Source organism: Sciurus vulgaris, assembly GCF_902686455.1.
Source record: "Sciurus vulgaris genome assembly, chromosome: 15".
NCBI lineage: Eukaryota > Metazoa > Chordata > Mammalia > Rodentia > Sciuridae > Sciurus > Sciurus vulgaris.
Window position 1 is genome coordinate 25304218 of NC_136476.1, and position 144179 is coordinate 25448396.

At 37.5% G+C, this 144179-nt stretch overlaps 3 protein-coding genes, 1 long non-coding RNA gene and 2 pseudogenes across 9 annotated transcripts; 3 read left to right on the plus strand and 3 right to left on the minus strand.

Annotated features, from left to right (window-relative positions):
- The first annotated feature begins 1843 nt into the window (after nucleotides 1-1843).
- IL33 (interleukin 33) lies at nucleotides 1844-61613 on the plus strand. 4 transcript variants are annotated; one of them, XM_079113098.1, is made up of 8 exons: nucleotides 1844-1909; nucleotides 43233-43342; nucleotides 54366-54491; nucleotides 55002-55124; nucleotides 56404-56529; nucleotides 57080-57130; nucleotides 58067-58164; nucleotides 59682-61611. In XM_079113098.1, the coding sequence occupies exons 2-8, from the start codon at nucleotides 43246-43248 to the stop codon at nucleotides 59871-59873; spliced, it is 813 nt and encodes a 270-aa protein (XP_078969224.1). In that variant the 5' UTR covers nucleotides 1844-1909; nucleotides 43233-43245; the 3' UTR covers nucleotides 59874-61611. The 4 variants fall into 4 exon arrangements, with proteins under 4 accessions (XP_078969224.1, XP_078969226.1, XP_078969227.1 ...); XM_079113100.1 differs by having other exon boundaries at nucleotides 56422-56529; nucleotides 59682-61604; XM_079113099.1 differs by lacking the exon at nucleotides 1844-1909 and adding an exon at nucleotides 39471-39488 and having other exon boundaries at nucleotides 59682-61613.
- On the minus strand, nucleotides 60029-65598 carry LOC306645382. Its single transcript, XR_013759630.1, has 2 exons — nucleotides 64827-65598; nucleotides 60029-64793 (listed from the first exon to the last, which is right to left on the minus strand). It is a non-coding gene; the product is annotated as an uncharacterized lncRNA (long non-coding RNA).
- A 765-nt stretch (nucleotides 65599-66363) lies between these two features.
- Nucleotides 66364-73360, plus strand: LOC306645376 (fumarate hydratase, mitochondrial-like; annotated as a pseudogene). Its single transcript has 2 exons — nucleotides 66364-70652; nucleotides 70784-73360. The product of its transcript is annotated as a fumarate hydratase, mitochondrial-like (transcript).
- An 8100-nt stretch (nucleotides 73361-81460) lies between these two features.
- LOC306644874 (coatomer subunit beta-like) lies at nucleotides 81461-84489 on the minus strand (the record flags this gene model as incomplete). Its single annotated transcript, XM_079112147.1, is given in 2 exon segments — nucleotides 81461-83187; nucleotides 83189-84489. Coding segments are annotated over 2 exon segments (2751 nt in total), but the record flags the coding sequence as incomplete, so codon positions are not given.
- Nucleotides 84490-84515: 26 nt separating this feature from the next.
- On the minus strand, nucleotides 84516-85427 carry LOC306644805 (protein tyrosine phosphatase type IVA 2-like). The gene has a single exon (XM_079112073.1). The coding sequence runs from the start codon at nucleotides 85208-85210 to the stop codon at nucleotides 84707-84709; it is 504 nt and encodes a 167-aa protein (XP_078968199.1). The 5' UTR covers nucleotides 85211-85427; the 3' UTR covers nucleotides 84516-84706.
- Nucleotides 85428-106497: 21070 nt separating this feature from the next.
- LOC306644875 (acidic leucine-rich nuclear phosphoprotein 32 family member E-like) lies at nucleotides 106498-107681 on the plus strand (annotated as a pseudogene). The gene is made up of 2 exons: nucleotides 106498-106501; nucleotides 106844-107681. The product of its transcript is annotated as an acidic leucine-rich nuclear phosphoprotein 32 family member E-like (transcript).
- The last annotated feature ends 36498 nt before the right edge of the window (nucleotides 107682-144179 follow it).

Here is a 144179-nt window from a genome sequence, read left to right on the forward strand (position 1 = left end):
CCTTTACTGGGAAGACATATATTCTCAAAACTTCAGGCTTCCATCATGATAAATTTGGGACCCCAGGGTGTCAGGGTCCTCTCTGCCACGTCCCACATGGAGGAGGAATGGGTTGACTGCAGGAGGAGGATGTTGGTGCTTTTTCTATCTGTTACCCCCCAAATTTATCTATTCAATAAACACACAAGAGCCAATGCTCTTTTTATGAGAGGGGGTGTGACAGGTCCAGGCCATACCAACTCTGGCCTCTTTACAACAATAAGTCGCCCAACTCTCTTTAATTTATAAACAGACAGGTAAAAGTGGCAAGGACCAGAAGGAGCTTCTTCTTTGATGGACAGAATAGGGTGGAGTTAGGGGAGCCATCCTCTTAGGGGGAAAATTCCAGAAGAAGACAGGGAACCACTCCCATGCAGTGCCACATACTTCCCAGCAGTTCCCAGAAGCCAGGCTGCTGTGTCACATGGCTCAGCCTAGTCTGATTCTGCTAGATAAGGATGGCTTCCCACACCAGGGTCCATTATGTCTATCTCTATTAGAATGTGATATAAACCCTGAAGTATGGGCCACCAAGGGCAAAACTGGGCAAACAAAGAGTACGGTTCCTATAACTTTGAAGGACCCCCGCCCCATCTTCCTAGACCAGAAACAGTATCCTCCTGCGCCAAGTTATTGGAGGTCATTCAAAACCTAAAGCAACAAGGACTCTTAGTGCCTTGCAGTAGCTACTGAAATATACCCATTTTAGGAGTCCAAAAACCAAATGGGGAATGGTGCCTAGTCCAAGACCTTAGGATAATCAACGAAGCAGCCAACCCCCTTCATCCTGTGGTGCCCAACCCTTACACGTTTCTATCTGAGATCCCGGCTGCCACTGCTTGGTTTGCTGTATTAGATTTAAAGGATGCCTTTTTCTGTATACCCCTAGACAATAAATCACAATATCTTGCTTTTGAGGAGCCAGGTAGTAGATCTTAATTAACCTGGACAGTGTTACCCCTGTTTGGGCAGGTCCTTGCCAAGGACCTAGCAGAATTCAAGGACCAGTCATCTGTAACTGTCCTCCAATATGTGGATGACATCCTCCTATGGGCTACCACCAAGAGGAATATCAAATGGCCACTACGGAACTACTGAATTACCTAGCCAATAGAAGGTATAAGGACTCAAAAAAGAAAACCCAACTACGCCAACCACAGGTTCAATATCTAGGATTATTTGTCTCAAAGAACCCACAGTCTAGGGGAAAAGGATTGTCCCTATAGGATGATACCCTCTAGTCCACACCATAAGGCATCTCAGAGGTTTTCTGGGGATAATTGGATATTGGAGGCTTTTGGATCCCTGGGTATGCCAGACCCCTTTCTTGACTTCTCAAGGAAGCCCAACACCAGGGGAATTGACCTCTTATTGAAGACTGCTAATTAAGAAGCCAATGGTCAAAAGTGAAAATATAAAAGGCAAAAGAATTTCAATGTATACAGTACGGGAGGTGAAGTTTTAGATTTAAACTTGGAAGTTTTAGCCTTGAGGAACTAAGATATACAAGGTGGAAGCATAGGAAGAGTTGGAACTTGGAGATGAAAGGGAGAAGGATTGAACGCAAGGCAATTCTGATGTGAGTTAGATGTAAAAAAAATCCATAAAATCAATCGTTGTTGGTTAAAATGTAAACTGAAGACAGAGGAGAAGGGAAAAGCAGTGGATCTAAGATGTTGACAGTATTGTAAATTTATTGGCTCTTTAGATGTAATTAAAAACTGGCTAAAACTCCATCCACCCAGCTCTCCCTTCTAAGGCCATTTGGTTCTCTGCCAAACTGTGGGTAATAAAAAGAGTCTGTAGGCTCTCTGAGCAGCAGAGAAAAGGCTGCAGCCATTCAGGGGAGAAATCGAAACAAAATCACAAGGTAAGACTGAAACCAAAATTGTGGGAGATTTTTAGCCAGGTTTTGCAAAGGAAGATCTTGGAAGCCATAGAAGACCTATTCTTTTATTTTGGCAAAATAAATTATTAGGCTAATTTGTTGTTATTATTATTGCTAATAGAAGTAAAATTTGATAACAACAATTGCTATTAAATTATAATTCCATTTGCTTTCTTTTCGGTTATTTGTAAAATTATTAATAAATTACCTAAAAAGATTATAATAGTGTTTTATAGTAAATTTCCCTGCCCCACCAATTCAACTTTATAAAGTTGATAACATTGCTAATGCTTAATCAAGGCAAAACTATCAGCACTTGTTTTTAGTAAAAAGAGGAAAAACAGAAGAATTAAAAAACCATTCGTGAAAAAACAAATAATTGACAACCAAAATGGATAAATAAAAGCTCATCAATTTTGCTACTATTCTTCATTTAGAGACTTTCTTTTCAAGATTGGTTTCTTTTTTTTGTATTCCTTAAAGTTGGTCTCCTGGCTTTTTGTTTTTTTCCTTCTCATCTCCTTACCTCTTCTCTACCTTATCTTTCCATAAGTGAATAGTCTCTGATATTTTTTTAAGTAAAGAAAACGGCACAAAATCCAACCAGAATCCGGCTGTTGCACAAGCTAGAGGCTTAAGAATGAATTGTCCAAGCTTACTTGTGGCTGGAACTTTGTGACTCTTACTTGTTCCTCTGCACTGTGCTTCTTCAACTTGAATCATTCTTATATGCCACTGTGGTCCAACATTGTTCCCAACATCCCTACCTATTAATTCTCACATTTGTCTTTCAAATACTTAATGCTCCTATTTTTGATTCCTCCTAGATGTATAGCTGTGCATTCAGAAAATGTAAGAATCTCTTTTTCTTAGTTTGGGGTTCTTGAACTAAATCACATAGGTGGAGATTATCCTCCAAACACACAAGAACTCAGCACGAGACTCCCTTTCCTCACATTTTCTCCATTCTTCTCTGTAAGGTTTCTAGATCTTCATTCCATCTTTGAACTGGTTTTCTCAACAACCTAAATGTTTAACTCTTTGTCATCACTGTTTGACTTATAATATTCAAAGCCAGAATGTACCTTTTTCCCCTTCCCATTTATAGAGAAAAGAATTCTGAGGCAAACTTTCACTTAGGGGCTGAAATAATCAGGGCTGAAAGTAAGGGAAGAGATGAAAAATGGGAGCTGCCAATTCTGACCAGGGACTGCCAAGGGTTAAAGAAATAGCTTGCAACTGACTTCTTGGAATGTGCATGATCTTCAATTGTGAAAAGTTCAGCTCTGTCAAAGAATTAAATTATTACAGGGAAATACTGCATTACGAGAAGAAAAAATACATGTCTGGAGTATTTATGCCAGTAAGTCTGATAGCATGAGGGTTTTTTTTTTTTTTAATTTTATGTGAGTGTGACTGCCAAAATCAAAATTAATATGTCTTTTATTCAACAAGTTGAGATTTTGGCAAACACTGTGGATATCAAGAATGCCAGAAGTTCCCTTCTTTATATTCCAGTTTGCAGAAGGAATATTTAGAAATATCAAGGCCAAAATCTTAACTGTTGGATAATAAAAAGAAAGTTTAAAGTTGTCAACAGCAATACAAAAGGATGCTTGGTTCAAGGACTCCAGGAAATTATGGTAGAACTTCTAATCTCTGTTTTCCCTCCAGATTCTCTGGGGCTGACATCTGAATGTAAAAGAATTTTGTTTTGCAGTAGTCAAGGCCGTCCCTGAACCTGCCTCTCAGCCTCCACTGGGATTATGGGTGTGTAACTCCCAGGCCTGGCCACACATACTACTAATTATATACATTCTTTACCAATCCCATTCAACAATATATCATCGGGGCTGGAGTTGTGGCTCAGTGGTAGAGTGATTGCCTGGCATGTGTGAGGCCCTGGGTTCCATCCTCAACACCACATAAAAATAAATAAATAAAATAAAATGTATTGTGTCCATCTACAACTAAAAATTTTTTTAAAAATACCTCATCAATGGTGAGTATACCAAAGTTCCTCCACGAAATGAGAGGAGGGAGGGGTGGGGGCACAAAAGATGGTGAAATGAGACAGACATCATTACCCTATGTACATGTATGATTACACGAATGGTGTACATGAATCTACATCACGTACAACCATGGAAATGAAAAGTTGTATCCCATTTGTGTACAATGACTCAAAATGCAGTCTGTAAAAATAAAGAAAAAGAAAAAATAGTATAACTACTTTATATTGATAAATGATTAATACTAGTATTAGGTGTTCTTGAGTAATAAGTCATGCTAGTCTCTTTAGAAAGTTTCAACCATAGGAAAAGTTACATCCCTTCTGATGTAATTTTTTTAATTCATTTTTAAATTTGTTCTAATTTGTTGTACATGACAGAATTTGTTGTAGAATGCATTTATACATTTTGATAGATCACACATAAATGAAGTGTAATCTCTCATTTTTCTGATTTTACATATTGTAGGATCATATTGGTCATGCAGTCATATATGTACATGAGGTAATAATTTCTGTTTCACTCTATTATCATTCCTTCCCCCATACCCGTTGCCCTCCTTTCACTGCCCTCTACCTAATCTAAAGTAATTCTATTCTTCCCTATCCCTCCGACTTCTTGTGAATTAGCAACCACATACAAGAGAAAACATTCGGTTTTCGGTTTTTTGGGTTTGGCTTATTTCACTTAGCATGATATTCTCTAACTCCATCCATTTAGCAGCAAATGTCAGAAGTACATTCTTCTTTAAAGCTGAGTAATATTCCACAATGCATACATACGTGTGTGTGTGTGCGCGCGTGTGTCTGTATCCTGTGGTACATACACATTTTCACATTTTCTTTATCCATTCATCTGTTGAAGGGCATCTAGGTTGGTTCCATATTTTAGCTATTGTGAATTGGGCTGCTATAAACATTGGTGTGGCTGCATCACTGCAGTATACTGATTTTGAGTCCTTTGGGTATAAAATGAGGAGTGGGATAACTGGGCCAAATGGTGGTTCCATTCCAAGTTTTCTGAGGAATCTCCATACTACTTTCCATATGGTTGCAGCAATTTGCATTCCCACCAGCAATGTGAGTATACCTTTTCCCCCATATCCTTGCCAACATCCTTGCTTGTATTCTTGATAATTACCATTCCAATTGGAGTGAGATGAAATCTTAAAATATTTTTAATTTGCATTTCTCTAATTGCTAGAGATGTTGAACATTTTTTCATATATTTGTTGATCGATCATATATCTTCTCCTGTAAAGTGTCTGTTCAGTTCTTTAGCCCGTTTACTGAGTGGGTTTTTTGTTTTTTTGGTGTCAAGTTTTTTGAGTTCTTTATGTATCCTAGAGATCAATGCTTTCTCTGAGGTGCATGTGGTAAAGATGTAATTTCATGACAATCCTCAGCTTCTTATTTTTTCTTTCATAAGGAAAATGATTCACATCTGATTGGATATATAGAATAATGTTTTATTAAAGAGAATGCATGTTTTTTCTGTACTGACTTATTCAAGAGTGTGCTTTATGAAAACAATCATAATTGTCATTATTTGGTTGTCACTTAATATAATAAATTGGATGTTAATAATACAGGAGTATTAACTGCTTTACAGTTTTGAGGGTACCATGCCTAGTTTATGATAGGTAATGCTTATATCTGGCTAATTATTATTACCTTCACTTCATCAAGCAGGACTTCTTCCCAGTACTGTCCAGTCCATGTGAGCAGACCCAAATATAGTAGCATTAAAGTAATTTGCATTCTGATGTGACAGTTAGAAAAATATATTTTTTAGTCTTCTCTTTAAGAAGAGAGGTGTTCAACAGTCTTTTCATTTTAGTAGTTTTCACTTCAAGCTCAGTCTCCAGGTAACCAAGACTAAACCTACTAAGAATTCTACAAAAAAGATGATGAAGACATCAATTTGGGGAACAGATAGAGCAGCCCATGAAACAGGAAAGTGGGAGAAAAAGATTAGTCATAGCATAGTGGTTGAGTATTTTAGGCCTTCAAATTGTGTTTTGCACAATGTACCTCTGATTAAACTATATGGGAATGATATGGATTGTCTTAGTTTATTCAAACCAATGGCCAGGAACTCTCATAATCTGTGCACTGAAACAATATAAAGGTTTTCCACTAAAGCCTGTATACTCTTAATTATTTAATGTCTTATAATAGTGAAATAAAATCATCTAATACACACACTGTATATTAGTGGACACCCATTTAGTTGTGAAAGAAAATTACATGGTCGATCCACTTGTAATTTTTAAAACATTTAACAGCTGGTGTTGCATTGACAAAAACAACTAACCTAGCCCATGGAGCCTATCAGCTAAATACCGGATTTTGAGAGGGACTCTCATTTTGACTATGCCAGCTAACTTGTGAAGGTGTAGCAGTCAGGTGTTGTGAAATATACAAAGCTTTACAGAATCTTTAATAGTCTGTACTAATACATGAGTGTTTCTGTCACCATTCAATAAGCTTATCCCAAACACATAAGAAAAATCCTGTAGAAGTTGACAGCAGTAACTGTAGCCTCCGTACCAGTAAAATCTTATCCTCTTTATTGTCAGAAATGTGAGATGGCTTTTGGAAAGAAATGAAGTTTTGCTGAGACCAAAATAAGGAACTGTTTTTCACAAACACTAAAACTACCAAGTTTTTTCAATTTAAAAAAAAATAAATAAAGTAAAATACAAAAAGGGCTGGGGATGAAGCTCAGAATGAGATCACCCTTGGGTTCAATCCTGAGTAACACTAACACACACACACACACACACACACACACACAAACATAATATCACTTGTTGCTTACTTAACAAAAAGTTTAGAGGTGGGCTGTCCCAGAGTTGACACAAAGAATCAAGCACATCTTTAAGGACCCTGGTTCTTCCCACCCTTTTGCTCTGCCATTCTCAGGGCTCATGAACATTATATCCTCTCAAGGGCCAAAAAACACTTACTTCTCACATGCCTTTTATTTCAAGGAGAAAAGACTTCCCAGAAGTCCCAGGCGACCTCCCCTTCTGTCTCAGTGACCAGGTCTGGTCACATGTCCACTTCTACACCTTTTGTTGGCAAGTAGAAATAAAATTGATATGAATGGCATATGTTTCACATATCTTTATTTCTTCTTTGGGGAAAGAAAAGAGATTTATAGCTCTGAAACAAAGTTCAGACTCAGTAGCTCTCATCACCATCTAACTCCTGCGGAATTCCAATTTTTTTTTTAAAGACTTCTTGCCCACCCTTGAAAAGCACAGTTGAACTCATCACTTTGAGATCCAAGATACTTGGGAGGTTGCGTAAGCAGGAGGGTTTCAAAGCCACCCACAGCAACTTAGTGAGATCCTGTCTCAAAATAAAAAATTAAAAGGGCTAGGAATGTAACTCAGTGGTAAAATACCCTTGGGTTCAATTCCCAGTACTGGGGGAGGGGAGGAAGTAAAGTTAATCTGAGGATTCTGCCTTAGTCTTCAAAATGCCTCAAATATCCCTTTTAGTTCATTAATGTTCAGTTTTTCTGGACAGAAAACAGCATTAAATCAAGCATATCAGAAGCATATATTTAGTGCTAAGGAAAAAGAGGAATGTGTTTATTTAATGTCTGACTATTTCCTAACACAGATGTTGAAATTCCTTTAATTATTTTTAGAAGTATTTTTAAATTATTTAACTCTTTTTTGTTTTTTTAAAATTTGTTCTAGTTATACATGATAGTAGAATGCACTTATGCATTGATATATAATACATAAAGAGTATAATTTCTCATTTTCTTGATTGTACGTGTTGTAGGATCACATCTGTCATGCAGTCATATATGTATGTAAGGTAACAATGTCTGTTTCATTCTGCCATCCTTTCTACCCCCATGCCCCCGCTTCACTCCCCTCTATCTAATTTTAAGTAACTCTATTCTTCTCTATCAACTTCCCTGCTTATTGTGAATTTCATCCGCATATCAGAGAAAACATTCAGCCTTTAACTCTTAAGAATCAATTTAATTTTTCTTATTTAATTCTGTCAGTGATTCTCTTTGACCACCACACTTCAGAGTGTGGAATCTATATATTTTAGAATCCACTGATAACCCCCCCCCTTTCCCTTAACTTAAAAAAATTGCAAAGTTTACTGACATATAATATACATGTCGAAAATTACACAAATTGTATAGCATAATGAATTATCACAAATTGAACATACCAAGGTAACCATACGAAGAAATTAGAAGAGTAGAGAACCCCAGAAGTCTCTCATGCCCCCTTCTAATAACTGCTCTCTATCTTAAGGATAGCCATTATTACGCTAATATTATAGCCACACCCTGCATAATCACATTTCAGTCAATGATGGACCACATATAAACAGTAGTCCGACAAGATTATATCCCCAGTGATGTTGTAGCCACTTTGGTTTGTGTAAGTACACTCTAGGATGTTCACACATTGAGGAAATCACATAATGATGCATTTCTCAGAACATACCCCATTCTTAGGCAATGCATGCCATTACAGTTGCCTGTAGGTTTTGAACTATATGTAAATGAGTTCATACATTATACACCCTTTGGTGTCCTGCCTCTTTTGCTCAACATTCAATTTCTGAGATACATCTGTGTGGTTGCACATAACTGTTGCTTTTAAATTCTTATGCCTCTTAATGAACACATTACAATTTATCCATTATAATGTAAATGGACATTTGTGTTATTTCTGGAGTAAAGATATAGGACTACAACTGCTAGAAACATTCCACTGCATGTCTTTTGGTGAACATTTTTATGCCTTTCTGTTGGGTATATAGCTTCAAGTGGAATTGCTAAGCAAAAGAAATGTATTTGTTCAGCTTCCACAGAAACTGCCACATTAGTTTCCAAAAGTGGTGGTAGGAATTTTCACTTTCATAAGTCAGTATAAGAATTTCACTTGTCACCAATCTTTGCCAATACTTGGTAACTTCTGTCTTTCTCATTTTAGTCACTCTTATAGGATTCTAATAGGATGCATGCATTTTCTGGGTTTTGTTGTTGTTATTGATGTTGTTTGTTTTGTGGTACTGAGATGGGATGGAATGCAGGGTCTCACACATGCTAGGCAAGCACTCTACCACTGAGCCACATCCTGGGCCATTTTACTTTCTTACCTTACCCAGAAATACATCTGTCAGTCTGGGACAACCTGCATTTTTTTCCCAAACTTTAGTTGAACTAGCTAGAAAAAAATATCTTCTATAGGATTATAATTGTGGAGCTGAGGGACTCCTTTGTTGTATTCTAACTGCAGAGCAACATTACTTAGGAAAGAAATGTTAATAAAACAAATCATATTATATTTGTGTTTCAGAAAATAAATGGTCTGGAGTACTTTTTAAAATATTCTATTAGAGTAGAAAAAAATTCTAAAGGATTCACTTTTAAAGTGCATATAAAAAAGAGTTTGTATAGACTTTTGAATAAAATATCTTAAGAAAATTGAGTTGTTACTATTGAATCATTATGAACTAATAATAATCTACCCTAATGAATTTTTTAAATAATATAACATTGTTCAAAAGGCAAACAATTATACAATTATTTGCTTTAATTTATCACACCTTTTCATAAACCAGACAATAAAGGGGTCGTACATTTGATACCCAAAAGCTAAAGCTGAATGATTGACTGACTGATTAGTTTAGCTAGTTAGTTTTTTGTGTGTTTGTTTTGGTTTCAGTAGAAGGGCAATTTTTTTAAACTACTTTCATGAGTTTTTTTTTTTTCTTTTCTTTTTTTATTGTAAACAAATGGAATACAACTTGTTTCTCTGGTTGTACATGAAGTAGAGGCATAACATTTGTGTAATCATACATTTACATAGGGCAATGATGTTTGACTCATTCTGTTATTTTTCCTTGCCCCCACCCCTCCCACCCCTCCCACCCCTCTTTTTCCTCTATATAGTCCCTCCTTCCTCCATTCTTGCCTCCCTCCCACCCCCCATTATGCATCATCATCCACTTATCAGCGAGATCATTCGCCCTTTGGTTTTTGAGATTCGCTTATCTCACTTAGCATGCTATTCTCCCAATTTCATCCATTTGCCTGCAAATGCCATAATTTTATTGTTCTTTATGGCTGAGTAATATTCCATTGTATATATATACCACAGTTTCCTTATCCATTCATCTATTGAAGGGCATCTATGTTGGCTCCACATCTAGCTATTGTGAATTGAGCAGTGATGAACATTGATGTGGTGACATCACTGTAGTATACTGATTTTAAGACCTTTGGGTATAGGCAAAGGAGGGGATAGCTGGGTGAAATGGTGGTTCCATTCCAAGTTTTCTAGGGAATCTCCACACTGCTTTCCAGAGTGGCTGCACTAATTTGCAGCCCCACCAGCAATGTATGTGCGTACCTTTTTCCCCACATCCTCACCAACACCTAATGTTGTCTGTATTCTTGATAATCGCCATTCTAGTTGGGCTGAGATGGAATCTTAGGGTAGTTTTGATTTGCATTTCTCTTATTACTAGAGATGTTGAACATTTTTTCATATATCTGTTAATTGCTTGTAGACCTTCTTCTGTGAAGTGTCTGTTCATTTCCTTAGCCCATTTGTTGACTGGGTTATTTGTATTCTTCGGGTAGAGTTTTTTGAGTTCTTTATACATTCTGGAAATTAGTGCTCTATCTGAAGTATGAGTGACAAAGATTTTCTCCCACTCCATAGGCTCTTTCTTCACATTACTGATAGTTTCCTTTGCTGAGAGAAAGCTTTTTAGTTTGAATCTATCCCAGTGGTTGATTCCTGTTTTTATTTCTTCTGCTTTGGGAGTCCTGTTAAGGAAGTCTGATCCTAAGTTGACATGATGAAGATTTGGACCTACTTTTTCTTCTGTAAGGTGCAGGATCTCTGGTGTGATTCTGAGGACCTTGATCCATTTTGAGTTGAGTTTTGTGCAGAGTGAGAGATAGGGGTTTAGTTTAATTCTGCTGCGTATGGATTTCCAGTTTTCCCAGCACCATTTGTTGAAGAGTCTATCTTTTCTCCATTTGTCTAGTATGAGAAAACTGTATTTATTTGGGTTTGTCTTTGTGTCCTTTATTCTGTACCATTGATCTACCCATCTATTTTGGTGCCAATACCATGCCGTTTTTGTTATTATTGCTCTGTAGTATAGTTGAAGTTCTGGTTTTGCAGTACCCCCTGATTCACTCTTCCTGCTAAGGATTGCTTTAGCTATTCTGGGTCTCTTATTTTTCCAAATGAATTTAATGATTGCTTGCTCTATTTCTGTGAGGTATGTCATTGGAATTTTAAATGGAATTGCATTGAATCTGTATAGCACTTTTGGTAGTATGGCCATTTTGACAATATTAATTCTTCCTATCCAAGAACATGGGAGATCTTTCCATTTCTAAGGTTTTCTTTAATTTCTTTCTTTAGAGTTCTGTAGTTCTCATTGTAGAGGTCTTTCAGCTCTTTTGTTAGATTGATTCCCAAGTATTTTTTTTTAAGGCTATTGTGAATTGGGTAGTTTCCCTAAATTCTCTTTCTCAGGATTCATCACTTATGAACAAAAATACATTAGATTTATGAGCATTGATTTTATATCCTGTTCCTTTGCTGAATTCATTTATAAGTTCTAGAAGTTTTCTAGTGGAGTTTTTCAGATCCTCTAAATATAGAATCATGTCATCGGCAAATAGGGATAGTTTTAATTCTTCTCTTCCTATTTATATCCCTTTAATTTCCTTGGTCTGTGTAATTGCTCTGGCTAGAGTCTCAAGAACGATGTTGAATAGAAGTGGTGAAAGAGGGCATCCCTGCCTTGTTCCAGTTTTTAGGGGGGATGCTTTCAGTTTTTCTCCTTTTAGAATGATATTGGCCATGGGCTTAGCATGGATAGCCTTTACAATGCTGAGGAATGTTCCTATTATCCCTATTTTTTCTAGAGTTTTGAGCATGAAGGGGTGCTGTATTTTATCAAATGCTTTTTCTGCATCTATCAAAATAACCAAGTGATTCTTGCCTTTAAGTCTGTTGATATGGTGAACGACATTTATTGATTTCCGGGTGTTGAACCAACCTTGCATCCCTGGGATAAAACTTGATCGTAGTACACTTTTTAATGTGTTTTTGTGTGTGATTTGCTAAAATATTGTTGAGAATCTTTGTATCTATGTTCATTAGGGATATTGGTCTGAAATTTTCTTTCCTCCAATGTGTCTCAGTCTGGTTTAGGTATCAGGGCTATATTAGCTTCATAGAATGAGTTTGGAAGGGTTTAGAAGGGCAATCTTTATCTTCTGGTTGGGGTTCAGGAGCTTGAGAATAAAATGTTTGGTGTACTTCTGAAACTTGTCTTTAGTTCTTTTTGTTTTGTTTTTTAATTTTTTATTTTATTGGAAACAAATGGGATACATGTTGTTTCTCTGTTTGTACATGGTGTAAAGGCATACCATTTGTGTAATCATAAATTTACATAGAGTAATGTTGTTTGATTCATTCTGTTATTTTTTCCCTTCCCCCCACCCCTCCCACCCCTCTTTACCCTCTATACAGTACTTTCTTCCTCCATACTTGCCCCCCTCCCTAACCCTAACTCTAACCCTAACACTAACCCTTCCCTCCCCCCCATTATGTGTCATCCTCCACTTATTAGTGATATCATTTGTCCCTTGTCTTTTTGAGATTGGCTTATCTCACTTAGCATGATATTCTCCAACTTCATCCATTTGCCCGCAAATGCCATAATTTTATCAATCTTTATGACTGAGTAATATTCCATTGTATATATATACCACAGTTTCTTTATCCACTCATCAATTGAAGGGCATCTAGGTTGGTTCCACAGTCTGGTTATTGTGAATTGAGCAGCTATGAACATTGATGTGGCTGTATCTCTGTAGTATGCTGATTTTAAGTCCTTTGGGTATAGGCCAAGGAGTGGGATAGCTGGGTCAAATGGAGGGTCCATTCCAAGTTTTCTAAGGAATCTCCACACTGCTTTCCAGAGTGGCTGCACTCATTTGCAGTCCCACCAGCAATGTACGAGTGTACCTTTCTCCCCACATCCTCGCCAACACCTGTTGTTGCTCATATTCTTGATAATCGCCATTCTAATTGGGGTGAGATGGAATCTTAGGTTGGTTTTGATTTGCATTTCTCTTATTACTAGAGATGTTGAACATTTTTCCATATGTTTGTTGATTGCTTGTAGATCTTCTTCTGTGAAGTGTCTATTCATTTCCTTAGACCATTTGTCGACTGGATTATTTGACTTCTTGGAGTAGAGTTTTTTGAGTTCTTTATAGATTCTGGAGATTAGTGCTCTATCTGAAGTATGATTGGCAAAGATATTCTCCCACTCTGTAGGCTCTTTCTTTGCATTGCTGATAGTTTCCTTTGCTGAGAGAAAGCTTTTTAGTTTGAATCTATCCCAGTTATTGATTCTTGCTTTTATTTCTTGTGCTATAGGAGTCCTGTTAAGGAAGTCTGGTCCTAAGCTGACATGTTGAAGATCTGGACCTACTTTTTCTTCTATAATCTGCAGGGTCTCTGGTCTGATTCCGAGGTCCTTAATCCATTTTGAGTTTAGTTTTGTGCATGGTGAGAGATATGGGTTTAGTTTCATTCTGTTGCATATGGATTTCCAATTCTCCCAGCACCATTTGTTGAAGAGGCTATCTTTTCTCCATTGTATATTTTTGGCACCTTTGTCTAGTATGAGAAAATTGTATTTATTTGGGTTTGTGTCCGTGTCCTCTATTCTGTACCATTGATCTACCTTTCTATTTTGGTACCAATACCATGCTGTTTTTGTTACTATTGCTTTGTAGTAGAGTTGAAGATCTGGTATTGCAATACCCCCTGTTTCACTCTTCCTGCTAAGGATTGCTTTATCTATTCTGGGTTTCTTATTCTTCCAGATGAATTTCATAATTGCTTGCTCTATTTCTGTAAGGTATGTCATTGGGATTTTAATTGGAATTGCATTGAATTTGTATAGCACTTTAGGTAGTATGGCCATTTTGACAATATTAATTCTTCCTATCCAAGAACATGGAAGATCTTTCCATCTTCTAAGGTGTTCTTTAATTTCTTTCTTTAGTGTTCCATAGTTCTCATTGTAGAGGTCTTTCACCTCTTTTGTGAGATTGATTCCCAAGTATTTTATTTTTTTCGAGGCTATTGTGAATGGGGTAGTTTTCCTAATTTCTCTTTCTGAAGATTCATCACTTATGTATAAAAATGCGTTGAATTTATGAGCATTGATCTTGTAACCTGCCACTTTACTGAATTCACTTATGAGTTCTAAGAGTTTTCTGGTGGAATTTCCAGGTTCCTCTAAGTATATAATCATGTCATGTGCAAATAGGGATAGTTTGAGTTCTTCTTTTCCAATTCGTATCCCTTTAGTTTCTTTGGTTTGTCTAATTGCTCTGGCTAGAGTCTCAAGAACGATGTTGAATAGAAGTGGTGAAAGAGGGCATCCCTGCCTTGTTCCAGTTATTAGGGGGAATGCTTTCAGTTTTTCACCATTTAGAATGATATTAGCCATGGGCGTAGCATAAATGGCCTTTACAATGTTAAGGAATGTTCCCACTATCCCTATTTTTTCTAGTGTTTTGAGCACGAAGGGGTGCTGTATTTTATCAAATGCTTTTTCTGCATCTATTGAAATAATCATGTGATTCTTGACTTTAAGTCTATTGATATAGTGAATTACGTTTATTGATTTCCTGATGTTGAACCAACCTTGCATCCCTGGGATGAAACCTACTTGATCATGGTGCTCTATCTTTTTAATATGTTTTTGTATGCGATTTGCTAAAATTTTGTTGAGAATTTTTGCGTCGATGTTCATTAAGGATATTGGTCTGAAATTTTCTTTCCTTGATGAGTCTCTGTCTGATTTAGGTATCAGTGTGATATTGGCTTCATAGAATGAGTTTGGGAGGGTTCCCTCCTCTTCTATTTCATGGAATACTTTGAGAAGTATTGGAATGAGCTCTTCTTTAAAGGTTTTGTAGAACTCGGCTGAGAACCCATCTGGTCCCGGACTTTTCTTTGTTGGTAGGCTTTTGATGACTTCTTCTATTTCAGTACTTGAAATTGGTCTATTTAAATTGTGTATGTCCTCCTCGTTCAGTTTAGGCAATTCATATGTCTCTAGAAACCTGTTGATGTCTTTGAAATTTTCTATTTTGTTGGAGTATAGATTTTCAAAATAGCTTCTAATTATGTTTTGTATTTCAATCCTGTCTGTTGTGATAGTTCCTTGTTCATTCCGAATTTTAGTGATTTGGGTTTTCTCTCGTCTTCTCTTTGTTAGTGTGGCTGAAGGTTTATCAATTTTGTTTATTTTTTTGAAGAACCAACTATTTATTTTGTCAATTTTTTGTATTGTTTCTTTTGTTTCAATTTCATTGATTTCAGCTCTGAGTTTAACTATTTCCTGTCTTCTACTACTTTTGGTGCTGGTCTGTTCTTCTTTTTCTAGGGCTTTGAGCTGTAGTGTTAGGTCGTTTATTTGTTGAGTTTTACTTCTTTTATTAAATGCGCTCCATGAAATAAATTTCCCTCTAAGTACTGCTTTCATAGCGTCCCAGAGATTTTGATATGATGTTTCTTTGTTCTCATTTACCTCTAAGAATTTCTTAATTTCCTTCCTAATATCTTCTGTTATCCATTCATCATATAATCGCATATTGTTTAATCTCCAGATGTTGGAATAGTTTCTGTGTTTTACTCTTTCATTTATTTCTAACTTCAAACCATTATGATCTGATAGAATACATCGTAGTGTCTCTATCTTCTTGTATTTGCTAACATTAGCTTTGTGGCATAATATATGGTCTATTTTAGAGACGGATCCATGTGCTGCTGAGAAGAAAGTGTATTTGCTCTTGGTTGGATGGTATATTCTATAAATGTCTGTTAAGTCTAAATTATTGATTGTGTTATTGAGATCTATGGTTTCTTTGTTCAATTTTTGTCTGGGAGATCTGTCCAGTGGTGAGAGAGGCGTGTTAAAATCACCTAGTATTATTGTGTTATGGTCTATTTGGTTTCTGAAATTGAGAAAGATTTGTTTGACATACATGGATGAGCCACTGTTTGGGGCATAGATGTTTATGATTGTTATATCTTGCTGATTTATGCTTCCCTTAAGCAGTATGAAATGACCTTCTTTATCCATTCTGACTAACTTTGGCGTGAAGTCCACATTATCGGAAATGAGGATGGATACTCCAGCTTTTTTGCTGAGTCCATGTGCATGGTATGTTTTTCCCCATCCTTTCACCTTTAGTCTATGGGTATCTTTTTCTATAAGGTAAGTCTCTTGTAGGCAACATATTGTTGGATCTTTCTTTTTAATCCAATCTGCCAGTTTGTCTTTTGATTGATGAATTCAGGCCATTAATATTCAGGGTTATTATTGAGATATGATTTGGTTTCCCGGTAATTTGGTTCATTTTTTAAATTTTATTTATTTATTTGTTTGACACAACTTGTTTCCTCCTTTATTTGACAATTCCTTTAGGATAATTCCTCCCTTTGCTGATTTGCTTGTTTGTTTTTCATCTCTTCCTCATGGAATATTTTGCTGAGAATGTTCTGTAATGCTGGCTTTCTTTTTGTAAATTCTTTTAGCTTTTGTTTATCATGGAAGGATTTTATTTCATCGTCAAATCTGAAAGTAAGTTTTGATGGGTATAAGATTCTTGGTTGGCATCCATTTTCTTTCAGGGCATGAAAAACGTTGTTCCAGGCCCTTCTAGCTTTTAGGGTCTGGATTGAAAAATCTGCTGATATGTGTATTGGTTTCCCCCTGAATGTAATTTGGTTCTTTTCTCTCACAGCCTTTAAAATTCTGTCTTTATTTTGTATGTTAGGTATTTTCATTATAATGTGCCTTGGTGTGGGTCTGTTGTAATTTTGTGTATTTGGAGTCCTATAAGCCTCTTGAACTTGATTTTCCATTTCATTCCTCAGATTTGGGAAATTTTCTGATATTATTTCATTGAATAAATTGTTCATTCCTTTGGTTAGTTTCTCTAAGCCTTCCTCAATCCCAATAATTCTTAAATTTGGCCTTTTCATGATATCCCATAGTTCTTGTAGATTCTGTTCATGATTTCTTACCATCTTCTCTGTTTGTTCAACTTTGTTTTCAAGGTTAAATATTTTGTCTTCAATGTCTGAGGTTCTGTCTTCCAGGTGTTCTCTCCTACTGGATATGCTTTCTATGGAGTTCTTAATTTTGTTTATTGTTTCCTTCATTTCAAGAATTTCTGTTTGTTTTTTTTCAATATCTCTAACTCTTTATTGAAATATTCTTTTGCTTCCTGTATTTGCTCTTTTAACTGTCGATTGGTGCGATCATTCAATGCCTGCATTTGCTCTTTCATCTCATTGTTTGCTTCCCTGATCATTTTAATTATGTACATTCTGAACTCCTTTTCTGTCATTTCTTCTGCCATGCTGTCATTGGGTTTTATGTAACCCAATGTCGATGTAACATCTAGATTTGTTTGCAGCATTTTCTTTCCTTGTTTTCTCATATTGTTCAGGTATCAGTGGACCGCTGAGATATTGCAGATTTCCTCTGTTGACTTACAATGTCCTTGAAGATTTCTATATATATCCCCTCTTAGCCTTCAGTAGGCTGAAGTCTTGGAGGAAGTTGATAATGTGGTGCTCCACAGGAAGCTGCCTCTCTAGGAGTGGTGGCCTTCAGGTGCGGTATATTCCCTGCTAGTGGGCAGAGGTGCCTTCACTTGTTGACCAATGGTCATCCAAAGGGGAACTAGGCTGCGGGCTGAGGCAAGGCCTGTTTGGGCCTGTGTCTCTGGTTTTACCGTCCTTGTGGGGAAACTTCACCTGGCAGGGAAGACTCACCCGGTGGGGAGGTCTCGCTGGTCAGTTCCCTTCTAGAGGTTCCCCTCAATTTACAGCTACCGCCTGGGCTGGGCTGCCTTCCTCTGCAAAGTTCCCAGGGGCCCGGCCCTACCTCCTTGGCCTGGGAGCCTCACCCTTTGCAGATGAATCTCCTTAGGCTGCCCCTCCTCAGAGAATCTGCCCACAGCCCTGGAACCTTCACTCCGCCCCTAAGCATGTCTCTGTGGGGCTCTTCCACCAAGAAGCCTCCTAGATCCTGGGACCCTGCTCTGCACCGAATCGCCTGGCTATGCGGCCCCTCCTCTGAGCAGCCACCTGGGGCCCCGTACAATCACTCTGAGTCCCAGAGACCCACCGCACTCCTCTTCCTCCAGACAGCCGCCCCGTATTCCAGTGCGATCACTAGGAGTCCAAGCAACTCACTGGGTGCCTCCTCCTCCCACCAACCACCCATAGCCCAGGGCAATCAATCACTGCGATTCGAAGTGACCCGCCCTGTTCCTCTTCCTCCAGGTAACCCCCCGGGTGTTCAGGAGCAGTCGCTCTGAGTGGCTCTGAATCCACGTGACCCGCTGCACGCGTCCTCTGGGCAACCGCCCGGAGCTCTGGTGTGGCCGCTTGAGACCAAGCGGCCCACTGCGCTCCTCCTCCAGGCAGCCCCCCTGTGTTCAGGAGCAGTCGCTTTAAGTCCAAACAACTCACCAATCGCCTCCTCCTCTGAGCAGCCACCTGGAGCTCTAATGCAGTCACTGTGAGTCCAAACGACCCGCCGCGCTCCTCCTCCTCCTCCACCTCCTCCTACTCCTCCGGGCAGGCCCCGGTGTTCAGAAGTGGTCTGAGTCCAAACAGCTCGCCACGTGGCTCCTCCTCTGGCAACCACCTGTAGCTCTGGTATAGCCACTCCGAATCCAAGCGGACCCGCTCCTCCTCCTCCTCATCCTCAGGGCAGGCCCCGGTGTTCAGAAGCAGTCGCTCTGAATCCAAACAGCTCGCTGCGCCTCTTCTCCTCTGGCAACCACCTGTAGCTCTGGTATAGTCATTCCGAATCCAAGCGGCCACGTTCCTCCTCCTCCTCCTCAGGGCAGGCCCCAGTGTTCTGAGTCCACACAACTCTCCTCGCCGCTCCTCCCCTGGGCAGCCACCGGAGCCCCAGTGGTTGCTCTGAGTCCCAGCGCTGTGCTGAGCGGCCTCCTTTACGGCGCTCCCAGTTGTCCGAGTTCACTGCTTCAGCGGGGGGAGGGGCGTCTCGCCGGCAGCTCTACTTCACAAAGTTCCCTGCTTTCCGGGACCCCCGTCCCATTCGGGTCGCCTCCCCAACGGGAGAGAGTCACCCGGCTGCTTTGAGTTGGTCCCAAGCGTCTCAATATCTCCTCTTTTGAATCCTGCGTCCTGGAGCAACATGAAATGCAGCTACCCTCTAGGCCGCCATCTTGAAAACCTAGTTTTTAAAATGTAACTAGCAAATGCTTTACAAAACAGCAGATGTTTTCCATTATTGAAGAGAAAACTAATTTTTTTTTAAATTTTATTTTTAAATGAAGTTGGTACATTTATCTTCTACCAATGCAAAGTTTTGCTATTGCAACTGGTACTTTAAGCTTCCTTCTTTTGGACCTAAATTGTAGAGATTAGAATTCTTCTTTACTCATTTCCATAAATATCTGCCTCATTCTTTTAGACACTCCTCTTGTTATTCTTTGTTGTTTTCTAAACTTACTTTCAAATTAATTTTAATGGCTCGCAGGATACACTTCAAGTATTTATTGGCATCTCTATGTACCATGAATGAAGGTTAGGAACAACTTTCACTGGGTCCAAATATCTGTGATCTATGACAGAAATTTCTTCTTCTTAATGTTTTATGTTTGAGAAATGTGCATATGCAAATCAGCCTGCTTCTCTACAAGTAAATCAATTTAAAGAGCTATATAGCAGAGTCCAGTGTGGCAGCTCTTGCCCATAATCTTAGAAACACTGGAGGCTGAGGCAGGAGGATCACAAGTTTGAGGCCAGCCTGGGCAACTTAAGGAGATCTTGTCTCAAAAAATAAAAAGGGCTGGGGATGTAACTTAGTGGTAGAGTGTCTCTGGGTTCAATCCCCTGTACTGCAAAAATAAATAGATAGATAGGTAGGTAGATAGATAGATAAATAGATAGATAGATAGATAGATAGGCAGTTAGTTTGCATTCTTCTTTGAAAATAAACTTCAAAATCCAAAACTTTGCTGTCTGAAAATCTCATGCTTCTCTTAAAGAGCAATCAGTTGATAGCCATCCTTATCAGGATCTGGAATTATTAAATACTAAATTATGCACATCACTTCTGATTTTAAGATCTGGGTACTTTTCCCAGAGTCTGACATCTTCAGTTAATCAATCTGTTTTGACTGTATTGTTGCCAAATGCAGATGTTCTCAAACCTGTTGGTATGTATATGTACATATATACACATATATATGCATATATACACAAATAATTTTTCATACGTACATGTGTATAAACACAATAATATCTTTTCATGAATAAACAGAAGTGATTGAACTTAATATATCAACATCCCCTACCCTTCCTTTGCAGGTCTAGGGTGTAAATTTTTTTAGAAAAAAAAAATCATATAAAGGTCTAAAGCAATAAACTAAAGCAAGACAAATCAGATTTCCCCCCTAGTTTTGTGAACTGATTTATAACCTAGTGATTTGGGTGTGTACACACACCCACGTACACACACACACACACACACACACACAGTGACTTGGCACCTGCTTTTTCTCCTGTGATTTTCTTATCATAGCCTTTGTATATGGTGAGATTTCGCCACCTCTTCCTACCCTGCAACCTTCTACAGAATGCTGTGCCAAAATATTTTCTGTGACTCAGTTTAAACCACATTTTCTAAAACTCTTTCTTACTCAAGTCTCATGCTCTCTTCCTAACTAGAAGGAAACAAATCAGGGCGATATCCCATTACCTCCATCCAAAAAAGTGAGCAGTTTTCTTTCCTGGAGAGGAGGCATTGCATGGACAATGTATAAAAAAGTGATTAATTTTTACACATGAGACCTAAAGACACCTTCAAAAAGTTCTCTGATAAAATGAAACTACTTTTCCTCACACTTTTTTTATGCTGTCGTGTAATACTTTAAAGAAACAACAGCAGGGTAGAGGGAATAGCACTCACACTATTGCTCTGTGAGTTGGAAGGCCCAAGATCTGGTGCTGGCTCCCCCAAGTACCCATTCACTAGCTCTGAGCATCACTATCCTCAACTGTAAAATAAGAATTCTGAGCCTATCTCTGCAGTTTTTAATAGTGCTCAATGGACGGCAGAGATGCTTCACTGGTTGGCAGAGATGCTTCACTGGTTCTGCTAATATCTGTAATTAATTTCACAGGTTCTGAAGCTACTGTAAGACTGCATGCATCCCTCCATAGCCCAATCAAAACTGTATTTATTCATCTCAATATATTCAATATATTCATCTCAATAGACTGATTCATTGTCCTCAGTGACTGAAATTATAATCTTCTCTTTTTCTTCAATGTTCTTAAGTTTCATAATTAATGTATCAAAATGTGGACTCCCTCCCTACCTCCTTCTGTCTTTCCTTTTCCTTCTCCATTTGCTCTTTTTCCTGCTTGGGATTCATTGGTATTCTTTTTTTTTTTATTGTAAACAAATGGGATACATGTTGTTTCTCTGTTTGTACATGGCGTAAAGGCATACCATTTGTGTAATCATAAATTTACATAGAGTAATGTTGTTTGATTCATTCTGTTATTTTTTCCCTTCCCCCCACCCCTCCCACCCCTCTTTACCCTCTATACAGTACTTTCTTCCTCCATACTTGCCCTCCTCCCTAACCCTAACTCTAACCCTAACATTAACCCTTCCCTCCCCCCCTTTATGTGTCATCCTACACTTATTAGCGATATCATTCGTCCTTTGGCTTTTTGAGATTGGTTTATCTCACTTAGCATGATATTCTCCAATTTCATCCATTTGCCTGCAAATGCCATAATTTTGTCATTCTTTATGGCTGAGTAATATTCCATTGTGTATATATACCACAGTTTCTTTATCCACTCATCAATTGAAGGGCATCTAGGTTGGTTCCACAGTCTGGCTATTGTGAATTGAGCAGCTATGAACATTGATGTGGCTGTATCTCTGTAGTATGCTGATTTTAAGTCCTTTGGGTATAGGCCAAGGAGTGGGATAGCTGGGTCAAATGGAGGGTCCATTCCAAGTTTTCTAAGGAATCTCCACACTGCTTTCCAGAGTGGCTGCACTAATTTGCAGCCCCACCAGCAATGTATGAGTGTACCTTTCTCCCCACATCCTCGCCAACACCTGTTGCTTGTATTTTTGATAATCGCCATTCTAATTGGGGTGAGATGGAATCTTAGGGTGGTTTTGATTTGCAATTCTCTTATTACTAGAGATGGTGAACATTTTTCCATATGTTTATTGATTGCTTGTACATCTTCTTCTGTGAAGTGTCTGTTCATTTCCTTAGCCCATTTGTCGATTGGATTATTTGTATTGTTGGTGTAGAGTTTTTTGAGTTCTTTATAGATTCTGGAGATTAGTGCTCTATCTGAAGTATGATTGGCAAAGATATTCTCCCATTCTGTAGGCTCTTTCTTCACATTACTGATAGTTTCCTTTGCTGAGAGAAAGCTTTTTAGTTTGAATCTATCCCAGTTATTGATTCTTGCTTTTATTTCTTGTGCTATGGGAGTCCTGTTGAGGAAGTCTGGTCCTAGCCCGACATGTTGAAGATCGGGACCTACTTTTTCTTCTATAATCTGCAGAGTCTCTGGTCTGATTCCGAGGTCCTTAATCCATTTTGAGTTGAGTTTTGTGCAGGGTGAGAGATATGGGTTTAGTTTCATTCTGTTGCATATGGATTTCCAATTCTCCCAGCACCATTTGTTGAAGAGGCTATCTTTTCTCCATTGCATATTTTTGGCCCCTTTGTCTAGTATTAGAAAGTTGTATTTATTTGGGTTTGTATCCGTGTCCTCTATTCTGTACCATTGATCTACCTGTCTATTTTGGTACCAGTACCATGCCGTCTTTGTTACTATTGCTTTGTAATAAAGTTGAAGTTCTGGTATTGCGATACCCCCTGTTTCACTCTTCCTGCTAAGGATTGCTTTAGCTATTCTGGGTTTCTTATTCTTCCAGATGAATTTCATAATTGCTTGCTCTATTTCTGTAAGGTACGTCATTGGGATTTTAATTGGGATTGCATTGAATCTGTATAGCACTTTTGGTAGTATGGCCATTTTGACAATATTAATTCGGCCTATCCAAGAACATGGAAGATCTTTCCATCTTCTAAGGTGTTCTTTAATATCTTTCTTTAGTGTTCTGTAGTTCTCATTGTAGAGGTCTTTCACCTCTTTTGTGAGATTGATTCCCAAGTATTTTATTTTTTTCGATGCTATGGTGAATGGGGTAGTTTTCCTAATTTCTCTTTCTGAAGATTCATCACTTATGTATAAAAATGCATTGGATTTATGAGCATTGATCTTGTAACCTGCCACTTTACTGAATTCACTTATGAGTTCTAACAGTTTTCTGGTGGAATTTCCTGGTTCCTCTAAGTATATAATCATATCATCCGCAAATAGGGATAGTTTGAGTTCTTCTTTTCCTATTCGTATTCCTTTAATTTCCTTGGTCTGTCTAATTGCTCTGGCTAGAGTCTCAAGAACGATATTGAATAGGAGTGGTGAAAGAGGGCATCCCTGTCTTGTTCCAGTTTTTAGGGGGAATGCTTTCAGTTTTTCACCGTTTAGAATGATATTAGCCATGGGCTTAGCATAGATGGCCTTTACAATGTTAAGGAATGTTCCCACTATCCCTATTTTTTCTAGTGTTTTGAGCATGAAGGGGTGCTGTATTTTATCAAATGCTTTTTCTGCATCTATTGAAATAATCATGTGATTATTGACTTTAAGTCTATTGATATGGTGAATTACATTTATTGATTTCCGGATGTTGAACCAACCTTGCATCCCTGGGATAAAACCCACTTGATCGTGGTGCACTATCTTTTTAATATATTTTTGTATGCGATTTGCTAAAATTTTATTGAGAATTTTTGCGTCGATGTTCATTAAGGATATTGGTCTGAAATTTTCTTTCCTCGATTTGTCTCTATCTGGCTTGGGTATCAGGGTAATATTGGTTTCATAGAATGAGTTTGGGAGGGTACCCTCCTCTTCTATTTCATGGAATACTTTGAGAAGTATTGGAATGAGCTCTTCTTTAAAGGTTTTGTAGAACTCAGCTGAGAACCCATCTGGTCCTGGACTTTTCTTTGTTGGTAGGCTTTTGATGACCTCTTCTACTTCATTACTTGAAATTGTTCTATTTAAATTGTGTATGTCCTCCTCATTCAATTTAGGCAATTCATATGTCTCTAGAAACCTGTTGATGTCTTTGAAATTTTCTATTTGGTTAGAATATAGATTTTCAAAATAGCTTCTAATTATGTTTTGTATTTCAATCGTGTCTGTTGTGATATTTCCTTGTTCATTCCGAATTTTGGTGATTTGGGTTTTCTCTCGTCTTCTCTTTGTTAGTGTGGCTAACGGTTTATCAATTTTGTTTATTTTTTCAAAGAACCAACTATTTATTTTGTCAATTTTTTGTATAGTTTCTTTTGTTTCAATTTCGTTGATTTCAGCTATGAGTTTAACTATTTCCTGTTTTCTACTACTTTTGGTGTTGGTCTGTTCTTCTTTTTGTAGGGCTTTGAGCTGTAGTGTTAGGTTGTTTATTTGTTGATTTTTACTTCTTTTATTGAATGCTCTCCATGAAATAAATTTTCCTCTAAGTACTGCTTTCATAGTGTCCCAAAGATTTTGATATGATGTTTCTTTGTTCTCATTTACCTCTAAGAATTTTTTAATTTCCTTCCTAATATCTCCTGTTATCCATTCATCAAGTAATAGCATATTGTTTAATCTCCAGGTGTTGCAGTAGCTTCTGTTTTTTACTCTTTCATTTATTTCTAACTTCAATCCATTATGATCTGATAGAATACAAGGTAGTGTCTCTATCTTCTTGTATTTGCTAACATTAGCTTTGTGGCATAATATATGGTCTATTTTAGAGAAGGATCCATGTGCTGCTGAGAAGAAAGTGTATTTGCTCTTGGTTGGATGGTATATTCTATAAATGTCCGTTAAGTCTAAATTATTGATTGTGTTATTGAGATCTATGGTTTCTTTGTTCAATTTTTGTTTGGAAGATCTGTCCAGTGGTGAGAGAGGCGTGTTAAAATCACCTAGTGTTATTGTGTTACGGTCTATTTGGTTTCTGAAATTGAGAAAGATTTGTTTGACATACATGGATGAGCCACTGTTTGGGGCATAGATGTTTATGATTGTTATGTCTTGCTGATTTATGGGTCCCTTAAGCAGTATGTAATGTCCTTCTTTATCCCTTCTGACTAGTTTTGACTTGAAGTCCACATTATCTGAAATGAGGATGGATACCCCAGCTTTTTTGCTGAGTCCATGTGCATGGTATGTTTTCCCCCATCCTTTCACCTTTAGTCTATGGGTATCTCTTTCTACGAGGTGAGTCTCTTGCAGGTAACATATTGTTGGATCTTTCTTTTTGATCCAATCTGCCAGTCTATGTCTTTTGATTGATGAGTTCAGGCCATTAATATTCAGGGTTATTATTGAGATATGATTAGTATTCCCGGTCATTTGGTTCATTTTATTTATTTATTTATTTATTTATTTATTTATTTATTTATTTATTTATTTCGAGACGACTTGGTTCTTCCTTTATTTGACAATTCCTTTAGGATAGTTCCTCCCATTGCTGATTTGTTTCTTTGTTTTTCATCTCTTCCTCGTGGAATATTTTGCTGAGAATGTTCTGTGATGCTGGCTTTCTTTTTGTAAATTCTTTTAGCTTTTGTTTATCATGGAAGGATTTTATTTCATCATCCTATTTGAAGGTAAGTTTTGCTGGGTATATCATTCTTGGTTGGCATCCATTTTCTTTCAGGGCTTGAAAAATGTTGTTCCAGGCCCTTCTAGCTTTTAGGGTCTGAATTGAAAAATCTGCTGATATCCGTATTGGTTTCCCCCTGAATGTAATTTGATTCCTCTCTCTTGCGGCCTTTAAAATTCTGTCTTTATTTTGTATGTTGGGCATTTTCATTATAATGTGCCTTGGTGTGGGTCTGTTGTAATTTTGTATATTTGGAGTCCTATAAGCCTCTTGTATTTGGTCTTCCATTTCATTCTTCAGATTTGGGAAATTTTCTGATAGTATTTCATTGAATAGATTGTTCATTCCTTTGGTCTGTTTCTCTAAGCCTTCCTCAATTCCAATAATTCTTAAATTTGGCCTCTTCATGATATCCCATAGTTCTTGGAGATTCTGTTCATGATTTCTTACCATCTTCTCTGTTTGTTCAACTTTGTTTTCAAGGTTAAATATTTTATCTTCAATGTCTGATGTTCTGTCTTCCAGGTGTTCTATTCTATTGGTTATGCTTTCTATGGAGTTCTTAATTTGGTTTATTGTTTCCTTCATTTCAAGGATTTCTGTTTGGTTTTTTTTCAATATCTCTAACTCTTTATTGAAATGATCTTTTGCTTCCTGTATTTGCTCTTTTAACTGTCAATTGGTGCGATCATTCAGTGCCTGCATTTGCTCTTGCATCTCGTCATTTGCTTCCCTGAGCATTTTAATTATGTACATTCTGAACTCCCTTTCTGTCATTTCTTCTGCCATGCTGTCGTTGGGTTTCATTGATGTAACATCTAGATTTGTTTGCAGCATTTTCTTTCCTTGTTTTCTCATATTGTTCAGGTATCAGTTGACCGCTGTGATATTGCAGATTTCCTCTATTGTCTTATAATATCCCTGAAGATTTCTATTATATCCCCTCTTAGTCTTCAGTAGCCTGAAGTCTTGGAGGAAGTTGATAATGCAGTGCTCCACAAGGAAGCTGACTCCCTAGGGGTGGTGGCTTTCCGGTGGGGTATATTCCCTGCTAGTGGGCAGAGGTACCTTCACTTGCTGATGAATGGTCATCCAAAAGGGAAGTAGGTTGTCGGCTGATGCAAGACCAGTTTGGGCCTGTGTCTCTGATTTTACAGTCCTTTTGGGAGAACCTCACCCAACAGGGAGGAGTCACCCGGTGGGGAGGTCTCGCTGGTCGGTTTTCCTCCCAGAGGTTCCGTTCAATTCACAACTACTGCCTGGGCTGGGCAGCCTTCTTCTGCAATGTTCCCAGGGACCCGGACCTACCTCCTGGGCCTGGAAGCCTCACCCTTCGCAAACGAATCTCCTTAGGCTGCCTCTCCTCAGAGAAGCTGCTTGCAGTCCTGGAGCCTTCGCTCCGCCCCTCAGTTTGTCTGTGGGGCTCTTCCACCAAGAAGCCGTCTAGGACCCTGCTCTGCACTTTTCGCCTGGCTATGCGGCCCCTCCTCTGAGCAGCCACCTGGAGCCCCTTACAATCGCTCCGAGTCCCAGTGACCCGCCACATGCCCTTTCCTCCGGCAGCCACCTGTTGTTCCGTGCGGTCACTCTAAATCCAAGTGACCCACCACGCACCCCTTTCTCCACCAGGCAGTCACCCAGAGATCTGGTGTGTCACGAGTCCCAAGAACTCACTGTGCACCTTCTTGTCCCGACTGCCACCCGTAGCCCTGGTGCAGTCACTTCGAGCCCAAGCACCCCGCCGTGCTCCTCCTCCTTCTCCAGACAACCTCCCTGTGTTCAGGAGCGGATGCTCTGGGACCAAACCACTCACCACGCTGTTCCACCGGATAGCCGCCCAGAGCCCTGGTGCAGCTGCTCCAATTCCAAGTGATGTGCCGAGCCCGTATTTCTCCTTCTCCTCTGGGCAGCCCCCTGTGTTCAGGGGTGGTCGCTTTCAGTCCAAACAGCTCACTGAGCACCTTCTCCTTTGGGCAGCCTCCCAGAGCCCGGGTGGGTTGCGCCGAGTCCAAGTGCTGTGGTGAACAGCCACCTCTCCAATGCTCCCAGTTGTCTGCGATCACTGCTCCGGCGGGGGGAGGGGCGTCTCACCGGCAGCTCTACTTCAGAAAGTTCCCTGCTTCCGGGGCTACCGCCCCTTCCGGGATGCCTGCCCAGTGAGAAACACTCACCCGGCTGCTTTGAGTTGGTCCCAAGTCTCTCAAAATCGCCTCTTCTTGAGTCCTGAGTCCACGCTGCTCCTCCGGATAGCTGCCCGGAGCCCTGGCGCAGCTGCTCCAATTCCAAGTGATGTGCCGAGCCCGTATTTCTCCTTCTCCTCTGGGAAGCCCCCTGTGTTCAGGGGTGGTTGCTTTCAGTCCAAACAGCTCACCAAGCACCTACTCCTTTGGGCAGCCTCCCAGAGCCTGGGTGGGTTGCGCCGAGTCCAAACGCTGTGGTGAACAGCCACCTCTCCAATGCTCCCAGTTGTCTGTGATCACTGCTCCGGCGGGGGGAGGGGCGCCTCGCCGGCAGCTCTACTTCGCAAAGATCCCTGCTTTCGGGGCTACCGCCCCGTCCGGGACTCCTGCCCCGTCCGGGACGCCTGCCCAGTGGGAGACGCTCCCCCACTGCTTTGAGTTGGTCCCAAGTCTCTCTATATCTCCTCTTCTTGAGTCCTGTGTCCTGGAGCAACACGAAACGCAGCCACCCTCTAGTCCGCCATCTTGAATCCCCTCATTGGTATTCTTATATCTGGATCTTTCGAAGATTCTGGAATATTCCCAGCCATTATATCTTCAAATATAGTTCTTTCTCTATTCTATTGTCTCCTTCTGTAATTCCAAAATATACTCTAGATTGTCTCATTCTTACCCTCCAAATTTTCCTATCTTCTTTTCCATCTCTGTGTATCTGGATTACAAATGTGTTTTCATTCACCAACTCTCTTCACCCATGTAAAATCTGCTGCTTCACTGATTCATTGAGGTTTGCGGGGGAGGGGATTTGGGGTTTTGTTTTTGTTTTTTAAAAGGAAAAAGAAGGTTGTTGCTTTGCTAGCAAAAGTGAAACACAGGGGGCTCCTGTCCCAAAGGGTTTGATTCTTCCCATCATGGGGAACAGGCGTCTTTTAAAGAGGTGATTCAAAGGTTACATTCCAGGTGTTCTTGTTGGGAGTTATAGTTGTTAGTTTGAGAGATGGCCATTTTTAGATTTTCTGGTGCCTTCTGAAAAGTCTGAATTACTTCATTCCTGTGATAGGTGTGTGCAAACAACTCTGAATGTGGCGGGAAGAAGGTAATCCTGTTCTCCACGCACTCCAGATTAGGGAAGGGGAGAGAGGAAGAGAAAGATATATGTCTATTTGAATAATTCACAGTAGCAGAGCAGCAAGGACTTTATTCAAGGTGTAAAGTGGACCACTGTTACACTTCTCCACTGTCAATTTTTACATTCCATTTCTAAGGAAAAATGGGCAATGACATCTCCAAGCTGCTTTTCTGCTGAGAAAGGGCAAAGTTGGGGAAGTGACCTGAAGTTCTTGTTCTCTATCAGATGGAGCATGGACAGTTAAGGGTATTTAGCATCAGAGCAGAAGCCCATGGTTTCAGCTGGCAGGTGGCTAAAGGCATACATAGGGCAGGGATCATGCACATGGCCAGTTGTGTCACAACTTGACTGCATTCAGTTTCCTTTTTTCTCAAAGTAGACTGATTGATTGATGGAGAAACCTGTATAGTTCAAGAAGAGATGGTGGGAGTTCCCTGAAGTAAAAGGAGCTTTGGCAGCTGCTGGGATGGTCCCTCAGTCCTTCTACAGTAACAGCTCCTCTGTCAGCCCAAGGCAAACTCACCCTATCTCCTAATTCTCTAGTAGATGGTCCTCAACAAGCTCACCGGCCACTTGCATCCTTGACAAGGAAGGGGGTTTGCCCAGAGTGCCAGACCTATCCCTAAAAAAACAGAATAGGAGATGCTCTTGGGTCCCCCTTCATGGTCAGCAATTTGTTACCAAAATCTTGGTCCTTGTCCCCAACAGCAATCTAATGAGGATATGGTTTTGAGAAAAAGGAAGAAAAAGAAATTTTAATGCTTCAATAGAAAGCAGAAACATAGGGGACTCCTGTCCCAGAGGCTCTGATTCTCTGTTGAGTTTTTTTTTCTTAATATTTTTAGTTGTAGATGGATACAATACCTTTATTTATTTTTATGTAGTGCTGAGGATTGAATCCAGTGTCTCACATGTGCTAGGCAAGCACTTTACCATAGAGCCACAATCCCAGCCCCTCTGTTGAGTTTAAAAAAAAAAAATTTTGGTTCTATATGGATGAAATACCTTTATTTATTTATTTTTATGTGGTGCTATGAATCATACCCAGTGCCTCACATGTGCTAGGCAAGTGCTCTACCACTGAGCTACAACCCCAGCCCCCTCTACTGAGTTTTGATTTCAATTTTTTTTTTTTTTTTTGTATTTCTAGGTCCCCTGTTTGTCTTTTCAATCTTTTTTAGAACACTATTAAACATATTAAAAATCAGTCATATTTATGTCATTTCTGATTATCCTAATATATGAAGTCTTTACAGTTGGTTTTTGCTACCTTTTTCTTCTCTGGGCTCTTATCATAATGCTAGCATCTTGCTTGCTTTATAAATTTTGAATACAAACTGCTCACTTCCTGGAAGTTTTCCCATGGGAATATCTGGTGGCTTCAATTCTAGTTGAGTTGTTCTTTAAATTTTTTTTTAGTTGGCAGTGAAACTTTATTTATTTATATGTGGAGTTGAGATTCGAACCAGTGCCTCACATGTGCTAGGCAAGTGCTCTGCCACTGAGCCACAACCCCAGCAGAAGTTGTTTTTTAAGATGGGGAAATGGAGACTTCAAAATCAAAGGGATCTGAAGGGAGGGAGAAAACCCAGGTTTACTAAGCTTGGGGAAGAAGGCCATCCTAGTTCTGCTTCTTCAAAAATCACTTAAGACTTGATCTACTACACAGGCTGGGCCTCCCAAGTGTATATGGCATGGTGAGAAGGATGAGAAGGGAGTGGAAAATAAAACAACAATGTGCATTGAACACAGGGCCAGCCACAAGCCAGCCAGAAAGTCAGCTTCTTGTAATGCTTTCAAAAAAGCATTGACCCAAGAACAAGAAGATGTGGGTTCTGGTAGGCTGAGCCCTATAAAACCATCATTTCTGCACATCAACAATAGTGGAGTAGTGTCAATTTCTAACAGCTCAACACAAAGTTCCAGCTTCACTACTCTGTATATCTTTGAAATTTGAACAGGGTCCCTACATATTTTTAGTGGATGATGCCTGCCTTACTTGGTTTATAGGGATTTTTCAATGACTGATCCAAATTACAGAATGACTTATCAAGTGCCTTCTCTGGAAAGTTTCTGGAAAAACAAAGACAACTAAGGCACAACACTGGTTCCCAAGAAGCTAGAAGTCCAGTGGACATTCAAACAGAGTTGGCTACGGTAAGCAATAAGCAAGTAAAAGAGGAAGCAATAGAGTCTACTTCATTTTGGGTTGTTAGGGAAATAAACATTTGAACTGGGCTCCAAGAGTTAGGTTGGAGCTTCCCAGACAAATAAAAAGAGGCATCATTAGCAAGAACAGTCTGAACAAAGGCCTGGAGATGTGAAAGCATGTGAGGAACTAAGTCTAGTCATCTGAAAGGTAGAGAATATGAAGGGAGAGATAAGGTGATAAAAGTTGATGGGGCACATAGGGCCAGTGTATAAAAATGACCAGATAATATTGCATCCAGAAAAAAACATGAAAAAGCACAGAATTGTTTTATAAATGCCAAGTGTTATTCAACTTAAAGACATGCAAGGGCACGAAAGCTCAACAAAGCGATGAATGAAATTTAAGACCTAGGAATTCACCCCATTCTACCAGTCCTTCCCATAAGATAAAAGAGAACCAGATGAACTTGATATCAGATTCTGGCTTTGCTTCTTATTATGTATATGGCCTTTTGCAAGACAGTTTCTCTGGGTCATTATTTCCTTTGCATATTTAAAAAATTTTTCTTTTTGTTTTTTCTTTTTTAGACAGGGTCTTGCTAACTTGTCCAAGCTGGACTCAGTCTCCCAAGTAGCTGGGATTACAGGCATGCAACACCATAACCAGTTCCTCACTTCTAAAATGGAGACAGTCAGGGGCTGGGGATATAGCTCAGTTGGTTGCCTAGCATGAAAAAGGCCCTGGGTTTAATCTCCAGCACCACCACCAAAAAAAAGAAAATAAAAAAGAGCCTCTAAAAGGGAGACAATCATATTAAAACTTCAGGATCATAATGACAATTAGAGATAAAGCATCTGGCCCATGTAAGATACCAGAAATACAGTAGCCTCTATCATTACCTCCACCAGTGCCATTATTAAGAGTCTGAACTAAAGCAAACTCCTTGCTGGTCTCATTTCTTCCCTCTTATCGCCCTCCAGTTGTTCCTCACATGGCAGCCAAAGCACTAATTAAAAAAGAAATTCATATCCATATTACATGAAACCCTTTTTTGGCTTCCCATTGCCCTTTAAATAAAATCCAAGCTCCTTCCTCTGGTCTCCAGATTCAGCCTTAACCTAACTTCTGTTCCCTTCCATCTCCTACCTCATTGCATTAAGCTTTCCCCATAGCCCACAGCTCCAGCCAGCCTGTCCCCCTTGGTTCCCTAACACTGCAGGTTCTGACCACCTCAGGACCTTTCCCTGTGTTTCCTCTGCTCAGAAATCACCTTCTTCCCATCCCTTCCACATGTTCTTTGCATCTTTTGGATGCATCTTAAATGTCAACTTATCTACACTACACTACCTTAGTATCACTTTACTCTTTTATCTTCTGCCCCAACTTATCATTTTTCACTAATATTTATATGACCATATTTATATTACTAAGAAATATTTTGCTTTGTTCACTGCCATATGTCCAGTATCTAGCCTAACATTAGACTAAGTGTTTGATTTATTATTGTTGTTGTTATGTTATGCAGCACTCTCTGCATTACCACAAACAGATTCAAATTCAGCACTGTTAATGGCCTCAGGATATCACTGAGGTTAGGATATCCTCACAATGATTGCCAGTTGTTCAAATCATTTAATTACTTTCTTGGGCATCATAGGGTAAACTTCCTCTTTTATGTATCAACCAAATTATCCATAGTGACTATATATTTTAATTTAAAAAATCTTACAAACTGCATTTTTATGACAAGACTCATCACAGGAAATTGAACTTATTTTTAAATTTTTTTGTTTATGTATGATCTATCAAAATGTATAAATGCATTCTACCATCATATATAACAAATTAGAACAAATTTTTAAAATTTTAAAAAAAGTTTTTGAAGTATCATTCACAATAAGGAAAGAAAATTCAATAGACAACCTAACACTTTTAAGCAGATCAGTATTTTAAAAGAGGGCAATTACTAGTCAAAGAACATTGCCTAAAATATAAAAGGTGAGTGATTGAAAATTATTTTTGAGTTGCTCAAAGGTAGCTAATATGATAAAGTGAAATGAAATTTTCAGGTACCTTCTCACAGGAGGGAGAGGGTAAGAAGTATGCATGTGTATGGGAGGAGAATGTTTCAGAAAAATGACATGCATTTAAATTAGGGAGGAAATCTGACATTTTAATCTGTCAAGAAACAATATCTTAAATAGAAATTCATTAGTTGGCCATTCATCTCCGAACAACAACAAAATGTAGGAGATAATGTTAATGCTAATGAAATACCTAGTCCCTGGCATAAAATGGGCTTCAGTACTTGTTGAATAAAAGTTTCTGGAAGACTTCTCCAGTCAAAGAGGCAACCATACGTATCTGCAACTTTGAAAAGGATTATATCACACATATTTTGTCATTGTCAATTGAGGGGAATGTCTCCTTTTCCATTCATCATTGCCTGTGCTCTTGTCATCTTTGGCAACTTCTATGACTGCTTTCATGACTCTAACACTCTTCAACAGCTGGCTCAGAAACCTCATCCTGACCACCATTATCACCAGAACATCTCTGTGACAAAGCTGGAAATTTTGGAATTCCCCTATTACACATAAACTTCCATTTCTATTTCTTCTACTTCTGTGTTTTAAATCACTTTTTTTTAATTGTGAAAAAACACATAACATAAAATTTTCCATTTTAAAGTATACAGTTCCATGGCATTTAGCACATTCAGATTGTTTTGCAAGTGTCTCTACCACCTACTTCCAGAACTTTTTTCCCCTCTTTCAAAACTGAAATTCTGTACCTATGAACAATAATTCCCTATTCTTTAGGTGATAAATTTCTTATATTCTTCAAGAAGCTGTTTTAGACTTTTCCCCACTTATTCTCAAAAATTCAAATCAATGATTTTTTTATGTTCATCTCTATGACCCTTTCACAATTTACATTACTAAAAAGATAGATGTCATTTTTATGAGAGTCTCAGGTTCATGTCCTAGACCTTAAAAATTCATATTTTTCTCCCTTCTCTCACTTTTCCTCCTCTTCTACAAGAAGGAGGATGAGTCCTCCTTCAAAAAGCTGACCCTTCTTCTACTGTTCTTCTCTATCTCCTCCAGGATTATCATACAGGGTATCCCCCACTTTTTGTTGACTCTTTTCTGCATTAAAACATACCCAAGAATTCCACATCACAACAAAACATCAATAATGATAACAATAATATTTTAAAACATATATTGGGTTTCTACTATATGCTCTCTATTATGCTAAGTGCATAAAATGCACCTTATCTGATTCTCACAACAACCTTATGAGCTTATATTACAAGGAAATTTATTCTTATGAAGAAACTGTGGCTTTATTCTTTATTTGTTCTTTCTAGATATAAATGACAGTAGAGTGTATTTTGACATTATACACACATAGAATAAATATAACTTGTTCCAATTAAGATCGCATTATTGCAGTTGTGAATGATGTGGAGTTACTTTGGTCATGTATTCACATGTAAGGATAGGAAAGATATGTCTGATTCATTCTACTGTTTTTCTATTCCCATCCCTCCTCCTTTACTTTCATCTCCTTTTGTCTAGTCCAATGAACTTCTAATGTTCCCGTGGTTAACATCCACATATTGGAGAGAACATTCTGCCTTTGTGTAGCAACCTGCATGGCTGAACACTAAAAACCACCAAGAGGCTATGGGGGATTAAGAAAGACACACAAGACATTTACAAAGAGAAAGCTGGGACCATGTGGAACACCGATCTCTGATGGAAGAACAGTGACTCAGACCTAGCACAGCATGTTTATTATACAGGTTTCATCATCAAAAGGTTTTTTTCTGGGAAAGCTTCTGCAAATCGGGCAGGTTTGAAGGTTGCAGCACTTCCAAGGTATTATGATTATCTTGTTATGCTCAGAATTCTCTACTCTTTGGCAGCTGGTGTGTGATCTCAAGGTCAAGACTGTTATTGTTCTGTACCTTTGCACAGAACTTTCTCAGGCAGGGCATTACCAGACCACTTGGGCAATCTTATCTTGCTCCTTTGCACAGAAAGTTCCCAGGGAAAAGTGCAGCCTCAGCTCTGAGACGGTCAAAACCCATGGTCCAAGTCACTGCTCTCCAAAACTTTGTTTTTTTTTGCCACTGGCTTATTTCACTTAGTATGATTTTCTCCAGTTCCATTCATTTACCAGCAAAGCAATAATTTCATTCTTTTTTTATGGCTGGATAATATTCCATTGTGTATGTATACCACATTTTCTATATCTATTCATCTGTTGAAGGGCACCTAGGTTGGTTCCATAGCTTAGCTAATGTAATTTGAACTGCTATAAACATTGAAATGGCTGTATCACTGTAGTATGCTGATTTTAAGTCCTTTGGGTGTAAACGAAGGAGTGGAATAACGGGGTCAAATGGTGGTTCCATTTCAAATTTTCTAAGGAATCTCCATACTGCTTTCCATAGTGGTTACACCAATTTGCAGTCCTAGCAGCAATGTATAAATGAACCTTTTTCCTGACATTCTGTCCAACATTTATTGTTTCTTCTGTTCTTGAAAATTGCCATTCTGACTGGAGTGAGATGGAATTGCAGTGTAGTTTTAATTTGCATTTCTCTAACTGCTAGAGATGTTGAACATTTTTTTCATATATTTTTTGACCATTTATATTTCTTCTTCTGTGAAGTGTCTATTCAGTTCCTTAGATCATTTATTGATTGGGTTATTTGGTTTATTTTTGGTTTAGGTTTTCTGAGTTCTTTATATACCCTGGAGATCAATGCTTTATCTGAGATGTTGGTGGTAAAGATTTTCTCCTATTCTATAGGCTCTCTGTTCACATTCTTGATTGTTTCCTGTGCTGTGAAGATTTTTAGTTTGATACCATCCCCTTTATTGGTTCTTGATTTTACTTCTTGTGCTTTAGGAGTCTTATTGAGGAAGTCAGTTCCTAAGCCAACATGGTGGAGAGTTGGTCCTACTTTTTCTTCTTGCACAATGTCTCTAGTCTAATGCCTAGGTCCTTGATCCACTTTGAGTGGAGTTTTGTGCAGGGTGATAGATAGAGGTTCAATTTCATTCTACTACATATGGATTTCCAGTTTTCCCAGCACCATTTGTTGAAGAGGCTATCTTTTGTCCAATGTATGTTAATGGCAACTTTGTCTAGTATGCAATAACTGTATGCCTCTGTGTCTTCTATTCTGTTCCATTGGTCTTAGTGTCTGTTTTTGTGCCAATACCATGCTGTTTTTGTTACTATAGCTCTGCAGTATAATTTAAGTCTAGTAATGTGATGCCTCCCACATCATTTTTCTTGCTAAGTTTGCTTTGGCTATTCTGGGTCTTTTATTTTTCCAAATGAATTTCATGACTGCTTTTTCTATTTCTATGAAAAAAGTCATTGAATTTTTTTATAAAAATTGCATTAAATATGTATGAAACTGTGGCTTTAGAAACATTAAATAACTTTCCTAAGATCTCTAGCTAGTAAGCAGCATCTTCCCTGCTCCACACTACTCTGTCGAAATACCATTCTTTTCTGTCTTTTTTTTTTTTTTTTTTTTTCTTCTTCATTAGTACACTTCTTGAAAAAGTCTCACTTCCTCCTTCTCCTACCTGGGCAGTCCACTGTAGTTGCTTTGTGATTCACATCATAGCTATCCCACTCTCTGCAAGGTCTCTAATCTCCAGCTGGATTTCTATAGTACTTGTTGCCAGTTATTTCTGTTGTTTTGGGACAGTGTTCTCCCTGAGTCTCTTCATTTCTCCTTCTGATTTACTTTACTGACTCCTTTTCTTCTCTTACCCTTTAAATGTAAGATCCCCAGTGTTCCATCTCTCCACAGTTTTCTCTTCCTGCTCCACACTTAGCCAAGCCAATCTCATTTGTTCCCACACCTGCAACTATCATGCTTTCACAAATGAAGAATGAATCCACATTCATTAGGTTCCAGCTCCCTGTTGAAATTTCCTTATAGTTGTTTCAAGTACCTCAAACTTTATCTGACCCATATCTAACTCACTTCCTGTCTCTACCAGTGAACTCTCCGCCTGAGTCACCTATTATAAACCACTGGCACCACCTTCACTTCCCTTCACTTCCCTGATTTCCCTTTTACACAGTCCATAGCTGGTACATCCTCATCCAAAAAGAGCTGTGGAGACACTGTAGTGGACACATCCCTGATCCAGGAGGGAAATTTAGGTTCTAATCCTGACTTAACCGTTGAGCAGCTGGGTGACTCAGTGGAACTGGAACTAGGACTATGAAGCCCTTTCTCACACCAAGGACTCTATGAAGTGCCTGCAGCACTCATTCACCTTCAGCACCTTCTTATTAGTCCAACTAACATTGTCCTAACTGTCCTCACTGCATTTTGCCCAGGCTATTTTAATTGGCCACTTCTTTCCTTTCTTCTCCTTCTTTTCTTTCTTTGGATGGAGCTTCCCAAGCCATAAAATTATATTCACAAAACATACTCTAAATCATCTTTCTCACTTGGTTTTATGTTGTTTATAGGATAAAATTCAAACTCCTTACTGCATTTGCAGCCCTTTCCATACTGACCCCAACATAACATGCAGTAAAACTTCGATTTGTCTAAACTAGATTGCAAATATGGTTGTGAGGAGCATTTAAGGAAATAAATCCTTAAGTTATATTTTATATTAAAAGTAATAGTGAATCAACCAAAGATTGAAGTGTAAAATTTTAGAAAATAGCATAAATAAATTTGTTTATAATCTTGAAGGAGGAAAGATCTTTTGAAGCAAGACATAAAACCCAGAAGTTCTAAAAGAACAATGATTAAAATTTTTCATGTAATATCTGAAAACATATTTATGGGCAAAACATGTCACTAACAAAATCTAAAGAGAAATGGCACTGGACAAAATGTTCTAATACATATCCATGCAAGGATTTAACTTCTTGATTTAGAAAGAGTCCTATAAATAATTTGCAGAAACTGACAACACACATGGTTTTATAAAAATGTTTAATTTCACTAAATAAAAACAAAATTCAAAACTATATTTTCTACTCTAGAAAGGTAAACATGTTAAAAGTGATGACATCCATTGCTTCTTCAGAGATAGGGAAAAGAGCATTCTCCTGAACTGTTGACAAAATATAAACAAATACAAACTTTTGGAAGTCAATTAGGTAACATCTATCAAACCATGAGATGCATGTACCTTTTAATCTGACAATTCTCTGATTAGGAATTTATTCTACCAATGAACTTAAAACAATTTTCCAAGAATCTCAACTTTCTCTCTCTCTCTCTCTCTCTCTCTCTCTCTCTCTCTCTCTCTCTCTCTCTCTCTCTCTCTCTCAAACACACACACACACACACACACACACACACACACACACACACACACAAAACTAGTAGTTGCAACATTGATCACTGATGTTAGGGGGAAAAAGAAAGAAAAGAATGGAGGGATAGATAGAAGGAAGAAAATAAAAAAAGGAAAAAAAAAAAGCCTGGACTTGCCAGTGTGTTAATCAAGAAAGGACTGGTTAAGATTTATTTATATGATTGAAGGTTATTTATAATGTTACTTTTAAAAGAACATTTGTGACATGGGGAAATGCTCATGATATAGAGTTAGAAGGAAAATAGAAAAGGCAGCTTATAAAATATTTGCAGTATGGCACTATTTTAAAATAAAAATAGATATGTATATGTCAACAGTGAAAAATGAATGTCAAGATTCACAGCATATATGATTTCCTGTCACTTATACATTTTCCAAATACACCATTTTTATAATCAGAAAAAAATTACTTGTTTTCAACTTTCTATAGACAACAGAAAGGCAATTAAACTGTCTATGCCCTTGTATATTCTATATTCCAGAAAAAGCACTACCTAGAGTTCAAGTCTCAGAGGTTATAAAAATTAATAATTAATTAAGCATAACTCTTTGGAGGTGCTACAACTAAAATAATCTGAAATCTCTATATAGGATTTGACTATAGGAAAAAGATATGCTTTCACACATTGTAATTTATTCAACCAGCTCTGTTTTCTTTGTCTCATTCATCAAACGCTGTCACCTAATGTTACATAATCCATGTGTGTGTATATTTAAATAGAACTGGAACGTAACTTCGTTAACTATTACCAAGTGCTGACTACAGGAAACCATATCAGCTGAGAGCAGCCCTTCACATTTACAATTTAAGTGAGTATTATAATCAGTGTGCAAGAATACTTGTTGTCTGTTACTGGAAAAAACAGCAAAAGAAAATCTATGGTGTTTATATTGCCATATGTTCTAACATTAAAAAAGAGAGTAAAGAAAGAGTAAATTTTCGTCTGAAGAAAATGGTGAAAATAGTTAGCATACTTAGCAAAGTAAAAGATTTATAGGTTATTTTTCAGAATAGGATTTGAAAATATTGCCATATTATACTTTTGGTTTATGTAATTCTAAAAATGTGTTGACTTTCTCTGTGTCCATCATAAAGGCAGTGTTTTTCAGCTTCTTATCTTGTTCAACTACACAAGCTAACGGTGATTTAAAACAGAATTCTTCCTAATGTGTTCTCTCATGCCAGTCCAGAGAAGTGAAAATGGTGGGGGGAAAATGTTAGGATATCAACTAATTACTAAAAACAATTAGGTCAATAAAGATAGCTACATTTTTCTTCAGTGAATGACTACCAATATCTTTATTATACTAATGTGAGCTCTGGCTCTCTAAGAGATAGGATACAGATTAGAACACAAAGATTTATTTGAAAATGCAACTTTTTTTAATGGCAAGGAAAAATTTTTTCCTAGGGCATGTGTAGCTTTGAATAAAAGAAAAAACAAACAAAATTTATCACAGCAATGCAGGGTTCATGTTAGTAAAGTGAACCTCAATGCCTACTTGTGCAGGGTACTAAACTATTTTCTGTGTAATTTAAAATTTAAGTGCAATAGGACTACCTAACCTGTACTATTCTATGTACTATGGTCATAAACTGGCTGCTGTTAATGTAAAATTCAACTCTGCTTTAAAGGAAATAAGAAAATTGTTTATTCTGAGCCAATTATGAGTGACCATAGCCCAGGAACACAGATTCAAGTTACCCTAAATGACATTTTCCAAAATGAAAGAGGTTACATGAACTCTTACAGTCAAAGAATAGAGATTCATAACCAGTATATTCAACAAATATATTGGTGTGGGAATGAGGTAGGCAGGCTATAGCAAAGCAGGGATATCTTTCCTGTAGGTATAATTATGTTATGGCATTCTTAGCTTTGGGGTTGTCTTCTAAGCTTAACCACATAGTCTGAAAAGTTTACCTAATAGTTGTGAGAATATTATTATTTCAGATACAGAGGTTAAAAGTGAATGACTATTTATCTAAACGGCCTAAGATAGCCCAAGATAATTTTGGCTTACGAACTACAACATTCCCATCTTTCTACAATCAGGATAGTCTAGTCAGCCAAGGTCAGTCTGCAGGATTTTGAGTATAGATGCAACTTCTTCAGTTTCACATACCATATTCAGAAATTTATTATTTCAAAGAAGCTGGACAACTGCTTGTATAGAAGAAAGGCTGAATGTTTTAAGTTAAATTCCCAGTTGTTGGTGTTTCCCCCCCCCCCCCCACTACATTTTGAAGAGGGAAGGGACATAGGACGGGATGGAAGGAGACAGAATGGAGAAGTGCTGGAATCAAGATGGTAGTCAATAGACTAAATTATGCTCACAGCTGTTTTTGTGAGCCTAGGCAAGGCATTTAATCTTTCAGAATCTCAATCTACTCATTCATAGAGTGAGGGACTTAGTAACATCATGTATAAGGTTCTCTGCTTCTCAGCACTCTGGATCAATAAAGGGTGGGAGACTCAGAGAAAGAAGTAGGATTTATGTGAAGTCCTCAAGCAGTAAAAGGATAATATCCACTCCATGACAAGACTGAGGGGGCACAACAGGGAGTCTTCAACTGGGCTACCTTTGAGGATTTTGCTCAAGGATAGTGACTATAAGTAAGCAAACTGCATATAAGATTCTAGCTCCACCTAGAGAAGATAATTTGGAATTTCAGTCTCTGTAATTTGCCGACAAAAATAAAGGTGCATGAAGTGTATCTCTAAAAAATCCTGTAACCCAGAGTCTCCTCTCTAACTCAGCTAGAAGAGCTGATTCACCTGAAGTTTAGAAAAGGTTTAAAGTGTACCCACTTCATAGCTAATTTGTGGGTTTTTTTAAAAAATGCAGCAAAATAGGAGACCAATGCTTTAAAAAAATCAATAATCATTGGCAGAATATCAGGCAGTCAGAGTGTAAAACTGGAGAAGTCCTACTCTTCCACAAACCACAACACTGCCATACCTTGCCTGTGAAGCCAGCTTGCAGTATCATACTAAAAGAATAAGGAGCTTCCCACAATTTATGATAGAGAATTTCATATTCTTTCAGTATGATAATGTAATCCAGCTTGTTCAAAGTACAACATCCATTGATAATCCTTTCCTGAACTAAGTATTAAGTTGGAGATTGCAAGATGGTGATTCTTCTAGTTTTATCATTCCTTCTGTAATGAATAGATCCCTTTCTATTCATTCATTTTCAAGAAATGCTATGTATTTGTGGGACTTATTAACCCATCAAGTCCCATCATTCCAGATGTGGGACACTTAAATAAAAACAAATTGAGCAACAAAAATACTTTTGGTAACTTCTGAAATAATCATGCTTTTAGAGTTCAATTCTTTTGGGAAAAGTAATAGGTGAATGATTAAAGTGTTTGAAAAAGTATGTTTACTATATATAGAAGTATATATAAAGAATATATAGGGTTGGGGTTGTGGCTCAGCAGTAGAGTGCTTGCCTAACTCGTGTGAAGCACTGGGTTTGATCCTCAGCACCACATAAAAATAAATAAATTAAAATAAGGGTGTCCACCTACAACTAAAAAAATAAAATAAAAAAGAATATATATGCTCTAGATTATGATTTCCAATCTATTTTAATGCACCTGTGTTGATTTTGTTGAAATATTTTTATATGTATACATAAGTTTACCATAAAAGTTATCCATATAAACAATGTAAGCATGCAATCAGCAAATATGAAACATACAATACTCTATTGTAACATACCATATCTTACAGAACACTTTTCTTGATTTTTTGCTTAATTCAAATGTATATCCAACCTGTTTAATGAGCTAACATGAATGTTGGTTGTTATTTTTATTTATTTTAACAAGGAAGATGAAAGTGAACGTTCACAGAGCTGAAAATGTGGAACTTAATGGGTTAAATGCTTATAATCAATTACCATCATTATTCTTAGTGCCAATTCTTTATTCTTAAATAATAATTTGGCATTATTCTTAAATAGTGCCAAATTTGGCCAGTGGGAAACCCTTTAAGGCAGTTCACATATGCTTTTGAAACAATATTAATGCTTTCTGGCACAATAGAATGTTCTATATTTACCACTGTTTTCCCAGTCCAGATCTGGAGTGGATATGGAGATTTCTTCTAGTGGAAGAAGTATTTAGAAACTAAGATATGGGCACATATTTTTTGCTGGGCATTGGTTATTGATTCAATTTTAACATTTACAGGGTTTTTTCCTTGGCTCTTTTAATTTTATATTTGTATCTCCTTTCCCCTACAATGGAAATCATGTAGCATAAATATGTCTTTCTTTTCTATGTACTAAAATATAACTAAACAATCTCAGAATTTCAATATTGTAGTACCACTAACAATAAATATAACTAAAGTTTAAGATTTCTTTGCAGTTCTCTTTTTTCTATGACTACATTCTAGTATAAATGTATAATCAGAATACTTGTTCAAATTTTGCTTAATTTTTTAAATGTGGTCATTAATTTCATATTGAGTTAGTCATGGTTCTTGTTTGTTTTAAGTTAAGAATTTGAACTAATATTATATCTTAATCCAACAGAAATCTGAAAAAAATGAAGCCTAAACTGAAGTACTCAACCCCCAAAATCTCCTCAGCAAAGCTGAACAGCACAGCAGACAGAACCTTGGTGAAACCTTGCAAGATAAGAAGTAAGGACTTAAGCATTCTTGTTTATATTACACTACTTTTTATCTGATATCAAGATTTTATTATTTCAATGATTACATATATAACCTTGCCAAAAGCTACTAAGAATATAAGAATTTAAATTTTAAAAGCATGACTCATAGATATGACAGGCAATTTTTGCTTATTTAATACATCATGGGATAGGAATAGCTCAAAAAATTTAAACTTATGAATAATATAAACTTAATCCTAGTCTTTTATGTTGATCCTTATATTGTCCTCACACCTTCTGCCACTAAATGCCCAAATCTTTTCCCTAATTAAAAAACAAAATTCTAAACTAATCCATTTTCATTCAACAAATACTTGTTAAGACAGTTGGTGTACCAACCACGTGGTCTTGACTGACAAATACTGATGAGGGAGAGAATAACAAGTGAAGATATTTGAATGATCAAACCTTCAGATAAAGCAAAAATCAACCAAATGAAATTCATGGTTATGTAGTAACAAACTAAAAGAGTTTGAATTAAGGTAAAAAGGAAATAAAGTCAAGTAATAAAGCTCCGAGATAGAAGGACTCTATGCCTCTTTGACCCTTAAAATTACCTACCTAAGAAGGAATAATGCAAATTTATACACTCATTTTTCACATGGAAACACAAGAGAGTTAACAGAGCCCTGGTGGGCTGGAGAAAAAAATGGAGGACAAGGAACGATAACAGCAACTGGTGTATCCTTGTGCTCCTCCCTCTTTCCATGAACACCTTTTTTTTTTCTACTAAGTAAATAAGCATTTATTTAGAAAAAGAAAAATACACAAAAAATCGCAAATTTTTAAAAACTGCAAAAGCATCAACATTTTTTTAAAAACAGAAAAATTATAATGTAATTAACTGCCAGACATAGTTCTGAAAATTTTTCCCTTACATTTTTTTTGTGTATGTAATTCTCTCTTTGATACAAAGAGCTTTGCAGTAACTTATTTTTTTAATATTTTTTAATTAAAAATCATAAATTTACATAGGGCAATGTTGTTTGATTCATTCTGTTATTTTTTTCCCTTCCCTCCCACCAATCTTTTCCCTCTATACAGTCCTTCCTTCCTCCATTCTTACCACCCTCCTTATCCCTAAACCTAAATCTAACCCTAACCCTAATGCTAACCCTCCTACCCCCCATTATATGTCCTCATCCGCTTATCAGCGAGATCATTCGTCCTTTAGTTTTTTGAGATTGGCTTCTCTCACTTAGCATGTTATTCTCCAATTTCATCCACTTGCCTGCAAATGCCATAATTTTATCATTCTTCATGGCGGAGTAATATTCCATTGTATATATATGCCACAGTTTCTTTATTCATTCATCAACTGAAGGGCATCTAGGTTGGTTCCACAATCTGGCTATGGTGAATTGAGCAGCTATGAACACTGATGTGGCTGTATCTCTGCAGTATGCAGATTTTAAGTCCTTTGGGTATAGGCCAAGGAGTGGGATAGCTGGGTCAAATGATGGTTCCATTCAAAGCTTTCTGAGGAATCTCCATACTGCTTTCCAGAGTGGCTGCACTAATTTGCAACCCCAGAGCAATGTATGAGTATACCTTTTTCCCCACATCCTCGCCAACACCTATTGTTGCTTGTATTCTTAATAATCGCCATTCTAATTGGGGTGAGATGAAATCTTAGTGTAGTTTTGATTTGCATTTCTCTTATTACTAGAGATGTTGAACATTTTTTTCATATATCTGTTGATTGCTTGTAGATTTTCTTCTGTGAAGCGTCTGTTCATTTTCTTAGCCCATTTGTTGATTGGATTATTTGCATTCTTGGTGTAGAGTTTTTTGAGTTCGTTATAGATTCTGGAAATTAGTGCTCTATCTGAAGTATGAGTGGCAAAGATATTCTCCCACTCTGTAGGCTCTCTCTTCACATTACTGATAGTTTCCTTTGCTGAGAGAAAGCTTTTTAGTTTGAATCTATCCCAGCTGTTGATTCTTGCTTTTATTTCTTGTGCTATGGGAGTCCTGTTAAGGAAGTCTGATCCTAAGCCAACAAGTTGAAGGTTTGAACCTACTTTTTCTTCTATAAGATGCAGGGTCTCTGGTCTGATTCCAAGGTCCTTGATCCATTTTGAGTTGAGTTTTGTGCAGGGTGAGAGATAGGGGTTTAATTTCATTCTGTTGCATGTGGTTTTCCAGTTTTCCCAGCACCATTTGTTGAAGAGGCTATCTTTTCTCCATTGCGTATTTTTGGCCCCTTTGTCTAGTATGAGAAAATTGTACTTATTTCAGTTTGTGTCCATGTCCTCTATTCTGTACCATTGATCTACCTGTCTATTTTGGTACCAATACAATGCCATTTTTGTTACTATTGCTTTGTAACAGAATTGAAGATCTGGTATTGCGATACCCCCTGCTTCGCTCTTTCTACTGAGGATTGCTTTATCTATTCTGGGTTTCTTATTCTTCCAGATGAATTTCATAATTGCTTGCTCTGTTTCTGTAAGGTACATCATTGGGATGTTAATTGGAATTGCATTGAATCTGTATAGCACTTTTGGTAGTATGGCCATTTTGACAATACTAATTCTGCCTATCGAAGAACATGGGAGATCTTTCCATCTTCTAAGGTTTTCTTTAATTTCTTTCCTTAGTGTTCTGTAGTTCTCATTGTAGAGGTCTTTCACCTCTTTTGTGAGATTGATTCCCAAGTATTTTATTTTTTTCGAGGCTATTGTGAATGGGGTAGTTTTCCTAATTTCTCTTTCTGAAGATTCATCACTTATGTATAAAAATGCATTGGATTTATGAGCATTGATCTTGTAACCTGCTACTTTACTGAATTCACTTATGAGTTCTAAGAATTTTCTGGTGGAATTTCCAGGTTTCTCTAAATATATAATCATGTCATGAGCTAACAGGGAGAGTTTGAGTTCTTCTTTTCCAATTCGTATCCCTTTAATTTCTTTGGTTTGTCGAATTGCTCTGGCTAGAGTCTCAAGGACGATGTTGAAAAGAAGTGGTGAAAGAGGGCATCCCTGCCTTGTTCCAGTTTTTAGGGGGAATGCTTTCAGTTTTTCACCATTTAGAATAATATTGGCCATGGGCTTAGCGTAGATGGCCTTTACAATGTTAAGGAATGTTCCCACTATCCCTATTTTTTCTAGTGTTTTGAGCATGAAGGGATGGTGTATTTTATCAAATGCTTTTTCTGCATCTATTGAAATAATCATGTGATTCTTAACTTTTAGTCTGTTGATATGGTGAATGACATTTATTGATTTCCGGATGTTGAACCAACCTTGCATCCCTGGGATAAAACCCACTTGATCGTGGTGCACTCTCTTTTTAATATATTTTTGTACGCGATTTGCTAAAATTTTGTTGAGAATTTTTGCATCGATGTTCATTAAGGATATTGGTCTGAAATTTTCTTTCCTCAAAGTGTCTCTGTCTGGTTTAGGTATCAGGGTGATATTGCCTTCATAGAATGAGTTTGGGAGGGTTCCCTCCTCTTTATTTTATGGAATACTTTGAGGAGTATTGGAATGAGCTCTTCTTTAAAGGTTTTGTAGAACTCGGCTGAGAACTCATCTGGTCCCGGACTTTTCTTTGTTGGAGGCTTTTGATGACCTCTTCTATTTCATTGCTTGAAATTGATTTATTTAAGTTGTGTATGTCCTCCTCGTTCAGTTTAGGTAATTCATATGTCTCTAGAAACTTGTTGATGTCTTCGAGGTTTTCTGTTTTGTTGGAGTATAGATTTTCAGAATAGCTTCTAATTATGTTTTGTATTTCAATCGTGTCTGTTGTGATATTTCCTTGTTCATTCCGAATTTTAGTAATTTGAGTTTTCTCCCTCTTTCTCTGTTAGTGTGGCTAAGGGTTTATCAATTTTGTTTATTTTTTCAAAGAACCAAGTACTTATTTTGTTAATTTTTTCTTTTGTTTCAATTTTGTTGATTTCGGCTCTGATTTTAACTATTTCCTGTCTTCTACTACTTTTGGTGTTGGTCTGCTCTTCTTTTTCTAGGGCTTTGAGCTGTAGTGTTCAGTCATTTATTTGTTGATTTCTACTTCTTTTGTTGAATGCGCCCCATGAAATAAATCTTCCTCTAAGTACTGCTTTCATAGTGTCCCAGAGATTTTGATATGATGTGTCTTTGTTCTCGTTTACTTCAAAGAATTTTTTTATTTCCCTCCTGATGTCTTCTGTTATCCATTCATCATATAATAGCTTATTATTTAATCTCCAGGTATTGGAGAAGTTTTTGTTTTTTATTCTGTCATTTATTTCTAATTTCAATCCATTATGATCTGATAGAGTACAAGGTAGTATCTCTATCTTCTTGTATTTGCTAACAGTAGCTTTGTGGCATAAGACATGGTCCATTTTAGAGAAGGATCCATGTGCTGCTGAGAAGAAAGTGTATTCATTCTTTGTTGGATGGTATATTCTATATAAGTCGGTTAAGTCTAAATTGTTGATTGTGTTATTGAGATCTATGGTTTCTTTATTCAATTTTTGTTTGGACGATCTATCCAGTGGTGAGAGAGGTGTGTTAAAATCACCTAGTATTATTGTGTTGTGGTCTATTTGATTTCTGGAATTGAGAAGGATTTGTTTGACGTACATGGATGAGCCACTGTTTGGGGCATAGATATTTATGATTGTTATGTCTTGCTGATTTATGCTTCCTTTAAACAGTATGTAATGTCCTTCATTATCCCTTCTGACTAGTTTTGGCTTGAAGTCCACATTATCTGAAATGAGGATGGATACTCCAGTTTTTTTGCTGTGTCTGTGTGCATGGTATGTTTTTCCCCATCCTTTCACCTTTAGTCTATGGGTATCTCTTTCTATGAGATGAGTCTCTTGCAGGCAGCATATTGTTGGATTTTTCTTTTTAATCCAATCTGCCAGTCTATGTCTTTTGATTGATGAGTTCAGGCCATTAACATTCAGGGTTATTATTGTGATATGATTTGTATTCCTAGTCATTTGACTCATTTTTGTTTTTTGACATGATTTGGTTTCTCATTTATTTGGCTATTCCTTTAGGCTAATTCCTCCCATTGCTGATTTGCGTCGTTGTTTTTCGTCTCTTCCTCATGGAATATTTAGCTGAGAATGTTTTGTAATGGCTTTCTTTTTGTAAATTCCTTTAGCTTTTGTTTATCATGGAAGGATCTTATTTCATTGTCAAATCTGAAAGTAAGTTTTGCTGGGTATAAGATTCTTGGTTGGCACCCGTTTTCTTTCAGGGCTTGGTAAATCTTGTTCCAGGCCCTTCTAGCTTTTAGGGTCTGTATTGTAAAATCTGCTGATATTCTTATTGGTTTCCCCCTGAATGTAATTTGATTCTTTTCTCTCATGGCCTTTAAAATTCTGTCTTTATTTTGTATGTTAGGTATTTTCATAATAATGTGCCTTGGTGTGGGTCTGTTGTAATTTTGTATATTTGGAGTCCTATAAGCCTCTTGTACTTGGTTTTCCATTTCATTCTTCAGATTTGGGAAATTTTCTGATATTATTTCATTGAATAGATTGTTCATTCCTTTGGTTTGTTTCTCTAAGCCTTCCTCAATCCTAATAATTCTGAAGTTTGGCCTTTTCATGGTATCCCATAGTTTTTGTAGATTCTGTTCATGATTTCTTACCGTCTTCTCTGTTTGGTCAACTTTGTTTTCAAGGTTAAATATTTTGTCTTCAATATCTGAGGTTCTGTCTTCCAGGTGTTCTATCCTATTGGTTATGCTTTCTATGGAGTTTTTAACTTAGTTTATTGTTTCCTTCATTTCAAAGATTTCTGTTTTTTTTTTTTTTTTCAGTATCTCTAACTCTTTATTGAAATGATCTCTTGCTTCCCGTATTTGCTCTTTTAACTGTTGATTGGTGTGATCATTTAATGCCTGCATTTGCTCTTTCATCTCCTCATTTGCTTCCCTGATTGTTTTAATTATGTACATTCTGAACTCCCTTTCTGACATTTCTTCTGCTGTGCTCTCATTGGGTTTTATTGATATAGTATGTAGGTTTGTTTGGGACATTTTCTTCCCTTGTTTTCTCATATTGTTCAGATGTCAGTGGGACTCTGTGATATTGCAGATTTCCTCTATTGGCTTATAGTGTCCCTATAGATTTCCAGTGTATCACCTCCCAGCCTTCAGTAGCCTGAAGTCTTGGAGTAACTTGATAATGCAGTGCTTCTGAAGAAATCTGCCCCTAGCCCCCTACTGGTTCCAGGGCTTGGAGCTGGCTCTGTGTGGAAAGGCTCTCACTGGGGGACCTGCTCCGAGAAGCTGGCCGTGTGGGAGGAGCCCACCGCTGGAGTGCTCAGGGCTACCTGGGGAAGACTCCAGCTGCCCTGCCCTACTCTGATAAGCTGCCTGGGTCGAGCTTCAGCGGGTGGGGGAGACTCACCCCATGGCTCTATTTTAGTCTGAGTCTCTCAATGCCTCCCCTTCTTGAATCCTGGGTTCTGGAGTGACTGGAGATGCAGTCACCCTCTAGTCTGCCATCTTGGATCACCCCCTCCATGAACACCTTTAAGGCCAGTATTAAGACCACAGTATTAAATAATATCATTTCTTTCCCCTTCTGTCCTCCATGAGGGTGGCCCACCCATACTGTTCTTTGGTAACCAGGGAAAACACTAATTTGTCACAGGATTCTGAATGGCCAGGAAATCATTGTTAAATTAATTCCTTTACTGAGTTTAAATACTTTGTGCAGAAACAGTGACTCCATGTCCCCAAATTCCTTCTTAATAAAGAATGCATTTTCTTTGTACCCCAGGAAATAAAGGTTCTTTTATAGATATAGGAATGAAGGTGTAGATTTACTGGAGTTTCTAGTGTTGATACCATAGTTAAAATGTAATTTCCCTTTTATGAGTTCAGGAACTGCTTATCTGCACCAGAGGACAGTGATAAGGATGATCCCAAATCATTAATATGACTTTGCAGTACAACACATTTTTATCATTCCTTAAGAAAAATCTCCTTTCCAATAATATCAACTCAGTTATACTCTAAAGTTGAAACTCAGTTCCGTGCTAAAATTTTAAGTATTTAAACCCTCTGTAAAAAATTCAACAGAGACCTATGCAGTTTATGACAGGTCTGAACCAGTTCTCAAAACTCAAAGTGCAATAAATGTCTCATATTATTTTTCTAAATAATCTTCTGCTCTGAGCCCCCAAGCCACAAAGAAAACACACACACACACACACACACACACACACACACACACACACTCCTTTATTTCCTTCTCCTCCCTTGGACTACCTGGATGTGACACAATTCACAGTCCACAAAGCCACAAAACTCAATATCCATTCACTACAGATCCAGTCAGCCAGTCACACATTAGTTCACTCCCAGAATATTTCACCTCTGGTGCCCTCAGGGTACAGAACTTAATGACCTGGAGGAAAGATATTCCTCATGGTTAGGTCCTTCTCCTCTCCTGCTTCCTTTCCCCCACATCCATTAACACTTTCTCTTCCTAACAACCTAGCCTCCTTTATTCACCGACAGATTCAGCCTACATAAGCATTTATTTGGCCTGAACAGTATTGTTTTTTAATTGAGGCAAGTTTTCAAAATTAGGAACTTTTTCATGAGAATCTAAATATATAGGTTCTCTGAAGAAATCTAAAGATCTAGAAATACTGGACCCATATTCCTGCATGACATAGTTAGCCAGAACTAGGTAGAGATCAACCCCTTTAGCTTAAGTCTATCCATGCAAGATTTTCTGTTGGTGAAGGAACTTCAATTTATACTGTGGACAAGAGAAAACCACCGAAAATGTTTAACTGGGGAATGATGTGTGAAGATAGAATGAGTCAAGAGAGGAATGGAAACTGGTTAGAGATCTACTATATCATCTAGAGGACTAATGTGAAGGTCTGACCTAAGACAGCAAAATAGAGAGAAAGAATTACAATTCAGATACATTTGGAAGGTGAAATCAATAAGATTTAATGATGCATTGACTAAATTGAAGGATGGAAGAAGAGAGATTCTAATTTTCTGATTCTCAACTTTCTGATTTAAGAATTGAGCAGATAATGGTAGACAGTTGTACTATTTTTTCAAGACAAGGGATTTAGGAGAAATATATTGATGGTAAAAAAAAGATAAAGAAGTTTTATTTTATCATCATCATCCTCATCATCATTACTGCCATATTTTAGCTTGTGGTAGCTGTAGGTCATCCAGGTAAAAATGTCCATAATTCATTCAAGAGGACATACATAGATAGAGACAGAGATGCTTGAAGGTAGTTGTTAATTCAAAATGCCCTGTTGAGAAAAATCAGAAGGAAAACAAAAGATAGAGTTACAGTTTGCAGAGTCATCAGCCACTAAGCAGATGTGTGAAGTCACTGGAGCAAGCAAGATGGCTTGAAAAGAAAGTTTAGAGCAAGAGAAAGCAAAGGAGAAAACCCTAAGGGACACTGACATTTTAGGTAGAGGAAGAACTAACAAAGAGAGTGGTAGACTGATCAGAGAGAAACACAGGGAACTAATGTACTAGTCACATAAAGGAAGAGGGGTTCAAGGAAGGAAGTTGTCCCCAGAGTCAAATGCCACAGATAGATCAAGGTTAGGAAGCAGTGAGAAAAGAATGCGGTGAAATAGGTACTTGAGGGAGAAATGAAAGATGAAGTGTTTCAAATCTGTAGTTTCTGTCAACCATGGGGCTAAAACTACAGAAAGATTTCCAGGCCTCTTCTTATGTACTCACTAAACCTGCCTTAGGGATCTCATGCTGTTCCAATATGATATTAGCTATTAGCTGTGAGAATTTCCTTAAAAGTCACACTAAGACTACTCTCAGAGAGCAGGCAGGATGGAGACACAGGAATTTGTAATAGCCCTTATGTAAACTTGAGCTGGTTCCCTGACCCCAGTGGAGCACTCTCTCCTGCAGAGCCCCCACGTGACCCCTCATACTTTCGGCTGCCTAGAGCACCAAAGTATAACTTCTTTCAAATTCTTCCAGTGTAAAGGATTTACAATACTTCAAATGTAGTCACATTCCCCATAAATTATAACCAGCGTTTGTCCCACTAGATGCTAGCTCCTCACATTCATATATTTAACTATCTTCCTAACCCCTTTCTTCTTCTACCTCCACAATACGTCTGCATGTCATGACCCTCACTTCAGATTACCCAAGATCCATTTCTTTTTCCCTAGAGTCTACATTCAATATTAAGGATGACTATCACGTCCCCATGGGATGCCAACTTTAACATAAAGAGAAGCATATAAGGAATTTCAGTGTGGCCTTAGGCCTTTAAACTCTGAAGACACAATGTGGTATAATTAATAAAGTATTGCATTAAACTGATTATCAGGAGAACAAGTACAATGCTGGCTCTGGCACTACTTAACATTGTAAATTATTTTTGTAACTGTAAAAGCACTTTATAAATGTGAGATACTGTAACTGATGTTTCTGAATTATAAAGAGATGTTGGGGATTCCCATGCTGGAATGGTCAATCCCTTGTTCAAAGAGGTGAAAATACTTACAGGTCATAATAGCTCTTCTGAACTGGAGGCAAGATATGGATAAATCAAGATAGTAGCTAATAAAAGTTTATTCCACTTGACTTTAAAAGCATTCTATTAGGAAGGAAAATCTTCTAGAGAATTTTAGAATATCTTTGTATGGATCCCAAAGTCAAAAATATTCTTTTTTGTGAATTACTGTGAATAATTGAAATTTGACTACTATATTTTATAAATTCTTTGATATTTTATTTACTATATAATATTGAAAATTGAGGTCATATGACTTGGGTTTGGGTTTTTTTTGGGGGGTGGGTAATGGGGGTTGAACTCAGGGGCACTCAACCACTGAGCCACATCCCCATCCTTTTTTGTATTTTATTTAGAGACAGGGGTCTCACTGAGTTGCTTAGCCCCTCACTGTTGCTGAGACTGGCTTTGAACTGGTGGTCCTCCTGCCTCAGCTTCCTGAGCCACTGGTATTATAGGCATGTGCCATTGGGCCCGGCTTGACTCATGTTTTAATTTTCATTCTGTCTGACTCTGAGAGGCTGTTATGATTTCCAAGTAACAAATTATTTTTTTTTTATTTGGTGCAAATTTTTATTTGGCTTCAATGAAATAAGACTTACTGAATAATGATTAACTTTTCTACTTCAACTTTTTTAGATTTGAATTTGTACTCTTTTAATCCCTCAAACTGCAAGGTAGTGTTTTCTTAAAGGGAGGTAGGGTATAAAAAATAGCTTTTATATTAGACACACCTGTCACAATTTCTCATCAGTCATGTAAACTTGGACAAGTGTCACAACTCCTAAAAGTCTCAGATTATCATCTATAAAATTGGGATAATAACGCCTACCTTCCACAATTATCGTGAAGGATTAAGTGAAAAAGTATGTAGAATAATTAGCATAGTACTTGACCTACTATAGACTCTTAGTAAATATCAGTTATTTTAATATCAATAAAGTTTGTAGGATATAGCTAGCCCAGTAAAATTATTAAGTGTATTTTATATAAGTAGATCTATTTTAGATCTCAGATTTCACATGGCCAAACATATTTCTTCTAAGGTAAAGATTTATGTATATTAAATGAAGGCCTGTAATTCCTCAAATGTAATTCTGAAAACCAAATGTTTCTTAAAAACCTAAAGTTTTTCATAACTCATTTGGCAGCAACATATGACCTGAAATCATTTGTTCATTAAATCCTGAACTGAATATCTTTATTTTACTTTTTGTAAATTTTCCTGTGTTTCACTGTAAAATTAATTAGTTTTTGGTTAAGCAGTGCCACACCAGCCCCTGTTAAAGGTACCACATATAGATGATATTGTTCTACATTACAATTCTAAAATCTAAAAAACTCTGAATTTTAAAACACAACTTCCACGAGTTTCTGGTAGAATACTAGAGATCTGTACTTGCTTTCATATGTTGCACTTAGGGTTTGCAAAAAGATAAAGATGGACAGAATAAAACAATATCACAATTTTTTCATTGTTTAGAATCCCAACAGAAGACCAAAGAAATTTGCCATGTGTACTGTATGAAGCTGCGCTCTGGGCTTATCATAGAAAAGAAGGCCTGTTACTTTAGGAAAAAAATCACCAAAAGGTGTGCACAAAAAACAGGTAATGGAAACTACATTTCCTGGCAACAGTGATGGGTATCTATTTGCCTTCACTTACTGCATCTAAATACATAAGTTTTTTCTTCACCCAAAAGAGTAGAGATGATGAACTATTTATTTTCCATTTTTAAAGGGGCACATAGAGTTTTTTAACAGCATGAGGGATATGGTTATGTTATAATGTTAAGTAAAAATGAAGGCTACAAAATTATATATTAATAGGCTTATAATATTTCTAAGTAATGTTATTTAAAGGAGTAAACTAAAAGGTTAATAGTGTTTATTTTGGAGTGTTGAGACCATAGGTGATCAGTTTTCTTCCTCCTAGTGTGCTCTATTAGGGTATAAGAATCCCAGGAGATATTAATCCCATCAGATCATGGGGTGCCCAAAGTCCTGGGATCATTTACCACTGTAACCAAGCAGACTTGACTGGGAATCATCAAAAGGGGATGGAATGTATACAGAGTGGGGACTAATGGTCCACTCCTGTTCAACTTCTGACCTACAGGTGAAAAGCACAAAGAAAAACATCAGTTATTTGCTGCCTATCAACCTGCTATGGAACACTCCACCGTTAAAATAGCCAGGACCCAAGAAAACACTAAAACACTTAACATATCAAGTATCCAAGGTGTGATGGGTCACAGGGGTGGTGTGGAGGGAGGAGGGCTGTAAGACACAAGTGGGCAGTCCCAAGTCTGTTTTCATGTGCATCAGGAACCTCTGTTTGATGCTGATGTGCCCACTTAGTGGTATCCAAACAAGTGTAACTGATCTAACAATACTTGAGCATTCTATAGTTATATGCCATCATGATTTTGAAATGCTTGCTGTGGACTGGAATTTTATATATTATTCCTCATGGAAATAAATTATCCTTTGAGAGAAAAAATTGTATTATTCCCCCAAATTTCAACCTTTTGTTCATAAAAGGAATGGAAGATCTATTTTTTTAAATATAATTTCAATACTTAATATATTTTAAAGTTACAATGTTTTTCAATTTTATCACCTGCTTGCACAAAGATTCAAATTGATGGTAACTATCAAGAAGGGAAGAGGGACTAGGGGTGTAGCTTGTGATATAGTACTTGTCTAGCATGTGCAAGGCCTTGGGGGCATGGGGAAAAAAGTGAATGAATCATCATTCAGGAAACTTGATAAGGAATACATGTCGCCACTTAAAGCATTATTCCTGATAAAAACATATTAAGTTCACAAAAATAAAAGTGAAGTTTTTCACCAAGAGTCTTTCGATCACTTTGCTTTAGAAGTTCACATGTAAATTCAATATTTAGCAATCTCTTTAATATTTTGTATATTTTTTAGTATAATCTTATAATATAAAGTAACCCCTTAATCTGCACCAGTTTATCCCTGCATGCTTTAAAAATATTATCATTTTCTATGTGTGCTGTGACATTTAAAAATGTTAGGAACATTGCTCTAAGTATTTCTGTTATTCAGCTTAGAGGAGAGAACTGGGATTACAACTATATTCCCCTGGACTATTAGAAGTCTCTAAGTAACCACATTTTATAGATGAGCATTCACAAGTCTGTCAAAATAGAGTCTCTTCTTTCCCACAGTCCCCTAATCCACAGGAAACCAAGACATGGAGGTTTCTTCAGGCAGTGCCCGTCATTTTTCCAGCTTCTTTCTCCCCACCAAATCCTCCCATAAGTACTCTAACAGGTCTTCCTAGGGTATTCATTCAGGAGACTAGCACCTTTATATCACATCCAGGTGTCACACCTCAGCCTTTGAGCTATGTAAAACTTGTGCCATCACTGACAAAATATAGCTCAAATTGCAAAGTAAAAGAAAAATTTTTGAGGACACACTTCAAAAAACTGTTTATCAAAAGAATTATTCATGGGAACAAGTTTTATGAATTTTACTTATTGCAGGAGTTTCATGTGTTACAGAATCTTGTGCTTCCCTAAGTACATACAATGATCAACATGTTAGTTTTGTTTGGGAAGATGGAAATTATGTGACCAATGTTGAAGACCTGCCAAAAGACCAAGAGAAAGGTAAAATATTTCCTTATCTACAATTATGTAATGATGATTAGTAAAAAATAAAGCTATGAAAACATCAACAATAGATTAATTCAGATATAGCAAATAGATTTAGTTATCTGTGCTCATTCCAATGCATTGTTAGTGGATACCTGAACATCACTATGTTGAGAAGAATTCAGAAGTTTAATTAGGATTACTTATGCAAGAATATAGATATTGAGAGTATATATGTTGTGAACTATGGAGGGATGGACCCCACGTATTTGTTATTGCTAAATTGCCCACTAGATCTTTCTAGCCTTATTAATATCACCAAAGTATAATCTTTATCAAAAAGAATATAACCACTGCTATCAATGACATAAATATTTAATAACAACTGTGTTGAATTTATCAGACCATGTTAAAATTTTAAGACCTCCTCAGAACCACAAAAGTTTTGCTTTTGTTTATATATAATAAAAGGAGAGGATATTCTTTGATGTTATGAATATGATGGAACTGACACCTTTTGATAAAAATGTATCTCACCAAATTGATTGCATGCATTCTCTTTTAGACAAGGTGTTACTGCGATACCATGTGTCTCCCTACTCCTCGAGTGAATCAGGTAATTTGGAGGCTTGAGTAGTTGTAGTGCTTGAATTCTTAAGTTTGGAGTAAAAATAAATCCAAAATACTCCATGGGAAAGGAAGATGGTTTCAAAAGGTTCTCTCTAACTCAAGCTCATGATAAAAATCTCAAATTCTTACAGGATTTATTCCATCACATTAATTTTTTAGATTAATACTTAGGATAAAGGTTTGGCTGCATTTAATAAAAATTTGCCCAGGACTGGAATGGTAGTTCTGCTTAAAGTTTGTACAGACGCACGGCTTCTACCTTGTGGCTCTATCAGCAGCTACATGGTTCAAGGTTTCTAGACACCATAATAACATCCAATCAGTGAGACAGAGGAAAATGAATGCATACATTCTCTTTTCTTTTAAGGGCACAAGAAGTTAGACCTAAGAACTCAGTTCATTGCTGCATGAAGCCATGAGAAGCAGACTAGGAAATCTTTTATTATTATGTAAGAAGAAGAAGTAAATATTAGGGGACAACCCTGAAAAGTCCTGTAGCTTTACAGGCAGACAGGGAAGTTGATGCCCATGAGTCACAATTCTCCAGTTGGAAAGCATATATTTTAAATACTAAGCTCTCTCCTTCAAGGGATTTAGAAGTACCCTCTTACTTATTTAATAATGACTCTTTACTTTCATTTGGGTGCACATATATCTAAGTAAGTGAAGTAGTTATTTTGTTTGATATCTTGACATTTTCCTGGGTGTTAAAAAGATTTAAATTAAAGATGAGTTGCAAGTCTTCATAATTTACAATTTATTTTTTCTATTTTTTTATTATTAATTTCATAATTAATGGCAAATGAACCTGTGTATTTCTCATGTATAACAGAATTTTTGAAGTGTGTATACATGATAGAATAGTTAAATCTAGTTAATTGAAAACTGTATTACCTCACAAAATTATCATTTTAATTATAAGGTGATGGTGTTGATGGTAAGCTGTTAATGGTAAACCTGAGTCCTACAAAAGACAGAGACATCTTGCTGCATGCCAACAACAAGGAGCAGTCTGTGGAGGTAACAGATGCATGATTATATAACTATGGTGATTGACTCTATCCGTTCATGTATATTTGGGTGTTTGGGATATTTTGAAGGAGTTTTGTTTGTGCTGTTGTAAATAAAACAATCAGTTACTACTAATGACTTTCTTCTGCAGTAGGGGAAGGAGAAAAGCATATGTGGCCTTGCTGCTAAAAATCTGGTGTCTGACAGCAGCACAGAATTACCTGAGTGCTTGTTAGAAATGCAGGATTGCAAGCTCCCCCAGGAATGAATCAGGATTAGCATTTTAACAAATCTCCAGGAGAGGCACAATTTCATTAAAGTTTGAGAAGCACTGCTATACAGAATAATCTGTTTCATATATATATATATATATATATATATTTTTTTTTTTTTTTTAGTGTCAATGGATCTTTTATTTTATTTATTTATATGTGATGCTGAGTATGGAACCCAGGGCCTTGTACATACCAGGCAAGCACTCTACCACTGTGCCACAATTCCAGCCCCCTCAGTTTCTTTTTATTTGGCTTTAGGAACTATGTTTTTCTAGGAATTGTTTTTTGTAAAATAATCTTACACTCCAAGTCTGCTAAAGCGGTGGTTAGGGGGTGCAGCACACATTTCCACATGTCAAGATATATGGATAGCAAAATGATCTACATTCTAATCATAGGATTCACTGCATATTGTTTACTTAGTAAATGGTAATATTATATTGGTCATGACAAGGAATTATAAATATCTTGAAGAACAAATAAGTCAAAGGTAGATTCAATAACGGGAACATGAAAGTATAATACAGATTATATAAATACACAAAATTATAAAGCTAACTAATACAGTTGTGTATGGCATTAACATAAATAGTGGAAATTAACTGGCATTTTCCATAACAAAATATCCCTAAATATATATAACACAGCATCTAGCATTTATAACTACTCAATAGTAAGAAGTAACTCATCTGAGCTCTATCATATACCAAGCACTTGCTAAATACTAAGCTTGCTAAGCACTATCTCATCTAATCCTTACAGTTAAGTCTGATGGAGCTATTATATTCCATCATAAACTTATGTTTCAGCTATTGCTGAGTAACAAACTATCCCCCAAACTTAGTGACTTAAGATATAATCATGTGTATTCTTCATATACTTATAGGTAAGATGAGAATTAACTGGTCTAGAAACTGGCTAGACTAAAATATTGAAGCTTAAGAGACAAAGGGACATGCTCAAGGTCTTAGAGTATATAACAAAACAAGGATATAAATCCAAAGCTGTTGCATTCAGATTCAGTCATTCTAAGACATACTGCCTCTCTAAGTATGCTATCAGTCAATCAAATTAAATCATTCCACCCACTCTTTACCCTCTACTCACTCCCCACCTCCTTCCTCAGTAAGCAGGCTTGCTGGAATAGCAAGTTATAGATTATTATTTCCATTTAGGTTCTAACACATGAAGGGAAAGTTGATTCTGGACCTCTGACTCACATATTGGTTGCTTTTTCTCTTGTTTCCTCAGCTCCAAAAGTGTAAAGCCCCATTGCCAGACCGGACCTTCTTTGTACTTCATAAGGAATCCTCTGAATTTGTTTCATTCGAATGTAAGAGTAATCGTGGAATGTATATAGGAGTCAAAGATAATCACCTTGCTCTGGTGGAAGGAAAGAGTCAGACTAGTGAGAATATCATGTTTAAGCTCTCCTTAATATAATAGAGAGCTGCAGGATCTGGTTTGGGCAACCCAATGCTACTACTGGAGAAGGAGAAGGGTGAAAGAAACAGGCAATATCTAGAGGAAAAGCTTAGAATGCTGTGGAATGTTTCATTTACTATGTGTAAAAAAATTATTTTCTAATCCTTCAGTTGTTTTCTTTGTATCACTACATATTCAATAAAAGTATGGGTATATAAAATAGGATATTGGTAAAGAAATCTGCTTTTTGAAGAGAAATAGGCTAATCTTTACTTTTTTCTAGTTTCAGTCCAGAAAGAATTTCACATTTAGAGCTTAGATCTCTTCAGAGAAGCAAGCCTATAACTCATGTTACCCTTTAGATAGGGATCCATTTTAAAGAGCTACATGTTTTTCCCTTGTTCCAAACAATAGGTTCAAACACTAGAGCTGTTAGTAAAATGAACAAATACTGCATAAACTGACCTTTCTCAACTAGAATAAAATATTGAGTGTGTTTCTAAATGCCCTAGGTATTTTGGCTCTCTCTGTGAAGAGTTACAGCACTTCAAATGCCTGCATGCTTATGCAGAAATATAAATGAAAAGGCAAGGATAATTTAAAACTTAAAAAAAATAAGCCCAGTATTTATAAAATGAATAATTTTACCTGTTTCATTTTTAAAATTCTGATTAAATAAGGAATAATTTTTATATAGAGAGTTAACTTTACAAGGCCTTCTTATATTAGGAAACAAATTTCAGTTCACCCATATAATTGAAATAATTGGTAATATCTAACAAGCTAAAACATTTTCTTAAAATACTGAGTCACAATAGTATGCTTGGGACATCCAAGTAGCATGGGATTCAAATACCATGAGGGAACCAGAAGTCCTCTAATTTACTAAGGTCAGAAAAGACACAAAATTAACATTGAAATTTTAATAGCTGGTTGCCCCTCACATTTGTGCATGCTATGTCCTTTGGCTCCTGACTTTCAGAGATCTATGACTTTTGATATGCTCATCACCTTGATAACATTTCTTCTAATCCTTGCTTTCCATGAACACAGCAGGTCTTTTTGTTGTTCAGCTTCTCAATGACTCTGCTCACTATGGAATATTCACTAAACTCTGACCCTTATTTACTTCTTTTGACCAACGTATCCTTTGGCACCACTACCCCTACCTTCATTTCCATTTCATTTGAACTCTGCATGCCTACCTTTATTCTGCTTTGTGTACCTGGCAATGTAGAATTTTTACATAATGTACCAGCACTGTAGAATTTTTGCCTACTAATGACAAAATTGTTTACTGACATCTTTGTGTTTTATTGTTACTAAGATACTAAAATTAATAATCATATAGAACAAATAAAGGAATAGTTTTTGAACAAATAAAGGAATAGTTTTTGCTTATTTCAATCCTTGGCAATTTATACTATAATTTTTCATAGACATTGCTTACAATTAATGGCAAATATAATAATAGAAAATGAAATGTAACCTTTGGTTAAAGTATGGGCTTTTAAATTTCTAATTAATTGGAACCTATTGGGTATAATTTCTGGTGGAATATAAGACAAAAGAGGCTGAGAATCATTGTATAAAAATTATGCAACTGTAGAATATACCTTTATTTCATAATTTGTCAAAACTTCACTATAGAGACAAAAATAAAAGAACCTATATCATTCCCTCCAAAAAATAGTAAGCATTGACTGTGTGCATCTGTATGATATACCTAAAATAATTATTAAATAAATATATCCATTATACTGTTTGTAATTCTCAATAAACTGTACTTTTTAAAAGTATGTATGGCTATAATGATTTTATCATGAAACAACTCAATATTCCAAAAGTCTTTTTTTTTTTTTTTCTTTTTTCTCTTGGTCCTGGGGATTAAGCCCAAGGGTGCTTAACCACACCCTTGTTGTGAGCCACAACCCCAGCCATTTTTTGTATTTTGTTTTGAGACAGGGTCTCACTGAGTTGCTTAGGGCCTTGCTAAGTGGTTGAGGTTGACTCTGAACTCACAATCTCCTGCCTCAGCCTCCCGAGTCTCTGGGACTACAGACGTGTACCACCACCGTTGGCTAATTTTCTGAAATTCTCAAGTGAAAGTAAGCACACCCTAACATATCAGTGTTGGTATGTAGAGTAAATCAAATGACTTACTGATATTTTGGTAATTCAAAATCAAGTAAGATTTTTGCTTGTGTCCTCCTAGTTCCTGGTATAGAAGCCCTCACAAGGATGTTAGATGATATTTACCCAAGATCAAACAGCTAATACACACCTTCATTAGACCTTAATCTCAGATTTATGACTCCTTATTTAGATATCTTTCGAGTCATCTATCTTATTTTGTTTTTTCTTTTTGAAAAACCATTCTACCATTTTCATAATCAATGTTGTTTAAAATATTCAAGATATTGTGACATTTTGTCACTTACTTGCATGTGTTTTGATGGCCTGTAATACACATTATTGGAAGGAATACGTCCATTTAACTATACCAGAAATGAAAATTATGTCAAAACTTAATTTTCCCTCATATTTCATTTATATTCTGTAAGTTTCTATGTATTTTTGGATACCTTGATGTTTCAGCCAGCTTTTTGTCACTGTGACCAAAAGACCCAACAACAACAAAAAATTTAGAAGAGGAAAAAAGTTTATTTTGGCTATGGTTTCAGGTATCTCAGTCCATAAACAACTGACTCCATTGTTCTGAGTGTAAGGTGAGGCAGAACCTCAAGGCAAAAGGTTGTGGCAGAGGAAGGCTGCTCAGGTCATGACAATCAGAAAGAAGAGAGAGAAGTCCACTCACCAGGGACAAAACGTATACCCTAAAGGCACACCTCCAGTGACCTTTCTCCAGCCACATCCTATCTGCCTACAGTTGCCACCCAGTTAATCCATTCAAGTGGATTAATGCAGTGATTAAGTTAATGCTCTTATAACCAAATCATTTTACCTCTAAGCTTTCTTGTTTTCTCACACATGAGTTTTTGGGGGATTCCTCATATCTAAACCATAACACTAGAAATATGGTCAAGAAAAATTTATTTGAATGAGTGAGATCATTTAGAATTGGGAAGAAACTTAAGTATGAATTAAATTTGAAGAGGGAAGTTGGAAAGGAAATTGCCTATCTAATTAGAATGCAGCACCTTGAATTAAGTCTAGAAAGATTGACTCATAACTGCTACTTACACAGAACAAAATAAGTCAGAAATAACAATTTCAATCTTTGTGCTTCATGAGAAATTTCATGGTGAATTGTGAGATCTTCAGTTGGGATAGTCTGGCGGAGATTGGGTCTACTTGTCCCCAAATTCCTTCTTCTCTTATACTATTACCTGTATAGACCAGAAATCTCATCTTCTAACAGTAACTAATTAAATACATACCATACACACTGAACCCAATGAAAATATAGAAAAAAAATCTAAGCTATTCTCCTTGTCCATATGGAATATATATAATATACACGTACAGTATATATTAAAATTCCAACTCTACAGTATATAGTCATGTAAGGTGACAGAAATCAATGTGGGTCTGTCATCAGGGAAGGAAAGAGAACTTAATTCTCTACCCCTATGCCCTAGTACCCCCCTGATTGGTTCATATATCTATTCCGAAAATCATATTAAGCAGGTTCCTTCTGCAGGTCTTAAGCAAAAAGGGTAAATTCAGTTGTTCCAATTCTATTAATAGTCAGGGTTCAAGCTAAATCTAAATAATGGATGCAAGAAATGAAAGAAAGCCAGCTGGCAGAGATAAAATCAATGAGCTATTTTTTGTTGAGGTATCAATAAGAAGTAAAATATGTCCATGCCCAGTTACAGTCCCTAGCTTATCCTACAGGACATTACCATAAAAAGAATGCATGAATCACTGTCCACTATATTAAAAACATAGGCTTGGCTTACCACTTACAGATGGTGTGGCTTCAACAAGGTATGAAACTTCAGTTTCTCCATAAAATGTAGTTGTCTACTTAATATATATCACTACTACCCCTACTTGCTTACCAATGGAACTTCACTTTGTTCCAGTTAGTGGTTTATCCAACTAGAAACAAACCATTCCAGATGCCTGTGGAAACCATTTGATATAGTTCCAGATAATAAAATATAAGCAGGATAACCATTTGAGAAAAACTTTTAAAATGACATATATGACTGATATGTACCTTTTCAGCCTTTCATCCTCCCCATCTTTCTACAAGGACAAAAGATATGAAGCTGAATGTACAATAGCCTCCTTCTGATCAGGAGGTGATGAGGAGGGGCATAAAGACCTATACATTAAAAATGGCAGGAGAAAAAGATGGAACTCTGGTATAACAGACAGTACTGATGAGTCCTAGTCTCCTTTGATGCCATTTCTGAGAGTACCACACATCTCCACCACCACTATCCTCTGTGTGCTTTCCATATTCACTTGCAGCTCTTCTCACAAGTACAGCCTTGATGGTACAAATGATGCTTTTCCCTCTTCACAGAAAGACGTGAGTGTCTGAGTTTACATTCCTTCCACCAACCTCACCTAGCATTCACTCAGAACTTCCCTCCTAAATTCATGCTGAAGCTAACTCTAGTGGACTTTTAGCATGAGATTATTTCCTTCCTTAAATGCTACATAGATTGCCCTCTCCTGCCCTAACTCCCTTAGTTTTTCTTGTAAAGCACTACCTTAGTAATAAATCACAAGTTCAAAAACACTTAATACAGAGTCTGTTCCTGGGCAACTTAACATTAAAAAAAAAAATTCACATGTAACATTGTTGAGCTGCCATACTATTCTTGAAATACTAACTGCAGACTTTATGTTGAGAGAGAAAAAGAAATTCACGTCTGCTTAAGCTAGTGCTGGGTTTTCTGTTGAATGAAGTTTAAAGTAAATTTTGCCAATAGAAAAGATTATTTTGATACCTGATTCCTACAACACTAGTAGGAGCTACATTGCACATACAACCACTTAGTGAATGTTAGCTTAGAATATAGGCAAATTTGATTGGTACTGAGAAAAATTTTTCTTAGATACAATTAGAACCTTAAAAACATATGCATGCCTCTACAACTTTAAGTTACCCTCTGAAAGATGAAGTGGATAGAATAAATCAGAATGGATGAGATCTGATAGGTTATAAAATAATCTAAAAATCTCATAGCTTTGACTATATTTCTTGACCTACAAATTTTACTCTTTTGTATGTGTCATACTTTATTCAAGCTGCATCAACTAAACACCATAAATTGGGTAGCTTATAAACAACAGAAATTTATTTCTCACAGTTCTGATAGCTGAAAGTCCAAAATCTGCACTGGCATATTTGGAATCTGATAAGGTTTTTACGTGATCAAAGAGGCTAGCCACCCTTCTGGTGTCTCTCTCTTAAGGGAACTAATCCCAATCATAAGGATCTTGTCCTCAAGACCTAATCACTTCTCAAAGGTCTTACCTTCTAATACCATTACCTTGGGGATTAGGATTTCAAACTGTGAATTTGCAGTGTGCAGACCCAAACATTGAGATCATAACAATACATATCAAATATTCAATTATAAATATAAACTATTAATAGTAAAAATGAAAGAAATATCTATATTTCTTCAAAAGAGCACAGGATAAAGTGCAAATATTCTAAGATATGGGAATGGTTAATAAGACAACAAAAAATTTATGCAATAATTTATTAATATTAAATGAGTCAGAAAAATGATAAGAAAAATCAAAAACCAAAAACTGGATCTTGGAAAAATCCATAAAATTTATAAACCTTCAGTCAGACTAATCAGGAAAAAAAGAGGACACAAATTATCATTATCAATAATAAAAGAATTGATATCTGTAGTTGTAAAGGTTTTGTTTTGTTTTGTGTGATAATGGGGATTGAACCCAGGACTTCACATATGCTAGGCAAATGTTGTACCACTGAGCTGTATCCCCAGGCCATCTAAAACTATTAAACATATAAAAAGGGAACATTATGAACAATGCTACAACAATAAATTTGACAACTTTAACAAAAACTGACAAATTCATTGAAAGGCACAAACCATCAAGACTAACCCAAAAAGAAACAGACCAGTGTTGGGTGTTGTGTGTTCAACCATCTCGTACTATTTAGGACAGAAGATAGCCTTTTTACTAAGGAGGTGAATAGAAGAACAAGTATCAGTCTACTGCTGATTGGAGAGGAAGTAGTTAACAGAACCCCAAGGACTCTCAGAACTTTGACCTTTATTCCTCACTCCATGTTGCCACACCCACTCGCTTCCACCCAGGACCACAAGATCCCAGGATTTTAGTTACTCCCACAATTATGGAGTATTAACACCATTCGTGTAATCATACATGTACATAGGGTAATGATGTCTGTCTCATTCCACCATATTTCATACCCCCACCCCTCCCCCCATCTCATTTCCCTCTACATAATCCAAAGTTTCTCCATTCTTCTCTTACACGCTACCCCCCAACCCCCATTATGGACTTTCAATTGACTATAGACTACCACCACTTAGATTCATCATACTCAATACAACCCCAATCCAAATGCATTCTTTTCCTTTATCCCATCACCAGAGACTCTCTATCTCTTTATCTCTGAATTACCAGCACCTAATGCAGTGGCCTGGCACTTTCAATAAGTCTTTATTAAATATTTGAAGCAATCAAGCCACCAATGACTTTGGTTTGCTCTTTACTGCTCTGCTCCTCTAGTTTAGAGGTTCTCAAACATGAACATGCATAAGAATCATCTGGAAAGCTTTTCCAAAGACAACTTTCTGGGCTCTAGTCACAGAGATTCTGATTCAGTAGGCTGAAGTGAAACACATAAATTTGTATTTCTATCAACTCTCCAAGTAGTGTTAATGCTACTGGCTAGTGATCACCATTTCAGAAATAACTCTTTCAGATCACACAAGTATATGGTCACTGATCACATGAATATTAGATTACTACTTTGAATGATCATTCCCTCTTGTAGAAAGTCACTTGGGGACTCTAATATATGTATTACCCTGAATTCTAACGCCTATAGTAGCCTCTCAACTAGCTTTCTTGTTCCTACTAGAAACCAACCTTGTAATGATCTTTAAACTTTCCTAATCCTCCCTCCTTGCCTAAGCAGAGAGTCCAAAGTTGCTCACTGTTCATTCCTGGCACTAAGTCTAATATCTGCAAAGGCTGGAGTGGAAGTGATGTCAATACTGTATAATGTGAAAGTTCCCTAAGACAAAATATTCAGGTTCTGCTTAAAGAATGTGGCATGATTAAAGTTTCCCTAACACAATGAATCTAAAGAGAAAGATGACATTTTGTGGACTCAACTGCTAACCACTCTTAAGCAGGCCATTCTAGAAACCACTGAACTAATCGATGAAAACAGTCATGGAACGTGGGTTACTTTTGTGTTTGACCACCTTATTAATGATAATGCATAATGGATAGCAAAGAACATGAACTTTGTTATTAGAGACATCTGGGTTCTAATCTCAATTTCTGCCAATTAGGGGATTTTTGTAATGTTCTGAACCTCAATCTCCTTGCCTATAAAATGGGCCTAATACATCACTTAGGGTTATTGAAAAAATGAAATAAGGAAATGGTTGTAAGCATCTAGCACAGTACCTGGCTTATATTAAGCTCAATCATATAAATCCTATTTCTTTCCCTCCATATGCATTTATAATTTAATGTCCAATAGGTATTTGTATTATTTTCCTCAAGGAAATCTTCTCAAAGAGTCACAAGAAAACAAAAATTGCAAAGTTTTGTGTTGGGTAGATTCTTAAAGGGACCAACAGATGCTCCTACAGGTCAGAGCACTGCCACTGAATGAGTCCTCAAACAAATACATATTGTAAAGTTAAATTCAAGCAAGAAACTAAATATTTTTCTCTTTTTAGTGCTGATAACATGATATCCCTTCCTTTTGCAATACTGGCCTTTGCTTCTATTGAAAGAATGATCATTCTGCAACATTAAACAAACACTTTGGAATTTTGGAATGAGCCTCAGCTGGAACACTGGCTAAACAGTTTTTCCTCAGTGAACAGTCTAAGTAATTACAGCAAAGAATTTTTTTATTTTTTCAACGAATTTCAAGGAGAACAATATGAACTGATTTAGTAATTCAGTTTCACTCAAGTCTAACTTTTTTAACAGAATTTTTCCTATTTTCCCCTGGAATTGTCACCAAGGCAATTCCATGGAAACAAAAAGAGTAAAGTATCCAATATTTGAAATTCTGCTATTTGGAACAACCATCTCTCCCCTGACATGAAAAAAGAACAAGAAAGGGATGGAAAAGTCATCTCTTTGAGGAATATTAACTTTGTAGAGAAATAAACCACATTCCCTTCATCTCTTAGAAACCAAAAGTGAGTATTTCCAATAAAATTATAAAATCTGGATAAATTTGGGGAGTCATTCAGAGAAGCATACTTACATTTATGGCCTGGCTAGTGCCTGCTCTATTATAGGACTCATCCTAGTATTTCTGTGCCAGAAAAGGCACACTTTGGAAAAACAATAGGACAGTCACAATCATAGTTTGAGAAACTCTGATACACCTATCTCAGTATCTGACAGAGCAAACAGGCAAAAAAAATAATTACAGATATAGATTTTGACAACACTATCAAGTAAATAAACCTAGTGGATATTTATAGAACACTTCTCCTAACGATAGAGGAATATATATTATTTTCAAGGTACATAGAACATTCACCAAAAAGAAATACAAAAGGATTCAAAACATCTTAAGTATGTTCTCTGACCATACTGGAATTAAATGAGAAATCACTAAGAGAAAAATAGTTGGAAATTAAATGCAACACTTTTAAAGAGCTATTAATTAAAGAAGAAAACACAATAGAAATTGGAAAATATTTTATTCGAATGAAACTAAAATGAATCAAAATTAGTGGAACACAGCTAAAACACTGTTTAGAGAGAAATTTACACTGAATAGTTATTTTAGAAAGGTTTCAAATAGATGCTTTTAAATTTCCATCTTAATAACTAGCAAAGAACACAAAGAACAAAGTAAGAAGAATGAACGGTATAATGGGAGAAATTAGTGAAATAGAAAACAACAACAAAAAGAAAAAAAGAGAAACTTCTTTTCTGATAAACCTGAGTCAGGTGTTGTGGCGCACACCTATAATCCTAACTACTTGGGAAGTAGAGGCAGGATGATCACAAATGTGAAGCTAACCTGAGCACTTAGCAAGACCCTGTCTCAAAAATAATTTAAATGACAAAATGTGGTAGAGCTCTTGCCTAGCATACACAAGTGCATGGGTTCAAATCCCAGCACCAAATGAACAAGCAGTCAAAAAACTAATAAAACTGTCACCAAATGATCAAGAAAACAGAGGCACATAATATCAACATCAGGAATGAAGACATCATAGATCCTCTAGGACAGGAGAATATTTTTAACATGTTTTTGCCAATGCATTAGATAGCTTAGGTGAAATGGAAAATTTCTTAAATAAATTATTTACCAAATCTTACTTAAGAAACAAATAACCTGAATAGCCTTATGTCTATTAAGGAAATAATATTCATAGTTAAAACTTTGCCACAATGAAAACTCCAGTTCCAGATGGCTTCACTGGTGAAATCTATCAAATAATTAAGGAAGAAATGATACAAAGTTTATACAAACTGCTCCAGAAAATAGAAGACGGAGTAACATCAATTTATCTTATGATGACAGAATTTTCTCAATAGCAAAATCAGACAAAGATGCTTCAAAAACATAAACTTGTTATGAAATGTCCTTCTTGAACCTCAATTTGAAAAGTTTTAACAAAATATTAGTAAATTGAAACCAGAAACAGATAAAAAGAAATAAATTGCATCATGAAGTGCAATTTATTTCACGAATGTGAGGTTGGCCCCATATTCAAATCCTCGTAATTCACCATATCAACAGAATAAAAAAGAACAACAAAATAATCTCAATAAATAAACAGAAAAGCATTTGCAAAATTTGACATCTTTTCAGGATTAAAAACTCTCAATAAACTAGAAATAACAAAAATATCTACTCAAAACATAGATTTAACTTCATCTTAAACTATTAAAAGCTGAATACATTCCTCCTAGAACATTAACAAGGATTTCTGTTCTCACCACTTTTATTTAAATATTATACTGGAGATATTAGCCAGCACAATCAAGCAAGAAAAATAAGTAAAATGCATACAGTTATAGAAAGAAGTAAAACCACCTTTGTTTGTGGATGACATGATGCTACATATAGGAAGTTCCAAAGAATCAACCAAAAAAGTTATCAGAACTTATAATTTTAACAGGATCACAAGGTACAGGGGCAACATACAAAATTTCTTATATGCAAGTAAAAAAACACTGAAAATTGAAATATGGAAAAATGTCATCTACAATAGAATCAAGGCAAAATACCCAGGAATACATTGAACAAAAGAATGAAATTGTTAAGTGTTGCTGAGAAAAAAATTTAAAGATCTAAATAAATGAAAAGCATGTGGATGCATGGAACACTCCAGCTGCTTGCGCAATCTAGTTGCTTCCTGCCGGATCCCACCACTACCTCAGCTCCTGTAATGGGTGGCATGGCTGTCCTCCCACTCCTGCACCTGAACACCGCTTCAATGGCAAGTCAAAATTCCTTTCGAATTGAATATGATACCTTTGGTGAACCGAAGGTCCCAAGTGGTAAGTATTATGGCGCTCAGATTGTAAGATCTGCAATGAACTTTTAAGACTGGAGGTGTGAGAGAACATATGCCAAGAGTTTAACGCATGAAAAGAGTTGATGAAATACATTATATATTCTAATGGAGCCCAACTGAGGTATGAAAAATAGTCAATGCAGGATTGCAGGCTAGGCTAGTAAACCTAGATGTAGCAGGCTTCATCTGATCCCAGTTATTAAAGTTTTTGGCACCTTGAAGCCAGCGGCTGTTGAAGTAAATCAGGATTAAGGTCTTGATCCAAAGACTGCTAATGCAGTAATGAAGGCAGCAGATGAGGTAGCTGAAGGTAAATTAAATGATCATTTTCCTCTTGTGGAGATGAATGGCAGATGAATCGGAAATCCAGACAAATATAAATGTAAATGTACATGTAAAATCATTAGCAATAGAGCAATTGAAATTCTAGGAGGTAAACTTGGTTGCAAGAACTCTGTGCATCCCAACATGATAATAAAACCCAGAGCTCCAATGACACTTTTCTCGCAGCAATGCACATTGCTGCTGCAGTAGAAATTCATGAAGTACTGTTACCAGGGCTGCAAAAGCTACCTGATACTCTCAATGCAAAATCTGAAGTGTTTGCACAGATCATCAAAATTGGACATACTCACACTCAGGATGCTGTTCTACTTACTCTTGGGCAGGAATTTAGTGATTATGTTCAACAGGTACAATATGCAATCAGCAGAATAAAAACTACCATGCCAAGAATCTATGAGCTCACAACTGGAGGTACTGCTATTGGTATTGGTTTAAATACTAGAATTGGCTTTGCAGAAAAGGTTCCTGCAAAAGTGACTGCACTCACAGGCTTACCTTTTGTTACTGCTCATGATGTATTGGTGGAGCTCAGTGAAGCCATGAATACTACTGCATACAGTCTGATAAAGATAGAAGATGATATTCATTTTCTGGCTTCTGGTCCCTGATCTGGTCTGGGAGAACTGATCTTGCCTGAAAATAAACCAGGAAGCAACAGTATCATGCCAGACAAGGTGAACCCCACTCAGTGTGAAGCAATGACCATGGTTATAAACCAAGTCATGGAGAATCATGTCACTGTTACTATTGGAGGCAGCAATGGACATTTTGAGTTTAAAGTTTTCAAGCCAACAATGATTAAAACTAAACTCAGTCAGGCTGCTGAGGGATGCTTCATTTTCCTTCACAGAAAACAGTGTGGTAGGGATCCAGGCCAACAGACAGGATAATGAATGAGTCTTTAATGTTGGTGACTGTCATATAGGGTATGACAAGCTAGCACACAAAAAAAGATCAAACTTAAAGGAAACTGCTATTGAGCTTGGCTATCTCACAGCAGAGCAGTTTGATGAGTGGGTAAAGCCTAAGGACATGCTGGGTCCAAACTGATTGAAATAAATTTATAATGAAAATAAACACATAAAATTTCTTTTAAAAATATACAGCATGAATCCTAATTACAGTACAATTTTATTATCTATAGTCCACACACACATATTCTTCCTTACAGAATATAGACCAGTCATCTAGAACATGGGTATTCTAGCACACGTCATGTAGAAGTGCAAGTTATTCATGCTAAAGGAGGGTTTGACCAGTCTTGCCACAAAAACAAATAAAAATGGGTAAGAGATAATGGTACATTAGTTTGCTTCACTACAGTAATACTTTTACTATCATTATGTATTTCATAATGTCATGTAGAGAACCTTAAATGTACAATAAATTTATTTAAGAACATAAAAAAAAAATAGCACGTGAATGCATAGGAGAATCAATATTGTTAAGGTATAAGTTTTTGCCAAATTTATGTTTAGTACCATCCCTATCAAAGTCACAGAAATTAAAAAAAAAAAAAAAAGAAATTGACAAACTAATTCAAAATTTTGTACTGAAATTCCAATGACCTAGAAAAGTCCCCCCAAAAAATGTTTAGAAGAGCGTTAGAAATCTCACACTTCCTAATTTCAAGACTAACTATAAAGCTATAGTAATCAAGACAATGTGATATTGGCTTAAAGTCAGACATATATATCATGGAACACAGAGAGATTATAGAAATAGCCCCAACTATATATGGTTGATTGTTTTTTAAATCAGTGGAGAAAATAGTTTATCAACAAAAAGTTCCTGAAAGGAAAGGAGAGGAGAGGAATGGAGAGAAGGGAGAGAGCAAGAGAGAAGAGAATAGAGGGGAGAGGAGATGAGGAGGAAAAAATTAACCTCTGCCCTTATCTCACATTATATATAAAAATTAATTTGAAAAGACCCTTGATCTGAATATAAGAGCTATAAAACTTCTCAAAGAAAATATAAGAGAAATCTGTAAGGTAACCTTAGGTTAGGAAAATACTAATTGGAACAGAAAAAGTACCAATTATGAAAGAAAAAAATTTGCTGTATGTTATAAAAATTAAAACCTCTGCTCCTCAAAAAACACCAAGAAAATGAAAAAGTAAGCCACAGACTGAATAAAGTATTGCGAAAACATCTACCTGATAAAGGACTTGTATTCGGAATAATTAACAAAGAATATTTACAATAAGACAAATAACCCAATAAAAAAGAGATAAAAGATTTCAACCAGTACTGAAGAAAGCATGTGGCTGATAAGCAATTACAAGGAAAAATGACTAATATCATCAGTCATCAAGGAAATGCACATTAAAACCACACTAACATACTACTATAATCTGATCATAATAGACAAAAAAGACAGGCAATATCAAGTGCTAGTAAGGATGAAGAGCAACTACAAGTCTACTACACTGTTAGAGGGAATGCAAATTATTCAGTCACTTTGGAAAACAGTTCAGCAATTCCTTCCTTCCTTCCTTCCTTCCTTCCTTCCTTCTTTTCTGCCTTCCTTCCTTCCTTCCTTCCTTCCTTCCTTCCTTCCTTCTTTTCTGCCTTCCTTCCTTTCTTTCTTTTTCTTTTCTTTCTTTTTTGTACCAGAGATTGAACTCAGGGGCACTTAACTATTGAGCCACATCCCAAGGCCTTTTTTATTTTTTATTTTATTTTATTTTGAGACAGGTCTCACTAATTGCTGGGATTGGCTGTGAATTTGCAATCCTCCTGTCTTAGTCTCCTAAGGCACTGGGATTACAAGCATGCACCAAGAAATTATACTACTAAGCATTTACTCAAGAGAAATTTAAACATATTTCCACATAAATACTGGAATGCAAATGCATATAGTAGCTTTATTGATAATAGCCCCAAACTGGAAACAACTAAAATGTCCAAACTGGTGAATGATAAACAAAATATAATATAGAATACTACTCTGCAATTTAAAAGGAAAAAACAATTGTGAAAGTTGCTGATACCAAATCATTCTTGCCAGAACCAGATAGAATTAGAACTGGGTAATAATGAAGAGAAAGAACTCATTATCTGCCTATGTGAAAGAAGTAATTCTCAAGGACTTTCTAAAGACTCAAAAGAAATTCCTTCTCAGTCTATACATACCCCATGCCCATATGCATGCCTCACATAAACATAGGTATAGATTTCTGTAACAAATTTTATCTTTAACCTTCTTTAAGATTACAGCAGGAGAATTACAGACTCTGATCAGGAGTCTTCTATGTTTCTCCTTCACTAGCAAAGCAATAAAACTTATTTTTCCTTCTCAAAAACAAAAAGACTACATCAATTCAGATAATATGCTCTCAATAGAACATTTGTCCAGCAATGTCATCTCCAACAGTCAACTGATGCCAACTCTTGCCTCAAGTTTCTAAGACCAATGAATGTTACATCCAAGTTGCTTACACAAATTTCTTCCTAATAAAAAATAACGAAAACTAAAGCCAATAAAAACTTCCACATGCCTCAACCTCTGTGAATATGCATATAGTTTACTGCTACGGTATGGATATGGTTTGAGTTTGCCCCCAAATGTTTCTGTTGAAAGTTTGGTTTCCAATGTGGTGATATTCAGCATTGGAGGAACCTTTCAGAGGTAGAGCCTAGTGGAAGTTGCTTAGATTACTGGGGGCATTACCCTCAGAATGGATTAATACTGGTCTCATGGAGTGAGTCAATTCTCAGGAGAGTGAATTTCTATAAAAAGATCAAGACTGGCCCTTCTCTACTCTCTGGCTTCCTGTCTCACCATATGACCGTTCAACGTGTACTCCCATCATTGTGTTGCCATCCACTATGAGGACCTCAGGAGAGCAAAGCAGAAGCCAGAACCCTGCTCTTGAACCTCTAAAACCATGAGCTAAGTAAATAAACCTCTTTTCTTTACAAATTATTGAGTCTCAGATATTTTCTCATTAAAACAAAAGCAAACTAATTGATAGAAAATTAGTACTGAGTTTGTTGGTATAGCTATACCTAAAAATGTGGAGGTGGCTTTGTAACTGGGTAATAGGAAAATGTTGAAAGAATTTGGAAGAGCAGGATAGAAATAACTAAAGTGCTTTAAGTGAAGCATTACAGGCAATTCTGATGAGGGCTTAGAGGCAAGGGGATTAGGGAACTAGTCTCAGATGGAAATGAGGATCCTCTGGAAATTGGAGAAAAGGTCATCCTTGTTAGGAAGTGGCCAAGAACTTAGTTGACTGTTTTGATGTCTTCTGCCTTTATGGAAGGCTAAATTTTAAAATGATGAACAAGTTTATTTGGCAGAAGAAATTTCTAAGCAGCAAAGCATTCAAGCTGCTACATGGCTATCACTGGCTATTAGTGAGACTTACAATAAGACTCAAGAACAAAAGGAAACAGAGAGATCTGTAAAAGCCACAGCCTGCCAATGTAAAGAGCAGACAAAGCATATTTGAGAGATGTGTTATACAGTTTTTACTCGCTGTAACCAAAATACCTGACAAGAACAACTCTGAGGAATAAAATATATTTTGGGCTCCCAGTGTCAGAGGTTCAGTCCATGGCCAGCTGACTCCATTTCTCTAGGCCTGAGGTGAGGCAGAACATCATGGTGGAAGAGTACAGCAGATAAAAGCACTCTGCTCATGGCAGCCAGGAAGCGGGTGGGAAGAGAGAGAGGAGCCAGGAACAGGATATAGTCCCCAAGGTTATACTCACAGACACCACATCTATAGTTACTACTTAGTGGTCTAAAATTAACCCATCAAGTAGATTAATCTACGGATGCAGTTATAGCTCTCATAATCCAGTATTTTCACTTCTGAGCTCTGCTGCATTGCCTAACACATGAGCTTTGGTGGGGGCGGGGGATATTCCTAGATAGAGGAAGATATGGTTGAACAACTGCTTGCTAAAGACATTAGCAAGGATGTTAATCATCAAGACAATAGGAAATAGGCCTCAGGTACCTCAAAAACCGTTGAGCCCCCATCTCTACCTATAACAGGCCCACCTGCATAGAAGGGCAGAATTATTTTAGGGAATGAACCCAGGGTACTTTCCATGGGCTCACGGCCTACAGAATCTGCCTTAGGATTCTATTATCTGCTTTCCAGCAAAGTGCTCTGTTGCTGCTTCAGCCAAGGTTCAAACAGACCTCGGGACAGCTCATGCTGGCAATAGATGGTGGTGGTGCCCATATTGTATTAGTTTTTCAGGTATACAGATGCGGAAGCTATGGGGTCATGGCAGTTTCCACTGAAATTTCAAAGGAAAGCCTGTGAGGTCAGACAGAAGTTGGCCACAGGCCTCCAGAGTTCCCTTTAGAATGACTTGGGAAGCCATAGGAATAGAGTCACACAACTGAGATTCCAGAAAGGTAGACCCAACAATAGCATGAAACACTGTCCTGGGAAAGCATCAAGGCATCAGTGTGTAGTCCAAGAGAGTATCTATGTGGGATTTAACTAGCAAAGTAATAGGAGTGGGACTGCCTGAGACCCTGAAGGCCCACTCCCTACTGCAGTGTACAGAAGGTACTGGATTTTAAGAGTTTTAAGATTTAATGTCTACCTAGTTTTAAGATTTGATTTAATTCAGTGTTACTTTGCTAATTATTCCTTTCTACTTCCCTATTTCTCCCTTTTGGAATAGGAGCATTTATCTTATCTCTGTTGTACTACTGGGACTTGGGAGTAGATAACTAATTTTTTATTTGCATATTCATAGATAGAGGAGTTTGCCCTGAGTATCAGATAAGTGCCCCTGAGTTCAATCTCTGGTACCAAAGGAAAAAAAAAAAGTTCTATAGTTTGTGGTGGTAGTTGTATATCTGTATACTTTATCAAAACTCACTAAACCATATACTTGGAAAGGGTAAGTTTTATTGCATGAAAATTATCGCTCAATAAACTTGACTAATAAAGGCCAGGTGTGGTAGCCCATATACTCAGGAGGCTGAGGCAAGAGGATCACAAATTTGAGGCCAACCTGGGCAATTTAGCAAGATCACATCTCAAAATAAAAAGGCCTGGGGATGTGACTCAGGGTTAGAGCATTTGCCTGGCATGTGGGAGGCCCTGGGTTCAATCTCCAGTACCATAAATAAAGGAATAAAATCAAAGGGTAATTTGGCCTGATGTCATACAATGTGGAACTGATCTACCTGCCTGTGAGCAAACTTTGACGTTGTTAGAGAGAAATGAAAGTACAATGGTTTAGATCTTTTGTCCTTTTGTTTCATTAAAAACCAACTTGAAATGTGGCACAATGCTAAATTCCTCAGTGGGATTCGTCTCGCTTGGAATAACAGCAAGATCCACTGTTCTCAGTGAGTGGTGACTGAAAATAACAGTTAAAAAGAAAACATGATTAAAATGAGATAGCACTGCTACATACCTAGAAGAATGATTAAAATCCAAAACACTGATAGTACCAAGGATAGGAGCAACTGGAACTCTCACTCATTGGTAGGGGGAACAAAAGGTGATAACATTCACATTGGAAGAGAGTTGGGCAGTTTCTTACAAAGCTAAACACAGTCTTAACATACAACCCAACAGTCTTGCTCTAAGTATTTACTCAAAAAAACTGACAAGTTAAGTCCACAGAAAAATCTGCACACAAATGCTGATCACAGTCTTATTTGTAATTGCCCCAAATTGAAACAACCAAGGTGTCCTTCAATAGGTGAATGGACATACTATGGTAAAACCATCCACTAAAATACTATTCTGTAATAAAAATAAATAAGTTATCAAGCCACAAAAACATGGAGGAACCCAAAATGCATATTATTAAGTAAAAGAAGCCAGTCTGAAAGGTTATACATTGTATGACTCCAACGATATGATGTTTTAGAAAAGGCAAAACTGTAGAGATAACAAAACAATTATGATATTCACAGGGACTCAACAGAGGAAATAAGAGACCAATAAATAGGCAAAGTAGAGGGGATTTCTGGATCTGTGAAACTCCCTTCTGTATGGCACTATAATGGTGAATACATGACATACATTTGTGAAAACCTATAGAACTGTATAACACAAAAAGTGGATACTAAATAAACTATGGACTTCAGTTAATAATAATGTATCAATATTGGTCTATTAAATGTAACAAATGTAACAACATGCAAGATGCTAATTATAGGGGAAGCTGTGGTGAGATGGGAGTATACGTTCTATTTGATTTTTCTATGAAGCTAAAATTTCTCTGAAAAACAAAGTACACTGATTTAAATATTTTTTTAAAAGGAAATATGAATGATAGATACAAACTACCTGAGTTCAAGTCCTGGCTTTGTTATTTACTAAGCTAGGTGCACTAGGCTAAGTGGTGTAATCTAAACTTTCTTCTGTATAAACTGAGGATACTTGTAACTACATCATCAGGTTGTTTTGAAGACTAAATGTGTTAATATTTATAATTCTCTTAGAAACTTGCTACTCAAAATCTGATTCTTAGATCTGCAGCATTCACATTCACCTGGGAGGGAGTTAAAAATGGAGCAATTCACACCTCATCCTAGCTCTACAGAATCTGAATCTGCATTGTAATGAGATCCCCAGACTACTTATACACACATTAATACAACACAAGTCCTCTGAGATCAATGAAATCTGGGCTTCATTTGATGCTTCCAGAGATCTTTAAACTTTATTTCCCCCTGGAACTTCTTTTCTCACTCAAAAGGTAGCACATAGAGAAATCCAAGAAAGGCATGGACCCAGCTTACCACCTCCCTCTGTATCCTTGTGTTTGCTTTCACCACTTTGCTGTTTGTCACAATATTGATCTTAGTTAAGAGCTACTTTACCCAAAATGTGTAATTATTCTGTGAAGCTACTAAACTTGGTCATTAAAAAAAAAAAATCTATTCATTAGGAAACACCTTTATCTTCTAGCCCTTTTCTCTCCATTCCCTGTATTTATTTGTTTCTTTGTTTTTGAGAATCCTGTCTGTACCAGTCAAAAATTGCAATAAGGCAACTATCAAGACTGAGAAGTTATGGACAATCTGCTGGACGCAGTTACCACAACTTTCATTCTCCTGCTCAACAAAAGGGTTCCTTCACATTGTGCCAGAGGTTTATGATGTACAAGTTAATTTTTTCCAATACTGAAGATTGGACTCAGGGTTGCTATGCCACTGATCTACATTCCCAGTCTTTTGTTGTTGTTGTTGTTGTTTTTGTTTTGTTTTTTTTGTTTGTTTGTTTGTTTGTTTGTTTGTTTTGAGAAATGGTCTCTTTAAGTTACAGAGACTGGCCTTGAATTTAACCTCCTGCCTACACCTCCTGAGTCACTGGGATTACAGGCATGTGCCACCACACCCAGCTGCCAGTTAAATTTTAACAGATAAGACTACAGCCAACTGAACTCTGCTAAGGTAAGCATTCTCCATACAGATGCTTTTGTTGCAAGTAGGAATTAGGTAACACAGTATTCATGATTCAGCCCAACTCCATTACCAGTTCAGAGCACATTGACAAATGTTAGGTAATTGAGGAATTTATCACTGCAGTTTAAATTTTGGACTCTGAACTAGTACATTCAACACTTATCCTTAATCTCTTTTCTTTGTCCATACTAAACTCCAACAGGTGTTGACTCATTTCTTCCAGAAGTATTATTTTAGTGAAGAATACCAAGATACATCTTAATACATGGTTCTAAACACCAATTGAATTCAAACAGTATTCAAGGAAGACTTTCATGTCAGATTTTTTTTTACCATGATTGACTATAAACATAAGACCCAACTAAAACAAAAATGGTACACATGTCACACTATTCTTTTAAGGGCACTGATATACTGAACTACATTGCTTTATCCATGAGTGAATTTTTTAAGTCATTTAGTAAAGACCTCATAGATAAATATTTTATTTTAAATAGAGATTGTACTTTCTTTTTTTTTTTATTAAAAATCATAAATTTACATAGGGCAATGTTGTTTGATTCATTCTGTTATTTTTTTCCCTTTCCCCCCCAACCCTCCCACCCCTCTTTTCCCTCTATACAGTCCTTCCTTCCTCCATTCTTACCACCCTCCTTATCCCTAATTCTAAACCAAACCCTAACCCTAACGCTAACCCCTCCTACCCCCCATTATATGCCCTCATCCGCTTATCAGCGAGATAATTCGTCCTTTAGTTTTTTGATATTGGCTTATCTCACTTAGCATGATATCCTCCAATTTCATCCATTTGCAGCTCCACCAGCAATGTATGAGTGTGCCTTTCTCCCCACATCCTCGCCAACACATATTGTATTATTGTGTTGTGGTCTATTTGATTTCTGGAATTGAGAAGGATTTGTTTGACGTACATGGATGAGCCGATGTCCGTGTGCATGGTATATTTTTTCCCATCCTTTCACCTTTAGTCTATGGGTATCTCTTTCTATGAGATGAGTCTCTTGCAGGCAGCAAATTGTTGGATTTTTCTTTTTAATCCAATCTGCCAGTCTATGTCTTTTGATTGATGAGTTCAGGCCATTAACATTCAGGGTTATTATTGTGATATGATTTGTATTTCCAGTCATTTGACTCATTTTTATTTTTTTAATGATTTGGTTTCTCCTTTATTTGGCTATTCCTTTGGGCTAGTTCCTCCCGTTGCTGATTTGCATTGTTGTTTTTCACCTCTTCCTCATGGAATATTTTGCTGAAAATGTTCTGTAATGCTAGCTTTCTTTTTGTAAATCCCTTTAGCTTTTGTTTATCATGGAAGGATCTTATTTCATCGTCAAATCTGAAAGTAAGTTTTGCTGGGTATAAGATTTTCGGTTGGCATCCATTTTCTTTCAGGGCTTGGTAAATGTTGTTCCAGGCCCTTCTAGCTTTTAGGGTCTGGATTGAAAAATCTGCTGATATTCTTATTGGTTTCCCCCTGAATGTAATTTGATTCCTTTTCTCTCATGGCCTTTAAAATTCTGTCTTTATTTTGTATGTTAGGTATTTTCATAATAATGTGCCTTGGTGTGTGTCTGTTGTAATTTTGTATATTTGGAGTCCTATAAGCCTCTTGTACTTGGTTTTCCATTTCATTCTTCAGATTTGGGAAATTTTCTGATATTATTTCATTGAATAGATTGTTCATTCCTTTGGTTTGTTTCTCTAAGCCTTCCTCAATTCCAATAATTCTTAAATTTGGCCTTTCCATGATATCCCATAATTCTTGTAGATTCTGTTCATGATTTCTTACCATCTTCTCTGTTTGTTCAACTTTGTTTTGAAGATTAAATATTTTGTCTTCAATATCTGAGGTTCTGTCTTCAAGGTGATCTATCCTATTAGTTATGCTTTCTATGGAGTTTTTAACTTGGTTTATTGTTTCCTTCATTTCAAGGATTTCTGTTTGGTGTTTTTGCAGTATCTCTAACTCTTTATTGAAATGATCTCTTGCTTCCCGTATTTGCTCTTTTAACTGTTGATTGGTGCGATCATTTAATGCCTGCATTTGCTCTTTCATCTCCTCATTTGCTTCCCTGATTGTTTTTTTTTTTATTTTTTTTTATGAATAAATCTGTTTATTGTACTATGAAAACAGTCTTGGTACATGTGAGAAACACATAGTTTGAGGACACCATTCAGAACTATTAAGACAAAAGATAAACCATAATTTTAAACTCAATCTTGATTTAAGGAAGGCTATAAATTATTGGCTGGAATGCATTCAGCATGAACTCAGATTCTACATAACATAGAGCATGAAGGAGTACAAAAGATGTTGGAGTCCAATAAGCCTATAACTAAATTTTAAACTGTAAAGCTTCCAGGACTTTTTGATTATTCTTATATACTAGTTTTCTTCTGAGACAAGTTGATTTTATCTCCAAGACTTAAGGCCATCCCCTGACTCTTTGCACGAATTCTTATGTGGCCAGTAACAGCAGCATCTGGTCCCTGGTGAATTGGTTTCTCAATGCTGACATTTGCAAGTGCATCTTCTCCAAATATGGAACGAGCATAAAGATTGGCTGCCATGAAGCCACAGTAACCAGAAAGGGCCTTCTCTGGAGTAAGGCACTTCATGTTGGTTGACTTTAATATGTGCTGTAAGTAGTCATTTAAATCAATCATATTGGTGTTAACTGTCACTTTGTTTTCCCATTCAAATTCGGCCCACATCTGGCGGAATTCAGCATCAGTGCAAGTTGCAGGCTGGATATAGTCCATGATGTCAATGTGGATATCACTGAGGACCACACAATTTCTGTCACTTGCTGCTCCAGAGACATCATAAACTATATTGCCAAAAATTATTCCATTTTCTGTTGATGCTACTTTGACATTAGCTTTAATATTTGCAAAATCATGAGGAGCAAGAGTCAAAGGAGATGGCTTTTCCACAAGTTTCAGATCCCCTAGAGTAGCTAACTCTAATGTGCAGTTCTGCAAAGTATCACTGGTTTGGTTCACAACAAGTACATCCAGGACAATATCATACTGATTGACATGAACATAAGCTTCTGCATATACAGGATCAGAGAAACCTGTCAACTGAGTGACCTTGTTAAGTTTAGATGCTAGGGGATCTGTAGCTTCTTTCCTCTGTGTGTTACCCATTGCTGCCAACAAACTCAGTTGAAACTGATCTTCCTTGCAGTTCATTTCATTCTTAGCAGTCAGTTGCATGAAGGAAATGGGGTCATCAGGCTGTATTGTCACATTTCTCTTTTCAGACTCTTTCTTTTGAGATAGTTTCTCTTCTTCAAGTTTGGCAGATAACATCTGAGAAAGGGACTGTCTGCATTCCTTATTAAAAATGTCATTCATTAAAGGTGAACATTCAGATAAGACCTTGAGGCACAGGGAAATTCTGTCTACATCATCATCGGTAATTGGCTTCTTAGGAAGAGAGGATTTTCCCAAATGAAGGATAGTTGCCATGAGCAACATAGCCTCAGCAACAAAAGAATTTTGTTTTTTCTTCTCTGGAACCAAAGCTACATAGCGCAATGCAATCTTGGTTAGAGTAGTGGCAAGGGAGGCAGCAACAAAGAAATCTCCATCCAGAAGGAATCCTCTCAGGGGAGGTCTGTCTTCCTCTTTCTTGGTGGGTCTAGAACTGCTGAGGGCACTCTGAGTTGCATAGGTGCCCATTTCAGTAACCAATTTTTGAACTGGACCCACAGGTATTTCTTCTTCAGGTTTTAATTCACCAGCTTCTTTCTTTATTTCTGACTCTACAATTGGGATCTCTCCAAGAGACCTGCGAACCTCCGTCATCACACTCTGAATACTCCTTGGTACTACAGTATTCTCCCAGGATCCTTAATGCACCTCGATAAATCTTGACAGATTTAATAGCATGAAAGACTTCAAGCATCTTCTCAACAATCAGCATTCTCAGGCTATCAAAGCATTGAATGGCTTCGCGAACAAACTCCAAGACATCAGCAGCTGCTGCTTCATTACTGTCACTGAGAAATTCCATTAACACAGGAATAACATTTGCCGCCATATCTGGAAATCGGACAGAGCAGGAATGCAATGTTCGTACAAGGAGTTGTCTGTATTTGTCAGTGTCTTCATGCTCAGACACATTATTTGTTTTAATTACTTCCTTCTTCAAGACAATAACCAACTCTTCAACATTCCTAGAAGAAACAAGATCTAATGCTAATTGCAGAGTTTTCTTGCGTACTTCCAAGTCTGGTGTGCTCAACACTCTTAGGATGTCCATTACCAGATCCTGAAGGACGTGCTCATGAGCAGGATGCTCTTTCAATTCTACTAATCGATCCAGAACTATGAGCTTTACATTGTTATCACTCTCCTTAATAGTTAAATCGATGTAACACTGAGCAGCAGCCTTGATTGCAGTTGGTGCACTTGACAGTGTTACTAATGTCCCAGCAGCTTCATATTTCACAGCAGGGCTAGATGACTGTAGTAAGTTATAAATGCAACGAATGAAACGAGCCCTTTCTGATGGATTGGCATGACAGACCTTATAAATTAGCTCAACAATAACCAATTGTAGAATGTCTCCAAATGTTTGAACTTGATCAATACACGCACTTAGGTAATCCAAAGCGCGATCCTGATCTGCATGAATTAGCATCATAAATGCATTCCTTTTGCAACTTGCATCCTTCTCATTCACCAGAAAGTCATGTATCAATTCAGGAGCATCAGGAATAAGATGTTCAAAATTTCTATAGATAGTATAGATGGCTAAAACAGCATTCCTTCTAACATAGCTGTGTCGATGTTCCAAACAAGCACGGATAGCTGGCATTAAAGGTTCCAGCAATTCTGCTTCCTTCAGTTTGCAAAGAAAACGTAGAGTAGATCCTCGAATAAACTCATTAAGATGCTGAAGATCCTTTCTGTATGCATCACATACGAGAATCATTTCATGCAAAAGTCTTCCATCTGGAGTTGTTTTAGGAACAATTTCCCAAAATACCAGTAGTAATTTTTCGATGGTGTGATCCTGAAGAGGCAGCACAAAACGAATGATGGTCATCAGAAGTCCAGGAAGCTTTTCACCATTAAGAATCATGATGATTACTTTCTTTAAAGCTTCAGTCTTTGACAAATAAAAATAAAAAAAAAATAAATTTAAACATTTTATTCATGTTGTAGAGGGATTTCTTATTTGTTTACTTTTTCCTAATCATTAAGAAGAGTGGTTGAGGAGTACTGAATCCATCACTACTTCGATGACACAGGTAAATCCAGATTCACATTTCCAGGTACCAAGAGTTCCCTCTAAATGCCACAATCGCATAAGCCTTCGTTTGTATTTTTTTCTACTGAACACAGCAATGCCCATTGGTATCTCTGAAGCGTAATCGCATCTTAGGTCGGTATTTCTCCAAGTAAAGCAGCTGTTTGGAATTGAATGTTCCCCTTCTTTTTTGTCTTATAAACTGAACTGCATCTTCATACTTCATTCCACATTCAATCAAAGCAAGTGCAACCAGCACAGGTGCCCTTCCCAATCCTGCAACACAATGCACTGCAACACAGCAACCTGGCTCTTCACGGAATTTGGTTTTTAACAGGTTCAGCCAATCATCTACTATCTGATTAGGGGGTGGAGCTCCATCATCAAATGGCCAATCTAGAACGTAGATTCCTTCTTTTTCAACTGGAGCTTTATCATATGTAGCATCACAAACTCGAACCAAAGTTGTCACTCCATACTTCTTAAGTTCCTCTGTGAACTTGTTCAGAGTTGCATTGGTAGGGTTATGAGTTATCAGAAAACACATGTTCTCATAGGAGATCTCCACAGGGGCTGGACGGTTCATTATGGCAAATAAAAAGTGTGAGCGTGCGTGTGTGTGAGTATGATGGGGAAAATGTGTGAGGGGGAAATCAATAAATCTTGAAATGTTTCACAGCAGAAAACATTAAAAAGACCACTAAAATGCCTATTATCAATCAGTATTTTCTCTATTCAACTTGTTTGTTCTTTATGAAGCTTTTGTCTTCAAGATAAGCAGAAGTATTTAGAATCCACTCCAATCTAAATTCAACTTGGGCCTCAATGTCTGCAGATGGATTTCTTCGGAGTCCAAAAAAATCCAACTACATACAAAACATAAGCAGCCTTTACTACATTTAGGCACTAGTGAGACACATTAAAAGTGTAGGTCGTTTTCCATTTTTGTTTACTTGATGCTTAATTTACTGGAGTCATTAAAAGAAATATGCTTGCAATTAAAAAAAAGAAAAAAAAAGTCAACTATTTCTGAGGCCAGTCTCGGTGTCCAGAGTCTTCAAGGCAATGTTAATTATGGCACATAGAACCCCCAAGCTCACTTGTCAGCGAAAACGCTGTGCTGAGCCTGGCAGAAGTCTGCCCTCACACTCAGAATCGCCATAAATGTGCAACGTATATTCCAACGAAAAACCCTCGTGCTCCATGCTGCCGGCCTGATTGTTTTAATTATGTACATTCTGAACTCCCTTTCTGACATATCTTCTGCTGTGCTGTCATTGAGTTTTATTGATATAGTATCTAGGTTTGTTTGGGACATTTTTGTCCCTTGTTTTCTCATATTGTTCAGATGTCAGTGGGACTCTGTGATATTGCAGATTTCCTCTATTGGCTTATAGTGTCCCTGTAGATTTCCAGTGTATCACCTCCCAGCCTTCAGTAGCCTGAAGTCTTGGAGTAACTTGATAATGCAGTACTTCTGAAGAAAGCTGTCCCTAGCCCGCTACTGGTTCCAGGGCTTGGAGCTGGCTCTGTGTGGAAAGGCTCTCACTGGGGGGTCTGCTCCGAGAAGCTGGCCGTGTGGGAGGAGCCCACCGCTGGAGTGCCCAGGGCTGCCTGGGGGAGACTCTAGCTGCCCTGCCCTACTCTAATAAGCCACCCGAATCCGGGCCTGCCACCCTGGCCGAGCTTCACCGGGTGGGGGAAACTCACCCTGTGGTTCTATTTTTAGTCCGAGTTTCTCAATGCCTCCCCTTCTTGAATCCTGGGTTCTGGAGTGACTGGAGATGCAGTCATCCTCTAGTTCGCCATCTTGGATCCAGCCCCGTTGCGGCTGGAGGGGGGCAGGGCCACCTAGAGAGGTCTCTGGCTGCCCTGCCCTGGTCCCAGAGGCTGCTTGTGGGTCAGAGGTCTCTGCTGGCTTGGGGACTTGTGGCTGGCTCTGTGTAGAAAGGCTCTCACTGGGCGGTCTGCTCCGAGAAGCTAGCCTAAAAAGGCACTTCCCACCGGAGGGAGCCAGGCTGCTTGGGGAAGTCCCTGGCTGCCCTGTCCTGGTCTCTGAAGCAGCACGTGTGTGGGCCGGAGCTCACCGCACGCTGGCTCAGGGACTTGGAGCTGGTTGTGTGCAGAAAGGCTCTCACTGGGGGGCCTGCTCCGAGAAGCTGGAGTATCTGGCCCTGTGGGAAGAGCCCACCGCCAGAGTGCTCAGGGCTGCCTGGGGGAGACTCTAGCCGCCCGAATCCAGGCCTGCTGCCCGGGCCAAGCTTCACCAGGTGGGGGAGACTCACCCCGTGGTTCTATTTTAGTCCGAGTCTCTCAATGCCTCCCCTTCTTGAATCCTGGGTTCTGGAGCAACTGGAGATGCAGTCACCCTCTAGTCCGCCATCTTGGATCACCCCGTTGGAGACTGGCATATGGACAAGAGCCTTCTAAGAAACTTACGAATGATGTCTCGTAATAGCCTTAGAAAACTCAAGGCAGAGAAGGTCTTATCTCAAAGAGATTTAAAATATGGCTTTGCTTGATGTAGTAGATCATATATTGATACACAAAGAAGATTGCAACATCTTTAAAGAATTTTTCAGTTTGGACTGAAAGTTAATAATACAAAATGAAAAAAGCCCTTAGCCCCATACTACTGTAGGCAAGAAACAGTCTGAGAAAATGGCTTTATGTGAACATAGACAATACTTTCTGAAAAAAGAAAAATGATTCAGAAGGCAGAACCAAGACTCAGAGAGTGAAAGGAAGGGGTCATGATAACCAGCTCCAAAGCAATATTTTGAGACTTAAGCTTAAGGTATGACATCCTGTACCCATTTGGATTTCAGAATTGCTGTGACCTCGTATGTTAAATGCATCCTGCATTCTCTGACTTTTTGAATTTACCATGTGAATCCTCCTTTACAATTTTTTGAAAGGAAAGTATCTCTAGTAGTTACCCTTCTCTTGCTGGTTGTTGGGGAGAGAAAGGCAAATAACTTGTCAATTTAGTTCATAGGTCTAGAAATGAAGAGGAATGATATTCATAGAGTTTCACCTGAAGACCTACAATGGAGAATCACATTTGCACCTGATCTGATTTAGATGAAGTGATCTTGGTCTCTGAACTGATGACATGATAGGATGGTACCAAAATCTGTACTCAAGTCACTTATATAAAATGACATGGTAGTTGCATATAACCTATGCACATCCTCCTGTATACTTTTATTTCTTCCTTTCCTCTCTCCCTTCTTTCCTCCTTTCTTTATTGCAGTGCTGGAGACTGAACCCAGGGCCTCATGCATGTTAGGCAAGTGCTCTACCACTGAGCTACATCCCCTACCTATCTTCTAGTATACTTTAAATCATCTCTAGATTACTTGCTTAAAATGCCTAATACAGTGTAAATAGTTGGCAAACTGTATTGTTTAGGGAATTACGACCAAAATATCTGTATATGTTAGTAGACACAATTTTTTTCTGAATATTTCAATTCATGGTTAGTTGAATATGCAAATGTAAAACTCAAGGATAATGAGGGTAGGCTGTATTATGGAAGGATATAAATTGCCATAACCAAAGTGCAGACTGTGGCAGATTGTACCTTCTAAACACAGCCATGACAGTATTTCCTATCTTATGTGTTCTTCTCATATCATGCCATTAATGCCTCCTCCCACTCCCAGAATGGTGGAGTCTATCTACTCTCCCCTTGAACCTGGAGACCTGTGTGATTGCCTAGGGCAAGACAGTACAGCAGATGTGACTCTACATGACTTCCAAGGCTTGATCATAAAAACACCATGCACTTCTGCCTTGCCCTCTTGTCATGCTGCACTTGCAGCCCATTCACCATACTGTGAGGGAGCTAAGAATTCACATAGAGAAGCCGCATGTAGGTGGCCCAGCCTACAATCCCAGCTGAGGTCCTGGCCAGCAGCCAGAATTCACCACCTGACACACTAGGCTAGTGACTGAGTCTTCACATGATGCCAGCTCCCAACTATCAAGTCATCCTCAGCCTTCAGGTCACCCCTACATGGATCATAGAAAAGTATTCCTCACCAATACCAACCCAAATCACAGAGTCATAAGAAAATGAAATTACCTTTGTTATGGTTTTAAATCATTGTTTGAATGGCTTGTTATATAGCAATATGTGATAAAAACATCTTCCTTTTAATAGATTACAAAATAAAAATTTAAAAACTGAAGTGCAGACATATTGAGTAATTTGCCTAAGACAACTGATAGTAAAGGGTTGACGTGGTGTTTGAAGCCAGAATGTGAATACTGAACCACTAAACAATACTGCTTCTCATGTTTTCAGTGTTGTCACCTGAAAAACAATCTAAAGCTTATGCTTGACTGAGTTTGGAAAGTAAATGCAGCTTATTGATCAAATCTCTTCTTAAATTGACTATGATCAAGGGGCTGGGGTTGTGGCTCAGTGGTAGAGTGCTTGCCTATCATGTATGAGACACTGGGTTCAATCCTCAGTGCCACATAAAAATAAGTAAATAAAATAAAGGTATTGTGTCCATCTACAACTAAAAATACCTTTTTAAAAAACCATCTATATCACACACTAATAATGATGTTTCAGTCAACAGACCACACGTATGATGGGATTCCCATGTGATTATATTACCTAAGGACATCAGAGAGAGCTTAGTTTATGTGAGCACATTCTATAATGTTCACACAATGATAAGATAATATCATAAATCATTTCTCAAATGCATCCCCATCATTAAGTGACACATTATTCGAATTAGTTTTAAGCCCTTTTCTCTTTTTTCCAGTATCAATTTTCAAAGAAATTGACTTTCTGCCCAAACTTGCCATCCTAATAATAATGATTCCCCAATAATGGTAACTTAAATTTTTCAAATAGGCATCAATTATGCAGTTTTCACATAGTTATATGAAATTCTGTGCAACTCACAGGAAATAGAAAGTAGACTTAATAAGTCATTCAAAACTGTATACATATATCTAATTACCTATTATGTATTTGTATATATATTACAAAGCAATCTAACTAACTTGTGTCCTTTACAACAACTTGATTTAAATCCCGTAGCTACCACTGACATCTAAGGAGTATCACTTATGTTTGAGAAAAGTATATTCATAGGAGTACTGATGAAGAAGGAAGTAAGGGAGAGAGTAGAGGAGGGCAGAAGGCAGGGGAAATCCTGAATCATGATTCTCATATCTGATATTTCTGCAGCTGCTCTGTGTCCCTATGGAGGTGCAGTAACCACATCGACACGTAGTTTGTGGCCTATGAGGTAATATGATGCTTTCCAGGGTATATCCAAAAGGCCTCAGCTGCAGTAGAGTGAAACATAACTTTATCGTCAAAGAATGTACTCTCTGGATATTAGTTACAGCTCAGACTGTCATCCAAGAAGCATACTTCAAACTTTTTCCCTTCATGGGATCCCAATAGGATCACACCCATAATTTCACCTCAAAGGTAAGCCACCACTTCTCTCACTCAGATTACTTTGGTTTTAGTTTATCAATAAACACATAATGAGTATTGACTTGTAAAAAGTCCACTTCTATTTCCTGACAAAGGTAGAGGGGGAAGGCATAATTTAAGTATAAAAAAGTCACTCTTGGGGCTGGGGAGATAGCTCAGTCAGTAGAGTGCTTGCCTTGTAAGCACAAGGCCCTGGGTTCGATCCCCAGCACCAAAACAAAACAAAAAAATAAAAGTCACTCTTCTAGGGGTTCTAATAACAATACTGTGGATATGGTATATCTAAACATAATAGCAAGTGGCATTAGAGGACAAGCTCCATACTGAGAGGAAAACAGGATCCTAATAATAAGTGCTATTAGAATGAGCTAATCTAAAGACTAACCAGTTAGAACAGGACCATGAGTGATTAAAAATACATTTATTAATGTGTGGAAGAGAAAGGCAACAGGACTCCAGGTGAGAGGAAACAGTGAAAGGCAAAAAAGAAAGAAAAGCAAGAGGTAAGTTTGGAGGGGAACACATTCCATATACATATTTTAAAAACTAACCATGCTTCCAGGATCTGGATAGACTGGTTATACTAAAAGTAAATAGAATCTATTCTATCTAAAAGAGAGAATGGTTAACCTGAAAGTCACTGTCAACCTTGATATCTCTCTCTATCCTCCATCTATCTCTGTTCCCAATGCCAAAATAATCTCTTTATGCTACTGGTTTCATTCAGTCGTCCCATGGTTCTATCCTACTTGTAGGTCTTCAGTAATCTTCAGTGGGACTGACTGTGCAACCATAAGGCTTGTGAAAATGTGGGGGGCCTTCAATATAGGTTGAACTCAGAATAGCCAAAATCTGCACAACCAAGGTAAGGGGGACATCCATTTGTCATGGAGAAATGAAACCAGAGGTCAAAGCCAAGGAAACAATGTTGTACAATATGACGATGAAAGGATATAGCGAAGAAAACAACTTTCAGGTACAGATAGCCAGAAAGGTCAGTTGCAGATGAGAGATGATTGGGACAGATGATTTGGGATGGAGGGGAAGAATTGTGGGATCTATTTTTATATGGCATCAGCTTCAGAGCAATAGACAGAAATGACAGATTTAAAAGGTCACATGATTTCTTTTGCTGTCCAAAAAGCTTAACACCAAAAAAGTCAATAAATGGGGCAAAAGAACTAAATAGACATTTCTCAAAAGAAGAAACACAGATGGCTAACAAATATATGAAAAAAATATGAAAAACACGTTCATATGTCTAGCAATCAGGGAAATGCAAAACAAAACTACACTAAGATTTCATCTCACTGCAGTCAGATTATCAATTACCAAGAATATAAAAAATGAGAGCTGGCAAGGATGTAGGGAAAAAGGTATACAAATTCTGTTATGGTTTAGATATGAGGTATCCCCCAAAAGTTCATATGTGAGAAAATGCAAAAAAGTTTAGAGGTAAAGTGAGTGGGTTATAAGAACCTTAATATAATCAGTGCATTAATCCACTGATAGGGATTCACTGGGTGGTAACTATAGGCTAGTAGGGTACGGATGGAGGAGGTGGGACATTGGGGCATAACTTTGAGGTTTACATTTTGTCTTGGTGAGAGCTCTTTTTCTCTGCATCCCAGTGTGATGTCCTGAGCCACTTTCCTCCACCATACCCTTCTGCCATGATGTTCTTCCTCACCTCTGCCCCACAGCAATGGAGTCAGCCATCTATGGAGTAAAACCATGACCTCTGAAACAATGATCCCCCAAATAAACTTTTCCTCCTCTAAATTGTTCTTGACAGGTCTTCTGGTCACAGTGGTGAAAAAGCTGACTAAAACACATACTTTTTTGGTGGGACTGAAAATTAGTATAACCATTCTGTCAGGGTATGGAGAGTCCTCGAAAACTAGGGAGGGAACCACCATATGACCAAACTATCCCACTCCTTGGTATTTGTCCAAAAGAACTAAAATCAACATACAATAGTGATATAGAAACCTTAATGTTTATAGCAGCACAATCCATAATAGCCAAGTTATGGAACTAGCCCAGGTGCCTAACGATAAATGAATAGATTAAGAAAATGTGGCATATATACACAATAGAGTTTTACTCAGTCATATCCAATGAAATTGTGGCATTTGCATGTAAATGGATGGAAATGAAGAATATCATGCTAAATGAAATAAACCAGAATTCAGAAAATCAAGAATCAAATGTTTTCTCTTATATGTGGAAGCTATAGCAAAATAAGGGAGAAAAGAAGTAGGACTGCATATCATGAAGACATAGGGAAGATCAGTGGAATAGAAAATGGAGATTAAGAAGGAGGGAAGAGGTATGGTAAAGTGGAGGAAATGTGAAGTAAATTGAACAAAATTGTGCTATGTACATAGATAAATATTCCACAATGAATTCCACCTTTAAGTGTATGTGGAAAGTGCCAATCAAAAATAAATAATAAACAAGCAAAACAAACATCAGTAGAGGAAGGAGAATAGAGGGAAGGAGGAGAGGAGGGAAAGAGAATCAGAATGGGAACTAAAATGGAATAAACCAAATTCCATGCACAATGATTTTGTCAAAATGAACCCAACTACTCCGTATAGCTCTAATGCTCTAATATACAAAAAATAAATAAACAAATAAAGGTCACTGCTGTTAAGAGTGGAGTTACTTTTTTATTTATTTTTTACTTTATTTTTTTTATTTATTTTTATTTTTTACAGACTGCATTTTGACTCATTGTACACAAATGGGGTACATATTTTGTTTCTGTGGCTGAACACAATGTAGATTCATACCATTCATGTAATCATACATGTACATAGGGTAATGATGTCTCATTCCACCATTTTTCATAGCCCCCCTCATTTCCCTCTACATAATCTAAAGTTCCTCCATTCTTCTCTCACTGCCCCCCCAACCCCATTATATATCTTCACCCACTTATCAGGGAAAACATTCGACCTTTGGTTTTTTGAGATTGGCTTATTTTACTTAGCATGATATTCTCCAGTTCCATCCATTTATCTGCAAATGCTATAATATTATTCTTCTTTATGACTGAATAATATTCTATTATGTATATATACAACAGTTTCTTTATCCATTCATCTGTTGAAGGGTATCTAAGTTGGTTCCACAATCTAGCTATTGTGAATTGAGCTGCTATAAACATTGATGTGACTGTGTTACTGTAGTATGCTAATTTTAAGTACTTTGAGTATAAATCAAGGAGTGGGATAACTGGGTCAAAAGATGAATAAATCTATTTCAAGTTTTCTGAGCATTCTCCACGTTGCTTTCCAGAGTGATTGCACCAATTGGCAACTCCACCAGCAATGTAAAAGTGTGCCTTTTTCCCCACATCCATGCCAACATCTATTATTGTTTGTGTTCTTGATAATAGCCATTCTAATTGAAGTAAGATAAAAAGAAAACTTTAGACCAATATTCCTGATGAACATAGATACAAAGATCTTTAACAAAATTCTGGCAAATCACATATAAAAATGTATTAAAAAGATAGTATACCATTATCAAGTGGGGTTTATCCCAGGGATGCAAGTTTGGTTCAACATTCAGAAATCAATAAATGTAATTCATCACATCAATAGACTTAAAGTTAGTAATCATATGATTACTTCAATAGATGCTGAGAAAGCATTTGATAAAATGTAGCACCCCTTCATGTTAAAACACTAGAAAAAAAAAAACTGGAACAAGACAGGGATGACCTCTTTCACCACTTCCTTGAAACAATGGCCAGAGCAATTAGACCAAAGAAATTAAAGGGATATGAATAGGAAAAGAAGAACTCAAGCTCTCACAATTTGCCAATGACATGATTCTATATTTAGAGAATCCAAAAAAAACTCCACTAGAAAACTTCTAGAACTAATAAATGAATTCAGCAAAGTAGCCGGATATAAAATCAAATCTAATGCATTTCTATCCTTAAGTTATGAATCCTCTGAAAGAGAAATTAGGAAAACTACCCCATTCACATAAAAAAAACCTTGGGAATCAATCTAACAAAAGAGGTGAAAGAACTCTACAATGAAACCTACAGAACACTAAAGAAAGAAATTGAAGAAAACCTTAGAAGATGGAAAGATCTCCCACGTTCTTGGATAGGCAGAATTAATATTGTCAAAATGGCCATTCTACCAAAGGCACTATACAGATTCAATGCAATTCCAATTAAAATCCCAATGACATTCCTCATAGACATAGAGAAAGCAATCATGAAGTTCATCTGAAAGAATAAGAGACCTCAAATACCCAAAACAATCCTGAGCAGGAAAAGTGAAATAGTAGGTATCACAATACCAGACCCTTAAACTATACTACAGAGCAATAGTAACAAAAACCACATGGATTGGCACCAAAATAGACAGGCAGACCAATGGTACAGAATAGAAGACACAGAGATGAACCCACATAAATACAGTTACCTCATACTAGACAAAGGAGTTACTTTGGGGGAGTAGAAGATATGTTCTAAAATTAGATAGTGATGCTGTTTTTGCACATTTGTGAATACATTTTGAAATGTTGAGTCATTTACCTTGAAAGAGTGAAATTTATGAGATATGAATTTTATCTCAATAAAACTGTCATTAAAAAAATTGTTGCATGTAGTTGTTATGTCTCTTTAACCTCCTTGGAACAATTGTTTACTCTTTCTTGATTTTATTGACCTTGATACTTTTGAAGACTATAGGGCAGTTCTTTTGTAGATTGTTCCTCAGGTTTAGTTTGATGTTTCCTCATGGTTAGATTCAGGTTATATATATTGGCCAAAAATATCACAGATAGGGTATTGTATTCTTCTCATTGTATCTTATACAGTGTTATACAATTTTAGTTTGTCCAATTACTGATTAACTCAACTAAGATACTATCAGAATAACCTGTAAAGTTATTCTTTTTCCCTTTGAAATAATTTTAATTTTGTGTAAAGTTACATTGAGATTATATAAATATCCCATTCTTTATCAAATATTTACATATTTGTTTAAGTCAGAATGAACCCAGCTTTCACATATAATTGCCATGGTATGATGTATTGTTAAAATTATTTTGCTGCTCAAAAAAGTAAAGGTCACATGGACAGACATGAATAGACTCTCTTCAAACTATGCTGTGTTGCTGGGGAAGCAGAAAGAGCATTCAGAGAACTGTGCATGGATAAGAGAACAGCAGAGGATATGGCACAAGAAGAACACTTGCACCACTGGGGAAGGCAGGAACAGTTCCCAGAGCTCATTGTCTTCATATGGAAAGTGAAGACTATAAAATTGCCTCAAAGGTCACTGAGACCATAAATGAAATATACTGCAAAAACATAAGGTTAGGTGGGAAGACTTCTGGCAATTTTTATTTTTTTATTTTATGGGTTTTCTAAATATTTGATAATAAGTCTGTAAAACTTTACAAAATAAAATTTCATTATGAAAACTGAGAAAAAAATACAATTTAGGAAAAACATTAAGATGTCACAATACAGATGGCTGAAAGATAATCTCACTGAGTCCTCACTGTGGATCTAGTCTTGGCTTCCATACCCCACACTGCCAATTTAACGAAGCCACCAGAAACCCTGTTGTAACTTATTCTATCTAGCTTTATCCATCTTTAGGTCATTTTTAAAAATGTCATTCTCAGTGGTTAGGGAATTCTGGCTTTGTTTTGTTCTATCTTTAATGAAAACAGTTCAGTTTTCTGAATTAATGCTTAGATACTCATGTCTTATCCCTAGGAGTTTCCAAACAATTCTGAGTCATACATAGAACCTGGAGGTGTCAGTCCCTGGCTGAGATTCATAGGGGCCCTCTCTTCCTCCATAGGTCTATTTGATTCTTGGCCTTTAAACCACATAAGTCACCAAGATTAGTATCTTTTGATCAGTAAAACACACTTGTCGTAAAATGTACAGAAGAAAAAAAAAAGGTGAACAGGTCTTACTATAGGTAATTTTTGTCCCTTCTCTTTGCTCTATAAAGAAACCACAATGTCAGAGGAACCCTCCATATTCCTTCCCAATTAAGTATAAAAAGTAATTAAATATCCTTTGTCCTTTGCCTTCATATTTAGAATGAGGCATAATTTTTCAAAAGGGAGCTTACAGTTATTTCCCAAATGCCTCACATGCCTGAGAAGGATACCATCTTTCCCCAAAAGAAAATTTTCCCCAAAAGATGCCTCAGTTTACCCAACTCAATGTCCAACATTACTTTGGTTTTCTTCCCCCCTTCACTATTTTGATTGTATTTTAGTTATCTTAGTTTCACAATATAAGAAAGGAGAAAAAAGAAAAGGGACTGGTAATACCTAGTAAATATAACTTATGAAGTCTCTATAATAATAGAGTCTAAGATTAGAAATTTTGAAAACAATTTTTCAATTAGGCAATAAGCAGATTCCAAAGTTTTATGAAAAACCCCTATTATGCCAGTTTAATATTTCACTTGTGATTAAGAAAATTTTACAGAAAAAAATAATTAAGATAATCATTGTTAGATTAGATACCCAAAGAAAGGAATGTTTGGTTAAAGAAAGATCAATAACTCTTGACTGATAGTCACTGGCTGGGTAAGTAACTACTTTTCTGGAACAAATCTTCATCACAGTAAAGCTTACCAGAAAATCAATTGAACATTTTATCCATAATGTTAATTTCTTTGTAGAAGGAGACTGTGAAGTATATCAAGCAAATACATTCTGTCCCAAGTTTGGAATGATTTTTTTAAATTAATAAACTTTAGTTTTAGAACAGTTTAAGTTTATAGAAAAGTTGAGAAAGTAGTATATACTATATTCTGAACCCACTTTCTCCTATTATTTACATTTTACATGGTATGCCTTATTTGTTACAATCAATGAACCAATACTGACAAATTACTATTAACTGAAGTCCGTAGTTCATTAGATCTCTTTAGTTTTACCTCATGTCCTTTCCCATTCTAGGATCCCATCCAGGATACCATATTACATCTAGTATTCATGTCTCTTTAGGTTTCTCTTGTTTTTAATGATACTAATAGTTATCGTAGGATGTCCTTCTATTGGAATGTGACATGTTTTTCTCAAGATGAAACTGGGGATATATGTTTTTGAAAAAAGGATCACAGATGTTTTAGTCAGCTTTTCTTGTACTGCAAATAAAACATCTGACCAGAACAATTGTTGAGTAGAAAAGATTTATTTGAGAATTCAATAAATCCAGATGTTCAGTTTCAGATGTCTTAGTCCATAGAAGGCTGGCTGCATTCCTTGTGGCTTGAGATGAGGCTGAACATCATGGCAAAAGAGTGTGGCAGAGGGAAGCAACTCACATCATGGTGATCAGGAAGCACAGTGTGTCTGAAAAATGTCAGACACACATACGCACCCCAAAGCTACACCCCAATTCCCACCTCCTCCAGCCATACCATACCACTTCAATTACCACTCAGTTAATCCCTATCAGGGGATTAATTCACTGATTGGGTTAAGACTTTTACAATGCAATCACTTCTCCAAACCTTCTTGCATTTTCTCACACATGAGCTTTTGGGGATACCTCACATTCAAACCATAACAATTCAAACCATAACAACAGGTGTAAAGTGCCATTTTCTTCACATCATATATCAAGAATACATGTTATTAACAAGATTTTTGACATTGACCACCTGACTGAAATAGTATTTATCAGAGTTCTTCACTATAAATTTACTCTATTTTTTCCATTCTGTATTCTTTGGAAGAAAGTCACTGTGTACAGTCCATACTTAAGGAATAAGGAGTCTATATAATTTATCTATATAATTTATTCGGAATTATTCTACATGGAAAATGTGTCTATCTACCCCATTAATTAATTTATTCACTCATTTATTTATATAAGAATGAATCTATTTAATATTTATAATCCAGTACTATTTGATTTGTTGCTTACATTGTTCCACTTTCAGTGACTTCTCTTGGTTCCTGTGTCTCTTTGACATATTTCCATAATTGAGCTTTTTTAAAAAAATACTTGTGGACTACAGGGAGGCTGCATTCCTTGCCGCTCCGCAATGCCGGATTTAAGCAGAGGATATCTGTTTCTCGGTGAGGCAGTTTTTGCTGCTTATCGATCCCCTGCTCTTTACCCCATTTGTCTGCTGTGATCACCTGCAATCTGCCAGCATATTGACGCCTTTTTTGAGAGCAGATTGCTCACTGTCAGGCATCTATCATCCGCCATTTGCCTGCCTCTCGCCTGTCTATTGCCTGCCTTACCCCATCCATCACCCAACACTCGAGGTTCACCTCCCAATCATCGGACAGCTGCCAGCAGACTGACCGCAGATAGCCAGTGGAGAACCAGCTGCCTGCTGTCGCCTGGAAGTTCTCTGTTACAGTAACTGCAGGTTTGATTACATGTGGCTGCCGCCATTTTGAGACAACAGCCAGGGCCCTTAGGACCCCTGGCCAGACTGACGGAGTCCCGTCTCCAGGATCCCTCAGCCCAACCGATCACTCCCTGCCTCTGGGGCCCTCACATCAACTGACTGCTCCCTGCCGCCAGGACACCCAGAACAACGGACTGCGCCCTATCACCGGGAACCCAGACCGACTGATTGCACCCGGCCTCCTGGATCCCACAACCACATCAAACACACCCGACCTCCAGGACCCCTGCTAGACCAACTGCATCCTGTCTCCAGGACCTCCAGCTGACCATGTCCAACCCTGAGCTGCAGCTCCCCATTTGCCAACACATTTGGAAGCCAGAGCAGCCATCTTGGATAATCCTGGAAGCCGGAGCTCCGATCTTAGGGTGGGGCAAATCCCATCCTGAGACGCCTACTGGAGGCTTGAAGCTCATTGTCAGTTACCTCTCATACATCAGGCTACTGAACACTGGGAGGTTTCATTAGTATATGACTGTTATACAGTAGATTTTCTTTTTTCTCCTTTAAAAAAAAATTAAGTTTTTATTTCTTTACGTTTCTTGCTTTCTTTTCCCTTTGTTTACCTGTTCCCTCAGAGTCGCTTTCTCCCTTATTTGCATGCTAACATCCGATTTCTTTTGATTACACTCTCACCCTTTCTATTTTCTAGAATATTCTAGTATATTCTTTTATTATCCCATTAACAGCCATATTCTTCTGCATCCTCTTTGTCCTCCATTAGAAACTGCACACCTGTTTGTTTTACCGAAGATAACATTTGAACTCATTTTGTTTATTATGACAATTTTGTTATTGTCCCCATAGGGGCTATTTGGTCTAGGATTGCATAGTGTCTGGTTTGGGCACTGCTAATATCTCCTCTTTGTCCTCCATTAGAAACTGCACACCTTATTGCAAATCTGTTTGTTTTACCGAAGATAACATTTGAACTCATTTTGTTTATTATGACAATTTTCTTATTGTCCCCATAGGGGCTATTTGGTCTAGGATTGCACAGTGTCTGGTTTGGGCACTGCTAATATCGATCTCCCCTTAAAGAAAGGGTTTTGGAAACCTATAGGGCCACTATAAGCCTATAGGGGGAAATCTGCAATACCCCAGATCTGCACTGCTAGAGGGGAAGATACATGAACAACATGAAAAAACAAGAGAAGAAAATGATCCAAACAAATTTAGATTCTATAGTACTAGAATCCAATGACAGTATGTTAGAAGAAATGTCAGAAAAGGACTTCAGATTATACATGATTAAGATGATTTGCAAAGCAAAGGATGAGATAAGAGAGCAAATGCAGGCAATGAATGATAATACCAATAAGCTGAAAGAGCACCTGCAGGAAGCAAAAGATCATTTCAACAAAGAGATAGAGATTCTCAAAAAAAAAAAAAAAAAAGAAAAGAAAAGAAATCCTTGAAATGAAGGAGACAATAAACCAAATAAAAAACTCAATGGAAAGCATCACCAAGAGACTAGACCACTTGGAAGACAGAATCTCAGACAATGAAGACAAAATATTTAATCTTGAATATAAAGGTACCCAAACAGAGAAGATGGTAAGACATCATGAACAAAATCTCCAAAAACCATGGGACATCATGAAAAGACCAAATTTAAGAATTACTGGGATTCAGGAAGGCACAGAGATACAAACCAAAGGAATGAACAACCTATTCAATGAAATAATATCAGAAAATTTCCCAAAACTGAAGAATGAAATGGAAAATCAAATACAAGAGGCTTACAGAACACCAAATGCACAGAATCACAACAGATCCACACCAAGGCACATTATAATGAAAATGCCTAACATTCAAAATAAAGATAGGATTTTGAAGGCCGCGAGAGAAAAGCATCAGATTACATATAGAGGGAGACTAATACGGATAGCAGCAGACTTCTCAACCCAGACTCTGAAAGCTAGAAGGGCCTGGAACAACATATTTCAAGCTCTGAAAGAACATGGTTGCCAACAAAGAATCCTATACCCAGCAAAACTAACCTTCAGATTTGAAGATGAAATAAAATCCTTCCATGATAAACAACAGTTAAAAGAATTTACAAATAGAAAGTCTGCACTACAGAATGTTCTCAACAAAATATTCCATGAGGAAGAAATGAAAAACAACAATGGAGGTCAGCAAAGGGAGGAACTAACCTAGAGAAAAATGACTCAAAGGAGAAACCAAGCCAACTTAAAAACCAAAAATAAGCCAAATGACTGGGAATACAAATCATTTCTCAATAATAACCCTAAACGTTAATGGCCTAACTCCTCAATCAAAAGACATAGACTGGCAGAATGGATTAAAAAGAAAGACCCAACAATATGCTGCCTGCAAGAGACTCATCTCATAGAAAAGACATCCGCAGACTAAAGGTGAAAGGATGGGAAAAACCTGCCACGCACATGGACTCAGTAAAAAAGCGGGGGTTTCCATCCTTATATCAGATAAAGTGGACTTCAAGCCAAAGTTAGTCAGAAGGGATAAAGAAGGACATTGCATATTGCTTAAGGGGAACCATAAATCAGGAAGACATAACGATAGTAAATATTTATGCCCCAAACAATGGTGCATCCCTGTACATCAAACAAATCCTTCTCAATTTCAGGAATCACATAGACCACAACACAATAATTCTGGGCAACTTTAATGCACCGCTGTCACCACTGGATAGATCTTCCAAACAAAATCCAACCAAAGAAACCATAGAATTCAATAACACAATCAATAACCTAGACTTAATAGACATACATAGAATATTCCATCCATCAACAAGCGGATACACTTTCTTCTCAGCAGCACATGGGAACCTTCTCGAAAACAGACCATGTGTTATGCCACAAAGCAGCCCTTAGGAAATGCAAAAAAATAGAGATACTGCCTTGTGTTCTATCAGATCATAATGGACTGAGAGTAGAAATCAATGACAAAATAAAAAAAGGAAATTACGCCAACACTTGGAGACTAAATAATATGCTATTGAATGAAACATGGATAACAAAAAACATCAGGGAGGAGATTAAAAAATTCTTAGAGGTCAATGAGAATAATGATACAACATATCAAAATCTCTGGGACACTATGAAAGCAGTCCTAAGAGGAAAATTCATTGCATGGAGCACATTCCAGAAAAGAATGAAAAGTCAACAATTAAATGACCTAACATTACAGCTCAAAGCCCTAGAAAAAGAAGAACAAAATAACAGCAAAAGTAGTAGAAGACAGGAAATAATTAAAATCAGAGCTGAAATCAATGAAATTGAAACAAAAGAAACTATTCAAAAAATTGACATAACAAAAAGTTGGTTCTTTGAGAAAGTAAAGAAAATAGATAAACCCTTAGCCACACTAACAAAGAAAAGGAGAGAGAAGACTCAAATTACTAAAATACCTGATGCAAAAGGAAATATCATGACAGACACCACTGAGATACAGAACATAATGAGAAGCTACTTTGAAAATCTGTATTCCAACAAAATAGAAAGTACCGAAGACATTGACAAATTTCTAGAGACATATGCTCCTCCCAAACTGAACCAGGAGGACATACACAATTTAAACAGATCAATATCAAGCAATGAAATAGAAAAAGCCATTAAAAATCTACCATCCAAGAAAAGCCCAGGACCAGAAGAATTCTCAGCTGAGTTCTACAAGACCTTCAAAGAAGAACTCCTTCCAATACTTCTCAAAGTATTCCAGGAAATAGAAAAGGAGGGTACCCTACCAAACTCATCCTATGAAGCTAATATCACCCTCATACCCAAACCAGGAAAAGACACATCAAGAAAAGAAAATTTTAGACCAATATCCTTGATGAACATAGATGCTAAGATCCTTAACAAAATATTGGCAAACTGTATCCAAAAACATGTTAAAATTGTGCACCACGATCAAGTGGGGTTCATTCCCGCAATGTAAGGATGGTTCAACATTCGTAAATCAATAAACAAAATCCATCATATCAATGGACTTAAGGATAAGAATCATATGGTTATTTCAATTGATGCAGAAAAAGCATTTGACAAAATACAACACCCCTTCATGCTGAAAACACTAGAAAAAATAGGGATAGTGGGAACATACCTGAACATTGTAAAGGCTATTTATGCTAAGCCCATGGCCAACATCATTCTTAATGGAGAAAAACTGAAACCATTCCCTTTAAAAATGGGAACAAGACAGGGATGTCCTCTTTCACCACTTCTATTCAACAGTGTCCTCGAAATTCTAGCCACAGCAATTAGGCAGACTAAAGAAATTAAAGGGATACAAATAGAAAAAGAGGAAATTAAGCTGTCACTATTTGCAGATGACATGATTCTATATTTAGAGGATCCAAAAACCTCCTCCAGAAAACTTCTAGACCTCATCAATGAATTCAGCAAAATATCAGGCTATAAAATCAACACGCATAAATCTACAGCATTTTTATACGCAAGCGACGAAACAACTGAAAGGGAAATGAGGAAAACAACTCCATTTGCAATAGCCTCAAAAAAAAATAAAATACTTGGGTATCAATCTCACAAAAGAGGTAAAAGATCTCTACAATGAAAACTACAAAACACTGAAGAAAGAAATTAAGGAAGACCTTAGAAGATGGAAAGATCTCCCAATGTCTTGGATAGGCAGAATTAATATTGTCAAAATGGCCATACTACCAAAAGTGCTATATAGATTCAATGCAATTCCAATTAAAATCCCAATGACATACCTTACAGAAATAGAGCAAGCAATCATGAAATTCATCTGGAAGAATAAGAAACCCAGAATAGCTAAAGCAATCCTTAGCAGGAAGAATGAAACAGTGGGTATCACAATACCAGAACTTCAACTATACTACAAAGCGATAGTAACAAAAACGGCATGGTATTGGCACCAAAATAGACAGGTAGATCAATGGTACAGAATAGAGGACACAGACACAAACCCAAATAAATACAATTTTCTCATACTAGACAAAGGTGCCAAAAATATGCAATGGAGAAAAGATAGCCTCTTCAACAAATGGTGCTGGGAAAACTGGAAATCCATATGCAACAGAATGAAACTAAACCCATATCTCTCACCCTGCACAAAATTCAACTCAAAATGGATCAAGGACCTTGAAATCAGACCAGAGATCCTGCATCTTATAGAAGAAAAAGTAGGTCCAAATCTTCACCTTGTTGGCTTAGGATCAGACTTCCTTAACAGGACTCCCATAGCACAAGAAATAAAAGCAAGAATCAATAACTGGGATAGATTCAAACTAAATAGCTTTCTCTCAGCAAAGGAAACTATCAGCAATGCGAAGAGAGAGCCTACAGAGTGGGAGAATATCTTTGCCAATCATACTTCAGATAGAGCACTAATTTCCAGAATATATAAAGAACTCAAAAAACTCTACACCAAGAATACAAATAACCCAATCAACAAATGGGCTAAGGAAATGAACAGACACTTCACAGAAGAAGATCTACAAGCAATCAACAAACATATGAAAAAATGTTCAACATCTTTAGTAATAAGAGAAATGCAAGTCAAAACTACACTAAGATTCCATCTCACCCCAATTAGAATGGCGATTATCAAGAACACAAGCAACAATAGGTTTTGGAGAGGATGTGGGGAGAAAGGTACACTCATACATTACTGGTGGGACTGCAAATTAGTGCAGCCACTCTAGAAAGCAGTGTGGAGATTCCTTAGAAAACTTGGAATGGACCCACCATTTGACCCAGCTATCCCACTCCTCGGCCTATACCCGAAGGACTTAAAATCAGCACACTACAGAGATACAGCCACATCAATGTTCATAGCGGCTCAATTCACAATAGCCAGACTATGGAACCAACCTAGATGCCCTTCAATTGATGAATAGATAAAGAAACTGTGATATATATATATAAATATATATATGGAATATTACTCAGCTATAAAGAATAATAAAATTATGGCATTTGCAGGCAAATGGATGAAATTGGAGAATATCATGTTAAGTGAGATAAGCCAATCTCAAAAATCCAAAAGAGAAATGATCTCACTGATAAGCGGATGATGACACTTAATGGGGGGTGGGAGGGGGGCAAGAATGGAGGAAGGAGGGACTATATAGAGGGAAAAGAGAGGTGGGAGGGGTGGGGGGGAAGGAAAAAAATAACGGAATGAATCAAACATCATTACTCTATGTAAATATATGAATATGCAAATGGTATGCTATTACTCCATGTACAAACTGAAAGAACATGTATCCCATTTGTTTACAATAAAAATAAATTTAAAAAAATACTTTCTTACATTTTGGCATGATAAGATGTCCCAGGTTGTCACATATACTTTTGGTCAGACCTGTAGTCAGTCATTTTTCTAAGGAGCCATGTTTGCTTTTATTAGAGAGTAGCACTAAGAAACAAGATCTGGGTACACTTGATGCTATTAGGACATTGTTTCTCTGAATATTTTAAATTTTTCATACAAGGTCTTAAAGACCATTTTCCAAAGAAACTTGGACACTCCCATTCTTTCAACAGACTTCGACATTCCCTGACTACATTCATCTATTTATAGACAGAGTAGGTGAGTTTTAAGGGTACATAATTATATTTGAATAAAAAGTAACGAGTCTGAAAAAAAAAAAAGTAATGAGTTGGATTTCCCCTCAATATCTAATGCTTACCAACTACCAAACTATCATCTTGAGCTTGACTATTAGTTTCTTTTTCCCATGAAAATGTAAGATCAGCAAAAGTTCCTACTATTATAAATCATCTACTGTCTTACTTCATAATGAAGATCTGCTTTAAAATTTTCCCAAACTTCTCAAGCAAATTATGTACTTTGCATGGAGTCTCGTGAATGGTTCTGACAGACCATAAAATAAATATACTTTCTTCCTTGAGTTGGTTACTCTCGCTGTCTAGGGCTCCTACAGTAAGAATGGATACTATGATATCCCTAGGGATTTCTAACCTATCTCAATGTGCACACAAATACACGCTAGGGATTTATGTGTATGTTAGTCAGCTTTCTCTTACTATAACAAATAACTGAGATAATCACCTTATAAAGCAAACAGGCTTATTTTGGCTTACTGTTTTGGAGGTAAAGTCCTTGATCAGTTTCCCCTTTTGCTTTAGGGCTACTGGGGAAGAGGAAAAACAGAACATCGTGGTAGGAATATATGGTAAAACAAAACTGCTCACCTAATCATGAACCAGGCAGCAAGAGATGGAGATGAAGGGGTTGGACCACATTATCCCTTTCAAGGGCACATCCCTGATGACTGAAAGACCTCCCTCTAGGTTCCACCTCTAATAAATACTACCACATCAAATAGCACCACCCTAGGGACCAAGCAATTAATACACAAGCCTTTGGGGGACATTCAAAATCCAGATTATACCCATGTAATACCAGCATAGGAGAATAAGCACCAAGCTCAACATGCAGTTACATTCTGGTGCTGACTCTACCTCTGTGGGACCTTAGGCAAAACATTTCATTTATTCATTCAACAAATGAATATCAAAAATATGACAGATAATGAGATAATTTTCTCAGCTACAAACTGGAGAACTCTAAAAATTTTATGATCTGAATTAAGTCCATGATTTGTAGACCCTGTGGTCTGATGGTCACTTCACAGCTATTATTCTTGACATAAAATTATAATTGTCACTTGGTGTGGTGGCACATGCCTACAATCCCAGCTACTTGGGAGGTACAGGAGGCAAGAAGATCTCAAGTTCAAAGCCCACCTGGGCAACTTAGAGTGACCCTGTCTCAAAAGCTTAAAAATATGTAAAGGCTGGGGATATAGCTCAGTGGTAGACCACCTGCTTAGCCTGCATAAGGCCCTGGGTTCAATCCCCAGCACCACCACACACACTACGGTTCTATAAAGCCAGGAGGAACTTTTGGGTTGTGTATGGGTGTGCACATACATGTGTGTGCATATGTGCACCCATGGGTACGTGGACAAGGAGGTAGAGGCAGTTGAGTTAGTGTCCCAACTCCTTGGATTTCATTTGTCATTCTTCTTTCTCTCCCACACCTATCTGGTGGTAGTGGGCATTTATACTTATGTTTCTTTTTATTCATTTTCAAATATTTTAAAATTTTAAGGTAGGGAATAGTAGGAAAGGCAGGAAAGGGGGAAGAAGGGGAGTAGTAGCAGAAGAGCAGGAGGAGGACATGAAGGTGGAGTTAAGGAATGGAGCCCCAGAGAAGGTGACAAGAGTTAGTTCTTGATAATTTCCTGTGTATCAATAAAGAAATTGAAGGTCTAAATTACGCTTTTAAATAATTAGAGTTCTAAACAAGGCTAACATGGAATTAAATTCACTGGCCCAACTTTCCAGCTTAAATAAACTTTGAAAGTTGGAACTTGGTAACAACATAATTTCTGCAGCTTGAAAGTCCTGCCAGAAAAATGTCCAAATCTTGTCTCAATCTGAGTAGAAACAAAATCAAAGAGCTTAGTACAGTAGAAGCTCTGCAAAATCTTAAAACATTTGAAAAGTCTTGACTTGTTTAATTGAGAGACCAGAAACCTAGATTACAGAGAAAGTATTTTTGAACTATTGAAACAAATCACACAGTTAAATGGATTTGATCAGGAGGATAAAGAAGTACCAGATTCTGAATAGAAGGAGGAGGATGGAGATGAAGATGATGGAGATGAAGACGATGGAGATGAAGAAGATGAAGCTGGTCCACCTGAAGGATGAGGGAGAGGAGGAAGAAGAAGAGAAGCAGGAGGAGGATGAAGACAAAGCAGGTTCAGCATTGAGAGAGGAAAAAAAGGAAGTGGGCCTCTCATACTTGATTAAAGAAGAAATTTAGGCTGAAGAAGATGATTATGACTATGCTGAAGAAAGGGAAGAAGAGAAAAAGAAGATTTTGGGGGGGGGGGGAATGAGATGCTGAAGATGACGGAGAGGAAGAAGATGACTGGATCATTCTTAGACCAGACTCCCTAACATTCCCACGTATGCAAGAGAGTAATCACATCTTTGTTTCTTCATGTATGATAGCTATCCATACAAAAGACTATGGGTAACTTTTTATCAGCAAAGTGTGGGTTTGCTATTTTTGTGTTATTATTCCAATTAAGATTTACTAGTCTACCATAGAAATGAAAAGTTGTGTCCCATTTGTATACAATGAATCAAAATGCAGTCTATGTAAATAAAAAACAAGTAAATAAAAAATTTTTAAAAAGATTTACTAATCTGATAGTGATTATATTGTATGTAGAGAAAAAATTTCACTGACACTCTCCTCATTAAGAAATTCTCATCCATTGGATTAGACAAAGGGAAATGAAGGAAAGGAGTGGGGAGGGAGATAGGAAAGACAACAGAATTAATTGATAATTTTCCTAACCTTGTATTTGTATATATGACCAGGGTAACTCCACAGCATGTACAACCACAAGAGTGGGAACCTAAATAGAATCAGTTAAACTCTATGTGTATATATTCTGCCAAAATACATTCTACTGTCATGTATAGTTAACTAAAAATAAAAAAGGAAAATTTAAAAAAAGAAAACTATTATTCCTGCTGAAATACAATATAACTAATTTTGGTGATAAAATTTTATTGTGTTACCTAGAGATATTTTTCTGGAATATTTTGCCATAAAATATATCTAAAGAATAAAATTTTAAAAAAGAAATCCTCTAGCAATTTGTTTAGAATCTAACTTTTTCTAATTCAACCTCATTGTATTAATTTTTAGTCCATAATTAAAACACAATTGCTTTTACATAGGTAAAGTTTGGTGCATTTCAGCATAAGATTTTTTTTAATACCATGGATTGAACCCAGGGGCTAACCATGAACAACAGCCCCAGCCCTTTTTTAAATTTTTTTTAATTTTAAGACAAGGTTTCACCACATTGCTTAGGGCCTTACCAAGGCTGTCTGTGAACTTTCAATCCTCCTGCCTCAGCTTCCCAAGTTGCTGAAATTACAGGCATGTACCACTATGCCCATACCAGGCACAAGATTTTTAAGTTATTATAAATTAAATGAAATTACAGTCAGTTATAATATGAAATGACAATAGTCTCTTGATTAAGTTGATTATTTTCTTGGAGGTGATCCAAGGATCTTTAATTTGAAGGCACTGACTTTTTTTTTATGACTAGGAGTATTTGGGTACTTTATTTTAATTTAGTTTCATGGTTTTCAATCATGAAGGACAAGGTCTATACATTTTTTTGTAATGCACATACTTATTTACAAAATATACAGACTCAAAAACTCAACAATCATCAAATAATTTAAGTGAAAATTAACAAAACACACAAATAGATATTCCATTGAATAAGATAATCAAATGGCAAATAAGCATATGAGAAAATATCCAGCATTATTTGTTTTCAGAAAATTTCACATTAAAACCATAATGGGATATGTAAGAGATTGCCTATGTTTATATATATGTACATATTATTTTTTATTTGCAAAATAAAAAGTGTTAACAAACAATAAAATAATTCTGTTGCCGTGTACCATCTGATACCTGAGAGAACGAACAACTGCAATGAAAGTATTCCAACAATCTTCTCTCTGAGCCTGACAGCAGAACTACTCAACCCATTTTGCTAAATATCAGATCATTGAACCTATCATTTACCCAATTTTCCACTGCCCTTCATGTCAGGTGTTCTTTTTCTCACAATATTAATAATTAATTTAAGTATAAATGACCTAGATATTATAATTAAAAGGTATAAAAGTTCAACATGTGTAAAAACCAAACAATAACTATACACGTCACACTTCAAATATTAATACACCAATAGGTTAAAAGCAAAAGAAGGGTAAAATGAGCATGAGAAATCTGAAGTAGAGCTATTAATATAAAATAAATTTCAAAAAAAAAGTATTTTCAGGATAAAGGGGAACATTTCATAAACATAATAGGGTAACTTCTTCAAGAAAGTATAACAATCCTGAATGCACATGTACCTAATAACAAAGTTTCAAATACATGGAGTGAAAATTAAAAAAACTAGAAAGACAAATTCACAATCTTATATGGAGATGTTGAGCCCCCTCACTTTGCTGGAAGGAGTAATGATATAAAAAGCTTAACAACATTATCAGCCACCTTGACATATTTGTTATTTATAGAGACACAAAAATGACAAGTGGAAAAGTAATAAGGATAGACTATATTCTGTCATAAAATAAGCTTTGAGAAATTTTTAAAATTTGAAATAATGCAGACTATGTTTTCTGCATGATTTATTAATTTGAAATCAATCTCCTTAAGATATATAGAACCCCTCTCCCATGTCTCAGCTACTTCAAAATTAAATGGCACACTTATTAATATCTCACAGATAAAGAAGAAAGCACAAGAAAAGTAAAGAAAATGTGCTGTGATAATAAGTGATAATAAAAGCCTAAAATATCTGAATCTCTGGGATAAAATAGTACTCAGATGTACACTTACAACTTAAATTATTTGTATCAGAAAGAAGCGAGGTTAATAAAATTATTTTCAAATTAGGTAGTAAAAAGGAAAAAAATAAGAGTAGGAGAAGAAATATGTGAAATAGAAAAGAAATAATACAGCTAAATTTGATAAAAATCTAACAAGTCTAACCAAGAAAAAAGCAAGGAAAAATATCAATGGAAAGAGAGCTATCAAAACAACACAATAGATACTAAAAATGTATTAAGGTATTATTACAATTGTATAATTACAATTATACAACTTACATAACTTGGTCTATTTTAGAGGCTAGAAACCCCTGCTTGTTTACACAATCCATGTGAGTGATGTGTTTTTTCCCATCCTTTCACCTTCAGTCTGTGAATATCTTTGCCTATGAGGTGCATCTCTTGGAAACAGCACATTGTTGGGTCTTATTTTTTAATCCAGTCTGCCAGTCTATGTCTTTTTATTGATGAGTGTAGGCCATTAATGTTCATTAATGTTATTATTGAGATATGAAATGCAGTCTCAGTCATTTTGGTTTCTAGTTTTTAATTTGAATTAGTTTCTTCTTTGATTGAGTATTCCTTTAGTGTGGTTTATTCCTTCACTGGTTTTCACTTTTTTTTTTTCATTTCAACTTCATGGAATATTTTATTGAGAATATTTTGAAGTACAGGCTTTCTGTTTATAAATTCTTTTAATTTTTGTTTATTATGAAAGGTTTTTATTTCATCTTCAAATATGAAGCTTAATTTTGCTGGATATAAAATTCTTGGTTGGCCATCATTTTATTTCAGAGCTTGGTATATGTCGTTCCAGGACCGCCTAGCTTTAAGAGACTAGGTTGAGAAATCATCTGAGATCCGAATTGGCTTCTCCCTATATCTAATTTGATACTTTTCTCTGGCAGACTTAAAAATTTTACACTTATTCTGTATGCTAGGCATTTTCATTATAATGTGTCTTGGTGTGAATCTGTTGTAATGTTGTACATTTGGGGTCCTACAAGCCTCTTATATATGATTTTCCAATGCATTCTTCAGGTTTGAGAAATTTTATTATATTATTTCATTGAAAAGATTGTGCATTCCTTTGGTATCTCCACACTTTCATCCATCCTGATAAATCTTAAAATTGATCTTTTCATATTATCCCATAATTCTGTTCATGGTTTTTTAACATCTTCTCTCTATGGTCAACTCTATTCTTAAGATTTTGGCTTCATTGCCTGAGATTCTGTCTTCCAAGTGATCTACTCTGTTGGTGATGCATTCTATTGAATTTTTAATTTGCTTTATATTTTCCTTCATTTCAAGATTTCTGTCCCCCCCCCCAAGAATCTCTATCTCTTTATTCAAGTGATCTTTTGATACCTGTATTTGCTCTCTTACACTATCCTTTACTTGGCAGATCAGTTTAACTATGTACATTCTAAACTCCTTCTCTGACATTTCCTCCACTGTGGTGTCAATGGATTCTGTTTTATTAAAGTATCTTGGTTTGCCTAGGGCAACTTGTTCCCTTGTTTTTCGTGTTGTGTGTTTACCCATCGAACAGTACGAATCTGAAGCAGTAGAGTTTCTACCCTGTGGACTTATAGTGCCCTTAAGGTTTCCAGTACCTCATGGTTTAGGGGGAAAAAATAATGACAACAACCAATGCAAGCAATTTACAGCATTAAACCAAAGAGTTCCTACTATGATGTCTACAATGTTAATTATCAAAATAATCAGAAATAATATGATCAGTTATGCCTATAATAAAAACAGCAAGTTTGCAAAAGGGTTTACATTAGACCACATGACATGGTGGACAGGGGGAGAACAGAAGTGATACAGGATGTGATGATTATGAGGGAGGAGGAGAGAAGGAAGAAGTAAAGTATTAAAGGAAGAGTGCAAGAGAGAACAATAGAGATTGGTTGTGAGCAGAAGAAAAGAAAGAAGGGAAGCAGGTAGGAGAAAATATACATAAAGCAAAAATTTAAATGAAAAATTAAAAATAAAAGAATACAAAACAAAACTAAAATAATCTTATCAAACATCCTAGTTCACACACACACAAAAAAAACTAATCCATGTAAAATAATTGGCTTCAAAAATGCTAGAGATGAGAAGAAAGAAAAGAAAATAGAAAACTGTATACATGTCCATGTACCATTAAGGTCACAATTAAACAGTGAAAAAGAATTTTTTTTAAATCCTGATGAAAAGTTAAAGAATTCTTTCAGTTGCGAGTTCAAAATATTTTTAGCTTCTCTTTTCAGCAGTTTTAGGTGGGGTCTTCTGGAGTGTGATGCTCCACCCTCTGGATTGCTGGAGTGAGAGAGGTAATCCCATAGGTGGAGTTCCTGGAGGCAGGGTTTAGGCTTAGGTGGCCTCCAGGCTCTTCACTGAATGCCAATTGGTCTGGAGATTTTAAGTCAACATACTGTCAGCACCCAATAATTGCTGGTCCGCACTGGAGGACTTTATCCCACGGCTTCCCTGGGTTCCACTTATGTGGTGGGGGAGCCAATTCTTAGTCTTCTATGTCACCTGCAGACTGAACATTTTCTGGTCTTGGGTTCAGTCTCCAATTTCTCTTGCCTCCACCCTTCCCAGTTCCTGGCCAGATGCTTCTTTCCCAGCTGGTCCTGCAAGCAGTCGGATTGGAAGGGGAGGGGTAAAACTGGGTCTGTTTCTTTGACCAGTTGTCCCTTATGTAAACCTCTCTCCATATTTTATTTTCTTCTGGTCACTTAAGCATAGTCTATGTTGTGCAGCATGTGTTTATTGGGCTTGTATTTCAGGACAAACTCGGGTTTGCCAGGAATCAGCTTTCTCTGTTGCGAGCCCCTGAGTCACAGTTGCAAAATGGTTCCTTCCTTTGTCCTCTGCATGCCACCTGGAGAGATGGTAGCTTCTTTCCCCACACTAGAATATCATTCAGCAGGTCCTTCAGCTTTGTTGGGCAAGGTCCTTGGCCTCTAAATGCTCTGTACCTAGACATGCCTCAGGCCTCCCAAAAATGCAGGTTCCTTTAATTCCCTTATGCCTCTACTGTGTTCACAGAGGGACCTCTCTGGCCAGAGCTTCCACCCCAGCTGTGGTAGCAGCTGTGCCACTTGGGATTTTTTCCTTATTTGATTATATGCAACCTCCTTTGTCCCCACTCTGCTTTGAATGTCCAGTTTTAGGTTCCAATTAAGTATCCCTCCCTTTTTTCTTTTGTTCATCCACCTTGTGGAGAAGCTGTCTGCTTTCTTGGTTTCACGCCATGGACAGCCAGGAACACAGCCTCTTCTATTCCACCATCTTGGATCTCCCTTGGTTGCTTTTTTGTCACATGAATTAAATTGGAAAGTAGAAGCAGAATAATAAAAGCTCTATTCAAGCAACACAGTTTGTGAATTTGGAGGAGATTCTAGTCAGTAATACAGTTCATGGATTTTGTGGTGATTGGTTTTATTTTTGAAAGAAAAATTGTTTATGCTAAGTGCAGAGACATGCAGGTGAGCCCTTTCTTCAGGCTGCAGATCATGACATGCCAACAAGTTGTTCATTTTGTTTTGTTTTAGGGGTCCAGTCTTTCTCCTCTCAACAATTTCTTTATAATCACCTTTCCTTTTTGTTTGATTCCCTTCTATCCCAAAGGAAAGTTGAGAACTCGTAGATACCCAGAAAACCTTTAGTCTCGTACCTCAACCACCTTTTCAGACCTGAGTTTTATACGAAATGAAAAAATTGAGAATTTTCTGAGATACAAATATTGGTATTGATAGTTTTAGAAGCAAAATCTGCTTACCATAAATCTTGCATGTTTGAAAACATGTAAGACCATATTAGTAGGCTGAAAAATGGAAGGATGAAGCAGTGGAGGTTTTGGGAAGCAGCATCAGTATTCCTCAAACGTCAGAATGATTGCCAGTTGATAATTTAATAAGTTCAAGTCAAATTTTTAAGTTGACTTCCCAAGTGATTTGAATACTAACCCAAGTCATACATTTTAAACTAAAAAAGAAGTACGTACAATTTTTCTAAGGAACCTTCAGTTATTCTTCTTATAGTTTTAAAGCATAACAGTTATAGCATTTAATTGGAATATAGTAGGCCGTTCAAAAATATTTGGGATTCAATATTAAAATTAAGGTTTATTTTCAAGTTAATGTCCACTAAAAATAAAAAAAAATATGTTTGGAAGAAGTGTGAGTGTGTGTGTCCCTACATGGCTACTAAATAAAGTATAATAAATAGACAAGTACATTTCCCTTTTTCTCATGGAGGCTCCATGTTCAAGGCAATTGCTTTTTTAATTTTGGCTACCTAAAATGTTTTTCCAGTTTTGAGAATTTGTAAGTTTACAAACTTAATGTCAATAAATTAATTGAAGTTATGCCTCTCACTGGGACACATTTAAATTACTGAATATAGTACTAATGCTGCTTGTTTTTTAGTTTAAAATGTATGACTTGATGTTTTAAAGTAAAAATTGAAGTTATTTGTGGAGAAATTAAAACTGTTGCACAACTAACTGAAATAAAAACACCTGGGATAAATTTGGTTGGGGGATCAGAAACTACAAAGTATAACATTTTTCTCCTAATTCTTTTTTTTTTTTTTTTTTTTTTTTTGCAGGGGAAGTGCCAGGGATTGAACTCAAGGGCCACATCCTTGACCACTAAGCCACATCCCCAGTCCAATTTTGTATTTCATTTAGAGACAGTGTCTCGCTGAGTTGTTTAGCATCTCGCTTTTGCTGAGACTGACTTTGAACTTTCAATCCTCCTGCCTCCACCTCCCGAGCCACTGGGATTACAGGCATGCACCACTGTGCCCAGTCATTTTTCTCCTAATTTTAATAATTAAAATGTCCTGCTTTAGTCTCTAAGAATTCTCATTACATACAATGCCAGATTATAAATACTTATTTTATTATTATTATTTTATTTAATAGCTAGGGTGGAGAGTCAAGAATTTTATTTTATTTTGTTAAATTCTTGTTGCAAAACCAAGAGATTCACCCTTAATTTTAGTTATTTATTGTAAACTAAGCCACTTTTCCAATTGTTTGATATGTATATGTGTAGATAATTATGAAAGACTGAGACCCCTCCTTAAGAACATTTATAAGGCACCCCCATACCCCGTGTGTGGCACTATGTGCAGATCTGGGAAGGAACAAATTTGGCTTTCAGGAAGCTTTCAATAATTACCAAGTATATAATGTCTGTACCTTGGTACATAATGGCTAAAGCAAAGTCTTTATCATAGGTTTAATAATTAGTTGTGGTTTTGCAGAATCTACAATTTGTTATTCTCTCCTGCTTTAGAAGAAGTGAGCCAAGAAATCATGCACAAGCCACAAATAGTAAAACTTAACTTTGATAAACAGATAGGTCAATAATCTTTGTAAGAAAAAAAAACAAAACCCTTATTATATCTTTAAGGAGAATTACCAAAAATGCCCGAGTTCTGACCACCTTTATTACCTCATATACCTTTCCTATGTTCTGCCATGGCACTATGCTTCCTTCACTACTGTTAGATGGTATTATAATTGTCTTTTTTTGGGGGCGGGGGAGGGGGTGGATACCAGAGATCGAACCCAGGGTGCTTAACCACGGAGGCACATTCCAGACCTTTTTTTTTTTATTATTTTTTTTTCATTTTTTTTTTATTGTAAACAAATGGGATACATGTTGTTTGTCTGTTTGTACATGGGTTAAAGGCATACCATTTGTATAATCATAAATTTACATATGGTAATGTTGTTTGATTCATTCTATTATTTTTTCCCTTCCCCCCAACCCCTCCCACCCCTCTTTTCCCTCTAAACAGTCCTTTCTTCCTCCATTCTTGTCCCCCTCCCTGACTCTAACCCTAACCCTAACCCTAACCCTAACCCTAACACTAACTCCCCCAACCCTCCCCCTTATGTGTCATCATCCACTTATCAGCGAGATCATTCGTCCTTTAATTTTTTGAGATTGGCTTATCTCACTTAGCATGATGGTCTCCAATTTCATCCATTTGCCTGCAAATCCCATAATTTTATTGTTCTTTATGGCAGAGTAATATTACATTGTACATATATACCACAGTTTCTTTATCCACTCATCAATTGAAGGACATCTAGGTTGGTTCCACAATCTGGCTATTGTGAATTGAGCAGCTATGAACATTGATGTGGCTGTATCTCTGTAGTATGCTGATTTTAAGTCCTTTGGGTATAAGCCAAGGAGTGGGATAGCTGGGTCAAATGGTGGTTCCATTCCAAGTTTTCTGAGGAATCTCCACACTGCTTTCCACAGTGGCTGCACTAATTTGCAGCCCCACCAGCAATGTATGAGTGTACCTTTCTCCCCACATCCTCGCCAACACCTGTTGCTTGTATTTTTGATAATCGCCATTCTACCTGGGGTGAGATGGAATCTTAGGGTGGTTTTGATTTGCATTTCTCTTATTACTAGAGATCTTGAACATTTCTTCATATGTTTGTTGATTGCTTGTACATCTTCTTCTGTGAAGTGTCTGTTCATTTCCTTAGCCCATTTGTCGATTGGGTTATTTGTATTCTTGGTGTAGAGTTTTTTGAGTTCTTTATAGATTCTGGAGATTAGTGCTCTATCTGAAGTATGATTGGCAAAGATATTCTCCCACTCTGTAGGCTCTTTCTTTGCATTGCTGATAGTTTCCTTTGCTGAGAGAAAGCTTTTTAGTTTGAATCTATCCCAATTATTGATTCTTGCTTTTATTTCTTGTGATATGGGAGTCCTGTTGAGGAAGTCTGGTCCTAGGCCGACATGTTGAAGATCGGGACCTACTTTTTCTTCTATAATCTGCAGAGTCTCTGGTCTGATTTCAAGGTCCTTAATCCATTTTGAGTTGAGTTTTGTGCAGGGTGGAAGATATGGATTTAGTTTCATTCTGTTGTATATGGATTTCCAATTCTCCCAGCACCATTTGTTGAAGAGGCTATCTTTTCTCCATTGCATATTTTTGGCACCTTTGTCTAGTATTAGAAAGTTGTATTTATTTGGGTTTGTGTCCATGTCCTCTATTCTGTACCATTGATCTACCTGTCTATTTTGGTACCAATACCATGCTGTCTTTGTTACTATTGCTTTGTAATAAAGTTGAAGTTCGGGTATTGCGATACCCCCTGCTTCATTTTTCCTGCAAAGGATTGCTTTAGCTATTCTGGGTTTCTTATTCTTCCAGATGAATTTCATGATTGCTTGCTCTATTTCTGTAAGGTACATCATTGGGATGTTAATTGGAATTGCATTGAATCTGTATAGCACTTTTGGTAGTATGGCCATTTTGACAATATTAATTCAGCCTATCCAAGAACATGGGAGATCTTTCCATCTTCTAAGGTTTTCTTTAATTTCTTTCTTTAGTGTTCTGTAGTTCTCATTGTAGAGGTCTTTCACCTCTTTTGTGAGATTGATTCCCAAGTATTTTATTTTTTTCGATGCTATCGTGAATGGGGTAGTTTTGATAATTTCTCTTTCTGAGGATTCATCACTTATGTATAAAAATGCATTGAATTTATGAGCATTGATCTTACAACCTGCTACTTTACTGAATTCACTTATGAGTTCTAAAAGTTTCCTGGTGGAATTTCCTGGTTCCTCTAAGTATATAATCATATCATCTGCAAATAGGGATAGTTTGAGTTCTTCTTTTCCTATTCGTATTCCTTTAATTTCCTTGGTCTAATTGCTCTGGCTAGAGTCTCAAGAATGATATTGAATAGGAGTGGTGAAAGAGGGCATTCCTGTCTTGTTCCAGTTTTTAGGGGGAATGCTTTCAGTTTTTCACCATTTAAAATGATATTAGCCATGGGCTTAGCATAGATGGCCTTTACAATGTTAAGGAATGTTCCCACTACCCCTATTTTTTCTAGGGTTTTGAGCATGAAGGAATGCTGTATTTTATCAAATGCTTTTTCTGCATCTATTGAAATAATCATGTGATTCTTGAATTAAGTCTATTGATATGGTGAATTACATTTATTGATTTCCTGATGTTGAACCAACCTTGCATCCCTGGGATAAAACCCACTTGATGGTGGTGCACTATCTTTTTAATATATTTTTGTATGCGATTTGCTAAAATTTTGTTGAGAATTTTTGCATCAATGTTCATTAATGATATCGGTCTGAAATTTTCTTTCCTCGATTTGTCTCTGTCTGGTTTGGGTATCAGGGTAATATTGGCTTCATAGAATGAGTTTGGGAGGGTTCCCTCCTCTTCTATTTCATGGAATACTTTGAGAAGTATTGGAATGAGCTCTTCTTTAAAGGTTTTGTAGAACTCGGCTGAGAACTCATCTGGTCCTGGACTTTTCTTTGTTGGTAGGCTTTTGATGACCTCTTCTACTTCATTACTTGAAATTGGTCTATTTAAATTGTGTATGTCCTCCTCGTTCAGTTTAGGCAATTCATATGTCTCTAGAAACCTGTTGATGTCTTCGAAATTTTCTATTTTGTTGGAATATAGATTTAAAAAATAGCTTCTAATTATGTTTTGTACTTCAATCCTGTCTATTGTGATATTTCCTTGTTCATTCCAAACTGTAGTGATTTGGGTTTTCTCAGTCTTCTCTTTGTTAGAGTGGCTAAGGGTTTATCAATTTTGTTTATTTTTTCAAAGAACCAACTATTTATTTTGTCAATTTTTTGTATTATTTCTTTTGTTTCAATTTCATTGATTTCAGCTCTGAGTTTAACTATTTCCTGTCTTCTACTACTTGTGGTGTTGGTCTGTTCTTTTTTTTTTTTTCCTAGGGCTTTGAGCTGTAGTGTTAGGTTGTTTATTTGTTGATTTTTACTTCTTTTATTGAATGCGCTCCATGAAATAAATTTTCCTCTAAGTACTGCTTTCATAGTGTCCCAAAGATTTTGATATGATGTTTCTTTGTTCTCATTACCTCTAAGAATTTTTTAATTTCCTTCCTAATATCTTCTGTTATCCATTCATCATGTAATAGCATATTGTTTAATCTCCAGGTGTTGGAGTAGCTTCTGTTTTTTACTCTTTCATTTATTTCTAACTTCAATCCATTATGATCTGATAGAATACAAGGTAGTGTCTCTATCTTCTTGTATTTGCTTACATTACCTTTGTGGCATAATATATGGTCTATTTTAGAGAAGGATCCATGTGCTGCTGAGAAGAAAGTGTATTTGCTCTTGGTTGGATGGTATATTCTATAAATGTCCGTTAAGTCTAAATTATTGATTGTGTTATTGCGATCTATGGTTTCTTTGTTCAATTTTTGTCTGGAAGATCTGTCCAGTGGTGAGAGAGGTGTGTTAAAATCACCTAGTATTATTGTGTTATGGTCTATTTGGTTTCTGAAATTGAGAAGGATTTGTTTGACATACATGGATGAGCCACTGTTTGGGGCATAGATGTTTATGATTGTTATGTCTTGCTGATTTATGGTTCCCTTAAGCAGTATGTAATGTCCTTCTTTATCCCTTCTGACTAGTTTTGACCTGAAGTCCACATTATCTGAAATGAGGATGGATACCCGAGCTTTTTTGCTGAGTCCATGTGCATGGTATGTTTTTCCCCATCCTTTCACCTTTAGTCTATGGGTATCTCTTTCTATGAGATGAGTCTCCTGCAGGCAACATATTGTTGGATCTTTCTTTTTGATCCAATCTGCCAGTCTATGTCTTTTGATTGATGAGTTTAGGCCATTAATATTCATGGTTATTATTGAGATATGATTAGTATTCCCGGTCATTTGGTTCATTTTATTTATTTATTTATTTATTTATTTATTTATTTATTTATTTATTTATTTATTTTGACACGACTTAGTTCTTCCTTTATTTGACAATTCCTTTAGGATAGTTCCTCCCATTGCTGATTTGCTTCTTTGTTTTTCATCTCTTCCTCATGGAATATTTTGCTGAGAATGTTCTGTAATGCTGGCTTTCTTTTTGTAAATTCTTTTAGCTTTTGTTTATCATGGAAGGATTTTATTTCATCATCAAATTTGAAGGTAAGTTTTGCTGGGTATAAGATTCTTGGTTGGCATTCATTTTCTTTCAGGGCTTGAAAAATGTTTTTCCAGGCCCTTCTAGCTTTTAGGGTCTGGATTGAAAAATCTGCTGATATCCATATTGGTTTCCCCCTTAATGTAATTTGATTCCTCTCTCTTGCGGCCTTTAAAATTCTGTCCTTTTTTTGTATGTTAGGTATTTTCATTATAATGTGCCTTGGTGTGGGTCTGTTGTAATTTTGTATATTTGGAGTCCTATAAGCCTCGTGCACTTGATCTTCCATTTCATTCTTCAGATTTGGGAAATTTTCTGATAGTATTTCATTGAATAGATTGTTCATTCCTTTGGTCTGTTTCTCTAAGACTTCCTCAATCCTGATAATTCTTAAATTTGGCCTTTTCATGATATCCCATAGTTCTTGGAGATTCTGTTCATGATTTCTTACCATCTTCTCTCTTTGGTCCACTTTGTTTTCAAGGTTAAATATTTTGTCTTCCATATCTGAGGTTCTGTCTTCCAGGTGTTCTATCCTATTGGTTATGCTTTCTATGGAGTTCTTAATTTGGTTTATTGTTTCCTTCATTTCAAGGATTTCTGTTTGGTTTTTTTTTCAATATCTCTAACTCTTTATTGAAATGATCTTTTGCTTCCTGTATTTGCTCTTTTAACTGTCGATTGGTGCAATCATTCAGTGCCTGCATTTGCTCTTGCATCTCATCATTTGCTTCCCTGATCATTTTAATTATGTACATTGTGAACTCCCTTTCTGTCATCTTCTGCCATGCTGTCATTGGGTTTCATTGATGTGACATCTAGATTTGTTTGCAGCATTTTCTTTCCTTGTTTTCTCATATTGTTCAGGTATCAGTTGACCGCTGTGATATTGCAGATTTCCTCTATTGACTTATAATATCCCTGAAGATTTCTAGTATAACCCCTCTTAGCCTTCAGTAGGCTGAAGTCTTGGAGGAAGTTGATAATGCGGTGCTCCACAAGGAAGCTGACTCCCTAGGGGTGGTGGCTTTCCGGTGGGGTATATTCCCTGCTAGTGGGCATAGGTACCTTCACTTGCTGACGAATGGTCATCCAAAGGGGAACTAGGATGTGGGCTGATGCAAGGCCAGTTTGGGCCTGTGTCTCTGGTTTTACAGTCCTTTTGGGAGAACCTCACCCGACAGGGAGGACTCAGCCGGTGGGGAGGTCTCGCTGGTCGGTTCCCCTCCCAGAGGTTCCGTTCAATTCACAACTACCGCCTGGGCTGGGCAGCCTTTTTCTGCAATGTTCCCAGGGACCCGGACCTACCTCCTGGGCCTGGAAGCCTCACCCTTCGCAGACGAATCTCCTTAGGCTGCCTCTTCTCAGAGAAGCTGCCTGCAGTCCTGGAGCCTTCGCTCCGCCCCTCAGTTTGTCTGTGGGGCTCTTCCACCAAGAAGCGGCCTAGGCCCTGGGACCCTGCTCTGCACTTTTCGCCTGGCTATGCGGCCCCTCCTCTGAGCAGCCACCTGGAGCCCCTTACAGTCGCTCCAAGTTCCAGTGACCCGCCACACGCCTTTTCCTCCGGCAGCCACCTGGTGTTCCGTGCGGTCGCTCTAAATCCAAGTGACCCACCACGCACCACTTTCTCCACCAGGCAGTTACCCAGAGATCTGGTGCATTCATCACGAGTCCCAGGAACTCACTGTGCACCTCCTCGTCCCGACTGCCACCCGTAGCCCTGGTGCAGTCACTTCGAGCCCAAGCACCCCGCCGCGCTCCTCCTCCTTCTCCAGACAACCCCCGTGTTTAGGAGCGGATGCTCTGGGTCCAAACCACTCACCATGCTGCTCCACCGGATAGCCGCCCGGAGCCCTGGTGCAGCTGCTCCAAGTCCAAGCGACGTGCCGAGCCCGTATTTCTCCTTCTCCTCTGGGCAGCCCCCTGTGTTCAGGGGTGGTCGCTTTCAGTCCAAACAGCTCACTGAGCACCTTCTCCTTTGGGCAGCCTCCCAGAGCCCGGGTGGGTTGTGCTGAGTCCAAGCGCTGTGCTGAGCAGCCACCTCTCCAATGCTCCCAGTTGTCCACGTTCACTGCTCCAGCGGGGGGAGGGGTGTCTTCGTCGGGCAGCTCTGCTTCACAAAGTTCCCTGCGTTCGGGGCTACCGCCCCGTCCGGGACACCTCCCCAATGGGAGAAACTCACCCGGCTGCTTTGAGTTGGTCCCAAGTCTCTCTATATCTCCTCTTCTTGAGTCCTGAGTCCTGGAGCAACACGAAACGCAGCCACCCTCTAGTCTGCCATCTTTCCCAGACCTTTTTTTAATCTTTTATTTTGAGATGGTGTCTCACTAAGTTGCTTAGGGTCTCAGTAAGTTGCTGAGGCTGGCCTTGACCTTGTGATCCTCCTGCCTCAGCCTGCTGAATTGTTGGGATTACAGGCTTGTGTCTCTTTATTTCTCTGTGAAAGGAGGCATCATGGCAATCATGTGTACCATTTTATCCAGAGCACCCAGCAGAATGTGAGAATATGGTAGATATTCAAAATGTATCCGTAGAATGAATAACAGTAATATGTAAACAAAATAATCTATCATTACTCTAGTTGATTACTATATAGTAACAAAATTCCTAAAACCCATTTTTTTCTTTAAGGTTCTGATTTAAGTGTATATTGGAAAAACATAACCAAGTTCCAATTTTAAAAGTTTCCCTGCACCAATTAAAAAAAAAAAAAGTATCCCTTAAGGTTAGGCTGCCCTGAGAGCATACAGCCAATTTTATAATTCCTGGAGGAGTAAAATATACTTTTTTCTCTCTTTTACAAGCATTTGAGGAAAGCATTTAAAGCTTTGTCGAGTTTCATCTGTGAGTATGGTCCAGCTTGGGCCTCTGTAATTAAGCACTCAGTTTTTAACGTTAAAGTTCACTACTGCTGTTTTCTTCCTTTACTTTCAAGAGTTCTCTACCTCACCGACCCTGACCAGGGACCAACGCACCATAACTATAGTCCAAACAGTCTTCTGAGTCTCTCAGCATACACATCTCATAGAGAGGAATCCTTTGGAGACAACTATTTAATGTAAGGAGGCTCCCGCTCAGTTGGAAAGCTGAAATATGCACGTATGTTCTGCATAGGTGACTGACAACTTATGGATGATTCCTCAGTCTCTGACCTTCAGTCCCTCTTATTTTCTCAAGAATCCCCACGCATTTCCTTCTACTCCTTCCTTCTGTAGGGAGTGTCCCTGTGAATAACTGTCCTGTTCATCTGAGGCACCCAGAACCTATAGGTCACATATTTTTAACATGTTAAGCTAATAAACACCTTTTTAATACAATAATCTTCAATATTTTCTATAGAGGAAACAATGTTCCATAACAAACTCAAATGAAATGATAAATAATTAGTTCATCTTTTGGGCCCTCTTTTTTCAACATATAACACATTAACATCCAAAATCAATTTCTTCATGATTTCCTATTATTGGAAGTTTGGTTTTGGTTTTGGTTTTGGTTTTGGTTTGGTTTTTTTACAGTAGTGGGATTGAACCAAGGGCACTTTGCCACTGAGTCACATCCTCAGTCCTTTTTAGTTTTTATTTTTCCCAGGCTGGTGTCAAACCTGCAATCCTCCTGTCTCAGCCTCCTGTGTCTCTTGGATTACAGGTGTGCACCACTATGCCTATGTGATTTTCTATTATTGTTGAGGGCCTTTACCTTATAGAAAGACTTAGCCAGCTATGACAAACTGCTAAGGAGGCCGAGGTTCCTAGTCCAAGACCCACATGGACCACACAGCTTCTCTGTATCCCATGAAAACAACTGAAGCAGGCCAGAGATTCCCCATCCAGAAGACCCTTGTCATAATTAAGCTTTTCCTCTTGTCAGAAAGATTTTTTACAAAGAGTATCAGCAGCAGGATGTCTGCAGAAGGCATTGTGGTTTGAAGCTTCCTCTTTCTTGTAAATGCCAGATTTGCACATAAAAGGTGTGATAGACTAGAGTCTATAAGCTTGTTGTACAAAAGGATATCATCTCTGTTTTCTTGGCTAAAAGCTTTTGAAAACTGTGTCTGGTCTAGAGAATGGAACAGAGAGCACTTGTCATGTGAACCTCCAAGCCCCCCAACCACTGGGTATGAAGTTCAAAAAATTTCCAAAATCTCTGTCCAGAGAACCTTTTAGGCATGAGTCACACTCTGGTTGACAAATCTGCTTCCTGAAATTCCTTGGGTGTCCAGCCTCTTCTGTCCTACTTCACAACCACATTTTAACTGTTTTTACTCATAATACTTTTTGACAAAAAAATGTTTGGGTTTTTTTTTTGTTTGTTTTTTCCTCACACCAACCAATTCTCCAACTTTCAAAATTCAATTCAGTGCTGACACTGACTACCCAGTTAGCATCTGACACCATGGGTTTAAGAGCTTATTCCCACAAAACTTCCCCCATTTCAGATATTAGTCACAAGTCCCAGGTTGTTGAAAGTAATTCTGACTGAACCATTGCTAATTTCAGGGGTTCCCACAACCCCCTCCTCAGGTTCCATAATTTGCTAAAATGGCTCACAGAACTTAGGAAAAATAATTTACTTGTTATTACCATTTTATTATAAAATATACAACTCAAGCAGGGCATGGTGTCACATGCCTGTAGTCCCAGCTACCCAGAAGTAGAGGCAGAAGGATCACTTGAGCTCATGAGTTCAAGCCTACACTGGTTGTTATTGTTTGGATGTGAGATGTCCCCCAAAAGCTCATGTGTGAGACAATGCAGGAAGGTTCAGAGGAGAAATGATTGGGTTGGTAGGGTGTGACTGGAGGAGATTGGAATTGGAGTGTGGCTTTGGGGTATATATTTTGAATCTGGAGAGTGAAGACTCTCTCCCTTTGCTTTCTGATCACCATGATGTGAACTGCTTCCCTCCACCACCGTCTCCTGACATGAGGTTCAGCCTCACCTCGAGTCCTGAGGAATGGAGCCAGCCTTCTATGGACTAAGACATCTGAAACCATGAGTGCTCAAATAAACCTTGCTGATCAGTTCATTTAGTCACAGCAGCGAAAAAGCTGACTAAAACACTGGTCAACATAGCAAGATCCTACCTCAAAAAAATTAAAATAATGTTTTTTAAAAGGATACAACTCAGGAATTGTCATATAGAAGAGAAGCACAGGACAAGGGTTTGGGGGAAGAGGTACAGAACTTCCATGCCCTCTCTGGGAACATCACTCTACCAGCACCTCCATGTCTTCATCAACCTGGAAACTCTTCAAACCCTCTGGGTCGCAGTCCCTGAGCAAGCTGGCGGGTGAGTCAGGCTGCCTGCATTGCAGAGGTAGCAGGCAGGCACCCAACCCACCTGCCTTGCAGAGCTAGGTGGTGGGCAGCCAACACGCCCAGCCACCAGGCCAAAGACAGACTCCATCACTGAGCGACCCCACCCGACCACCATACCGAGGTCTGTCACCATCACAGAACAAGCCAGCAGATGAGCCAGCCCACCCGCATCGCGGAGCTAGTCAGAGGCTCCTTTATAGACTGGTGCAGGCATTTTGAATTATTCCTGAGAGTGTGGCCATCATCATTGGAAGGGCAGCTCACTTCCTGAAACACCTACAGGAGAGCAGAGGACCTTTAACAAGACTGAGGAGTCAAGAAGAGGAGGTACTGAGAGACTCAGGACCAACTCAGAGGCACCCTGGATGAGGCAGTAGTCCCAAAATGCAGGGAACTTCGTGGAGTAGAGTGGCCCAGTGAGACTCCCCTGCTGGAGCTGAGAACCCAGTCAAGCAGGAGCATTGCAGAGGACGGCTGCACAGCGAGAGCCTTTGACACAGAGTGAGGGTCCGAGGCCCAGGCGGTACCTCCGGTCCGCAGGGAAAGTAGCAGAGGAGGACCACTCAGCGAGGGAATCCCTCGCAGGGCGAGGCTCCCCAGCCCAGGTGGTAGGTCAGTACCCCTGGAAACTTTTCAGTTTCCAGGAGGACTTTTCAGTCCAGGTGGTAGTTCTGGACCAAAGGGAACTTCCCCACCAGGTAAGTCTTCCCTGCTGGGCAAGGCTTTCCCACCAGGGCACTAGAACCAGAGACACAAACCCAGAACAGAAGTACCCCAATCTGCAGTCTAGTCCCCCTTTGGCTGACCATCAGTCAACAAGTGCAGGCACCTCTGCCCACTGATAGGGAATATACCCCACCTGAAGGCCACCACCCCTAAAGGGCAGCTTCCTAGTGGAGCACCACATTATCAAGTTCCTCCAAGACTTCAGGCTACTGAAGGCTAAGAGGTGAGTTACTGGAAATCTACAGAGACAATATTAGTCAATAGAGGAAATCTGCAATATCCCAGAGTTTCACTACTAGAGGGGTAGATACCTGAACAATATGAGAAAACAAGGGAAGAAAATGCCCCAAACAAACCTAGATGGTATAGCAATAAAATCCAATGACAGCATGGCAGAAGAAATGTCAAAAAGGGAGTTCCGAATGTACATAAAGAAAACGATCAGGGAAGCAAACAAGGGGATGAAAGAGCAAATGCAGGCATTGAATGATCGCACCAATTGAGAGTTAAAAGAGCAAATACAGGAAGCAAAAGAATATTTCAATAAAGAGTTAGAGATATTAAAAAAAAAAACCAGAAATCCTTGAAATGAAGGAAACAATAAACCAAATTAAAAACTCCATAAAAAGCATAACCAATAGGATAGAACACCTGGAAGACAGAACCTCAGCTATCGAGGAAAAAATAATCTTGAAAACAAAGTTGACCAAACAGAGAAGATGGTAAGAAATTATGAACATAATCTACAAGAACTGTGGGATATCATGAAAAGCCCAAATTTAAGAATTACCGGGACTGAGGAAGGCTGAGAGAAACAAACTAAAGGAATGAACAATCTATTCAATGAAATAATATCAGAAAATTTCCCAAATCTAAAGAATGAAATGGAAAATCAAGTACAAGAGGCTTATAGGACTCCCAATACACAAAATTACAACAGACCCACACCAAGACATATTATAATGAAAATAACGAACATACAAAATAAAGACAGAATTTTAAAGGCTGTGAGAGAAAAGAATCAAATTACATTCAGGGGGAAACCAATATAGATGTCAGCAGATTTTTCCAATTCAGACTCTAAAAGCTAGAAGGGCCTGGAACAACATTTTTCAAGCTCTGAAAGAAAATGGATACCAACCAAGAATCTTCTACCCAACAAAACTTACCTTCAGATTTGATGACGAAATAAAATACATCCATGATAAACAAAAGCAAAAAGAATTTACAAAAAGAAAGCCAGCATTACAGAACATTCTCACCAAAATATTCCATGAGGAAGAGATGAAAAACAATGATGTAAATCAGCAAAGGGAGGAACTACCCTAAAGGAACAACCAAATAAAGGAGAAATCAAGTCATGTCAAAAAAAAAAAAAAATGAACCAAATGACCAGGAATACAAATCACATCTCAATAATAACCCTGAAGGTTAATGGCCTGAACCCATAAATCAAAAGACATAGACTGGCAGATTGTATTAAAAAGAAAGATCCAACAATTTGCTGCCTGCAAGAGATTCATCTCATAGAAAGAGATACCCACAAACTAAAGGTGAAATAATGGGGAAAAACATACCATGCACAGGGACACAGCAAAAAAGCCAGAGTATCCATCCTCATATCAGATAATGTGGACTTCAAGCCAAAGATAGTCAGAAGGAATAAAGAAGGACATTTCATACTGCTTAAGGGAAGCATAAATCAGCAAGACATAAAAATCATAAATACCTATGTCCCAAACAGTGGCTCATCTATATATGTCAAACAAATCCTTCTCAATGCCAGAAATCAAATAGACCACAACACAATAATACTAGGTGATTTTAACACACCTGTCTCACCACTGGACAGATCTCCAAACAAAAATTGAACAAAGAAACCATAGATCTCAATAACATAATCAATAATTTAGACTTAATGGACATTTATAGAATATACCATTCAACAAAGAGTGAATACACCTTCTTCTCAGCAGCACATGGATCCTTCTCTAAAATAGACCATATATGATGCCACAAAGCTACTGTTAGCAAGTACAAGAAGATAGAGATACTACCTTGTATTCTATCAGATCATAATGGATTGAAATTAGAAATAAATGACAGAGTAAAAAACAGAAACTACTCCAACATCTGGAGATTAAATAATACAGTATGGAATGAAGAATGGATAACAGAAGACATCAGGAAGGAAATTAAAAAATTCTTAGAGGTAAATGAGAACAAAGAAACATCATATCAAAATCTCTGGGACACTATGACAGCAGTCCTTAGAGGAAAATTTATTTCATGGAACGCATTCAAAAAAAGAAGAAAAAATCAACAAATAAATGACCTAACACTACAGCTCAAAGCCCTAGAAAAAGAAGAACAGAGCAAACCAAATGTAGTAGAAGACAGGAAAGAGTTAAAATAAGAGCTGAAATCAAGGAAATTGAAACAAAAGAAACAATCAAAAACATTGACAAAATAAATAGTTGGTTCTTTTAAAACAATAAACAAAATTGATAAACCCTTAGCCACACTAACAAAGAGAAGGAGCGAGAAAACTCAAATTACTAAATTTGGAATGAACAAGGAAATATCACAACAGACACGAGTGAAATACAAAACATAATTAGAAGCTATTTTGAAAATCTATACTCCAACAAAATAGAAAATCTTGAAGACATCAACAGATTTCTAAAGACATATGAATTACCTAAACTGAACCAGGAGGACATACACAATTTAAATAGATCAATTTCAAGTAATGAAAGAGAAGAAGTCATCAAAAGCCTACCAACAAAGAAAAGTCCAGGACCAGGTGGATTCTCAGCCAAGTTCTACAAAACCTTTAAAGAAGAGCTCATTCCAATACTCCTCAAAGTATTCCATGAAATAGAAGACGAAGAAACCCTCCCAAACTCATTCTATGAAGCCAATATCACCCTGATACCTAAACCAGACACAAACACATCGAGGAAAGAAAATTTCAGACCAATATCCTCAATGAACATTGATGCAAAAATTCTCAACAAAATCTTAGCAAATCACATACAAAAATACATTAAAAAGATAGTGCACCACGATCAAGTGGGTTTTATCCCAGGGATGCAAGTTTGATTCAACATCCAGAAATCAATAAATGTCATTCACCATATCAATAGATTTAAAGTCAAGAATCACATGATTATTTCGATAGATGCAGAAAAAGCATTTGATAAAATACAGCATTCCTTCATGCTCAAAACACTGGAAAAAATAGGGAGAGTGGGAACATTCCTTAACATTGTAAAGGCCATCTATGTTAAGCCCATGGCCAATATCACTCTATATGGTGAAAAACTGAAAGCATCCCCCCCTAAAAACTGGAACAAGACAGGGATGCCCTCTTTCACCACTTCTATTCAACATTGTCCTCGAAACTCTAGCCAGAGTAATTAGACAGACCAAGGAAATTCAAGGGATACAAATAGGAAAAGAAGATCGCCAACTATCCCTATTTGGTGATGACATGATTATATATTTAGAGGAACCAGAAAATTCCACCAGAAAACTGTTAGAACTCATAAGTGAATTCAGTAAAGTAGCAGGATATAAAATTAATGCTCATAAATGCAATGAATTTTTATACATGTGATGAATCTTCAGAAAGAGTAGTTAGGAAAAATACCCCATTCACAATAGCTTCAAAAAAAATAAAATACTTGGGAATCAATCTAACAAAATGTTAAGGATCTCTACAATGAGAACTACAGAACACAAAAGAAAGAAATTGAAGAAAACCTTAGAAGATGGAAAGATCTCCCTGTTCTTGTATAGGCCGAACTAATATTGTCAAAATGGCCATACTACCAAAAGTGCTATACATATTCAATGCAATTCCAATTAAAAGCCCAATGATGTACCCTACAGAACTAGAGCAAGCAATCATGAAATTCATCTGGAAGAATAAGAAACCCAAGATAGCCAAAGCAATCCTTAGCAGGAAGAGTGAAGCAGGGGGTATCACAATACCAGAACTTCAACTATACTACAAAGCAATAGTAACAAAAACAGCATGGTATTGGCACCAAGATAGACAGGTGGATCAATGGTACAGAATAGAGGACATGGACACAAACCCAAATAAATAAAATTTTCTCATACTAGACAAAGGTGACAAAAATATGCAATGGAGAAAAGATAGCCTCTTCAACAAATGGTGCTGGGAAAACTGGAAATCCTTATGCAACAGAATGAAACTAAATTCCTCTCTCTCACACTGCACAAAAATCAACTCAAAATGGATCAAGTACCTTGAAATCAGACCAGAGACCCTGCATCTTATAGAAGCAAAAGTAGGTCCAAATCTTCAACTTGTTGGCTTAGGATCAGACTTCCTTAACAGGACTCCCATAGCACAAGAAATAAAAGCAAGAATCAATAACTGGGATAGATTCAAACTAAATAGCTTTCTCTCAGCAAAGGAAACTATCAGCAATGCAAAGAGAGAGCCTACAGAGTGGGAGAATATCTTTGCCAATCATACTTCAGATAGAGCACTAATTTCCAGAATACATAAAGAATTCAAAAAACTCTACACAAAGAATACAAATAACCCAGTCAACAAATGGGCTAAGGAAATGAATAGACACTTCACAGAAGAAGATCTACAAGCAATCAACAGATATATGAAAAAATGTTCAACATCTCTAGTAATAAGAGAAGTGCAAATCAAAACTACCCTAAGATTCCATCTCACCCCAACTAGAATGGCGATTATCCAGAATACAAGCAACAATAGGTGTTGGCAAGGATGTGGGGAAAAAAGTACACTCATACATTGCTGGTGGGGCTGCAAATTAGTGCAGCCACTCTGAGAAGCAGTGTGGAGATTCCTTAGAAAACTTGGAATGGACCCACCATTTGACCCAGCTATCCCACTCCTCGGCCTATACCCAAAGGACTTAAAATCAGCATACTACAGAGATACAGCCACAACAATATTCATAGCTGCTCAATTCACCATAGCCAGATTGTTGAACCAAACTAGATGCCCTTCAATTGATGAATGGATAAAGAAACTGTGGAATATTACTCAGCCATAAAGAATGATAAAATTATGGCATTTGCAGGCAAATGCATGAAATTGGAGAATATCATGCTAAGTGAGATAAGCCAATCTCAAAAAACTAAAGGATGAATGATCTCACTGATAAGTGAATGATGACACCTAATGGGGGATGGGAGGGGGCAAGAATGGAGGATGGTGGGACTGTATAAAGGGATAAGAGAGGTGGGAGAGGTGGAGGGAAGAAAAAAAATATCAGAATGAATCAAAAACTATTATCCTAGGTAAATGTATGATTACAAAAACAGTATGCCTCTACTTCATGTACGGAGAAACAAGATGTATCCCATTTGTTTACAATAAAAATGAATTTTTAAAAAACCTCTAATTTAGGGGTCTTTGTGAAGATTCCATTGCAAAGGCCTGAGTTAATAAATCATTGGCCATTGGTGATTAACTCAATCTCCAGACCCTCTCCTTTTCCCAAAGACAGGGGGTAGAGAAAGTGGAGGAGAGGCCTCAAAGTGCTAGTCCTATAATTACGACTTGCTCTTTCTGGCTTCTGAAGCTAATTAGTCCCCACAACAGCCACCAGTTTTTTCATCAGCATACAGAATACTTCTTTATCAGTCCAGAGGTGCCAAAGATTTTAGGAGTTGTGGGTAAGAAAAGAGAGGGAAGTCCAAATATTTATTTTTATTATATCACAGCCCTCTAACTCCTACCTTAGATAGGCTATAACTAGTTGGCATGGGTCAACTCTTGGCTGTAGGGGACAATCTAACAATACAGTGTGAATAAATTTCAGATATTCATCATGAATATTTGAAAATGTATGTTAAAGCACATTATTAAGAGGACAGTAGCAGAATTGTTATTTACACAGAGTGCTATAAAAGTATAAAATCAATCTTAGAATCTGAAAAAATAGGGTCCACTGTTTGATCCTAGCACCAAATCATTAACTACTTTGAGCCTTGCTTTTCCTACCTGGTTTGTAAATGAGAGAGATTTCATTTTAGTCTATATGTGCCTTTTGCGGGTCTCAAATAATATATTATATGTAAAGATATTTGGCTAGATACATGAAGTATTTTACCAAAGTATTATACGAAAGATAGGATTTCATATTTGGTTTGCAAAAGCAAAGTCAATGTGATTAAATAATTATATTAACAAGAAGTTCTTCCATTATATTTCCTGTTACTTACAATACTCTTATAATATTGATATAATTTTGAAAATTTTGAAGTTACACCTTTAGCCTATTTATCTCAATTTAGTTTTGAAAATATGAGTCACTGACATACATTCAAAGCTCCACCTAACTGCAAATGCTTTCTGAAAACCATTGTGCTTTGGAATGCTGAGCAGCAGACTCTTAAGCTATTAAAATATTTAAATGATGATTTTATTTCATAACTGGGAGATACTCTCCAAATCCTTGGAAACTGCCTGATGGGCACACCAGATTAAGAAGTAAGGGATAAAGAATATTGGGCATCCATAAGGTTTCTGACTCAAGCATTTGGGTATAGTACAGTGTATTAAGATGGGAAACTGTGGAAAGGAACAGATTCGTAGATGAGACAGCAAGTGCTCCACTTTGTATAAAATGATTTTGAGATGTGTGACATCTCTGTGTGCAGATGTCAAACAAATACCAGTATGTAGGCTTCTGGAGCTCAGAGGTATTATTCACAGAGATAAAATTTGCACCATCACTGTTTTGCTGTTACCTAATCACATTTTAATGAGAGAACAATTTCATCATTGTACTTTACAGAGCTATTAACCATGCCTAAATTGCCTAAATTTTGAGCATAAACTTGGGAGTATGAAAACTTTTTAAAGTCACTTTCAGAGCAACCTTTGACAATCAAATGTATCATTCAGTTGAGGACCTAGGCTCCCTCCCAATTTAAGATTTATTGTGCCCCTTCCATGTGACAGGTTAAATTTTTCACACTATATTTGCATAACACTGCAAAGTGGCTCTATTACTGTGTAATCTACAAAAGAAGAAGCCAAGACATACATTTTAATCAGCTTTCTCAACTCTCTATAGAGCACCACACCCTGGTTAGTGATAGAGCCAGGACTAGAAGTCAAGTGTGTCTGACCATCTAATCTTTCACTCTATGGTTCTTTATTGTTTTGGATAATTGTTTTGCACAATATGATTATCTAAAGTGTCAGCAGGATTTTCTTTACCTAGAAGATAAAATACAATTCCCTTCCCTGCCCTAAGACTCCCTCCCCTGCTTTTTCCAACAGGGTTTCCTCCCTTCCTTCCTCCCTCCCCTCTCCCTAAACAGTTTCTGAGGGACACATAAGGAAATATGAATAAGATTTAATTATTCCCCTGAAGTTGGTAAAACTAAGCTCTCTTAAAGGGCACTGTTAGATATTCTCATAACTGTGAGCAATATAGGGTAAACACTCTCCAGAGCAATGCTGTCTTCAGTAGAAAGGTCATTATGATTTGATGGATGGGAATGAACAATTCCTTCAGCAGCTGCTATATTCATTAATTATTGAAATAGGTTCAGCTATGAGGAAAAGGCAGTCTTCTCGGCATCATCCTGTTATTTGTGCAAAAACAATTGACACACCCTTCACATGGCCCTTATGATCTCATTTTATTAGGGTATAAGCCAGTTTTAAAATAAGGACAAAGTAAGTGTGCAAGTTAGAGACTGCCAAACTGATTTCCAAGTTGGTCTGACAATTGCCTTTTTTTTTTTATTGAAAACAAATGGGATACATGTTGTTTCTCTGTTTGTACATGGAGTAAAGGCATACCATTTGTGTAATCATAAATTTACATAGAGTAATGTTGTTTGATTCATTCTGTTATTTTTTCCCTTCCCCCCACCCTTCCCACCCCTCTTTACCCTCTATACAGTACTTCCTTCCTCCATACTTGCCCCCCTCCGTAACCCTAATTCTAACCCTAACACTAACCCTTCCCTCCCCCCCATTAAGTCTCATCCTCCACTTATTAGCGATATCATTCGTCCTTTGGCTTTTTGAGATTGGCTTATCACACTTAGCATGATATTCTCCAATTTCATCCATTTGCCTGCAAATGCCATAATTTTATCATTCTTTATGGCTGAGTAATATTCCATTGTATATATATACCACAGTTTCTTTATCCACTCATCAATTGAAGGGCATCTAGGTTGGTTCCACAGTCTGGCTATTGTGAATTGAGCAGCTATGAACAATGATGTGGCTGTGTCTCTGTAGTATGCTGATTTTAAGTCCTTTGGGTATAGGCCAAGGAGTGGGATAGCTGGGTCAAATGGAGGGTCCATTCCAAGTTTTCTAAGGAATCTCCACACTGCTTTCCACAGTGGCTGCACTAATTTGCAACCCCCCCAGCAATGTATGAGTGTACCTTTCTCCCCACATCCTCACCAACACCTGTTGTTGCTCCTATTCTTGATAATCGCCATTCTAATTGGGGTGAGATGGAATCTTAGGGTGGTTTTGATTTGCATTTCTCTTATTACTAGAGATGTTGAACATTTTTCCATATGTTTGTTGATTGCTTGTAGATCTTCTTCTGTGAAGTGTCTATTCATTTCCTTAGCCCATTTGTCGACTGGATTATTTGAATTCTTGGAGTAGAGTTTTTTGAGTTCTTTATAGATTCTGGAGATTAGTGCTCTATCTGAAGTATGATTGGCAAAGATATTCTCCCATTCTGTAGGCTCTTTCTTCGCATTGCTGACAGTTTCCTTTGCTGAGAGAAAGCTTTTTAGTTTGAATCTATCCCAGTGGTTGATTCTAGCTTTTATTTCTTGTGCTATGGGAGTCCTGTTAAGGAAGTCTGGTCCTAGACCAACAAGGTGAAGATTTGGACCTACTTTTTCTTCTATAATCTGCAGGGTCTCTGGTCTGATTCCGAGGTCCTTAATCCATTTTGAGTTTAGTTTCGTGCATGGTGAGAGATATGGGTTTAGTTTCATTCTGTTGCATATGGATTTCCAATTCTCCCAGCACCATTTGTTGAAGAGGCTATCTTTTCTCCATTGCATATTTTTGGCCCCTTTGTCTAGTATGAGAAAATTGTATTTATTTGGGTTTGTGTCCGTGTCCTCTATTCTGTACCATTGATCTACCTTTCTATTTTGGTACCAATACCATGCCGTTTTTGTTACTATTGCTTTGTAGTAGAGTTGAAGATCTGGTATTGCAATACCCCCTGTTTCACTCTTCCTGCTAAGGATTGCTTTAGCTATTCTGGGTTTCTTATTCTTCCAGATGAATTTCATAATTGCTTGCTCTATTTCTGTAAGGTACATAATTGGGTTTTTAATTGGAATTGCATTGAATCTGTATAGCACTTTAGGTAGTATGGCCATTTTGACAATATTAATTCTTCCTATCCAAGAACATGGAAGATCTTTCCATCTTCTAAGGTGTTCTTTAATTTCTTTCTTTATTGTTGTATAGTTCTCATTGTAGAGGTCTTTCACCTCTTTTGTGAGATTGATTCCCAAGTATTTTATTTTTTTCGAGGCTATTGTGAATGGGGTAGTTTTCCTAATTTCTCTTTCTGAAGATTCATCACTTATGTATAAAAATGCGTTGGATTTATGGGCATTGATCTTGTAACCTGCTACTTTACTGAAATCACTTATGAGTTCTAAGAGTTTTCTGGTGGAATTTCCAGGTTCCTCTAAATATATAATCATGTCATCAGCGAACAGGGATAGTTTGAGTTCTTCTTTCCCAATTCGTATCCGTTTAATTTCTTTGGTTTGTCTAATTGCTCTGGCCAGAGTCTCAAGAATGATGTTGAATAGAAGTGGTGAAAGAGGGCATCCCTGCCTTGTTCCAGTTTTTAGGGGGAATGCTTTCAGTTTTTCACCATTTAGAATGATATTAGCCATGGGCTTAGCATAAATGGCCTTTACAATGTTAAGGAATGTTCCCACTATCCCTATTTTTTCTAGTGTTTTGAGCATCAAGGGGTGCTGTATTTTATCAAATGCTTTTTCTGCATCTATTGAAATAATCATGTGATTCTTGACTTTAAGTCTATTAATAGGGTGAATTACGTTTATTGGTTTCCTGATGTTGAACCAACCTTGCATCCCTGGGATGAAACCAACTTGATCATGGTGCACTATCTTTTTAATATGTTTTTGTATGCGATTTGCTAAAATTTTGTTGAGAATTTTTGCATCGATGTTCATTAAGGATATTGGTCTGAAATTTTCTTTCCTTGATGAGTCTCTGTCTGGTTTAGGTATCAGGGTGATATTGGCTTCATAGAATGAGTTTGGGAGGGTTCCCTCCTCTTCTATTTCATGGAATACTTTGAGAAGTATTGGAATGAGCTCTTCTTTAAAGGTTTTGTAGAACTCGGCTGAGAACCCATCTGGTCCCGGACTTTTCTTTGTTGGTAGGGTTTTGATGACTTCTTCTATTTCAGTACTTGAAATTGGTCTATTTAAATTGTGTATGTCCTCCTCGTTCAGTTTAGGCAATTCATTTGTCTCTAGAAACCTGTTGATGTCTTCGAAATTTTCTATTTTGTTGGAGTATAGATTTTCAAAATAGCTTCTAATTATGTTTTGTATTTCCATCCTGTCTGTTGTGATATTTCCTTGTTCATTCCGAATTTTAGTGATTTGGGTTTTCTCTCGTCTTCTCTTTGTTAGTGTGGCTAACGGTTTATCAATTTTGTTTATTTTTTCAAAGAACCAACTATTTATTTTGTCAATTTTTTGTATTGTTTCTTTTGTTTCAATTTCATTGATTTCAGCTCTGAGTTTAACTATTTCCTGTCTTCTACTACTTTTGGTGCTGTTCTGTTCTTCTTTTTCTAAGGCTTTGAGCTGTAGTGTTAGGTTGTTTATTTGTTGAGTTTTACTTCTTTTATTAAATGCGCTCCATGAAATAAATTTCCCTCTAAGTACTGCTTTCATAGTGTCCCAGAGATTTTGATATGATGTTTCTTTGTTCTCATTTACCTGTAAGAATTTTTTAATTTCCTTACTAATATCTTCTGTTATCCATTCATCATATAATAGCATATTGTTTAATCTCCAGATGTTGGAATAGTTTCTGTGTTTTACTCTTTCATTTATTTCTAACTTCAATCCATTATGATCTGATAGAATACATGCTAGTGTCTCTATCTTCTTGTATTTGCTTACATTACCTTTGTGGCATAATATATGGTCTATTTTAGAGAAGGATCCATGTGCTGCTGAGAAGAAAGTGTATTCACTCTTGGTTGGATGGTATATTCTATAAATGTCCGTTAAGTCTAAATTATTGATTGTGTTGTTGAGATCTATGGTTTCTTTGTTCAATTTTTGTCTGGAAGATCTGTCCAGTGGTGAGAGCGGCGTGTTAAAATCACCTAGTATTATTGTGTTATGGTCTATTTGGTTTCTGAAATTGAGAAGGATTTGTTTGACATACATAGATGAGCCACTGTTTGGGGCATAGATGTTTATGATTGTTATATCTTGCTGATTTATGCTTCCCTTAAGCAGTATGAAATGACCTTCTTTATCCCTTCTGACTAACTTTGGCTTGAAGTCCACATTATCAGAAATGAGGATGGATACTCCAGCTTTTTTGCTGAGTCCATGTGCATGGTATGTTTTTCCCCATCCTTTCACCTTTAATCTATGGGTATCTTTTTCTATGAGGTGAGTCTCTTGCAGGCAACATATTGTTGGATCTTTCTTTTTAATCCAATCTGCCAGTCTATGTCTTTTGATTGATGAATTCAGGCCATTAACATTCAGGGTTATTATAGAGATATGATTTGGTTTCCCGGTCATTTGGTTCAGTTTTTAAATTTTATTTATTTATTTGTTTGACACAACTTGATTCCTCCTATATTTGACAATTCCTTTAGGATAATTCCTCCCTTTGCTGATTTGCTTCTTTGTTTTTCATCTCTTCCTCATGGAATATTTTGCTGAGAATGTTCTGTAATGCTGGCTTTCTGTTTGTAAATTCTTTTAGCTTTTGTTTATCATGGAAGGATTTTATTTCATCGTCAAATTTGAAGGTAAGTTTTGCTGGGTATAAGATTCTTGGTTGGCATCCATTTTCTTTCAGGGCTTGAAAAATGTTGTTCCAGGCCCTTCTAGCTTTTAGGGTCTGGATTGAAAAATCTGCTGATATCCGTATTGGTTTCCCCCTGAATGTAATTTGGTTCTTTTCTCTCACAGCCTTTAAAATTCTGTCTTTATTTTGTATGTTAGGTATTTTCATTATAATGTGCCTTGGTGTGGGTCTGTTGTAATTTTGTGTATTTGGAGTCCTATAAGCCTCTTGAACTTGATTTTCCATTTCATTCTTCAGATTTGGGAAATTTTCTGATAGTATTTCATTGAATAGATTATTCATTCCTTTGGTTTGTTTCTCTAGGCCTTCCTCAATCCCAATAATTCTTAAATTTGGCCTTTTCATGATATCCCATAGTTCTTGTAGATTCTGTTCATGATTTCTTACCATCTTCTCTGTTTGTTCAACTTTGTTTTCAAGGTTAAATATTTTGTCTTCAATGTCTGAGGTTCTGTCTTCCAGGTGTTCTATCCTATTGGATATGCTTTCTATGGAGTTCTTAATTTGGTTTATTGTTTCCTTCATGTCAAGGATTTCTGTTTGGTTTTTTTTCAATATCTCTAACTCTTTATTGAAATGATCTTTTGCTTCCTGTATTTGCTCTTTTAACTGTCGATTGGTGCGATCAATCAATGCTTGCATTTGCTCTTTCATCTCATCATTCAGTGCGTGCATTTGCTCTTTCATCTCATTGTTTGCTTCTCTGATCATTTTAATTATGTACATTCTGAACTCCTTTTCTGTCATTTCTTCTGCCATGCTGTCACTGGGTTTTATTGATGTAACATCTAGATTTGTTTGCAGCATTTTCTTTCCTTGTTTTCTCATATTGTTCAGGTATCAGAGGACCGCTGAGATATTGCAGATTTCCTCTATTGACTTACAATGTCCCTGAAGATTTCTATATATAGCCCCCCTTAGCCTTCAGTAGGCTGAAGTCTTGGAGGAAGTTGATAATGCGGTGCTCCACAAGGAAGCTGCCTCTCTAGGAGTGGTGTCCTTCCGGTGGGGTATAATCCCTGCTAGTGGGCAGAGGTGCCTCCACTTGTTGACCAATGGTCATCCAAAGGGGACCTAGGCTGTGGGCTGAGGCAAGGCCTGTTTGGGCCTGAGTCTCTGGTTTTACCGTCCTTGTGGGGAAACCTCACCCAGCAGGGAAGACTCACCCGGTGGGGAGGTCTCGCTGGTCAGTTCCCTCCTAGAGGTTCCCCTCAATTTACAGCTACCGCCTGGGCTGGGCTGCCTTCCTCTGCAAAGTTCCCAGGGGCCCGGCCCTACCTCCTGGGCCTGGGAGCCTCACCCTTTGCAGATGATTCTCCTTAGGCTGCCCTTCCTCAGAGAATCTGCCCGCAGGCCTGGAACCTTCGCTCCGCCCTAAGCCTGCCTCTGTGCGGCTCTTCCACCAAGAAGCCTCCTAGATCCTGGGACCCTGCTCTGCACCTAATCGCCTGGCTATGCGGCCCCTCCTCTGAGCAGCCACCTGGGGCCCTGTACAATCGCTCTGAATCCCAGAGACCCGCCACACGCCTCTTCCTCCAGACAGCCGCCCAGTATTCTGGTGTGGTCATTAGGAGTCCAAGAAACTCACTGCGTGCCTCCACCTCCACCAACCACCCGTAGCCCTGGGCAATCAATCACTCCGAGTCGAAGTGACCCTCCCCGTTCTTCCTCCTCCTCCAGATAACCCCCCGGGTGTTCAGGAGCGGTCGCTCTGAGTGGCTCTGAGTCCACGTGACCCGCAGCACGGGTCCTCTGGGCAACCGCCCGGAGCTCTGGTGCGGCCACTCAAGACCAAGCGTCCCACCACGCTTCTCCTCCAGGCAGCCCCCCTGTGTTCAGGAGCTGTCACTTTAAGTCCAAACAACTCACCACTCGCCTTCTCCTCTGAGCAGCCGCCTGGAGCGCTAATGCAGTCACTGCGAGTCCAAAGGTCCCGCCGCGCTCCTCCTCCTCCTCCTCCTACTCCTCTGGGCAAGCCCCGGGGTTCAGAAGTGGTCTGAGTCCAAACAGCTCGCCACGCAGCCCCTTCTCTGGCAACCGCCTGTAGCTCTAGTGTAGTCACCCCGAATCCAAGCGGCCGCACTCCTCTTCCTCCTCCTCGTCCTCAGGGCAGGCCCCGGTGTTCAGAAGCGTCATTCTGATTCCAAACAGCTCACCGCGCAGCTTCTCCTCTGGCAACCGCCTGTAGCTCTGGTGCAGTCACTCCGAATCCAAGTGGCCACGCTCCTCCTCCTCCTCCTCAGCGCAGGCCCCGGTGTCCTGAGTCCACGCAGCTCTCCTCGCCACTCCTCCCCTGGGCAGCCGCCGGAGCCCCAGTGGTTGCTCCGAGTCCCAGAGCTGTGCCGAGCGGCCTCCTTTACGATGATGCTCCCAGATGTCCGAGTTCATTGCTCCAGCGGGGGGAGGGGCGTCTCGCCAGCAGTTCTACTTCATAAAGTTTCCTGCGTTCCGGGACCACCGTTCCATTCGGGACGCCTTCCCAAGGGGTGAGAGTCACCCGGCTGCTTTGAGTTGGTCCCAAGCATCTCAATATCTCCTCTTTTGAATCCTGAGTCCTGGAGCAACATGAAATGCAGCCACCCTCTAGGCCGCCATCTTGAAACCCCTGAAAATTGCCTTTTTAAAATATCTTCTTGTAGACTCCCATTCTAGACTTTCCAAAATGCAGAGAGAAGTTTATTTAGCAAATTCTTTCTCTTTTATAGTCAGTTGTAGACACTCAGTGATGGAAAAAGAAGAAACATGATGAGAAATAATTTGTTATTTTGAATCTTCCAATTAGATAGTAAGAAAGACACTGTTAATGAACTATAAAAGATTTGATATAGTCATACCAGTTTCTCCACATTCATGAACAGTGTCAACAGACATTAGACTTGGTTTCCATTTTCTACCATTACAAACTGCTCTACTATGAATGTTCCAATACTTCTTTCACATGTCTCCCAGCACAAATATGCAAGAGTTTTTTTTAAAATATATTTTAAGAGTATATTTTAGTTAGATTTTTGTCATTGTGACTAAAACACCCAGAAAGAACAACTTAGAGGAGGAAAAGTTTGGGGAGGAGAGAGTAGTTTCAGTTTCAGAAGACTCAGTCCACAGATGACTAACTTCATTGCTCTGGGGCCTAGGGGGAAGTGCCCAGTGAAGGAAAGCTTCTCAGTTCATGGTGGAGTCAGAAAGAAGAGAAAGAGAGGGGAGGAGAGGGGCGGCATGAAGAACAACTCTTCCAGAATGTGTCCCCAGTGACCCACCATCTCTAGCCATGCCCCACATACCTACAGTTACCATCCTAGCAGTCCATTCAAACTAAGATAGACTGGTTAGATTACAGGTCTTATAATCTAATCATTTTAATTCAGAATATTTCTATATTAAAAGGAACTTTTGGGGAGATACCTCATATTTAAGCCATAATATTCTGCCCCTGGCCCCCAAAAACTCATGTTCATCTCACAATGCAAAATACATTTAGTTAATCTCCAAGAGTTCCATAGTCATAACAGTTCCAGGAATGCCCAAAACTCTAGTTCAAGTCTCCTCTGAGACTCAAGGCGAATATTTGCTGTGAGCCCCTGTAAAAATCAAAAGTTACACATATCAAATATATAGTGGCACAGAATAAATATTCTCATTTCAAAAGGGAGGAATAGAGGAATACAAAGAAGAGATGCAGCCAAAAACAGGCTGAAACTCAGTTGGACAAACAGGTCCCATAACTCTGCACACAGCATCCAAGACACGTGGCTGTGACACGCTATTTCCAAAGGGCTTTGGCAGCCCTGCCCCTTTGGCCTTGTTGGTGGCAGTACACATGGGCTCTCTTTTACCCTGGCTCTCTCCTCAGTTAGCTGTTTTTCTCAGCAGCCAGTCTTCACTACTGGCATCTCTTAATTTCTGAGGTTTCCATTCCAGCTTCACCTTCACCTTCACAGATTCATAAATCAGTCTCTCAGGGGCAGCCCATAGGAACTCTGACCCTACTACACTTTCCCAGTTTCCCAGGCCTTCCTCTGAAATCTTGTTGGAAGCCCCCATGACCCCTTAACTTAAGCATCCTGCATTCTTGCAGAACCAGTACCACGTGAATGACATCAAGGTCTGCCACCAGCTCACTCAGTACCTGGGCCCTTTGGCAAGGCTCAAATAGCCTCTGAGGGCCTGTGTGGCTCAGCATAATAAAACAACTTCCTAGGTACCCTGTGCAATTGGGGCACCTCCATGATCTCTTCTCAAAGAAATTTTCTCTTCTACACCCTTGAGCCTGAGCCAAATTCCTGAGATGTCTTCAAGCTATCTTTCTATTCTCTCTGTGAAAAGTAGTTAGTATCTCTCTGGGGATTACAGTATCTCCAAAAAGGACACCTTTCTCGGCCCCAGCTTTACATGCACTTTTCTTATCAAACTGCAAGCTTTTAAATTCCCTTGACTCTTGTTTTCTTCTTCTGATTCTCATAGTAAACCTGGCTGAATTCTGCCAGTTATATCCATGCCACTAAATTCTGTGCTGCTTTGAAATTTCTTCTGTCAGGTTAGTCAATCACTCTTAAATTTAGCCCCACATAAAGTCTCAGGAGATGAGCAAAATGGAGCCAAGTTATCTTTCAGAATATAACACAAGTGACCTACAGTCCAATTTCCATTAGAGTTCTCATTTTCCTCTGAAGCCTCATAAGCATAGTACATATCCCAATTGCCATTCTGGTCTTGAGAGTTCCCATCAGAATTTCCCATTCAGCTCTACTTACAACATTTAAACTTGTCCAGTTTGCATCTCTATGTTTTTCAAAATCTCTCCTGAAAACCATTTCCAAAGGCTTCTGAACCACATGTTCAGGTTAGTCATGATAAGGATCCCACTCCTGGTACCAACTTCTGTTTTAGTTAACTTTTTGTTGTGACCCAAATACCTGACAAGAACAACTTAAAGAAGGAAAAGTTTACTTGGGGCTTATGGTTTCAGAGGTCTCATTCCATAGATGGCAAACTCCATTGCTCTGGGCTCAAGGTGAGGCAGCACATCCTGGGGGAAGGGCCCAGTGGAGGAAAGCTGCTCCTCTCTGACAGAGCCAGAACACAAGGGCAATGGTGGAATAGGGATGAAGGGGCCACTGAAAGAAAAACCCTTCCAGGGTGCACCCCAATGACCCACCTCCTCCAGCTATGCCCCACCTGCCTACAGTTACCACCCAGTTAATTCAAACCAAGATGAACTGATTACATTACAGCTCTCATAATCTAGTCACTTACCCTGTGAATGTTACTGCACTAAAGAAGCTTCTGGAAGCATCTCATACCCAAATCAAAACAAAGTGGGATGGCTCAATCATGGGGTAGTTTTCCTAGGTGATTATACCAATTTATACTCCTATCCAGTGTATGCTTTTTGTTTGTTCCATATTCTCACCAACACTAATTATTTTTAGACTTTTTAATTTTTGCCAGTCTCATTAATGGGGTGACATCATATTATATTGTGGTTTAATTTGTATTTCCTTAGTTATTAATGATTTAGAATATTTTAATAGGTTAATGGGCTATTCAGATTTCCTCTTCTGTGGAATGCCTTTGCTCATTTTTCTATTGAAATTTTTTCTAATTGATATGTAGAAGTCATGTGCATATTCTAAGTACTGAAATTTTGTCAGTAGTATGGGTTGCAAATGCTTCCTCCCAGTTTCTGCCTTGCATTTTCACTCTTTATATTGTATTTTAGCTAACAGAAAATTTTAATATAGCTGAATTTATTATCATTTTCTTTATGGTTTGTCCTTTTGAAGAAATCCTCCCACAAATTCTATTATGTTAATTAAAAATAAAAATGCATACAAATGGAAAATAAAAAAGAAATACTCTACTACTCCAAGACATTAAGACATTTTTCTTTATTACTTCTAATAGTTTCATAATTTTGCATTTCACATTTAAATCTTAATGTACCTAGAATTTATTCTTTATCACTGGATGGGGATAACTAACTTCCTCAGCATTATTT

Coding starts and splice junctions, on each gene's coding strand:
- IL33 (XM_079113098.1), top strand. CDS start 43,246: ATGAAGCCTAAACTGAAGTACTCAACCCCCAAAATCTCCTCAGCAAAG. Junction 43,343..54,365: donor GAAACCTTGCAAGATAAGAA/GTAAGGACTTAA, acceptor TTCATTGTTTAG/AATCCCAACAGAAGACCAAA. Junction 54,492..55,001: donor AAGGTGTGCACAAAAAACAG/GTAATGGAAACT, acceptor TCTGACCTACAG/GTGAAAAGCACAAAGAAAAA.
- LOC306644805 (XM_079112073.1), bottom strand. CDS start 85,210: ATGAACCGTCCAGCCCCTGTGGAGATCTCCTATGAGAACATGTGTTTT.